General features: G+C 36.2%; 1 protein-coding gene across 1 annotated transcript; it reads right to left on the bottom strand.

Annotated features, from left to right (window-relative positions):
• Positions 1–28,666: 28,666 nt before the first annotated feature.
• OPRM1 (opioid receptor mu 1) lies at positions 28,667–85,865 on the bottom strand. The gene is given in 7 exon segments (XM_073894262.1): positions 28,667–28,731; positions 28,734–28,794; positions 30,579–31,099; positions 31,816–32,168; positions 85,190–85,632; positions 85,727–85,831; positions 85,833–85,865. Coding segments are annotated over 7 exon segments (1,581 nt in total).
• Positions 85,866–144,179: the final 58,314 nt, after the last annotated feature.

Raw genomic sequence — 144,179 nt, 5'->3', positions numbered from 1 at the left:
CAGAAGACATGGACAGACATTTTTCAAAGAAGACACCCAAATGGCCAACAGACACATGAAAAAGTGCTCAACATCGCTTGGCATCAAGGAAATCCAGATCAAAACCTCAATGAGAAACCACCTCACATCCATCAGAATGGCTAAAATTAACAAGTCAGGAAATGACAGATGTTGGCGGGGATGTGGAGAAAGGGGAACCCACCTACACTGTTGGTGGGAATGCAAGCTGGTGCATCCACTCTGGAAAACAGTGTGGAGGGTCCTCAAAAAGTTGAAAATAGAGCTACCCTACGACCCAGCAATTGCACTACTGGGTATTTACCCCAAAGATACAAATGTAGGGACCCAAAGGGGTACGTGCACCCCGATGTTTATAGTAGCAATGTCCACAATAGCCAAACTATGGAAAAAACCAAGATGTCCATCGAGTGATGAATGGATAAGGAAGATGTAGTATATGTATATATATGCAATCCCTATCAATATTGATATATATATCATATATATCAATATATCTATATCTATATACACAATGGAATATTATTCAGCCATCAAAAGGAATGAAATCCTGCCATTTGCAACAACATGGATGGAACTGAAGAGTATTATGCTGAGCAAAATAAGTCAATCAGAGAAAGACATGTATCATATGACCTCACTGATATGAGGAATTCTTAATCTCAGGAAACAAACTGAGGGTTGCTGGAGTGGTGGGGTTTGGGAGGGATGGGGTGGCTAGGTGATAGACATTGGGGAGCGTATGTGCTACGGTGAGCGCTGTGAATTGTGCAAGACTGTTGAATCACAGACCTTTATCTCTGAAACAAATAATACATGTTAAAAAAAAAAGAAGAAGATAATAGGAAGGGAAAAGTGAAGGCAGGGGGAGTCGGAGGGGGAGAGGAACCATGAAAGACTATGGACTCTGAGAAACAAACTGAAGGTTCTAGAGGGGAGGGGGGTGGGGGGATGGGTTAGCCTGGTGATGGGTATTAAGGAGGGCACGTATTGAATGGAGCACTGGGTGTTATATGTAAACAATGAATCACGGAACACTACGTCAAAAACTAATGAAGTAATGTATGGTGATTAACATAACATCATAAAATAAAAAAAAAAACAAAAAAAAGAAGTGGTACATACACACACACACACACAGGATTTATTCTTTTTAATTTTAAAAGTTTTTTTATTGTAGTGAAACCAGGGATGTGAAAAATGAATTGTCACTCTGTTATGTAGGCATCTAGGTATGCAATAATTGATCAACACCCCTAAAAGTGTGACTTGAGACAACAAAGCAAATAAAAAAATGCTATAGTTCTAAAAAAGTTTAAATACATATGGATATATTTATATTTATACACATATATTTCTGAATTCAAGCAACACAATGGAATATTATTCAGCCATAAAAAGAATGAATTCCTTCCATTTGCAATGACATGGATGGAGCTAGAGAGTTACGCTAAGTGAAATAAGTCAGAGAAAGACAAATATCATATGATTTCACTCATATGTGGAATTTAAGAAACAAACAAACAAAACCCAAGCAAAGAGAAAAAAAACAACAGAGAGGCAAACCAAGAAACACTCTTGACTATAGAGAACAAACTGATGGGTTACCAGAGGGAAGGTGGGGGGATGGGTGAAATAGGTGATGGGGATGAAGGAGTGCACTTGTCGTGATGAGCATGGGGTGTTATATGGAAGTGCTGAATCACTATACTGTACACCTGAAACCAATATTACCCTGAGTGTTAGCCAACTGGAATTTAAATAAAAACTTAAAAAAATAAAGTACTTATCAAAGTCATCTGTTAGTCAATTCTCGGGCTCCTTACCTACATTAACATTCACTTGGAGAAGATTCTTTTTAAACAGGTAAGTTATCATGTGCAAATGAGAAAAACAAGAGGAAAATCTATATATCATTATCAGATTTTCTTTATTAGACATATATATCATTGTACATTACATGCAAGAAAATCACAATATAGCCCCACATGGTTACGTATTCTGGCACAACAAGAGTAATACAGTCAAACGCTTATATTTTTATGTACAGTGATGTTCAACTGTTAAATAGGAATAAGGTAAAAATAATTTACTGATGTGCTCACTGTTTGATGTACAAGTCAACATTTTGATCTGTACTGAGACCACTGTGATCTTGCAGTTCATTCTTTTGAAAACTGAAGCTGACCATCCTCTCCTACCTGGAAATATGCATAAAGTGCAAAATGATAGCTTCATCTTTACTGCAAGTAAAAATATTAATTTTTCTACAATTAAGACATTATGAGGGGACCAATATATTAATTAAAACCAAACACACACACACACACACACACACACACACACACACAAATTAAAGAAAAACTACCAGACCATCAACACGAAAACAATGTCATATAATTTTAAACATTCCTCTTTGGTGTTATCACAATCAACCATATACAGCTGATCCTTGAACACGGCGGCAGTTGGGGGCACTGACTACCCTGACCACACAGCTTAAAATCTGCATAAACCTTTTGACTCCCCAAAAGCTTAACTAAGCCTAATGTTGACCGGAAGCCTTTCAGCCAGCATAAACAATTAACACATATTTTGTATGTTATACATATTATGTACAGTATTCTTACAATAAAGGAAGCTAGAGAAAAGGAAATGTTATTGGAAAATCATAAGGAGGAGAAAATACATTTACAGGACTATATGGTATTTATCAAAAAACCCCCACTTATAAGTGGACCTGTACAGTTCAAATCCATTTTGTTCAAGGGTCAACTGTATTTATTTGTCTCTGTTTTCCTGGAAGGGCCATATAGGTGAAATACACTACCCAGGTAAGGGCAGATATGGGGAAGTTCTTAAAAATGAACAGGAAGCATTTTGTGCCCATTGTTAAATCTATGGACTTACACTGATACTGTTTTTCTGAAGATGTAGTTATGTTTTCATTTACTTCACTAGAAAATCTGTAAAACATGAACTATTCTAGACTTTTCTTTTTATGCTACCAGTTGGCATTTGTAAAATCAGCTTTTTGGATATTTGCTGCATAGAAGCTGAATCCATATGTAGAGCAGCATATCTGTTTCTCTCCTTTCATCCCCAACACGTTCAAGGAAAAGGATCGATTCTGCTTTTCTCTCAGACCCCTGAATGGAGCCACCAGAACAAAATCAATGCGTGGAGAGTTGATTGCTTACTTCAGGTTTGACTTCACACTTTAGAAAAAGGAGGCAATAATTCTGCTGTCATTACTATTGCTAGGGAAAAAGTAGTTTGTGAATAGTGTGGGCATGAATCTGTATAAAAATATTTGTACTAAATCAACCACAGAGAATTCATTTAATAAAACATTTTAAAAATAATATGTTGATTTTTCCCATGGAAACATGGGTATCTTTTTAAACTAAGTGTTTTTAGTTGCCTGAATTTCAAATATAATTAAAATCATGCAGAACAACTACTCCTTTCTAATGGAAATTATCTTTGGGAAACAAAAATGTGTCAATGTTACAAACAATTTAATGACAAGTGACAGAGCACCTAATGCTTAGATTCACACTTAAAAAAAAAACTCATCTATTTGCTATATTTGATAGAACAGATTTTTGAATTTCTTTTTTTTAAAGCTCCACTTGCAATTTCTTTTTCATTTAATAGAACAAAATAAAAGCTACAAGATCACTTGTTTTAAGCTTCCAGAATTATTATTACGTAGATGAAAAATTCAGAAAATGTATTGCCAAGAGAAGGATGTGTTAGTGGAAACTGGCATTTCATTTTTAAATTCCCATTAAATTAATGGGAGTTTATATTTTTATATTCATATAGTAGAAATTTTTATGATGGGAGTATTAAATCATAAATTGTAGCATTGAATTTTGCTGATGCAGGATTTATGACCATTCAAACTTTTCAGTGAAATTAATGGTTTGGGTGGGGATAAACCATAATTTGAAGTTTAAATTAAGATTTAAATAGAGAATGTATAGTTTAAAGCATTTTCTAATTTTTGTTTTATTTCCAGAGTATAAATGTAAAGAAGCTTGCAAGTAATTTATTGATTCAGGATCTTCCAAATAAGGAGCTAAGTTCTTGATAAATTTTATTTCAGTAATTGCTTTCTATTTTGATTACAATTACTATATAATTTCAAAGGCTCCATTTTGCTCTGTGTGTGTCCATGATAGTTATTTTCAAAAATACTATATAATGCAAAGTACCTGATTGATATCAGAAACTTCAGCCAAACCAGACATTTCAAGAATCATAGAGTCCTCTGATCTTCAGGAGGCTGCAGAGCTATTCCTAGCCAGTTTGGAAAGTCACGTGTTTGTCAGGCCATGAACTAAATATGTTTGAGAATATGTATAGAACTTTTTTCAAGTGAATGTAGATGTTCTTATGAAATGAAATAGACATCTAAAAGTCTTATTGACATTTTAGTTTTTCCATTATGGATTTTCTCAAACAGTGGGCACTCAGACTCAAATTTTTTTTTTTTTTGTATGTGGGAATCACCAAAATCATAAAATGTTGACAAGAACTTCTTAGACTACAAAATATTACAAAATACAGTTAGAGGTCAAAATTATTCTCTTTTAATGTAACAGAGTCAAAATGACTTAGTTTATAGGTCCAATCTAATATTAATTTCCCACTATTTACAAAGATGTCTGGGCACTATGCAAAACCAGAGCCAGAGGAAAGACTTCTAGCTTTTACATTCATGCCAGAAGCAGCATGGCTGGTACCTAGCAGTTACCATTCAGTGGATTCCCCTCTCCTCTCCCTCATCTCTGCATGAAGTATAGGGTGGCTTTCTCCCCATAGTGTCTTTAATTGCTCAGTGTTCAGCTGTCTCTAAGTGAGCAACAACCAGCAAGATCACTTCAGTGGTCTTCAGGATCAATAAGAAAACAAACCAAATTGATCTCCCAATTTCCTACTGGAAGCTTCATCCTTGTTATGAGAAAATGATACTTTAAAAGAGATGCTCATATTTTTATGTCCATATCCATGCTTGTGGGCCAAGCTATGGCCTGGTGCAAGTAACGTCAATGGACTATCCCTGCTTTTAGATTTGACTGGAATTCTATTTATTGTAGTGAACATTACTTACAATAAATGGATCACCAGCCATTATTAGGAATTGTTTTATACATTTGGTTTATGCATTTATTTAAGATAAGATTTAGTTCATTCTTAGAAAAGGAAGGATTTCATAATAAAAGTGAAAAAGAAATTGTGTAATCAATATTAAATCCACCTCCCATCCCCAGTAAATGGATGAAATTTATTAAAACAGACAAAAATCATGGGGCAGTTTTTGATGGAAACACGTTTTTTTTTTATTGTTGTTATTTTTCCCCCCATCCATGTAGAAGTTATGTGATTGATTCATAGGCAACAAGGGGATCCTAAGAACTACTTGCCAGGTTCTATGATTTGCAATACTGAGTTTATAAATCTTGAAAATAACCTGATGCTATTTGGACCTAATTTATATAGATGTAATAGATTGCATGGAAGGCACCCAGCTGGGTAGGAAGCCTATTGGTTTTCTCCATTCTCTTGAGAAATAAGGGCCATGAATTTCCATAAGGCGAATGAGTTTTGAGTTAATACAGCAATGATCAGTAGCAGCTTCCCACTGAGTCAGAGTGCTGGTGAGCCTGGGGGCAGATGGGAACAAATTGTCTCACAGCCAAAGAGTAACAGGAAGGTCTTGTTATTTTTCTGTTTTTTTTTGAATGGACTCCTGCAGAGGCGAGAGCAGGCAATAGGAAGCAGGTTTACCACCTGCAGGGATGCAGGAAAAGAATCAGCTGATAGGTTTTTTGTGCTAGTCAGGTTATGAGAGGTGGAATTCTGATTGGTTCTAAAGTCAAAATGATATAGAGAAGAGGGACATTATTTTATGAAATGGGGAATGTAGGTGGCCCCAGCATGATGTCAAGCCATGAGCAAAGATATGTCTCAATTTTCCACTTTATTCTGGCAACTATGACCTCCTACACTGGTCATTACAAAGGGAAATTCACTGAGTAGAGAAAATTGAGGAACATGCATATGTATGATGACAAATATCCCAGGGTGAAGTCAAAATTCTTGAACAGCAACAAAAAATAAACCAACAACAATAATAAATCCCCAAACCGACCAACTAATCAGGCAATCAACAAACAAAAAAACCTCAAAGAGGTGGTAAATAAGGAATAGGCATTCTGAAACATCTGACTGACCATTTTATCCAAAATACTTTATAAATGGGAACTCTTCTCTTTTGAAAGTCTCTGGTAGTCAGATTCCTTAGGCAATAATGTCCACTGATTTTAGAGCATGATATCTTGACCATGGCAAGAAAAAAGTCAGATGTACTAATCTGCCCGGAAAACTGTAGAAATTAATACTACATTTCAATGTTATGCTGGATAATGGAAATTTCATGCAAATTGCATTGTCTTATTTAGAGAAAGTAAAAACCAGTGGGATCCACAGGTTAACCTCTGATTAGAGACCTTTTGAGGGCATAATAACTGCTTGTATGCTTGTAACTGGCCCTTCCCAACTCAGAATGGGAATATCTCTGGGAACCAAAACTATGTAGGCACTTGCAGACTGGTCCCTTCTGAGAGTCACCAACTGACCTGTAGGCTTTGTTGTTCTGATGTCATAGCAGTGTAGGGTGGTGACGTTAGGTTATGACCAGATGTGGAATGTGAAAAGTATCTCTGCATCCTAGAAGCCCATCTCTGAGGGAACCAGAGAAAGGAGAGCTGATGAGACATACAACTTTTGCAAATATCATGTAGTGTTGGGACATTGCTTCCCTCTTCAAAATGGGGAAAAATAATTATTGTTTTCTCAGTGGTTCATCTGCTTTGTCCTCCACTATGGATGGTAAAATCTCAGTCATCAGGTCACACAAATGTGATTTCTTTTCCCTTTTCTCTGGGAATCATTAATTAAAACAGTTTTACTGTGCTTATATTAATGAAGCTCACTCATGTTGTTCAATGTATGTGACTGTGTTCAATTTTATCCACGCTCTCAGAAACATAGTGGCCCCTCTACTCCCTCCCTTTCTCTTCTCCTCTCTTCCTCCATTTGTATCACTTATTTTTTTCATTTTCATTTGGCATTTTGTAACCCTGTGTATTCATTAAAAACTTTCTAGCTTTAGTGGGTAATGCTAACTGAATAAAACATTTATGTATTGGAAGGAAAACAACAGAAATTTCTTTTAAGAGAATTGGAAGTAAACATGATAGCCTGTTCTCAGGATTTAGGTTCTTTCAAAAAGCAAGTAGCAAAGTAAGAAGAAGGAAGTTGTAGGTCATGTTAAAGTACATCTTTTCCTGGAGGATTTTTTTTTTCTGCTAAACATGCCTATTACAGGGCATATGATAATACTAAGATGAATTTTCCTTACGGTCTCCAAAAAGACCTCTGCGTTCTTTCTCTGAAATCATAAGACAAATAAACATTTATTCTGTATAGGCTATGCAAACATTGCTAACAATGCGACACTATTGGTTGGAACTTAAGCAATAAACGTTTTTTTTTTTCAGTTGCCCTGGTTTGGATTTCATGGACATAATTGTAGGGGGAGAAGCAAACTGTCTGACTCAGGAGATAGCTCTGAATGACAACAAATCATTGAGGTGTGCAATCACTGAGATGTACAGAGGCAAATTCAGTTCCTGCAAAAATTGTATCTCCCCTCATGACATATATTTAAGATTACCATTCTTTCAAAATCAAAACTGAAGACACATCATCTGAAAAATCGAAGCATATCTATGCTTGCATTGAAACATTTGGGGCTGTTATGATTAATTTCAGGCAATTTTTATACTACATAGGATGGTTTTAAGTTCTTTCTGCAAGTATATAGAGGTTTTACTGAAACACAAAGCTATAAAACTTGCTTGCATTCAAGCGTGGTTTCTGTAGGTCCTGTTTCTGGTCTAATATATTCTAAAGAACTGTTACAACTTTGAATAGTTCACTACCTGCTCTGCAAAATGCACACTTTTTAAAAACAATCTCTTTGTATAAAGAATGGTAATGCCAACCAGCTCCTCTGAGTAGTAGTACAGTATGATGCTAAGTAATTCTGATGGTAGAATGATAAAAATGAGTAAACTCTCTTCTTGCTCCCTTACCCCTTATGGTTCCACTTGATTCTTAGTTCACTTTTTTCCCCCAAATAAATAGCAAAACGTTTGCACTATTTCAGACCTGGTAGTACAGTCTATGAATATCTTCATCTATTGTCATAGAGTTTTATTTTGTCTTCAGGCAGATGGGGCGCTCTTTTGGATGGGAATGGATCAGAGACTTAACTAAGTTTCTGGAGGTTGGGAGAGAAGGAAGGAGCTCATCCCTTGTACCACACGAAATCACAGGGCTATTTTTTCTAGGTGTGGGGTCAGGGGCATGGGGATGTTAGAGCTCTAAGCACTGGTTTCCAGGTGGGTTGGCTGTGAAATGCAAACCTAAACCCCTCTCAAAGAGCAGAGGAAGCAGTAATTTCCTCTGTAACTTTGTAAAGTTTAGGTGCAATTTCAAGTGCAGATTTTAATGGAATTCTCACTTCACAGACAGTTATAGGAAGTGCAAAGTGAGTTGAAAAAGTATATTATTAAATTTGCATTAAGTATGTGATGAGAAGAACCTCAGAAAAATTGATCTCTTTCTGAATATGTGTCTAGGGTCTAGAATCATCTTTTCATATATTTGAGTCAAGACATACTTCCAAAGATTGATATATTCAATTTTAATTTTTTTCTGAGCTTTTAAAAATTCCTTTAAAATGTATATGTAGCTATTCAGTGTTATTTGAAAAGTACCTTGTTATAGGATGCACTTTCAGTACACCCTCAATCCAGTGTTCATAATCCTAAAAGCTCAGTGTTAATGGTCCTTATGTTTGTAACTCAAATGTCTAGGACACAATATTAGGTAAATTAAATTGACCTCGACATATCTGCTGACTCCTTTAAAAAATGCCAAGGCATTACATGACAAGAGCTTAAATATTTGCCATGCACCATAGCACATTAAGCTTTTGCCGTTTGGTTTTGCTTACTTTTGAACAGCTAACAATGTACCTACCTCCTTGTGATTTTAGTTTGATCTCAGTGGTGAACAATGACTGGGTTGAAATTATTTCAAATTAAATTCAACTGCCTCCTGGTTGGATGTCACAAAGCTAGACTCTTTAACTGACTTGTCACTTTAGGCTCTAATGTCCTAATGGCAGTGGTCTTAAATATAATCTGGATGCTGTATTCTGTCACTATAATCCTGAAGCATCTCCTACCAGGGAAAATACAGTGGTTAGCCAAGGCACTGATGAAGGTTTGTGTTTGTTCCCATCCTTTCCCCTCACTGAAGTAATACGGCTCATGAGAAAAGAATTATGTTAAAAATCTAGGCAAAAATCTTGGTGCTTTTACAATGGCAGTGAGGATTCCTGAAGACACCCATTTCCTATTTGTGGATATTTCTATGAAAAGGATAGTACTTGTGGCTGTAAATGCACAGTCCTAGCTGGGGCATGTGTGGCTAGTAGTGAAGCAGAGAAACTAAGGCTAATACATCTTACCCTTAGTTTACATCTATAGTCTGCTTCGCTGGAATGCCAAACCAGAAGAAATCCTATCCGTAAGGACGGGAAGGTGAAATGAGAAGGAAGAACAAAGCAGAATGTTACATTTTCTTTATATGCAGATTTCATAAGGAACTTTAGCTCATCTGACTGAATCAGGGATGAAATTCCCCATTTCCCATGGAATAGCAAGGCAGTTCTAGCAAATTTGTGACAAGGTTTTGAATGAAAAATATTGAAAAGCATATTTATTATTTACTTTAGAATGTTTTAACTAAGAGTGGTCATTAGGCAGAAATGATTGTTGAGAAACATCCTTATGAGCGGAAAGCAGTACTATGTCATCTCTTGAGAGAACTCATGTTATTACAACCCATTAAAGGCAAAAATTTTCCTCCCCAGTGACTTACATACAGATATTTCATTCTCCTTTATTGTATTTCATTTGAATTATCCTTTTACTTGTGGAAGCTCTAATAGTGTATATATGCATATATGTATTTATACACGAATGCATTTATTTAACATTCTAAAACTTTTTAAGGCTCTGGTTTAAATTACTTTGATCAGAAAAAAATTAAAAATAATGCATATCTATTCTGGGACATAATATTTGACAAACAGATTATCAGAGGCAATGTAAGACTTTAATATTGAAGATTCAAGATAAAATATTATCTTGGCTTTTGTTTTCTTCTCATCCAATGGATACATGTGTTGGGCCCAATTAACTACAGCCAACTGGATCTGAGACAGTAAATATAGTTATTCTGATCCAAGACAGCTGTCTTCCTGAAACATTGCTTTTGGATGTCCGGTGCATATTTGTGTCTTATTATATTGAGGAACGGATACAAATTTTAATATTGAGTCTATTGGCAGCTTTTAGACTTAGAAATACTTTTATAAGGGAAGTTGGCACCCTGTTGTCTACTATGTCTTCATAGATAACTACAATGTACGTGACTCATTTAATCAAACCAGACAAAAGTTCAAAGTGGAGAGCTTTTTTGCATGGGCCAACTGACTTGATTGTCTACATAGATCAAATAAAATGGGTGATTACCAAATCTCTACTGTATTTTATACCAAGGAAAACCAGTCAAAGAGGAGGGTTGTCTTACAGAAATTGCTTAGAAGGCTGATATTTTACAAAGGAAATCTTGACATTTAGCAAAGATCAAAAAGACCAACATATTGGTAATGACATTATGTAAACACAATCTTCAGGAAAATATTTTTGGGTCATTGTTAATATTTCATGTCCAAGTAACTCCACAGGATTGAAAAGATTAACCATTTTTAATCTATGGTCATTTGAGTCTTTCTGTTTTGAGATTAAGCTTATTGGATCCATATTTTTAAAAGGGCTTAATCCGTTCTGAAAATCAACAACAAAAAATCTGTCATTTTATCACATTGATTCAAAAGGCATAGTGTGCTGAGCAGAGTTAAAAAAAAGATAAAATAATATGCAAAGGGGGCATGCAGTATGGAGAAACTATTGAGAAATGAAGAGTAAGTACATTTTAATGCTTGACTTCCTCCACAGATGAAGGGATGAGCTCATGGATCCACTATTACCTTTTATGAATACTTAGATAAAAGAAGGGAATGGACAATCTCCCATGAATACTTTCGGGAAGTACCTGCAATGTCCAAGAATTGACTTTTCTGCAGCTGACACATTGCTGTGTTTCAGATTACGTTTCATGTTAATTTCTTCTCTTGCAATTATGGAGCTAGGTAAGAGATGTTATTCTTTAAAAGAATACAAAACCAAGAAATGAAGGTGGAAATGATGTCTTAACCAGAATACAATTTTAAGGTTAATATCAAAGGTAGAAAATAGAAAAAAGCATTCCTTACAGAGGACTACATAAAGTCTTGGGCTTTCCACACAAGGTCCTTTGATCAGAGGTAGCACTTACTTTACATGTCACCATGCTGAATTTAACAATTTAACAATTCTGACTTTCCTCTACTTTTTTTTTTGATGAGGTCATAAATATGTGCTCGAGAACAAAATATTACACACAGAAGGGCCATCTTCTATGATGACCCCAATTCACATACCACAGTGTGTTTTGGTCCCATTGGGCATCTTTCTCATGATTATGTACACAAGCTGGACTCTTTAGTGTGGTATAGACCTTTCCTTCCCAGCACTCGACTTAGTGGAGATATCCTTCACATGTGCAGAGTGGAGTGGCCACAGAGAATTGAGTTTTGATGACTCAGAAGCAGGTACTTTCCTAGGAAACTAGAGCTTCCCACAGGTTCTTGCAGCAAACTGCTTCCACATAGATGGTGGCTTCTAAGCTCAGTGAGGGTCTGAATGGCATGAGACCCACTTAGGGCAATGGAGCAGTTTCTGCTTCCAGATTTTCTAGCTGAAAAAAGAAAGAGCAAAGACAGTGAGCATTTCAAATTGGGTTGCAGTGCACATTTATCGGGCATCTTCTGTGTGTCAGAACTGTCCTGAGGGCCCTCAGTATACTTTCACATGCAACCCTCAGAGTTTTTCCTAAATGTCAAGACATTAATTAATCTCTTGGGTCATTATGAATAATCTCTTGGATCATTATGAATATGCTATTGCATTTGTAGACACTAATATATAAGAATTATACACTGGTCATCAAAGAGATATAATTGATACTGGCTTCCTTGAAAAAATACATTTTTAATCCAAAACCCTTATCTCCCTCTGTTCTTGACCCTCTTTCTCCTTCTTTATCCTCAAATTACTCATGACTTGACAAAAATTTTAAAAGAAAAAGCAGTGTCTCTCTTTGCAATACCTTTCATGTTCTTCATTTCTAGATGAAGGCATTTTTATTTTTCACTCAGTTCTCAAAATTAATGGATTTTTTTTTCTGAAGCAACTGATTCGAAGTACAGGGATTTCGCCACCCCCACTTCCATTGTAAAGCTGGCATATACATTGAGCAATAACACGATGTTTGTTCACGCACATAAAAATGTGGCTTGAGGGCGCCTGGGTGGCTCAGTTGGTTGAGCGACTGCCTTCGGCTCAGGTCATGATCCTGGAGTCCCGGGATCGAGTCCCGCATCGGGCTCCCTGCTCAGCGGGGAGTCTGCTTCTCCCTCTGACCCTCTTCCCTCTCGAGCTCTCTATCTCTCATTCTCTCTCTCTCAAATAAATAAATAAAAAATCTTAAAAAAAAATGTGGCTTGATATTTTCAAATGTGGGAGAATTGTGGGAAAGAAATACGTTTTGTAATTAACAAGTAATCACTGCTGTCATTGTTACTATAGTTTTTGGTGAGACGGAAAGGAAGTGTTTATAGAGTCAGTGTAAAAGGATGAGAGGGTTTTTCCTTTAACTTTATTTTGGTAAATTTCACACTTCAGTAAAAGTACAAGAATGAGAATAGCATAAAGAACACTTGTGTACACTTTACCCAGACTCAGCTGCTATTAACATTTTATCCCATTTGTTTTATTGTTTGCTTTCTATTCCTTTTTTCTGTCTTCTTCTACACACACGCACACACACACACACACACACACAATCTCTCTGAATTTTTTGATACTCAGTTGAATTTTTGTCACTACATATTTCAATATATATTTCCTAAGAATAAGAAATAGAAAGATCAGAATCGCCATTTGGAAAGGCGGTCTACCATGGGCCCTGGGTTTCCTGCACATTCTTGCTAACTGTGTCAAACTACAAAGCTTAACTGTCTTCTGGCCTGGATCAGTTTCTGCCCGTGGTCACATAGGCAATTGGGTAGGCCAAGGTGACCACAGCATTGATCACCGTGTGAAGTGTCTGTTTGTTTATTGCTTGCCCCAAAAGGGGCTGAGACTTTAGCTCTAGGTTCCTTAACTGTGACACAATCCATTAAGTGTGCAGCCGCCATCTGGTCCCATCACGCTGCCCTGTGGGATCTGGGGGCAGAAGACGCACTGCTATGCTAAAGTTTCTGCTGATGCTGTGCTGTGAGTACTAAACTGTCTGACTTTCCTCTACTTTTGGCACCTAAAGAGTTGTGGCAAGACAACCTGCTTGCTTGCTCAGTCAAGAATCTGGTTACTTCTCGCCATCTTCTAAGAGCTCCTTCCCAAACTGGTACCACAAGCAGGATGTCAAGATCGAGAATGACTTTTTGGAAGAGAAAAGGCAAGGGCTCCTGGACTGGGTCTGAGAATATGAAGAAACTCTCTGGGACCTGGTAGCAAATGTTCTGACCAAAGTGGTACAGAAAGGTGGAGTAAGTTGTCCGCTCCTGTCCTCCCTGTTGGTGAACGTGACTGACTCAAGTCAATGGATGGGGGCTGAGTGGTGAGGGATAAAGTCTAACCGATTGCCCAAATGGTGCCATTGTTGTTGTTTGCTCTCCTGTGGACTAGGAGGCTAAGAGAGCACTCTGAGCCCTACCAGGCAGAAGAGCACAACTTCACCAGTTTTAAGTCAAGACTAGAAACAACTAGAGGGCAAATGCCTCTATAATGAATACTAAGATATAGACCCATAGTGAGAGGGAAAAGAGGGATATCCAGAAGTGCTCTGATCAACTGGCTGAGGAATTGTTAGACATGTGGCTGATGAAGGAGTTAGGGAGGTTATGCTCTTAGTGAACAAAGCACTTATGCCATCTTACAGGAGACCCCATGCTTTACGCCAGTGTGCAGATCATTTAAACTGGGACAGAATCGTGCCCCACAATGAGGTTTGCTATTGTGTATTTCTGTTACAATTATCACATTATGACCAAACCAAGGAGACTTTCTTGAGGCCAACAAAATCCTATGAAACCTTAGGAGAAAGCTACTCAAAGGCTGAGGCAGCTCCAGGCTTGTTCCTTCCTGAACAGAATGACAGCCTGATTATGATCCCACAACCAGAGAATGACTGGTTCCCTTTTAAGATTACCCCCCTCCCTGCAAGGTGTAGCATTCTACTATATTTTTTTTGGTGAGAGACCCCATGCTGGAAGTTGTGCTTGGGGCCATTAGACTCCCAGGATAAAGATAGCACTCTCTAGCCTAGGCAGTCTCTGCAATCTAAGACAAAGGCCAGGATGGGAACATCCAATGTCCTCCAAACTGTAAGGCAATGGGATAAGCCTCTTAACATGGGGGATCCCAAAGCAGAGACTGTTGGGATGATCACCAAAGAAATGCGGTCCACATATGAGGCTATGATGTGTCCCAAGGGGGTAGTTACTAATTCATATAAATAAAACTCTGTGTGCCTCTATAGAACCAAATTCCTTTGCAGAGACCAATTTCCCTCTAATGAGGAACTAGGAAGCCATGTGGCTGCCTTAGAGCAGATTTCTCCCTCAGAACCTCTACTACCTGACCCGCATTTCTGTATCATGCCTTGAAAACCTTTAAGGATAAGGGATGAGGTAAAGTATTTTCATTTCCAGCACGAATCAGAGGCTTCATACCCTTAGAAGGGCAGAATAGGGTAGGGAGAAAGGCAAGAGGGGGTGAATATAAAGATATATAATATATATATATATATATATTTTTTTTTTTTTTGGATGCCTGTGCCCAAATGACTAACATGCTACGTTCTCTTGAGAGGTGAAGACTACACATTCAGTTAGCCAGATTTGAAACAGAATCAAATGGGAAAAGGAAGTGGCTGTTTGGACCCCTGTTATGCACCATTTTTGTTGCTCCCAAGACTGAATGTGTAACTGGTATTGATAATTTACATGTTTGTTCTGTGAGGCTCATAATGTCCAAAGGAGATGTTCCTGATATGGAAGAGCCTCTTGTAGGTGGGTGATGTGGGAGATGCATGCACAACAAATCACACCTCCACTTCAGTTTCTCTTCCATCGTCTGTAAAAGAAACAATTTAGAATTCCAGGAGAAGAAAAGGAAATCATAGTTTAAATGTAACAATACTTATGAAAAACACTATCTTAATATAATAGTGCTGTGTGGCTAGTGAAAAAAGCTAAGGAGATCTGGAGGCTTATGCAGGATAATTGCCAACTGAATTCAGTTGCTGTTCCTACAACCTGGCTACTCCAGCCATTAAGACTATGACTGAAGCAATTGCCCATGATGGCACCTGGTATGCGATCCTGGACTTTGGTCATGTCTTTTTCTCAACTGCTTTAGCCTCTGGAGGATCCAGATCCTTCACCTAGATGTGCTGCAGTAGTAATACTTGAACTCTCCTGATATTTGCCCCCCAGTAGGTAGGTTGGCACACAGAACAAATCTCTCTTTGTTGGTGACATGGTCCTACTACATTGATGATATTATCTTGATCAGCCCCAATTAAGTTAGCAGATGCTAACTCATATGAAGCCCAGGAAAGCTTGTTAATTCTGATAAAATACAGGGATCAGCCACCCAAGTCAAAATTTTGGGAGTGATGTGGGCTACAACTCAAAAGTTGATCCTAAAGACAGTGAAGAGAAGAGGACTATGGCTCCCTACCATCAGAAAGGCAGTCTCACAATTGCGCCATTCATGTATTGGAGATAATATGTATCTTATCAGTGTATACATTTGTTGAGTCTGAAAGTTAATCAGAAAATCTGCTGAATTTGACTGAGGACCTAAGTAGCCTATGACCCTGGAGGTTGTTCCAACACCGGGGCACTTTTGAGCTCCATAGGAGGAGGCAGCCTCCATGAGGAGAACCCTTTCATGCCACTTTGGTACAATTACCCACTTCAGTTGGGGAAGGAACTCCTTAAATGTTGGAGGTGCTGGGAGAGGGAAATAATGAACCTTCTCTTTGTCTCCAAATTCTAGCTCTACAACCTGGCAAGACAATCACATGGTTCACGGAGACAAGAAGCATCTCTGATTGCCAACCTGACCAACTGCTGAGTAGGTCTATGCGCTGTGGGATCAGGAAAACTCATAAGGGCTTGGCTGGCCCTGAGTTACTCTATTGTGTCTGATGTTATCAAAGAAAACTCCTAAATGTGAAGCCCCTTGCCCATGTACAAATGCCCAGATAGATGTGATCTTGTTTTAGTCAGGCTCATACCAATTCATATGTTTTTCCTGACACCTGAGTGCTCTTGGGTTATGCCATGTATGTCTATCAAGGCTATAACTACTTGATAACCTTGCCAAATGGACTATACAAATTAATGTAATGGTGATCCAAATCAAATTTATGGACAAAGTCTGAACTAAAGTAACCTGTCCTGTCAGTTATATGTTTGTATGTGGAGAGAATGGGCCACAGGATATCTCTCTGCTGGACATGGTTGGGGGCTGCTGGTTAACTCTTCTTTGTCCCTTGCAATTATTGGCAATGACACCATTCCTTGGATCACATTCCCTTTGTCAGGCCGCCAGATAAAGAGGGCTGTCTGATGCTGTCTGACTTGAGGGATATGTGGATTCCTGTTTTCAGGTAACAGTGTGAAAATTGTCCCCCACCATCAGATTCCACATTGTAGAGACAGTCAGGAACATATCCTTTACTTTAGCTACCATAGCCAATGAGATGGAATAAGCCATAGGAGATCAACAGATCAGGTTAAACTCTCTGGTTGTAAATGGATCATCGATTGGCCTTAGACTTGTTGTTGATATGATTGAATTAATTTGTTGTATTTGAATTAATATCAACAGTATGGTGGTACAGTTCATGCATACTATAAGAAAGAAAGCTAAATGGTTATCAGAAATAAGACCCATTAGTCCTCTCTGGGACTTATTCAGTTGAATATAGGTCCCAGAGAGCATGGCTGAGATTACTGATATAGATTAACCTCATCCTGGAACGGGATTCTGTGGATAATAAGTCTAATCAATTATTGATTGAAATAAATAGAACAGATTTGGTTTTAGCCCCCGTCAGTATGTCTAGTCCAAATTGCTATGGGGTGACATATGAAAATTGAGTTCGGCCAAAAATATGTTGAGCCGACAGATGAATTATTGGGAAAGATAGTCTTCCCAGCATCTCTACACATTCTTGCTGACTGAGCTGTGTTACAAGGCCTATCTTCTGACTCAGAGTTCTTCCTATGGTCACATAGTCAATTAAGAACCTTTGCTGCCTAACTGCATGAGGACCACAGCATGACCATTTTGTGATTGCTTTCTCCTAGGAGAGGATTGGTTTGTTTACTGCTTGCTATAAAAGGTGCTGCACCCCTAGCTCTGGGCTCTTCTGTTGGGTGCAATCCACTGTGTGCATAGTGACAATCTGGGCCCATTGTGTTGCACCATCGGACATGCTGATGCTCCTGCAGTTTGCAGTGCCATGAATAGTAAATTGTTTTCTGTGGTCCATTGAGTCACATTGTGTATTTTTGGTACCCATGGAGTCGTGCCAAACCTGCTTGCTTGCTGAGATACCTCTTTTGGAAACCTGTAACTCCCTTCCATTTCCTAAGTCTGGGCTTTTTTCCTGACATTACAACAGTACTGTTATACATTTCAGTAAATTTGACATTTGACATTGATACACTATTTTAACCTACCATCAGTTTTCCAATTTTGTCAACAGCTTTTTGAACTGTTATTTTTTTTTTAGGAAGTCAACTAGCAAATCCCCTTGGACTATTTTTTTAGCCTATTTTGAACAATAAAATTTTAAAAAGTTTTTAGATTCAAACTGAAGCTTATTTGAGGTACTTTTAATCTCTAGCCACACAATGATTGGAGTGTGTTTCCTACCCCTGAAGGGAATTTAAAAGATTTTTTGTTGTTGTTGTTTTTTAACCAATGTCGTCATTCTATGGAAGGAAACAGAAGTCTTGAGAGGTGAAGTGACATGCCTGAGTATTGGTTGAGGAAATGTAGTTATATTGTTATTTTTGCTTTTGCAGCCACTTTTTCCCTTTCCTGTTTGTGATGCCATCCAAAGTTGCAACTGAAGCCAGTAACAGAGTTGGGTACTTTAGAACCTGATCAGAGTTTCAGCAAGCAATAGGCTTCAAAATTTCATTATTATAGAATCATAAAAACAAAGCCACACAAAAAACTGAGAGTTGATGCCTAATAGGCACAACTCTCCATTTACTTCAATGATATAGAACTCATCCCTTTTTTTCTAAGCTCCTTTGCCTAAATAGACATATTGGAATCTACAGTATGACAAGGGGTCAAACTTCGGTAAAGGAGAATTCAAGGAGAGGTGAAATAATCTGGTAGTTCAAAGGATTCCGACTCGCTGAGCCATATGCTTCCTCCTGCTCTTAATGTGTGTTTATTTTGTTCGTCCCCAGAGTCTGATTGGGGTGATCAGTCAAACCCAGAAAGGAGCTCTAATTTGTTGGCAGTTAAAAGAGATCAGGGATGTCCTGCTTGGGAAGATCTCCTATGCAGTGACTGGCATGGGATGCCAAGCTCACACCAGCTGGTTATCGGCAACCTGGCACCAGAACCCAGGCTTCTTGGTTTCTAGTCTTGTGTTCTTTCACAAGGAAGATTGTAATTATTCAACTTTTTTGGAATGCATCTCACTGTTGAGTATAGATGATTTTTAAAAGAAACCTATTTTCCTCAAAGATGTTTTATTCAAAACAGAAGAATGTGCCAATTATGAGACTTATTCTTAGCAATGTGTACTTTAAATCAGTGAAAACACAACCCAAAGCTACATAGACATTTTCCCCCTTCAGGATTATAACCAGAAAGTGGCAAGTTTCAAAACAAAGCAAAACAAAAGTGAAAACCAAAACAAAACACAACCTGTTCTATTTCAAACTGAAACAAGTTTCAGCATCTTGCTTGTATTTAGGCCATATATTTTAAATGTGTGAGACTAAGAGATCAGTGATCAATTTTAGAATCCTGGTTAATACCTGGGATAAAATGATGTTGCCATTTATTCTAGTAAAACATTGAAGTTTGAAAATATTTGTGCTTAACTGGCACTTGTGGTCTATAGTGGGCTTTGAAACTGTTTTGTGAAAACTCCATTCTGTGAGATGTTGGGAGACATCCTTTGAAACACTGGCCTGTGTTCAGATAAGTTTGAGAACCTCAGCTTAGAAAACAAAAGGCAAATATATATATAAACTAAACGCGGCACACACACACACGCACACACACACCTACCCACCCACCCACCCATAGTAGGATTTCTCAAAGCCTTTACAATGCTGATACACAGTTTCAGTCCCCATGACCAAAATAAGATATGCAACATTTCTGAAAATTTGTCTAAAGAGCTATTTTCTCATGGACTGCATATTAACATTTTATTGTAGTAGTGTGTTGTAAGATCCTTATAGGAAGTCATTTGTTTGACTCCTTAGACATCAAATCTTAACACCCAAATTCTGGCCACATTCCCATTCATGGAGGCAAAATGCTGATGCTTAAACATTCAAAGCCTCCAGTGACAAGGAAGTCCTTGTATTTCAAGACTTAGAAAAGTTTTTCTTTGGTTGTATTACAATCCCTTTCCCTGTAGCTTCCACCTCTTGGCTTTAATTAGTGGAGTTGTACTGAGTAAGTCCAATTCCCTCTTCACATCCCTTTAAGTATACGAAGAGAACTATCCTGTCCTCTCTGGGTCTTCTATTTCTTAGGTAGGATGTGCAGTTACTTCAACCATTTGTCATATTGAAGAATTTTAACTTCTTTCACCCTCTTAGTTGCTCATCTCCGAACACATTCCAATTTGCTTATATACTGAAGAATGTGGTGTATTAAAGCTAACATGTCTTAGCCTCTAGACATTAGACTTCTGTTGATATGATTATCTATCATTGCAATAGTTGAGATGGCCTATATCATATTGTTGATCCATGAAATAAAATCTATGTTTTTTTTTTTTTTTCATATCCGCTATCACTCACATTCTGTGTGTCTATAGGTGGATTTCTGGATTAAATTTTCTCTAGTAGCTACTATAGCTGTAGTTTTTGCTTACTCTTCTAGTATGTTTGTTTTCTTATCCTATCATCTAGGTTATTCAGCATTCCTCCATTGATTGGGACTCCTAAGATGGGAATCTCTCAAAGCTTATAAACCTATCTCATTATACCATTATATCCAGATCATAATTCAACATATTATGGCATTATTAAAAACTGCAGGAGCTGGTCAAATCTCTTGCTAAAAACACTATTGATACTGTGTTTACCTGATTTCCATGTCCTCTAAGAAAACAAGATCCCTTTTACCATAACGAATTCCTAGGGAGCTTATCTTGCCTCCTACAGGTTATTGTTTCCTTTCTAAGTGTTCTTAAAATATATTTTAATATTTGTTTTGGATCCTAAAAACAATTAGTGCAAAGCTCAATATTCAGTGAGGTTTTTAGTTGCTGCAAAGTTGCCATTAAAACTGTGACTCTCTTTCTTTCCCCCAGTTTCCCATTCTTTTTTTCTTCTGAGGTTATGATTTATGTTTCATTAATTGTGTTTCATTTACAAGTTCTCTTAATGTTTCACAATATCCAGGAGACTTGACCTCAGTCTGAGTCTTCCAGTATCCTTTAACAATATCTTCACTCCTATGGCCTTTAATTCTTTCTTAATAACGTTTTAGGCTGAAAATCTTTTCTCTGAAAGAGAAGCTCGACATAAAATAAAGATTGAAGAATTGTGCTTTCCCCTTGTCTTCCATTAACAATGAGTCTTAATCTTTGCAATGTTAGCAGTGCAGAAGGAAGCTTTCTTTTGAGAAATCAGTGTGGTGTCTCTCAGGACACCTGGGGTTTAGCTCCTACTTTCAGGCACTACTTTAAAGACATCACAACTAATTTCTTCATCAATTAAATGTGGTTGTCAGGTTAGATCAATGGTTCTTAACTCATTCCTCCCCTCTTCCTGCCACTGTTCACCTCTTCCCCCTGCCCCCCGGCCCTGGACGCAGGGGACATTTGGCAATGTCTGGAGACATTTTGGCTGTCACAGCTAGGGGTGGGTGGGTACTGCTTCCATCTATTGGATAGAGGCCAGGAGTGCTACTAAACATTGCAATGCACATTCCCCTGCAACAAGAATTAGTTGGCTCAAAATGTCACCAGTGCCAAGGTTGAGAAACCTTGGCTAGGACCAATCTTATGACTGATTTCTTTTGGCACCATTATTTTATTCCTTTTAAATTTTCTTTCCAAGAGCTGTAATTCAGTTTCTTGGGGAAAAGAGAAGAAAGGAGATGAAAAGTGTAAAGCCTCACTGAGTGGCTTAGAATAGTAATGCTTGTCAGTTGTCTGGCAAAGTATGTGGACTATGATACATCACATTCAAGTCAAAACTAAGTGCTAGCTACTACAATTATCACCATTCTCACAGATGTAGCAGTTGAAACTGGAGAGTTTCAGAAACTTAGGAGCATTCAGCTGGTCAGTGGTACAATCTGGATAAATAAATGCACCACCTAAACTTTTAGGATTTCATATTATACCTGCTATTCTTATCTAATTATAAAATGTTCCCTTCCCTGTTGAAATTTTTAAATAAATTTACATATACCAGAGTAGATGTAATATATTTACCTGATTTTTCCTTTGGTCATAAAAGTTTTCCTAAACTCTACTTGAAAATCAGATACTTGAAAAGATTCTATCATCTTTTATATTCAGAAAAAAAAACACAGAATGAAAAAAGTACATATCTGGCCTACACACTCCTCATTTGTAGGATGAGGCAGTTTGGATTGGATGCTTTCTAGTATTTTTTTCCAGTTCTAATTACCTAAGAACTGTGAATATTTTGCATATGCTTGATAAATCCAATTACATTAATGGGATTTAGTTGTTGATATTTACTTATAGTGTAGTCATTTGAGAGTCTAACTGTCCCACTGAATTTCTGAAATAACCAGAAAAATGTTCAGTTGTTAATGTATATGGTAGCCATACTGCGAGCCTCCATCTATCTGCAGCATGGTAGGGTTTTGGGAGTAACGTGTATCTCTTCTATCTCCCAAGGGTGACTCAAATAAAGCATTTTTTTAAGTTGATGTTTTGAATTTGAATGAATTCATATATAATTATATTTGGGGATTTTTGAATATAAAGACAATTTATTAACATGATAGAGAAGAAGAAAGAACAGTAAGAGTGAAATATTCTTGCTAAATTGGTAAATTATAGGATGGATTAAATAAGTGATTGTATTGTCAAATATGTAATGACCACATTCCCTTCTACATTCCCTATTCACTGCATTTTCTTAAGGCTTTTTTTTTTTTAATAATTTGGCTTTTCTTGAGAAAATATTCTCATTTCTTAATGTCATTTTCCATAAGCTTTACTTTTTTGCTTTTCTATCAGATGTCTTAGAGGTAAATATCTCATCACAAAAAGAAAAAGTTATACATTTGTTATGCTTTAAGGGACTTAGGCATACCGTTTTGGGATTTTGGATCATCTTTATCTCTATCTATTTTGACCTTGATGAAGATTTGATAATGTGTGGGGAAAAAAAGGAAACAACTGGGTTGGGCTTGATAGATTTCCTAGATTTCTGGTATCCCTAGGATTCCTGGTATCTGTATGGAAAACAAAATAGTAGGAGGAATGTGGCTGATTTCAAACACAAAATGTACTCTCTTCCTCCCTCCATCCTGCCCTCCCTTCCTTTCTTCTTTCCTTATAAATGCTATGCTTTATAGACAAATGACCTGAGTTATTTTTCTCCATCTTCATTCTTGGACTGACAGAGCCATTATTTTAAATCACAGTGAAACTTTCAGCTTATATTTATTTAATAATTGATAATTATAGGGAGCTAGTTTATCAGGCTAATCATTTATTTGCATGTGTTCCTAGTAAGTTCAGTTGTTATGGAAAGAAAAAGTAATTCATTTTCTTTGATTCACAAGCCATAAAATAATAAACATTAAATTATGTTTAAACTTACCTCCCACCCAGGTATGGTTAGTAAAATAATATTTATGTGTATTCATTCCTTCAGCATACATCCCTGGTAATGCAGAAGATCAAACTCATATGATGTCTTCAGAGCTGGTATTATAATCTTTTGGATATGTATCATGAAAACCATTCATTTTGAAAAAGTTTTGAAAAAGTACTATCACAATTATTTAGCATTCAAAATAAGTCTTGTTAGTAGCCTCCTCTTATCCATTTTCTGCTCACTTCAATGCCAGGAACTCCATTATATAAGAAATTCCTTAGTGTACAGGGAGAAGGACAACAAAAGCTCTGACCCTAGGGTTCTTGATTTCCATGGAAATGATAATTAGAAAAGAAAAATTAAGACATGTTTTATTTTAGAAACTTGTAGTTCTCATAAAGTAATCCCCCAAATAATTTTGTCATTTGCAAAATTGTAGCAATTTGCAAATATTTATGGCAACCTACCAAAAGATACAGCAATCAGAATGGCATTCAAAAGTTAATGACTGGTTTGTGATAGATCATCTTCATTTAGTTTGTTTGGTATGAGGGAAAAAATGCAAAAACAAAAAAATGCTGTGTAACTGCATTTCAAATTCATAAAGGTAGAAGGAAGAATAAATGTGTTGTAGACAGTTAAAAGAGCAAAATATCCACCTTTCATATTTAGCTCCCAATATAAATATATAAAGATTGGCATGTTTCAAAACACTAAATTTACCATGATAAATGATTATGAAATAGCAATTCACCACTTAAGGTCAGCCAAATAAGTAACATCTCATTTAAAGTTAGTTTTTAAAAGATAAATATGTTGCCATATTTTATCAGTTAGTTACATCAATTGAAACAACAAGCACAGGAAAATGTTGCAGTAATTATATTAGTTAATCTAATCTTTAAAATTTAACCTCCCTGAAAGATGAGAGTATTCATTCAGGAAGAACACTAGCGAATTCACGCATCAAGTTTCACTGTATGGTTCTGACATGCAGAATAATCTTCTGATTCAACCCTCTTATGCGCGAGTTGAGAAAACTGAGCTCTTATAAGATGAAGGGCTTTGTTCTATCACATGTTGGACAGGCACAGCATGACTACTAGAACATTGACCTGACTCCCTGTCCTGGTCTCCTCTCGCAGCACCACCACCAAGCTGCCTTCTCTAGTAGGATAAACATGATTTATGAAAATACTAATTGAGCCTCTCTGACATGAGTGAAAAATTCTAACTTGTGGAAAAGCAAATGGTATCATTCAGTGAGAATCAATATGACCTTAATGATGGCAAAAAAATTTTAGTTCGAATAATTTGGACTCATATAATGAGAACCCAAGTCCTTATTATCAAATTTCTAATTCCCCAAGCTATTCATTAATCTATTTGGATGTTTATCTTTATACACAGATACACAGATAGCTATGAATACATCTAAACAAGCCTACATAAAGAACTTACGGCATTTGAATTGGTAGTATGTAAATACTAAAATTTAGTTCTAAGAGCTACCATTGAGAAGAATGACAACCAGACTGGTGGGGCAGTAGGGCACATAGTTTAAAATGAAATTCAACTGGGTTCATTCCTCAGTTCCTTTTGTAACTATGACCCTGGGCAGGTGAATTCTGTAAACATTGGTTTCCTCAACTGTAGAGACAATGATCCATACCTCATATGACTAAATAAGATATACTGGGCACAAACTGGTCAGTAAATGTTATTTCGTATAGCCTTAAAGCCAAATATTTTCTGCGAATGAACATATTTTAAATTAAATAATATTTTCTCCTCCCAGATTATGGCCAAGTTATAGAAATATGACATTCTTATTGTTATTTGTTAAAGATATTATTCGTTTTAAATCTAAATATACTCTAGTGCTACACATACATAAAGAGGCACACCAATATCATGTGTGTACACACACACTTGTAACTGGATCCATTTTCTTTTTAAACCTTAGAATTGAAAGAATAGCCGTTTTGGTTTTATTCACAAAATGTGCATTAATGTGGTCAAGCTCTGTAATTTTGTGAGCTATTCTCATTTAGGGCTTTTGTGATGGAACTGGAATGCTTTTCCTTCTCAAATTATCTCTCCACAGATGTTTTATAAAAAAAATTAAGATCTAGTTTTTGAGAGTGATGTGGTTGATTTAAAAAATTAGGCTTCTGCTTTTAGTTTAGCTGGGGATAATATAGCTTTGTAGTTAATACAATTGCAAAGCATCTCCTAATTTCTTGACATGCTACTTGGATTAAAATGTCAAGAAAATGCTTTAAAAATGGTAACCAGAGGGCTTAGGGCTGGACTTGCCATATTAATGAGAAGAAGTTGGCAGGAGGTACCATGATATTAACTTTGTCAATGTTATATCTCTATATCCTGTAAGACTCACTGATACATAGAAAGTTAAGGCTTTGTTCCCACTATAGCTACATTATTTTGCTAAACACAAGACTCATTTGGTGAAAAAATTCTTACCAATCAGCTTGACTAAAATGGTAGCCAGGTTAGACAAAACAGTGACTTTAATAGTATTTTATAAAGTTACAATTTAAATCAGTTTTCAGTTTCATGTCTTATTCAAAATGAAGATATTTGGACCCTACCTCGACCTTGACCCAGTGAACCAGAATTTCTTAGAGGAGTTTCTCAGAACTTATATGCATAATAAGGTTTGAGAACCTCTGGCTGAGACCCTGTAATAATATTTGAGCACAAATCGGCATTGTGTAGGAAAGCAGAGGAAAGTTTTGGATTAATATTAGAAGCCCAGATGTTTGTCTGGGTTCTGCCTCTTACTGGTGGTTTGATTTTTATAGTCATTGAGCCTCCCTGAGCATTTAGTTTTTCATGTTTACCCATCAGGGTTGTTGTAGGAAGCCAAGGTGATAGTGCACACAAAAACACTTTTTCATCTGTAAGCAGTGATACAAATGTAAGATAGCATTATTCTGATGGTTATGGTTAATACAAACTCTTTAAATAATAATCCAACTGGTCTAATAGAGTTGTTTCTTTTCCCATATAATGTTAACCATTAAAGGACATAGTCTAGGTATCACAACAGAAAATGCATTATGGAATACAACCAGGGTGGGAAACCAAGCAGCGAAGGCAGGTGGGCGTGGCCAGCATCTCAGGTCTGAGCTGATCTGAATTGATCTGAGCAAATGGGGGTAGTGCTCTGAAGCAAGGTGGGGTCCAGTAACAACTGTTGGGTGGTACACCTACAGAGAGATTAAATTGCACGGAAAGCAGATGGAAAACTTATGTCTAAGTCTACCCAATAAAAATCTAGAAGCCATAAAGACAACGAGCTGAACATAAATCAGGCATGGAGTCCTACAGCTGGAGCAGGAGGCTGAGCCCTGGAATGCACAAAAGGACATGAAGACATCTTTTATTTTATTTTATTTTTTTATACTTAGGGCAAGACCTCTTTAGGGCACCAAATCCAGTTCTTGGCCGGCTCATCAATAGCACTTGTTAAAAATAAAATTAGAAGACAAGCACAAATGTAACAATTTTTTTTTTTTTTGGAAAGTAGAACTTTTGATCAGAGGACCAGAGAAAAGGAAACAAAGAACCCCTCCCATGAATATTTTCCAGTTACTGAAGGGTGAGCCTGGAATAACATCAGAGCGTTATGCAAGCATTGAGGTTGTCCATCAGTTGCATAAGAAAAGGGTCATTCTTACCACCCTCCATATCTCCTGAAATATCATAAGCCCTCTGATCATTCATTCATTCAACAGATATTTTTGGAGTACTTTTTTAATGTGTCAGACACTGTTTTAGTTAGCTGCTGGAGAAAGAAGAAGGAGCAAGGCAGATATGGTTCATGCCCCCAGGAAGCTATGCCTGTTCAGTGCAACATGCGCCTACTGTAGCTGGTTGGCCAAAGAGGCCACAGTGATTTCCCTCCTTATACCCACACCCCTTTGCAATGCAACTGCAGCTCCTACCATCAGGAGGTAAGGTCTGTTTTGCCACCCCTTGAACCTAGGGCCTGGGACCACCATGAGGACAGCAGGGCTAACGTGCTGAAGGATGAGGATCCATGCGGAGCTTGCCACTCTTGCAGGGCTCATCCCAGCTCAGTTAGCTGACAGCAGTTCTGCCAGTGGCAGCTGCCCCTCGGGTGAGCCTGGCTAAGGCCGGAAGAACATTCTAGCCCAGCCCAGCTCAAACTACCGATCTACGGAAGTGCAAAATATGTGAATGGTTGCGTTAAGCCACCATGTTTTGGAATGATTTGTTATGTAGCAAAAGCTGACCGAGTAGCCCTTAACTATGTAATTATGAGGCAAAGTTTATTTGGGGCACAGACTTTTCTCATACGGCTTATCAAATTACCTTGATAACTGCCAACTCTTCATTTTGCGCTGTAGGGACATGGTCTCAGTGTACAGTTGTCAGAATACAGACACCCTGGGAAGGTTTGATATTGGATCTCTGATCTGCAGAATATGAAGTGGACTAATGCACTTGAAACATGACATATAATCTATTTCTTGGAGAAAATACAAATATATAGGTGGGACATAAACATCTACAACAGTACCAACTCCAAACAAACAGTCAAAAAGTTCATGCAAATCCAATTAGCTTTGCTTCGCAATATAATGGCTCATGGTGTCAAAACAAAAACATGAATGAACAAACAAAAAACCCAAAAACCTGTCTGTCAGATTCTGAATTTGTCTGACTAGCCAACTATGTCCTATAGACACAGCCATAAAGTGTCTGATTTTTCCTTCAAATAATTTCATGATTTTGATATCTTATTGAAACTCTCACCAAAGGCTTATGTATCGTTCCAGATGTCTGTGTGTAACCGCCTAACGATGACACATCAGTGGAGATGAGTGGAGCGATCTTTGATTTATCTTAATTTTCAAATAAGTCAGAGTGTCTTTTCCTCTTTTCCTGTCAGCCGCTCTTCTCTGTCCAGCCCTCCCAGCTGGGCATTTTGGGAAAGCAGCCAATTCCACGGCTAATGTGTTTCTGCTGTTATCTGATCCCGATGCTGCTTCAGAGAGACAGCAATGAAGATAAGCCCTAAGTGGATGTATTTTTAAAGCAAACCTTTTAGTTACTTAGAACAGAGCTTCCTCAATTAGCTTCCTTTCTCTTCTCTCTGGCTGTGCAGGAACCACACTAATGTGAAAATGCTGGATCTGGATGGGAGTCAAGAGCCGGGTCGGGGCAACTGAAGGACAATCATACTGAACTCAGGAGAAAGGCTCCACCAGAGAGGCTGGGAGCTGTGTTTCCAGGAGAGCAGGTGAGGAAAGGACACTGAGAGAATCAGACGTGACAAGAGGCCCTGGCAGTGGTCCAGGGTAAGGCTACCCACAGCCACATCCCAGCGTGCCTGCAAGAGAGGGAAGGTGGGGCAGGCCCCAACTGAGCAAGAATCAATATATAGAGTGTTCCATCCCTGTGCTCCAAAGGAAGTGCTTTGTTCCAAGGCAAAATGTGTTAACCTTGGTTTAGGATTGAGAGTTTTAAATTGCATTCTGCAATATATTATCCTCCGGTCAAAGAAAATCTATCTGAATCCCTACCCTCTTTAAGTTACTCACAAGCTTTTGATAGCTGCCGAGAGGGAGAGCTGCTGAGAGGGAGAGCTGCTTAGTAGAAGAAGCAGGTTTAGAGGGGTCTCGATGTGGAAAAAATAGAGAGAAAAGAAGCCGTGTGGAAAAACATTTCTTCTGTCTTTACTCAGTCTGAAAAGGAATTAGAAGTGACACAAAGTAAAGTAGTAATTTCCCTTTGGTTGGCAGTGGGTTGGCCATCATCAGCTTATACTGCCTAGAGGGCCCAAATTCCAGTGTTCCTTTTAGCATGATTTAATATCAGAGGTGTGAGGATTAGCACCCCCTATGGCAGACCATGTGGGCCTCCTTAAGCTGGGCCTGTTGTCAGTAGGAAAGGGTAAACCTGGGTGGGGCTGGGCTGGGCTGGGGGCCGGTAGTGGGCGTGGGGGAGACAGAGTGGAGCCTGGGGAAAAAAAAATGGAGAGGAGGCAGCCGCTCTGTACTGTAAGGCTCTTCGTCTGCCTCCTCAATTAGACTTCTAGTCGTTTTTATGGAGGCATCTGTTCTCTGAGTCCTGGCCTCTGACCAGGTTCTGACTCAAGGATTTACTTCACTGGAAGTTCGAATTTGAGTTCTGTGTTATAAATTTGCGGAGGCTTTTTTGGATTTTTGGATGCTGACGCTATTATTTGAAAGTTTACTTATTTAATTAATATTAAGAGTTAAGTGATATGTTTGATTTACCTTCTATCAGATTCCAAATTTTGCACATCATTGGTTTATCAAGATCATATTAACTTAGAGACAAATTTTTCTCTTTTCTGATTCTCCTGTGATTATAATACTGTGTATAAATCTTGCCTCTCCCATGCAGGCTGCCCTCTGTACTCTGCACATAGGAATATAGCTTCCAAAAAATAGTCACTCCTCACCCTATTAACTTTAACTGGTATAATGACTGTTAAAAAGTAAGTTAGTTCTAATAATTAAGTAATATGTTTGATGTTTCCTTTAGAGTTCAGGTATAAAGATTGACAAACCAATGGCTGAACAAGTTAGGACTGGCTATTTTTTTTTTTTTTTTTTTTTGGTCTTTTCTCCTTTGCTGTGACCCTGACTTGCTGGAAACATCTGGCACCCATCACCACAGTGAGTGAAGTGATGACCTTTTCCGTTTAACCACAGAACCAGAACAGGACTGACTTGCAATGATACGCATGAAACATAAACGTTGGGGAAAATGAGAAGAATTGTAGAATAGCATCACTTTCACAATGTGCTAACATCATTAATTTTGCATAGAAGCAACAGCTGTGAAGATACTGATTTTTGGCAGCTTTATGAATTTCTAGGGGGTGTATCTCTAAATAAATACATACAGATACATAGGGCTGTTTATATAATGTGAAGCACCTCACCTCTCTGTCACAATGACCATAATTTGCTATTCTCCTCCCTCAGTCCTCACAGGGGGAGAACCTTCATCCCTTCGTTACTGATTCACTTCTAATGGATTAAAACTTGGATTGGTACAAACTCTATAATTTTTATGTCATCCCCAGTAGGTGTACCCAATTCTAGAAGCTGCATACCTGATGGTTAGTCCTATCCACTGTATTGGCCGTGGAGGGGTGGTCTCTAGTGTTCTGACGGACTCGAGTGGAGTTTTGTTGCTCAATGGTGGAGGAAGTTGGGATACAGAACTCTCTGAAGCATCGTTTGAAGTTTTCATCCAGAAATGCGTAAAGGACAGGATTTAGGCAGCTGTTTGTGTAACCTAGAGCAATGCAGAAGTGCCAGGAAACGGTCTGGAATGTAGTTTCCGGGATTGTAATCAAGGCTTTAATGATGACATAAATGTGAATGGGAGTCCAGCAAACAATGAACACAGCCACAACCACCAGCACCATTCTGGTGATTCTTCGCAGATTCCTGTCCTTTTCTTTGGAGCCAGAGAGCATACGGACACTCTTGAGGCGTAAGATCATCAGTCCATAACACACTGTAATGATGAGGACAGGCATGATGAAGGCAAAGATGAAAACACAAATTTTCAGCAGGTTTTCCCAGTACCAGGTTGGGTGAGAGAATGTGAGGGTACAATCTATGGAACCTGGAAAACAATAATTATAAGGAAGAATTAGCAGCAGCATCTAATTATAGCTTTGACCAGAGCTAACTTAAATCCATTAAGGGAAGCCAATAAGGGAAGATTTAAAGAAATTGAGGGAGAAGCTCAGCTCTCTGTTGATTTTCAGGGAGAGTTATTTTTAGATTTTTTTCCTAAATATCTCATTTTTTGTCCATTTTCATCACATGAAGCTTTCATTCAGTCAACAATTGTGGAACCTTTTACTGTAAGCTAGATCCTCTATGGGTCTATGCTGACATAAAAAATACAATCACTGTCCAAAATCTATAGGAGTTTCCAGCTAATGGATATTTTCATTCCATTTTTGATGGGTGGTTCATCGTTCTGATATGAGGACTAGAAAAATAAATTTGTCATGTTAGCAGCCACTTGAAATTTTAAAACAACTTAATGTTTTTTTGGGTTTAAGTCTAATCATTCTTGCAAGAGCTATATTTTTAGTTTGCCCTCATTTTGATGAAGTCAATGCAGAGAAATCAGGAAACAATAGATTACATTCTCTTTAAAATGTTTAGGTGTGCTTAAAATTTAGGGGAGAATTCCTATTACAAAAGATTCAAAGACATTCTGTTAGGAAAAAATCACCGGTATTACAATTTGACTAAGAAGTTGGACCACTCATGACTTCACCAGCATGTCAGTCTATAAACCCTTCATCCCTCAGGTCTGCAACTTACCATGCCTGTACTTTGTTGTTGCCATGAACATTACAGGCAAACCAATGGCTGAAGAGAGGATCCAGTTGCAGACATTGACAATTTTGGCATTGCGGGGAGTACGGAAATCCAGGGCTTTGACGGGATGGCAGACTGCGATGTAACGGTCGACACTCATGGTACAGAGGGTAAAGATGCTGGTGAACATATTATAGTAATCTATGGAGATCACGATCTTGCAGAGGATGGTTCCAAACGGCCATGTACCCATTAGGTAATTGACACTCTGGAAGGGCAGGGTACTGGTTGCTAAGGCGTCTGCTAGAGCAAGGTTGAAAATGTAGATGTTGGTGGCAGTCTTCATTTTGGTGTATCTAGGAGGTGAAAGAGGAGTGGTGGCAAAGTCAGAAAAAGACCAGTGTGAAATGTAGGCAAGCTTCTGATAATAAAATATATTGCAAGGGTTAGTGGAAAGCACTTGAGATTAGATATGGAAGAACTTTTTTTTGATACTAGATTGGCTATTCATGACCATGTGTCTATGAACTAAATACAGTTTCTCTACCTATCAGTTTTATAATCTGTAAGATGGCCTTAATATCAGCTGCCATACTGATTTATTAAGTTTCTTTAAGGTGCCAGGCACCGTGATAGATGTAATAGACACAGGGAGTGCTCAGTCATATATCCAAGTCTACTGATATTCATAAAATGAATATAAAATGAGTGATAATTCACTTTAACTCTACATATGTAAAAGAAAAATTTCAGATATATATAGTTAAAATTATGGAAAAGTGTAATCATGCAAGAATGTGTATGTATATATATACCAATGTAATAGTGCAAGTGTGTTTATATGTATGTATAAATACATATCCATGTATACACAGACACACACACACACACAGACTATAATGGTGGCACAAGAAGAAATGAAGGAGTAAGATAAGGGAAGAAGGAAGGTATCTTGGAATTGTAAATGTGCAAGTTTAATCTTACACTGGTAAGTGTAGGTTATTCTAGATAGAACACCTAAATAAAGGCATAGAGTTGAAATAGCATGATGTGTGTGTTTTGGCACTGCCAAAAGGTAAAATCCCACCAGAAAATGGCAATAAATCTGATCGGGTAGGAATACAGAGGCCAGTTCATGGAGGGATTTGTATGCCACGGTAAGAAGCTTGAGCTTTATCCAATCCATGATGAGGAAGCTAATGCTGTTTGTTTTGTTTTTATTTTTTAATAGCTTTATTGAGGCATAATTGACATACAATAAATGGCATGTAATTAAAGTGTACAATTTGATAAGTCTTGACATATGTACACACTTGCGAAACAATTATCTTAATCAAGATCAGGAATTGGCAAACTGCAGCCTGCAGACTAGGTTGGGCTGCTGCCTGTTTGGTTGGAACACACTCACATTCATTTAATTACTTCTTATCTATAGCTGTTTTGATGATGCAGTGGCAGAGCTGAGTAGTTGTGACAGAGACCATATGGCCGGCAATGGCTAAAATATTTACTATCTTGCCCTTTACAGCAAAAAATGACAATTCTTGATCAAGATAATGAACATCTCCATCACCCTCAGAAATTTCCCTGTGTAGCTCCTAAATCTTTCCATCTTCCCTTCCCTGACTTGACTCCCCACCCATAGGCAATCACTGATCTTGATCTGCTTTCTCTCATGATAGGTTAGTTTTCATTTCTAAAATTTTATGTAAATAGAATCATTCAGTATGTACTCTTTTTTTGGTCTCGCTTCTTTTGCTCTGCATAATATTTTGAGATTCATCCACATCTTGTTGCATGTATCAATAATGCATTCTTTTTTATTACTAAGTATGTATATGATTATTATTATTACTGAGTATAGATATGATTGTGTGGTTATGCCAGACTTGTTTATCCATTCATCTATTAATGGGAATTGAGTTGCATCTCCTTTTTGTATACTGAAGGTTATCTGTTATGAACATTAATTAAGTCTTTGCGCAGAAATATGTTTTTCTTTCCCCTGTCTGAATATCTAGGAGTGTTATATGTTTTCAAAGCCATAGAAATTAGAACTTAGAAGAGATGAGCAGCTAAAATGACAACACTAATAAATTAATATATGATGGTAGAGGAGTACCTTGCTAATGTGTTGTCCAATTGTCAGATGTATCTGACATTGCACATCTGTTCACCTTAATGTTAGGAACAGTACTCAATTTCACTTGGGAAACAACGCCTTTTCCATGTTTAGTCTGTAGGCTTTGTAATGGGCTCTATTACTAGTTCAATGCCTCAAGATGTAAAGTGACTGGGGCCATGGTGAATGTTCAGAGCTGGTCTCATGTTTCAACCAGAGCCAATAAAATTTTGGGGAGACTTGTGAAGAAAGAGTATACCATTTTTAGATAATTAAACCTGAGAGAATGTAAGGTTGTTGGAAGAGCCTGTCTGAAAGTGGATCCCATACAGAGGATGTGGATTTGAGAGAGCAAAAGAGGAATATCTACCTGAAGCCTTGGACTTTTTTGTTTATGTGGTACAATCATTCTCTTTAAACTTTAGCCTGTGTATATTTTTCAGTCCCATGAAATTAAGAAACTAACTCATTTAGCCCAAGATAGGTGTTGGTTGGAGGAAATAATATTAAGGACTCATTTTTTTAGGGCCTTAATTCAGTGTTCAGGAAAGTTTGTTTGGTTTCAATAAGCACTAAGAAACTGAAGTTATATGAACCCTCTCAGAGTCAACAGGCTCAAATTATTTATTTGAGCTCTAAAATTCTGATACCCCAACTTGTCTGTCAAAGTTGCAGAAGTTGCGTTAATGCCCGAAAGTCAGATCTGGGGACTTTTTTTTTTTTAAGATTTTATTTATTAGAGAGAGAAAGTGTGACACAGAGCATGAGCAGAGGGGGAGAGACAGAGGGAGAGGGCGAAGCAGACTCCTCGCTGAGCAGGGAGCCTGATGTGGGGCTTGATCCCAGGACTCTGGGATCATGACGTGAACCAAAGGCAGATGCTAAACTGACTGAGCCACTCAGGCACCCCAGTTGTGGGGCCTTTTGAATTGCTTTAGAAATTTTATTCCTTTAAAAGATTTGAAAAGGAAAAGGTAGAGAAAGCCATTTAACTTGAGGAGGTAAACCAATCTGATGTTAGTGAGGACTCTAAATGTGGCAAACATAAAAAGGTAATTCAGACAAGATCCGCCCAAGTCCAACAACAAACAAATAAAAACAAAATTAAAACTATGACTTTAGGGATTTTAGAATAACTGACCTGGATGCCCAAGAAGTTAAACAATTTTGATATTTATAAAAATAAATTTCTCCCACAAAGAAGGAAAAAAAAACCTTATTAGTTACACCACGGATAATAGACCTGCATGATACAAAAGCGTGCTTGAGTGCCTTGGTCACTTTCCTGCCCAGCCGACCTTACATTTCACATCTTATCTTTAAGAGTGTATTATGTTAAATACTCAGGTTCTTTACTGTCAGTTTCATGACTCAGAATACCTCTAACCTTCTCTTCAGGCTCATCTTAGCACTAGGTATTTACTGATGTATGTTTATTTCAGTCAAAAAAATTTTTCTCCCCTGGAATGAGATGTTTGTGAAACAAAATTAGGTTAGGGTCCTACATCACAGGAGGAAAAGTGAGTATCTACAAAAGCTGTTTCAATTGACATTTTACAGGAACAAAGTTGTTTGAATTTTCTCAATTTATCCAAAGAGCCTTTCTCTAAAGATAGCCAGGGTTCTTACCCCAATTACTCACACTTTGAGTCACAGCAACATATAAAAGAGGGCTTAGCAATTTCCTAAATACGTGTAAGAGAATTATACAAGACCAAAGATTTGAGAATTCCAGTTGCCTCCAACATGTCTCTAAAGGCTTCAAATCTAATGGGACAGTCTGATCAGAAAAGGGGTCATGCAGTCCAGCAAACATGAGCGTTTCATTCTATTCTGTTCTGATGCAGTGGTATTGACGTTGCCTCAGAAAAGTTACATGAAAGTCGGAGTTACATTATAAGTTATAGGAATATACAAACCAGTGTTAGCAAACACGACAGTGAGCTAAAGGAAGGACCATCTTTGTGCTCAGTTTACCTGAATGGACCTGAGTAGAGCCCCTGGATATTAACACATAAGCCTGTTGCCATCCTTTGTACCTATTCCTTCTTATTGTGCCATGAATGAGTCTGGTGACAAAATGGACAAAATGACATGGGAGGGATACAGGGCATGTCCTTGGAGTGTTTCTCCTGGACTCACATGGCCTTTCTCACCTTGGCGGGTTTACCGTGCCCACTGAATTGGGGCTTTTCCTCAAGGCAGAGGCTGAAGCTATTTTTTTTCTTTCTAATATGTATTTTTAAAAACCTGTTCCAGGTGATTGAGTAGCTTATTTTCTATACAAATTCCATTACCATGCAATTATTATTTTTGAAAAATTATAGTCTCTGGACCTTCAGTGTTTGACCTGTTTTATGGAGCTTCCAGATGCTGTGTTGGGGGAGGCATTATGAATCCCATTTCATTGGCAGCTCAAATAATCTCCCAGGTTTCATAAACACTTTTTATCTGTAAATGCCCTTCTTTTCTTTGTGGTTATAAAAGAATTCCTATTTACTTTCAGACCCATTCTTGGTGTCATTTTTGCAATTATTACTACTTGCCAAAACATCATTGATTTTGACCAACATATGTTAAATGAAGCCACACTGAATAAATTACTTGTGTATACCCAATGGGCTTTACAAATCTTTTGTTATTGTTTTGTTTTGAGTTAATTTTTGAACTGTGATGGCCTTGTCTCTGGCCAGAAAAAAATGACCAAGGAAACTTGAAAGGAGGAAGAACATATTCTAGAATCCAGCTTGTCAGTTTTGTACCATGTCAAGCCCTTCACATTGCTCCGCTACCTTCTCTAGAAATTCATAACAGAGCCAATTAGGATGTGCTGAAGACTTTCACCTCTTTTTGGTCTAATTTTCTGCTCTTTCATGTTTTTACCAAATGGAATTTTTCTCTCTTTTTTCCTGTTTGTTAATCCCAGTGAAGTAGAAAGTTATCTAATCCAGTAAGGATTCAATGAGTCCTTTCCAGCACTGTGCTTGGAAAGATACTTTTCTTCCATCTGCCCTGACTTTTTTATCTATCCATCCTCACATAAAGAAATTCACAACTTTAATAGAGAAAATAAATTATTAATTAGATGAGCAAAGTGGTCACATGACTACCTACTTAAATTTCTCATTTATTGTCCATTTCATTCTGATATTTCAGGCAAGCATGTGTATGTATTTGTGTGTGTGTGTGTGTGTGTGTGTGTGTGTGTGTGAAAGAGAGAGAGAGAGAGAGAGACTGAGATCTAAATTAAGAACCAAAGCCAAAGCCAGTGGTGATACTCTCATTAACATAGAAAGAAACCATATACTAATTTGTTATTTTCTGTTATGTTCTCCACTAACTTAGGGAAACAAGGAACAGGGGATTTCTCATTTTGCTATAGAAGGTTTTAAAATATTTCACTTATATTTATTTCAAAGTCATTTGGTCAATGACCAAATTTCTAATAAGCTTATACTAAAAAAAGGAGAAAGTAGTAACCTTAGACCTCTGAGTCCTGTGGACAAGAAAGTGACTATTGCCGAAGAAGAAGAAGATAGCAGGAGGGAAAGAAAGAAGGGGGGGTAATCGGAGGGGGAGATGAACCATGAGAGACGATGGACTCTGAAAAACAAACTGAGGGTTCTAGAGGGGAGGGAGGTGGGGGGATGGGTTAGCCCGGTGATGGGTATTAAAGAGGGCACGTTCTACATGCAGCACTGGGTGTTATATGCAAATAATGAATCATGGATCACTACATCAAAAACTAATGATGTAATGTATGGTGATTAACATAACATAATAAAAAGAAAAAAGAAAGTGAAATTGCCTGCTAGTTTGGCTCAGAAAAGAAGACAGAGAGAGGCTTATAGAAAATTAAACAAAGAAGCATCTCCTTCCAGAGGTTAATTGGCTCTTCCTGTCTCTCTGTCACCAGAATGTGATGACCATCAGGGACTTTTTGGTGGAGCGTTACTCTCTCTTTTATCCACACCTGCTTCATTTTTTGTTCTCTCTTTTTATTCTTACTTTCATTCTCGTCCATCTCCCATTAATGACAATTCATGAGAAAAATATCTTTCACACAGAGCAAGGGAAAAATCTGCTTTCTTGAAGTAGATTGAACGGATGAAACTTAAATAGAAAATGTGAAATATATAAGTGATTGTATTTTGCATTTTGCATTCCAAGCCACAGGCTTGGAAAAATCAGAGTAAAATCTGTGTTTCCTCTTAATAATTGTATAGAATCCCAATGACACTAAAATCAAATACATTTCTATTGTATCAACTTTACTGCTAATTTCATCATTTCATTCTCTGTTGCCTATTTTTTGCCTACTTTCATCTATATTTCTCTTATTTTATTGTATGCATTTTTGTAAGGTTCTTCAAGTTCTCCTTTTGGAAATGGAACTGAGGTGGAGGAAGGAGGGAGAACATGGCCACCTGACAATGCACCACTCCTCTGGTCAGAGGAAAAAGTGAGAGACTTCTATTATGGCCAAGAGACTTTGCCTAACCTTTTTTTTTTTTTTTTTGGATTATGCTTTTTAGAAGTGCTTATTTCCTGCTTTATTTCATTTCTGGAAATTTTACTTCAAGACATGAATAGCATTTATTTCATCAGAAGTTTATATAAAAATATGTTTTGCCAACTTGATGCCAAATTCTGTGATAAATAATATTTATGTGTCATAGAAAAATATTACTATGCCAAATCCTCTGATGTATTTAACCATTATAACTGGTTGAAATATTCTTGTCTATAGCTTTAGATTTTTGTTTGCAGGAAAATCTCATCTCCTTAGATGAATTGACTACCAAGACAGCATGAGAATATTTATCTCAGATATCTCTTATCTTCATAGATGAGAAGGTTTTGCTTTTATTTTAAAGAACGTGTTTTTAGAACTTAGAAATATCTTAGATTTCAAATTTGGAAGTTTTAGGAGAAAAAAATGTCTTCTATTTTAGAATCTGTAAGTTTTGTACATAAAAAATAATCAAGTCTACATTACCACTAACTTCAAATAATGCTATATCCCTAGGTACTTGTTTAATAATGAAGGAACAACAACAAAAAAAGAACACAACTTCAAAATATGATAAAACCGTTCTACCAACATCAATATTAGAAAATTGCTTTCTGAAGAAGCTCAAGCATATGCTATAGATTATAAATTTTTAGAAGGCATAGTCTGCCTGTAAAATTATTATCTATTTAGTTCATACAACAAATATAAGGCTTCATTTATACTTTGGTGATGATGCGCATATAATCACTCACTATACATAAAATATGAAAGCACAAATGGAAAAGTTAAAAGAAATAAAAATAGAGAAAATTTATCCATTCAGTACAGAACTCAGCACAAGATGGGCACCAATAAATGCTTGTTGAATGGAATTAAATATAGAAAGAAGGATTTGGGTTATTTTATTGTAATAAGATAAGCCAAACTTTTTTTTTTTTTAGGAGAACCAGCAGTTTTTAAAGCAAAAGCAAAGAGGGAATATTCCCTTTTCCCTGTCAGTTCATTGTCAAATTAAAAAGAACTTTGGTCAAAAAGGCCATGTAATGATAAGTAGGTACTGAAATGGGCTTTCCAAACCACACTGTCTGATCACCTTGTTTTATGGTAAAAGGGCCCGAAGCATGGAGAGATGTACAAATGTTTGAGATTTTTCCCCCCATCTCTTTAGGCTTTACCTAAAATTACAACATGCCTTCTGTACTGTAATGTGGGCCATGTACATTTCCGGGAGTGCGTAGTTGATAACATTGCAAAATAGTTTGCCTCGGCAATATTCAGCCCACTATCTAGCTAAAACATGGTAGGTATGCAAAGCTTTTTAATCTTCTTCTCAAAAATGGCCATGCTGGGAACGTCTTGGAAATCTTGAGACATTTTCTCACTATATTGAATATTGTAACAGAATCATAGTTTTTAAAGAAGAGCTGAGTTCATATCTTTTGCTTTACTTCTTCACAATCCTTTATCAGTTCTATGTAGTTGATCCACAACCTCTCTTTCAAGTTCTATGACTACCTTTCCAACTCTCGTTTGAACATCTGCATGAGCTATTGGTTTCTCAAATGCAATATTTCCCCAAATGTAGTTATTCTTTCTTACTCCTTAATCACCACTTCCACCACCATCACACAATCAGCAACCACAAAATAATCAGTAACATCATTTAAAAAGATGTAACATATGGTGAATTGAGATAACTATGAAGAAGGATCAACAGGATTTAATTACTTTTAAGAAATAAGGAATAGAGGAGGAAGGGTATAATATGAATCCTAAATTCTAGTATGGAAGAATGGAGAGGATGGTAATACTATTATCTAACAGGGAAGAAGACAGGGAAAGCAGATTCCGTACTGATAGTTTGATTTTGAGATTATTATGTTGTGGGACAAAGGATAAATGATTATGTTCGAATTTCAGCTGGAGCAATTCATTTGTAAGTCATCAGCCTCTGGATGGTAATTCTAACCATGTGAGAGGATGAGATCACCTTGTGGTAAGATGCAAAATGTGAACGATGTTAAGGCAGAGAAGGACAATGTTTCAGAAAAGGACAGAGAAGGAAGGAGGTAAAAGGAAAAGGAGAGAGGCAGAGATAGGATATGAATGTGTTACACAGGATGCATCAGAGCGTGAGTGGGAAGGAAATGAGGTTTGAAATGTCAGAGCCAGAATGTGGGCACAAGTCTTTTAATCACCAGACATACTTTTTTTGTAAGTGGGCTTTTATAAATATCCAATCAAAATAGTTCTTTCCTATCATGACTATATTTCATTATATAGTATAAAATGCAATTATTCAAGGGTAATAAAGCTCCTCATGATAATTGTTTGAAATAGAATTTATCAGAATTCTTGATTTTGAAAGCATGAATTTGTAGCAGTCCTACAGCCATTAGCATGTCTATATGTGAAATCGCATATTTCATGCATCCTAACATATTGGATCACATCTTACTTATTTGATAAACACTTTTCTGATAAATCTCATAGCTCATATAAGAAATTTGATAGATATTTCCCTAAATTTGCCCATTTATAATTTTGTACAATTCCACTATTAATCTGTAAAGGAAAGAAATTTTTCTAAAGAATCAATAAAAATAAATTTTGATCACCTACGTTAGAGGAAAATTAAATTAGTTTTCTTCTTTTCCATAGAAAATGATAATGCAAAGTTGTATCAAATGATGAGGCATTCAAAAACTATACAGCCTAAAATTTAGGAAAATAGTACCCAAGTATGGTGGGGAGTTAACTAATAAAAGTATTATTATTATGGATTTTGTGATGTTTGTGATATTTATCAGCTTTTAAAAATTAGTATTTTTAAGGCTTTCTCAACCTAATTATTTGCTTTAATTTCTAATTAATTTCAAATCAATTAATTTAAATTTACTTCCTAAATTATTTTTTAATTTAATTAAAAAAATCAATTTCTAAAAGTTCTAAAGCATATGAGCTTTGAGCTCTACTTACTCCACCATCACTATCCAATGGTACTATGGGATGTTCTGTGAGGCATCTCGTTCCAGAATTCCAGCCAGGTATGAGGTCAAATCTCTTACTGTTTTGGTTTCACAGATTTGTGATTTATATCCCCATAAAGAGTTGGCCCCTAGAGTAAGGTAGTGAGGTGGGTAAGTGATAAGGACAGGGCCCCAAATAAAGAGTTGACCTCTCTGTTCTCTTTATCCTATCCTTCAAATGGACGTGAGACAGCCCAGAAAGTTCTCTCTCCTCTCTGTTTTGCAGGAAAATCACGATTTTTGCTAGCTTTTCTGTCCTAAACTCTATTCTCCCAGTACTTTAGGCTGAGCTTTCCATAATCAAGCCCAAACTTTTAGAATTCATTCAAAATGTTTTCCTTTTGTGTCTACCTAGTCTTGCATTTTAAAGCTAAGGCTTTCAAACCCTACAGTCAAGAACTTAATTTTTACCATCCTCCCTGGGTTCTTTCATAGGCTCCTCTTCTTTGGGAAAATAAAGCTCAACCCCATAGTTTGGTCTTAAATATGAAAGAGCTGCAGGATTAACAAGGAATTATTGCAAGGGAATACATGCATTAGATAGTACTCTAGTTTATTGTTTTGTCAAATGCTTATTAGGTATCTGGTGTAGAAATGAAATAGTAGTTGGAGTATGGAGTCTAGAAGAGAAGACACACTGAAGTGTGGATTTGGGGGAGGTTAACGTTTGTGTAAGATATAAGCCTGGGGCCGTGGAAGACTACTTGAGAAGAACATCTCTATTAGAAGGAGGAAAGGGCTCAGGTTAAAGCCCTGATAAAAATGGAGAAGTAAGAAATAGCCAAGATTTAAAGAAAAACCCAGAGCTGGGGTTAAAGAAACCTAGAAAGGAAAGAGAGTCATGAAGTCTGTAGTGGTCAATTTCACTAAATGCTGCAGAGATTAAGTAAAATGAGGACAGAGATACATTTGCTGGCTTTTGCAAAATACACATTATTAATGGTCTTGACAAGTGCCGTGCGGTGATGGGGCTGGAAGATATGTAGATAAGAGTTAAAAAGCAAGGTGGAAGGAGGATGTAGGATGCTTTTGCAATATTGTGTTATGCAGAACAGAGGGAGTGCGAGTTCAAGAAAGGATTTTTTGGGCGCCTGGGTGGCTTAGTCGGTTAAGCGACTGCCTTCGGCTCAGGTCATGGTCCTGGAGTTCCGGGATCGAGTCCCGCATCGGGCTCCCTGCTCGGCGGGGGGTCTGCTTCGCCCTCTGACCCTCTTCCCTTTCGTGCTCTCTGTCTCTCATTCTCTCTCTCTCGAATAAATAAATAAAATCTTAAAAAAATGAAAGGATTTTTAAAAAACTTGATCTGATAGACCAGAGAAACGTGTGTGTGCTATGAAATCACGTAGCAATGAAAATCTAATGAATCGGGGGAAACAGAGGATACTCATGGGAGGAATGTCCTTGAGAAACTGAAAGGAGATAGGATTCACAGCACATGTGAATATCGGGTCCCTTCTTGATTATTACTAGCAGCAAGACTAAAAATAGGGAGACAGATACAGAAAAGGTCTGCAGACTCATTGAAGGCTTTTTTTGCATCCTTCTAGTTTTCCAGTGAAATCCTTCTCTTGACCTCATTTTCCATTTTGTGGTTTCCATTTCTGTTTTTTGTTTCCCCAAGCTTCTAGAAAAAAAAAATCCACACTCACTGTCTTCAGTTCTGCTGTGTAGGCACACAAAAAATATTTGTTAAATGAATGAATGAAGGAAAAGTCTGGGGCATCAATGAACAAAGGTGATGGAGCAAGAGAGGTAGGAGATCTGGCAGAGAGGAGAGCAGGAAAGTAAGTCCATCAAAGAAACATTTGCTTGGCAGTGGTGGGTGCTCACTTGAGATTTGTAGTTTGAAAAACAAGTGGTTAAAATGAGGGATGGGAATACTCAGTTTTGAGGGACTACCAGATTCAGGGTCTGAATTAGGAGATATTAGCCTGAAAGGAGTAGGGATCCTTAAAAGGGAGATTTTGGAGTTGTTGATGAATAGTGTTAGGATGTGACCATGGAAGATGGGACTAAAATCAAGCTAGAATGAATATCACCAGTGGCCCAATTCAAACACCACCCTTCATGATGCCTCTTGCCCTTCCCGTGGTGTGATCTAAAGTCTTCCCATAATGACTACTGTTGTGATGCTGCTTCTACTACTACTATGTACTCTTCTTGTCCTCACTCTTTCTCTGGTTTTTCTGCTTCCTTCTCTTCCTCTTCCTCCCCCTTTCTTCTTTCTCCTGCTTCTCCTCCTCCTGTTAATCTGGTTTGCATGCAGTTGTACGTTTGTGCTATCTTCTGTAGCATGTCATTCTTTCAAAATAGGTATTGTGTCAAACTGGTCTTTGTTTCTCTTCAGTCTAAATTCATTCCAATCCCTTCATGGTAACACAAGTTATACACAAGTTCCAGATAATACTAAAGACCCTTTGAAGTCCCGGCTCCAATATCAAATGGTTGTCTCTTTCCCAAGCACATATACACACACTCTTAGGGCTTTGGTCTATTACACAGCTTTTACAATAATTATATGCATAAACAGGTACCCTTAGAAAATGTGCAATGTTGCATTATTTTCGTAACTCAAGAAGTACCATGCCGTCTGCAGCATTTTTGAGTTTCTTTAGCTTTTCAGTCAGCAATATGATTTTGAAGGCTCTCCATTTTAATACCTGAGACATAACTCATTCTTTTTAACTGCTCTCTAGTAGTATTTTATATGAATATGCCTCATTTTACATATCCTTTTAGCTGATTGGTATTTGTGTTGTTGACTTCTTCAATATTAACAAGACTGCATGGATTTCGTGCCTGCCCCTTATGCTCGTGTGCAAGTCTTTCTCTGGGCCAGCACTGCTGGGTCATGGACAATGCATGTTTTCTGTTTAGAGAGGGTCTCCCTAATCATGTGGCAAAGGGGCTGTACTCCCACCTGTAACATGAGACAGTTTCTGGTTCCTACACTCTTCCCATATTTGGTGTTAAAAAACTTCAAAATATGTATCAGTTTAATAAGTGATATATACTATATCATTCTCATTTTGTTATCACTTTACTGATCACTCTAGAGGTTGAAAATAATTTCATATATTTCTTGGTGCATTGTATTGCCTCTTCCATTAATATGTTTTCATTTTTTGCCCATTTTTGTTGGGTTATCTTTTACTTATTGATTTGTAAAAGGTTAAAAGTATATGTGGCAGTTTTTTTTTGTTTTGTTCTGTTTTTGTTTGTTTTTATCTTTTTCTTTTTCTTTTCTTTTTTTTCTATCTTTTTTCTTTCTTTCCCTTTCTTTTCCCCTGGTTTCAGGCCTTTTCTGATTTGTTTAGAGTATATTTGCTGGGAACGTTGTTACCCTGTTAGCATTTTGTTCTCTCATTCATCTATTCTGGACAAAATGACAAGATGAAAAAAATCACCTCAGCAAAAAGAACAAGAGGTGGTACCGTCTGCCAGGGACCTACTCAATACGGACATTAGTACGATGTCAGACCTAGAGTTCAGAATCATGACTTTAAAGATACTAGCTGGGCTTGAAAAACGCGTGGAAGTTATTAGAGAAACCCTTCCTGGAGAAATAAAAGAACTAAAATCTAACGAAGTCGAAATCAAAAAGGCTATAAATGAAGTGCAATAAAAAATGGGGGCACTAACTGCTAGGATAAATGAGGCAGAAGAGAGAATCAGCGATATAGAAGACCAAATGATGGAAAATAAAGAAGCTGAGAAAAAGAGAGATAAACAACTACTGGATCACGAGGGCAGAATTCGAGAGATAAGGGATATGATAAGACAAAACAACATTAGAATAATTGGGATCCCAGAAGAAGAAGAAAGAGAGAGAGGTGCAGAAGGTATATTGGAGCAAATTATAGCAGAGAACTTCCCTAATGTGGGGAAGGAAACAGGCATCAAAATCCAGGAGGCACAGAGAACCCCTCTCAAAATCAATAAAAATAGGTCAACACCCCGACATCTAATAGTAAAACTTACGAGTCTCAGAGACAAAGAGAAAGTCTTGAAAGCAGCTCGGGACAAGAGATCTGTAACCTACAATGGTAGAAACATTAGATTGGCACAGACCTATCCACAGAGGCCTGGCAGGCCAGAAAGGACTGGCATGATATCTTCAGAGCACTAAACGAGAAGAATATGGAGCCAAGAACACTATATCCAGGTAGGCTGTCATTTAAAAAATTGAAGGAGAGACAAAAAGCTTCCAGGACAAACAAAAACTAAAGGAATTTGCCAACATGAAACCAGCCCTACAAGAAATATGGAAAGGGGTCCGCTAAGCAAAGAGAGCCTAAAAGCAGCATAGACCAGACACTATACAGTAACAGTCACCTTACAGGCAATACAATGGCACTAAATTCATATCTTTCAATAGTTACCCTGAATGTAAGTGGGCTAAATGCCCCAATCAAAAGACACAGGCTATCAGATTGGATTAAAAAACAAGACCCATCAATATACTGTCTGCAAGAGACTCATTTTAGACCCAAAGACACCCCCAGATTGAAAGTGAGGGGGTGGAAAACCATTTACCATGCAAATGGACACCAAAAGAAACCTGAGATGGCAATCCTTGTATCAGACAAATTAGATTTTAAAACAAAGACTGTAATAAGAGATGAGGAAGGACACTATATCTTACTTAAAGGGTCTATCCACCAAGAAGATCTAACAATTGTAAATATCTATGCCCCTAACATGGGAGCAGCCAATTATATAAGGCAATTAATAACAAAAGCAAAGAAACACATTGACAACAATACAATAATAGTGGGGGACTTTAACACCCCCCTGACTGAAATGGACAGATCATCTAAGCAAAAGATCAACAAGGACATAAAGACTTTAAACGACACACTGGACCAAATGGACTTCACAGACATATTCAGAACATTCCATCCCAAAGCAAGAGAATACACATTTTTCTCTAGTGCCCGTGGAACATTTGCCAGAATAGATCACATCCTAGGTCGCAAATCAGGTCTCAACCGGTACAAGAAGATTGGGATTATTCCCTGCATATTTTCAGACCACAGTGCTTTGAAACTAGAACTCAATCACAAGAGGAAAGTCGGAAAGAACTCAAATACATGGAGGCTAAAGAGCATCCTACTGAAGAATGAATGGGTCAACCAGGAAATTAAAGAAGAATTAAAAAAAATTCATGGAAACCAATAAAAATGAAAACACAACTGTTCAAAATCTTTGGGATACAGCAAAGGCAGTCGTGAGAGGAAAGTATATAGCAATACAAGCCTTTCTCAAGAAACAAGAAAGGTCTCAAATACACAACCTAACCCTACACCTAAAGGAGCTAGAGAAAAAACAGCAAATAAAGCCTAAACCCAGCAGGAAAAGAGAAATAATAAAGATCAGAGCAGAAATCAATGAAACAGAAACCAAAAGAATAGTAGAACAGATCAACGAAACTAGGAGCTGGTTCTTTGAAAGGATTAACAAGATTGATAAACCCCTGGCCAGACTTATCAAAAAGAAAAGACAAATGATCCAAATCAACAAAATCATGAATGAAAGAGGAGAGATCACAACCAACACCAAAGAAATACAAACAATTATAAGAACATATTATGAGCAACTCTATGCCAGCAAATTAGATAACCTGGAAGAAAAGGATGCATTCCTAGAGGTGTATCAACTACCAAAATTGAACCAGGAAGAAATAGAAAACCTGAACAGACCTATAATCACTAAGGAAATTGAAGCAGTCATCAAAAGTCTCCCAAAAAACAAAAGCCCAGGGCCAAATGGCTTCCCAGGGGAATTCTACCAAACATTTAAGGAAGAAGTAATACCTATTCTCCTGAAACTGTTCCAAAAAGTAGAAATGGAAGGAAAACTGCCAAACTCATTTTATGAGGCCACCATTACCTTGATCCCAAAACCAGACAAAGACCCCAACAAAAAGGAGAATTACAGACCAATATCCTTGATGAACATGGATGCAAAAATTCTCACCAAAATACTAGCCATTAGGATCCAACAGTACATTAAAAGGATTATTCAGCATGACCAAGTGGGATTTATCCCTGGGCTGCAAGGTTGGTTCAACATCCGCAAATCAGTCAACGTGATACAATACATTAACAAAAGAAAGAACAAGAATCATATGATCCTCTCAATAGATGCAGAAAAAGCATTTGACAAAGTACAGCATCCTTTCTTGATCAAAACTCTTCAGAGTATAGGGATAGAGGGTACATCCTTCAATATCATAAAAGCCATCTATGAAAAAACTACAGCGAATATCATTCTCAATGGGGAAAAGCTGAGAGCTTTTCCCCTAAGGTCAGGAATGCGGCAGGGATGTCCACTCTCACCACTGCTATTCAACATAGTATTAGAAGTCCTAGCCACAGCAATCAGACAACAAAAAGAAATCAAAGGCATCCAAATTGGCAAAGAGGAAGTCAAACTCTCACTCTTTGCAGATGATATGATACTTCATGTGGAAAACCCAAAAGACTCCACTCCAAAACTGCTAGAACTCATACAGGAATTCAGTAAAGTGGCAGGATATAAAATCAGTGCACAGAAATCAGTGGCATTCCTATACACCAACAACAAGACAGAAGAGAGACAAATTAAGGAGTCGATTCCATTTACAATTGCACCCAAAACCATAAGATACCTAGGAATAAATCTAACCAAAGAGGCAAAGGATCTGTACTCAGAAAACTATAAAATACTCATGAAAGAAATTGAGGAAGACACCAAGAAATGGAAAAACGTTCCATGCTCATGGACTGGAAGAACAAACATTGTGAAGATGTCAATGCTACCTAGAGCAACCTACACATTCAATGCAATCCCCATCCAAATACCATCCACTTTTTTCAAAGAAATGGAACAAATAATCCTAAAGTTTGTATGGAACCAGAAGAGACCCCAAATAGTCAGAGGAATGTTGGAAAAGAAAAGCAATGCTGGTGGCATCACAATTCCGGACTTCCAGCTCTATTACAAAGCTGTCATCATCAAGACAGTATGGTACTGGCACAAAAACAGACACATAGATCAATGGAACAGAATCGAGAGCCCAGAAATGGACCCTCAACTCTATGGTCAACTCATCTTTGACAAAGCAGGAAAGAATGTCCAATGGCAAAAAGACAGTCTCTTCCACAAATGGTGTTGGGAAAATTGGACAGCCACATTCAGAAGAATGAAACTGGACCATTTCCTTACACCACACACAAAAATGGACTCCAAATGGTTGAAAGACCTAAACGTGAGACAGGAGTCCATCAAAATCCTAAAGGAGAACACAGGCAGCAACCTCTTCAACCTCAGCCCCAGCAACTTCTTCCTAGAAACATCGCCGAAGGCAAGGGAAGCAAGGGCAAAAATGAACTATTGGGATTTCATCAAGATGAAAAGCTTTTGCACAGCAAAAGAAACAGTCAACAAAACCAAAAGACAACTGACAGAATGGGAGAAAATATTTGCAAATGATATATCAGATAAAGGGCTAGTATCCAAAATCTATAAAGAACTTCTCAAACTCAACACTCAAAGGACAAATAATCCAATCAACAAATGGGCAGAAGAGATGAACAGACATTTTTCCAAAGAAGACATCCAAATGGCCAACAGACACATGAAAAAGTGCTGAACATCGCTTGGCATCAGGGAAATCCAAATCAAAACCTCAATGAGATACCACCTCACACCAGTCAGAATGGCTAAAATTAACAAGTCAGGAAACGACAGATGTTGGCGGGGATGTGGAGAGAGGGGAACCCTCCTACACTGTTGGTGGGAATGCAGGCTGGTGCAGCCACTCTGGAAAACAGTATGGAGGTTTCTCAAATAGTTGAAAATAGAGCTACCACATGATCCAGCAATTGCACTACTGGGTATTTACCCCAAAGATACGATTGTAGGGATCCAAAGGGGTATGTGCACCCCAATGTTTATAGCAGCAATGTCCACAATATCCAAACTGTGGAAAGAGCCAAGATGTCCATCGACAGAGGAATGGATAAAGAAGAAGTGGTATATATACACAATGGAGTAATATGCAGCCATCAAAAGGAATGAGATCTTGCCATTTGGAACGACGTGGATGGAACTGGAGGGTGTCATGCTGAGTAAAATAAGTCAATCAGAGAAAGACATTTATCATATGAACTCACTGATATGAGGAATTCTTAACCTCATGAAACAAACTGAGGGTTGCTGGAGTGGTGAGGGGTGGGAGGGATGGGGTGGCTGGGTGATAGACATTGGGGAGGGTATGTGCTATGGCGAGTGCTGTGAATTGTGCAAGACTGTTGAATCACAGATCTGTACCTCTGAGACAAATAATGCAGTATATGTTAAGAAAAAAAAAAAGAAGAAGATAGCAGGAGGGGAAGAATGAAGGGGGGGAAATTGGAGGGGGAGACGAACTATGAGAGACGATGGACTCTGAAAAACAAACTGAGGGTTCTAGAGGGGAGGGGGGTGGGGGGATGGGTTAGCCTGGTGATGGGTATTAAAGAGGCCATGTTCTGCATGGAGCACTGTGTGTTATGCACAAACAATGAATCATGGAACACTACATCCAAAACTAATGCTATATGGTGATTAACATAATAAAAAAATTAAAAAAAATACACAACCTTTTTTCAAAGAAATCCATGCACATAATTTCACCCTGTAATGAAAGATACCTGTTTCTTTTATTCTGTCTCATTCATATTGCTCATGTGATCAATTTTAGTACCTGAAATGGGTTAATTTAGCATTTACTTCAACATCTGTAAGTAACATGCTTCTAGTGATGTAGAGGATGTACCTCTAAAATAGCTAGTTTGGTTTGTCATCCAAAGCAGTTTTTGCTCACCTTGAAAATACTACTCCATCCATCTTTTTCATTACTCCAACGGTGTTGATGAGGACTGATTTTATTCCCTTACATCACATTATTTTCTCCTCTCTTTCTTTGCAATTTCACCTCTATCTTTTATGTTCTTGAACCTCATTAAAATGTGAAAATTTATTTTCAAAGATTTACTGTGCTTGGCATTCAGAGAACCCTTCCGGTTTAAAGTCTCTTCACCTCCTTTAGTCATGAGAAATTTGGGGCTACGACTTCTTCAAATATTGCCTCTCTCTGTTCTCTGCTTCTAATAGAGTCATCTGAGCTATTCTGCCTTCCCTTCTGGTACCTTATTTCCTTTTTCACCCTCTACTCCTACCCCACTTATTATATTCTTCCAGCTCACTGATACACTCTTCTCCCTTCATTCTGTTTTTCAGGCCACCTATAGACTCTTGAATGCTAAAAATTGTGGCTGTTATTCTCAGGATTTCAAATTTGTTTCTATATTTCACAGACACTTAAATGTCAGCTATTGCTCTGAGTGCTTTACAAACATTAAATAAATAGGTAGGTATTATGATTATCTCCATTATACAGATGCAAAAACTAAGACAAACAGTGGCTAAATAAATTGCCTTAGGGGCTCCTGACTAGCAATTGCTGGGGCCAGGATTGAGTCCATGTTGTTTGGGACCTTAACTGCCATCCTTTTTTATTAATAACCATTTCTTATTTCCTAATTGTTTCTTCTTGTTTCATGGGCACAATACTCTTTTTCCTCCCCTGAAGATATTAAATATAACATCTTAAAGTCTTTGTGTGATTGCTTTTCAGTTGTTTCCTTAAGTGTAAATTCTTTTGCTTATTGTATTCTCCCCCAGATGCCATCTCTTTTATGATGTAGTTACTCATTAACAATATGATGACTACTGATTTTGAGATGATCCTTGAAATTAATATTCCTTGGTAGACTGTTCACATCTCTGCTGTGCAGCCTGACCAGGAGCAGAGGTTAAAATCTGCTCCTGAGCCTCATCCACCATAGTTTTTCATAAGAACTGACAGTGGGATGGGCTTGAGTAGACATAGTCCATTGGTGGCTCCCTTCTAATTTTTAGAGCATTGCTGGTCTCGCAGGTATAGCTTAGTATCTCTGCTCCAAGCACTGCATCAATTTTAAAATGGACATTGTTGCTTCTGTCTCGTCTGTAGAATGGAAAGCACACAAAGGTCAACTAACATGGCTGCCAGCACTGTGGAAATCTACTCTGTTATGAAATTCCCTCTGGGGTGTCCTCCACAACCAGAGGCTTGGATTGTCTGTTCTCTGTTGCAGATATTTTTTTCAGGGTTTTAGTTTATCTGATGTGAAAGAATCTTTTTTCTTCTGAATTTATATTTCATGAGTAGAGTCATCAATGACACTAGCATTCAATCTTTATCTGTTGCATCATTCACTCCTTTCAAAAGGAGGAAGAGTGACATATTTAGTTTATATGTTTAGGGTAAAGAATTGGATATGTATAGCTCTATCCGTTCTATCTTTTTTTGAGATTTAGACGCTCAAAGGAAACATGTTATATCCAACTACTTCACATTCTATATTTTAAAGGAGCTGATTTCCATATGGGGAGGTCACTAGTGGTCGAGGACTATGAGTAGGTGGGTGAGTGTATTTCATTCTGGATTTATAATTAAGAAATCATTAATACTGCACATCTAAGGCATACCTACCAGCAAAGTACCTATCCTAATAAAGCTGATATTTTTTCTCCATTCACTGATTCTTTCGTCTTATCTCTGCTGGTTCAAACATTGGCAAGGAGAGTAGGCGTGGCTTTAATAGGCTCCTTTAAATATCCACATTGCCTACCAAGAATTTCTCTATAATTTTCATAAATTTACATGTGCCTATCCATTGACTTATTGCTCTAATTTATGCTATTTAAAAAATAATTTATGAAAAGAAATAATTTATGGGGTGCTTGGTTGGCTCAGTCGGAAGAGCATGTGACTCTTGATCTCCAGGTCATGAGTTCGAGACCCATGTTGGGGGTAGAAATTACTTAAATAAATAAAACTTAAAAACAGTATTTTCTAAAAGTTGTTTTAGAATTTGGAGGCTGTGAGTGGAGTGCTGTGCTTATTTTCAATCAATCTGAAAATGAAACATTTTATGGTATTTACTCTCAACAAGTACTTGAGTATTCAATAAAGGCAAATCTTGTACTATTAATGAATTTGAGAATAAATTTCAGCCTTTTGCATACTTGCACAATAAATCTTAGTGCTGTGCAACATATGTGGTGATTATATTAGAATTAGCTGTTTTGTCTTTTGGTCTATAAGCTTCTGGAGTACAGGGACCGCGCTCAATCTCTACTCTAACTGTCTGCATGATGAAACATGATGAATTCTCCTGAGTCAAATGCCTGCATCCATATATATCTCTTTACATATGACATTCCTGTTCATCTCATGTTCTTAAGGAATTCTCTCTACCCTAATAGAAATAAATCATACCTTCTCATCCTATGTCATTTTATTACTCCCACATTGATCTCCATTTTTATCCCTCCCCTATTGCCAGAGGAGAGCAGGGGATGGTATGTAATGGTAGTGAGGTTGAGGAATATGAGGGAAAAAGCCCCTGCCAGCTTTCACAGAGCTAGCCTAGTTGCTAACAGCCAGGCTATGGTATTTTTCGGTGGAACATAATTCTATAGAATATTAACATCATAGGGGAATTCTTCATGGCCGTGATGCCACAACACGAAAACAAGTTGACTCTGTAACTGTCTCTATTGAATAGAGATAAAACCCAAATCACCCATAGCCATAAAAGTGCCAAACATCTCCCCTCTCCTGGTTAACATTAAGTGACTGCTGCTTCTTATTCAATGATGACTCCCGCCCTACTTTGTTTATTCTGTGTCCTAGATAAAAAAAAAATCACTGATGCTCATACATCAGATTACTCTTGTTTTGAGCAGCACCCTGTCCAGATAGACCTCTGCTTCCTTGAATCCTATCTTAAATCACTAAACGGAACTAAAATTCCTGTGGTGTACTGTCTCTTTCACTGCAGCAAGCTTAATAAGCCTAGTTTTGTTTGGCTCCAGGTGTATTCTTGGTGGCTTTCAGCTGGTTAGCATTGATAGTAGGGTGTACTTGGCACAGGACATTGTACCAGCACCAGCGGACCAACAGCAGTCAACAATTGGAGGGAGCATTAGGAATTTTCTAGTGATGTCCACAGATGGGTACAGGCCACTTAGAGGGCATTGTAGCTACAACAGCTTCCTGCACCACTGGAATCCTGGCAAATGTATTCACTCAATGTCTGTATGTAGCAGGCAGAATCCTTTCCTCATGGTCCTGGGTGGGCGGGGGGTGGGCAGTGGTGGTGGTGGTGGTTCATATTGGTTACCATCTCATCTTTTTTCAGGGCTGCTCTCCTCTTTCTGAGCCCACGACCATGCACTGTACCATTAGCTGGATCCTCCCCATGGCCTAGATAACTCTCTTCACCTATTATGCTTTGCATTCCTTCAAGTACTAGTTGAATGTGGTTTTTAGGTCTAGGAGTCATGGAAGCAAAAAATCTGCTTGCTCAATTATAGTCATATGTTTTGTATTTATAGTGTTTCTTTTCAATATCTTCTAGAGGTATTTCAGATTTTATTTATTTATTTTTAAAGATTTTATTTATTTATTTGAGAGAGAGAGAGCAAGAGAGAGAGAGAGAGCACAAGTGGAGTGAGGGGCAGAGGGAGAAGCAGACTCCCTGCTGAGCAGGGAGCCTGATGTGGGGCTTGATCTTGAGACTCCAGAATCATGACCTGAGCCAAAAGCAGACCCTTAACTGACTGAGCCACCCAGGTGCTCTGAGATATTTCACATTTTAAAATGACTATCTGATATTTCCTTAATTAAAATCTTAAGTGTTAGGAGATTAAGCAACAAAAATCTTACCTTTTAGAGTAGGAACATTCCTGGCCATTCTCGAGTCATACAAACTGTTTACTTACTCTGAAGAGCAAGGCCAGTCCCATTAAAATGTTATGAAACCACAGAACAGTGAATAACTAAAACTACCTTGATTTTGTTAAATTTCCCCCAATTTAGCATTTTCATCAAGTTGGGAGTAAAAAGTCCCACACAGTCTAGAAGGAAAAACACTCAGTTTAGAATTAAGATACATAGGTCTGAGTGCTGTGTCTTGTGATCTTGGCCAAGTGGTTGAATTTCACAACTGTGAATTTTCATAACTGTAAAGAGATGATTATATTACCTCTAAAAATTACCATCAGAACAAATTAAATGATGATGGTAATAGATGTTATATTTAATTGTTATAACCACAGCCAACATTTATTGAATGCTTTTTGCCAGGCACTGCTACACAGTAGTCCCCCTTATCTGCAGGGACTGCATTCCCAGGGATGCCTGAAATTGTGGATAGTACCAAACCCTGTGTATACTATGTTCTTTCTTATACATCCATACCTATGATAAAGCTGTTTCTAAATTAGGTCAATAAGAGATTAACCACAATAACTAATAATAAAATAGAGAAATTATATCAATATTCTATAATAAAAGTTATGTGAATGTGGTCTCTATTTCCACCAAAATGTCTTATTGTACGGTGCTTAACCTTCTTGTGATGTGAGATGATAAAATGCCCACGTGATGAGATGATGTGGGGTGAATGATGATAGACATTGTGGCACAGCATTTGTCTATTGACCTTCAGGTGCTATTTTTAGAAGAAGCATCATTTTCCTTGAGGGGACTGGTAACTGAAAGTCTGGAAAGTGAAACCACAAATAAGGGGGCACAGCTATAAAGCAGTTTACTTGGATTTTCTTGCTCAGTCTTCCTAACAGACTTATGGATTGCATATTATCACTTCTTTTTGTAGATGAATAAACTGAGGTTCATGGAGGTTAAATAGATTGCTCAGGAATAACAGTGGCACAGGCAGAATTTAAATCCGTATCTGTTATAGTTTACACTCTTCACTATTACATGGCACTGCTACAACACACACCATGCAATTTAAGCTGTCAGTATAATAAATACTAACTTTTAAAAAGTGCGGTAAGGTTTACAAACACTTCTACACACATTGTGTAAACTAATGTTCACAAAAATCTTATTGGTAGCTGAAGCAACTATGGTTATTGTCCCCATTTTAAAGAGAACAGAGGTTTGGAGCAGTGTCCAGAACAAACACGTGTAGCATTATACATTTGAAATACCTGGGCATTTTATTGCTATGCAAGCAAAATACCTGTATGATTTAGATGTTTTGCATTGTGTGTGTGTGTGTGTGTGTGTGTGTGTGTGTGTGTCCTGTGGAAATAAAAATTACTAGTGTTTAACAACAGCACAGCATGTTGGAGAGAATCATATCAAGATACTGTGTAGGAAGTTGAAATAGGAATGTTCTCATTGCTCCTGAGTTTTGCAACAGAGAGATTTAATTAAGATACATGAAGACTCAATTTCAAATTCCATTTGTCAAAACTGTTGAGCATTCCCTGTCTACCTCTTCTAATGTGTCATAGAAGCTGCTGTTATCTAAATATTTTGGCATTCAATTAATTCCTGCAAAAATAGCTGTCCAAAATCTTTCAGGACAAACTGAAGGAGAAATAAAGGTAATACATTTAGTTTCTCTAGATCTTCACTTATGTAAAGTAGTCTATTTATGATGACTGTTTTCCACCCAAGAATGATAAATTCTTTATAACTTAATGATCATGCTGACCTGGGATTTTTCTAGGAAACAGAAGTCGGTTTTTTGATTTTTTTTTTTTCTAAGTATTTTCAGGCAGAGAGATTTTTTTGGAAGGTATTTCCCTTCCCCTGTGGAGAATTCAATAGCACTTGTTAGAAAAAAAAGATTCATAAATAAACCAGTAACTTGGCAAAGCAAATAAGTCCCATTAGTTTTTAAAATTTGAACATTTAGTCTTGTGGTGTGATAAGAGTTATTAAATCAACGTGGAGTTGTCTTCCAACTTGGAATGGACTCATTTGACACTATCAACATTTTTAGTCACAATTAATGTATGTAACTGTGCTTTTAATAGGAAAACTTCAAACATGATCTCAACTTATACTTTGGTGAAAAAGCTGTCTGATAAATATTTTATTGCTTTTCAAGATCATCTATTACTTTAAAAAAACATTTCTCCCCTTTTATTTTCATATTACTAATTGTGTTTTTCATTATAAGATTGCATACCATTGTAAAAAATATGAAGAATATAAAAAGTGAAATACAAAACATCATTAGCCTAACATGTAGAGACAAACTCTTGTAACATTTTATTATATTTAATAGTCTAATTTTGTGATCAAAGATATACACATCACATTTCTTTAACTTAATATAAAAAATTATATGGGACTTTATGTTATGAAATAGAACATCTGAAGAATTATAGACGTGTCTTTAATTTTCATATAAAACATTTACATTTTCTTTTTTTACAAAAATAATATTATTTATTTATTTATTTATTTTTGTATATGTATTTTTTATCTCAAGCTTTTTAAATTCCAGTTTGTTAACATATAGTATAATATTAGTTTCAGAAGTAGAATTTTGTGATTCATCACTTACATAGAACACCCAGTGCTCATCACAACTGACGTCTTTACTTCCCATCACCCATTTAACCCATCCTCCATCCACCTCCCCTCCAGCAGCCCTCGGTTTGTTTTCTAGTGTTAAGAGTCTATTTTATGGTTTGCCTCTCTTTTTTTGCCCCCTTCCTCTATGCTCATCAGTTTCATTTCTTAAATTCCACATATGAGTGAAATCATATGGTATTTGTCTTTCTCTGACTGACTTATTTTGCTTAGCATAGTACACTTTAGTTCCATCCATGTCATTGCAAATGGCAAGATTTCGTTCTTTTTGATGGCCAAATGATGCTCCATTGTGTGTATGAATAAATGAATGAATGAATAAATAAATAAATAAATCCCATATCTTCTTTATCCATTCATGAGTCGATGGACATTTGGGCTCTTTCCATAATTGGTTATTGTTGATAATGCTGCTATAAACACTGGGGTGCATGTGTCTCTTCAAATCAGTGTTCTTGTATCCTTTGGGTAAATACTTAGTAGCACAATGTCTGGGTTGTAGGGTAGTTCTATTTTAACTTTTTGAGGACCCTCCATACTGTTTTCTACAGTGGCTGCACCAGTTTGCATTCCCACCAACAGTGTAAGAGGGTTCCCCTTTCTCTGCATCCTAGCCAACATCTCTTGTTTTCTGTGTTGTTCATTTTAGCCATTCTGACAGGTGTGAGGTAATATCTCGTTGTAGTTTTGATTTGTATGTCCCTGATGATGAGTGATGTTGAGCATCTTTTCATGTGTCTGTTAGCCATCTCTATGCCTTCTTTGGAAAAATGTTTATTCATGTCTTCTGCCCATTTCTTAACTGGATTATTTGTTTTTTGGGTGTTGAGTTTGATCAGTTCTTTATGGATTTTGTATAGTAACAGTATCAGATATATCATTTGAAATCATTTGAAAATATCTTCTCCCATTCTGAAGGTTGCCTTTTAGCTTTTGTTGATTGTTTCCTTCACTGTTCAGAAGCTTTTTATCTTGATGAAGTCCCAATAGTTTATTTTTGCTTTTGTTTTCCTTGCCTCCAGAGACATATCTAGTAAGAAGTCGCTACAGCCAATGTCGAAGAGGTTACTGCCTGTGTTCTTCTCTAGGATTTTTATGGTTTCCTGTCTCACATTTGGGTCTTTCATCCATTTTGAATTTATTGTTGTGTATGGTATAAGAAAGTGGACCCATTTCATTCTTTTGTATGTTGTTTTCCAGTTTTCTCAACACCATTTGTTGAAGAAACTGTCTTTTTTCCATTAAATATTCTTTCCTACTTTGTCAAAGAGTAGTTGACCGTATAGTTGTGGGTCCATTTCTATTCTGTTCCATTGATCTGTGTGTCTGCTTCTGTGCCCGTACCATACAGTTTTGATCACTACAGCTTTGTAATATAACTTGAAGTCTGGAATTGTGATGCCTCCAGCTTTGCTTTTTTTTTTTTTCTTTCAAGATTTCTTTGGCTATTTGGGGTCTTTTGTGGTTCCGTACAAATTTTACAATTGTTTTAGCTTTGTGAAAAATGCTATTGGTGTTTTGATAAGGGTTGCATTAAATGTGCAGATTGCTTTGTGTAGTATAGACATTTTAACAATATTTGTTCTTCCAATCCATGAGCATGGAATGTCTTTCCATTTCTTTGTGTCCTCTTCAACTTCTTTCATAAGTGTTCTATAGTTTTCAGAGTTCAGATCTTTTACCTCTTTGGTTGGGTTTATTACTAGGTATCTTATGGTTTTTGGTGCAATTTTAAATGGGACTGATTTCTTGATTTCTCTTTCTGCTGCTTCATTATTGCTGTATAGAAATGCCACAGATTTCTGTATGTTGTTTTTGTAACCTGCAACTTTACTGAATTCATGTATCAGTTCTAGCAATTTTTTGGTGGCGTTCTCTGAGTTTTCTATGTAGAGTATCAATAATCTGTGAATAGTTAAAGTTTGACTTCTTCCTTGTTGACTTGGATGCCTTTTATTTCTTTGTGTTGTCTGATTGTTGAGGCTAGGACTTCCACTACTGTTAAATAACAATGGTGAGAGCGGGCATCCCTTTTTCTTGACCATAGAGGAAAAGCTCTCAGTTTTTCCCCATTGAAGATGATATTAGCTGTAGGTCTTTCATATATGGCTTTTATGATGTTGAGGTATGTTCCCTCTATCCCTACTTTGTTGAGGGTTTTTATCGAAAATGGATGCTGCACTTTGTCGAATGCTTTTTCTGCAGCTATTGAGAGGACCGTATGGTTCTTATTATATTTTCATAATTACTTTTTTCACCATAAAATCCTCTAAGTGTCAATATTAAGTCAAACATACATTTATTTAACACCTTTTCATTTTCATTTTCACCAAGTTTTGTGGTAGGCAGTGGATACCAATGGAGACATGACCCTGCTGCCTTGGAGGGACCTATAGTCTGCTGAGTGATGAGAGTTGAGTGATTTCAAAATAGCATGTTAGATATTATGGAAAGGTGGGGGTGATGTAGCAATGTTGAGAGGAGAACCTGACCCTCATTTAGTGTCAGGAAAGTTGCAATTATTTAAAATTTGTTTCATTACCTGGGGAGTATCCATGAAAATATCAAATTTGCTTCTCGGAGTCTTGTGTCTCTGATGGTGGTAGGAAGGGATTAGTAGGGAGTTAGCCCCAAATAAGCCAATCTATTATCTGTTTTCTAGAACTAAAAGTAAATCTTGTTTTTCCAATTAGTCTATCATGTATCTGTTTTCCAGAAATACTACTAAATACATTTAAATTGGTAAATTTTACTACTTACTTTACTGATAGTAATTATCAAAATTTTATAGCCAGTTTATTTTCTGCTGTGTGAACTAAGACTTCTTTTTCTTGATCTAAGCTTTGTATTTTTAAATGTCTGTGAGATGGTTAGTCCATCGTGTGGATACATCAGTAAGATAAATCTGGATTTCTTAGTCATACATTGTCTCATAACTTATTTCTTTCCACTTCCTGGGGAAGAATCCCACTCCTATTTTCCCTTGTTATTACTGATATTGTCACCTCATCTTTCTTCTCCTGGGAAGGAGTAGTCCATTCGCTTTCCAGGGGGAAAAAAAATCTCACCACTAAGAATTCTCCTAATGTTTGTCAGTTTTTGGTCTATCATGTTTATTCAAGAGGCAGAATTCCATTTACTCATAATCTCTTGGGATACTTCATGTTACCCCATCTGTTTTCCAGGCATGGGATGTGGAATGAACTAGAGTAGAGTGTATGGAAAGAATTTGGCATAGGAGTTGAATAGGCTAGGTTTCCGTACTTTTCATAAGTGGCCCCATAAGCCATTTGAGAAGAAAAAAAAAAGTGTCACAGGTAAGAGCCACAAGTGAGAAAGGAAGATTTCTATTTATTCTATTTAGACTCTATAGAGAAACACCAACATGACTTGCTGCTTTCATCTGGAGTAATTCCAGCTAACTTGCCTCCAGTCTGTCCATCTGGTGTTTTGCTCACCAGGAAAATAAGGGCATGGAATTGGATGCTTTTCTTTGAATATTTAATTAGGTGAATCTTGGGCAAAGTCCCGAATAAAGGCCTATCTTTCCTTGCAGAAATTCTTCTCGGATTCCTTTAGAATTAATTCTTCCAGATTCAATTTTTCTCATTCACTATTGTGTCCTTACAGCCCTTATCCCATTTGGGTTCTTTGGGACAGTGAGTAGGAAGAAGGAAGAACAGACTGTATGGACTTAGTTTCTCTACTTGAATGTGAAAAATAACCCTGGAAAATATCTTTGCTTCTAAATTAAACAACAGAATTTTAGAATAGAATTTTACTTTTAGGAATTCTAAGTTTATTTCAACCATTAGCTCTCAGAGGAGTGATGATACAAAAATTATTATTTTCACAATCCAAAAAGGGGACATTTAAATTCAGAGGGTTGAAATTAATTTGGCATAATATAACAGTGTAATCAACTCAATGTACTGAAACATTTCAACAACTCTATGTCCTATGACCATTTCTTACTCTTTTGGCTTGAGGATAAGAGAGTGAAAAAAATATACAGTCAAATCCTCAAGGAGCTTACATTTTCCAAATTGGGAATTTCCTTTTTTCCAAAAATGTAGGATGGGATCACTGATGTAAATAGAAATATATAAAAATGACATGGTGTTTGGGTAGATAACAGATTCAAAAGCCAAGCTTGATCTATAACTGTCAGCACAGAGTCTGGCATACAAACTGTCCCCTGATCAGTGTGTTGATATGAATTATTAGCATCTATTTGTCAGAGCATAAAATCATGCTATTAGGGATCTGTCCAAATTAGACAGCAGCTTTGGATCACAACTGAGTTTTTGTAATTGAAAGTTTCACAAATAATGGATTCTATTAATCAGAACTAATCAATTAGAGAACTAGATCCAGTTAGTCCAAAGGCATACGTCCACTTCAAAGTGTCACAGTCCAATATTAAGAAGAAACTCCAGATTTAGACCATGTAAGGACACAAGTTTTCTCTTAGCCTCATTTCCATTTCAATGGGGGCACAGCCTATCAACAAAGGGAAAATCATGAACAGGTTGTCAATTAGGGAAGTATGATGTAGAAGATAAAAGTCTAATCAGCCATCCTGATGAAGCCTAGATAACTGGCTTGAAAATCTTGCCTTGATGGAATTAAACATAAAAGTTTTGAAAGTTAAATTTCAGGGTCACATGTATCTTGATTCAAATCTTAGTTCTCTCATTTATTAGCTGGACAAACTTGGGCTTCTTACTTACATTTTCCGAGTTCTTTTTTTCTCTTCTGTAAAACTTGGAATGTAGTTGGTACCTTCTTTAGATGGTTAATGTAATGATGAAAATTTTTGAAAATGGTGCATTTAAGGATTGTTCATATGGAGTCTAAAGGGTAGTAACTTTCAACAAATGTTAGCTACAAGGATGGGTATACTTCTTGTGGGTTTCAAATTTAGTGAGGCTGATATTATTCTCTGACAAGACACTGGTAAACGTTCGTAAAAGTGTTACTTTTGTTTTGCCTTTACGAACATTGTTTGTAGCGTGTTTTTCATGTGTGCTAAAGTTGAATCTGACCTATGATTATTATAAAGAAACACAGCTATATTCTTTGGCCAATTATCTCTCTCTAGAATGCTTTACTTCATTGAGTTCATGACATCATCTATGTTAGCTAGAATGCTAACTGGTATATTATGTTTTATGTATCAGCTTAACTTCAAACAACTGTGTGAACAAAACATCTCAGTTACACCAAAGCATGTACTAGAATTAAACTTTTTTGTAGAGCAGAAGCCATATAACTTTATATAAAATATATTTTAAAAGACAATTAAAACAAGTGTGTGTAGATGACATGTTAATTCATTTGTTCATGTATTATTATTTTGAGTTTCTAAATTGTTGAGAAAATAATACTCTTGTGGAAATGATCATTGGTGTGGTTCATGTGCTTTAATATATGCATTGTGGCACTGATTCATGTACTAATGTCTTTTGTAGAAATGTGGTATTTATTTTTATGCAGGAAACATCTTTGTTCAGAGAAGTAATTCTTTTCAAAGGATGGCACCAATTTTTCCTTTGAAACTTATATCTTAAATTCCATAAAAAGGATAGTAATTTTAGAAAACAGAAGTTTCATATCTGACTTCCAGGTTGAGCTTTCTGTTGCCTGTGTTCATGTTATAAGGTATTCAGAAGACTGACCACGGTTACAGTACAGTGGCACTAAAGAATCTCCTAAAGCAATGATTCTTGAGATTTTTCTTCCTCCATGTCCTATTCATTCAGGACTCTACTATTCCACTGCAATATCCCTATTATTTGTAAAATGTTTACAACACCTGCTTTGAGAAATACTTGTAAATTAGGGTTGATAAGATTCTCTTTCATTGTTTTCTTAAATTAACCAGAGCCCTGTCCACTCATTTTTCTCTATCTTGTCTCTGAGACATAAATCTTTAAAAAAATTTGGAAAAGAGAATGAACACTTAAGTCAGGAGTTACCCCACTGTGGGCTTGGTGATAGAGAAAGAAGAACTATACTAATTGATTGTTAAAAAGCTTGGGAATAGTGTTTGCCTGATAGTGTGGTTGAAAAACATAGGTTAGTTGTTACAATCCTATTGTTGGCATTTATCAGCTGGTGAAATGGTTTGATTTTCTTCTCCACTACACTGTACTTTTGGGGACAGGGAAGACTATATCAATTTTCTTACTGGTATATCTGGAGTCCCTGGGAGAGTGCTTTGTACATGGTTAGTGTCCAACAAGCATAGCAAATAAATCCATGAGCTTCAGTTTCATCCTCTTTAGTATTGGTCTAATTAATAATTTCTTTCCCTGTCTATGGTCATAAAAATTTTATGAAATTCAAATTAGTCAATGTAATGAAAAAATTAAGGTCCTTTAAAATTGTAAGGTATAATTTTTATTATTTAGATACATTTTGTTTATTTTACAAAGAAGTTAAATAAGCTTTCTTTTGTTTTCAGAAGGACTTTTGTTTCAGAAGGACTTTTGTTTTCAGAAGGACTTTTGTTTCAGAAAGACTTTGGGATCTCAATTTACACTGTCTAGTTTTAACAGGAACTCTTATTTTGGTGGCCTTGGACCACCAGCATCATCAGAAGCACACTTAATTTCATTCAACTCATGTGGTTGCCTTTTCATAGGCCATGGGAGCTGGGTAAGTATGAAATTATAATGTCTATAATAATTTCCCTTGTTCTTGGCAAGCACAATCAGGTTCTGATGTTCAGGTTATACTGCTGGCAGCATTTTTCAATTAACATTTAATGCTCCCCCACAAAATGCTCAATCTTTCATTGGCACCGAACCCACTGTTTTAGTGGAAAAATGCTCAGAGAGAAAGAAGGCCTTCCCTTTCATTGATCTTGTTTCCCACAACTTTTATACCTGAAATAGTCTTAATTCTCAGGGACACTAAGCCCCATGGATATTATTTTTCTACGCTGTGGTTGCTTATTTATACAATTCATTACTCTTAGGACATTTACATACATTGCTTTGCAAGTTCTAAAAAATCCATTATGAAGGTGTTAGGAATAGATAGACACACAGACTCACTGTATCATCATTAATGCATCCATCATGAAGAGCTCCACCTCTTTGACCAGTTTTACTGTGATTAGTGAGTCACACTCATAAAAGAAGCTAGGACTCTCTTCCCAGAGATGGAATTCTAAACACCCAAATTTCCAAAGCTAGTGTTTGAGAATACCTTTATTATAAGTTATTTCTTCTAATTCAAATAAACAACACTGCTGGCTAAAAAGGAGTTTCATCACATGCAATCAGCATTTAAACTTAAATTCTGCTTTAGATGCTTTGACTGTAATACCAATTTATGTGAAACATTTAAGTAACAAAATAGCTCTTTTCTCCCCCAAATAATTGGCTTGCATATTTTTACCCACTGAATTTATTCAGTGGACAGTATAAAAAGACTTATTTGTAAGGAACCAAGTAAATTGCACTTCTCTGTCTTTAGAATTCTCTTAGCATCATCATGGTAGTCAGCAAGATGATCTTGGAATGATCCAGTGGTGAGAAGGAGTTGACTGGAATGAAGAGAGGAATGACAACAGTGACACCCATGCAATGCCTTGCTTTGCCTCTGCAGAAATTGTGATTCCAAAAAGATAAACTGTATTTCAAAATATTATAGTGGGTAATATATTTGACCTATGAGAAAGCAAAGCACTGGGTGAGTGTTCAGATCCCACATGCTCATGGTGTGAACCTAGTGGGAAGGAAGATGAATTCCCAGTAGGAGGGGAGCAAATAATAAAACTCTCTATTTTTACATAGCACTTTTAGTGTTCACCACACACTTCCATATATCTTGTCTAATTTAGACCTAAAATCCATGTGAGATTGAATATGGTTATTATTTTTTAGTAAAGGTTAACAAATGAGATTTAGAGAGGTTGAGTGACTGTTAACTAGCAAGGGGCAGAGATTCAAACACAGTTCTTCTCATTTCAGGTTCAGCACTCTGTCCACTCCACAATGCCTATTCTGAAAAGAGCCAATTGGTCAATTTTAGGTAAATTTTGGAAACACCCTGAGCTTTAGCTTTTCTGAGAAGTAATTTAATTTACTACTTACTCTATAAACAGCTTCTTAAAGTTCAGAGAAGTAAGACATATGTATAAACCTCTTAAACCTCCTTGACAAATAAGATTCCGTTTTCTCATCCATAAAATGAATAGGTTGGGCCAGATCTGTGCCTCTTAATCTTGGCTGAACATTAAAAGGCCTTCCTGCCTATTTCCAAAAACTCCCCCTAAAGATTTTGATTTAATTAAGCTTAACCTTAGCTGGAGGTGGGCTTCCATTTTTTTAAGGCTTCCCAGGTGATTCTGATGTGCAAACCAAGATTGAGCACCACTGGAATGGAAGATCTGGGAGGTCTTCTATGTGTCTAAGCATACTGCAAGGATTTATTCAATAGTTCTGATGTTCCAAGAGTTAATTGGAAGGAAACTCAATTTTTATTATTTATTTTAACCTGTATGGGTTCCTTGATAGAATATAGATCTAATTCTCACGTAAGTGATTCTGGGAACTATAGAATTTTTTAGCTGGACTGTATATCACCCAGTTAAATCTCTCCTCAACTTTGTTCCCTTGCAAACTCGTACCCAGGGGCTATCTGGTTAATCCAAAGAATTCCTGTACACGTCAGAAAATTTTCTCTGAGCACAACTCTTCAAAGCAGCAGTCATTTGGAGACAGATTGGGACTGAATTAAAGATGAGGAGCCAGGCAGAAAAGAGATTTCAGTGAATTTGTAGAAAATCAATGAGAAAAACCATGGATAAGAAACCACGGGATTACAAACACCATAGAATGCTTTGGCCTAACTGATGTTCCTTTTTATCCAGCTAGCCAGTCTGAATATGAAAACACAAGGGATAACATTTTTCAAAGCAAACTTTGAGAACTGCAGAAAACAATTTTTTTTTTTTAAAATGAGCAAGTTACATAAATTAGAAAGAAAAAAGAAATCCAAGTAATGAGCTTTTGTGCTTGGAAGGGCATAATGAGAGGTTGAGTGAAATGAAGCTGCCAGTCACCATCTGGGTGCCTGGAGGTGGGTGCAAAGTGGCTGGTATGCAGGTAGAGGTGTCTTTGAGGGCAGATTTTGTATTTGTTAAGAAGTTAATATGAATTTGCAGATGACAGTTTCAGTTTTTCCTGAAAGCTTCAAATAGTTGTAGATGAAAATACTGTGAGAAAGCCTAGAAAATTGTACTGATTTAAGATAACCATAAAGCATATCCAATTGAGGGAAAATTTTCAGCAATGCCCTTTTCTAAGCACTCATTCCCTAATCACTGGCTAAGGGTGGTAATGAATATTGCCAATTGTCTGGGGGGAGAAAGGCTCAAGATAGTGATATAAGAGGATCTTGAGCTCACCTCCTCCCACAAACACAACAAACCCACAGCTATATATGGAGCAATTCCTTTTGAAAAGGACCTGTAAGCTAGCCAAACAGTGCCTCCATAACAAAAGATAAGAAGGCCACATCAAGGTGGGTAAGAGAAGCAGAGACATGGTCTTGCAAGAAACCCCACACCACGTGTGGTGACCCATAGTCAGGAGGGATTTCTCTTTTTTCTTTTTTCTTTTTTTTTTTTTTAAAGATTTTATTTATTTTGACTGAATGAGAGAGTGTGAGCACAGAAGCAGGGGGAGTGGCAGGCAGAGGGAGAGGGAGAAGCTGGCTCCCTGCTGAGCAGGAAACTCAATGTGGGGCTCGATCCCAGGACCCTGGGATCATGACCTGAGCTGAAGGCAGACACACTTAAGTGACTGAGCCACTCAGGTGCCCTAAGTAGGGATTTCATAGTACAGAGCTTTTCCCTCAGGAGTGAGGGGTTTTTGTCCCATATCAGGCCCCTCTACCCTTGGGAACTGCACCAGACTGATTAGCCCCTAAGAGTTTGGCCTTAAAAATAAACAGGGTTTATGGAGAACCATAGGGTAAAGGGTAGAAAATGCACACTAAAAGGGCTCAGCACAGACTCGCTCACATGAGGACCCAGTACAAAAGCAATTTGAAAACCTCATCTGTTAACTTTAAAGCAACTTTCAAATAGGCAAGAACCTGCTGAGATTTCTCTGGGGATGAGTGCTGGCAGGTGCCATTTTTGCATTCACCTTCTGCCTTATTTGTGCTGGGGCTGGTGGGTACCATTTATCACACCCACCTTCTGGCCTGTTAACTCCAGTGGGAGTGCCCCATCCCCTCACACTACAGCCATAGTTGTTGGGTGCCTTGCCCTCATGCACCACAGTCAAGTACCTCACATTGCACCTCGGCCATGGGCTGCCCTGCCCCAGTCCCCATGTGTCACAACAACAGCCTGCCTCACCATAGATGATGGGTATTGCACAGCCCACATAGTGCATGCCCCTTGAGTGCCTGGCTCTGTAGCCAGTGAGGATTGTGCTTCTGTGCCTCATGGGTCTAAAATAATCAGAGAGACAGTCCTTAGCAGGTAACCATCTCTAGAGTAATGCATAAACAGCAGACGGACACATATCCTTGGTATTCATAAGAAAAATGTCTATTTATTTATTTATTTTTGTCCTGAGGAGTAGGCTTCAGATTTGCCACACATCTGGATACTACAGAGGTGTTCCCCGGGAGTGTGGGCAGGGAGATACCATATTAGAGTGCTCCCTTGGCCTTGCCACAGCTCACGGATGCATCCCAGAAAGGAGCTTATCCACATGACTAAAGCCACATTTTTTTTTTTTTTTTGCAAATGTTGCTGAGGGGACAGCTCCAGATCTCCTGGTCTAGAAATCAACAGATTTATGATCACAGACTCAAAAAAATGTATATATACCTATATCTCTATCTCTATCTGTATCATTCTCTCTCTCTCTGATTATATATATATATATAGAATATATATAATTCTATAATATATATATATATTCTACATATATAATTTCTATATATATAATCTATCTATCTATCTATCCTCTATCTATATCTTAAAAGCTGCTGTCTGATGACCTGGCTTGCAATTAGCCTAAAACTAGTCACTATCTGAGATCCATCTTTTTGGAACACTGACAGATCTTGGTACACTGTCACAATTGGGACCCATCAAAAACAAATCAGGCTACTTAGATAATCAAAGAGGTCTGAGAAACAAACAAAAACCTAGGGCAAGTTTGAATGATAAGGTTCATCTTCTATACAAGGCCACTCTTTCAAGACTGGAAGGCAGCATTTATTCGTCTAATAAATAGAAACAGAGAATTAAGCAAAATGAGGACACAGAAGAATATGTTCCAAATGAAACAATAAGACAAAAACCTCAGAAAAATACTTTAATGAAATAAAGCTAGGTTATCTACCTGATAAAAAGTTCAAAGTAATGGTCATAAAAATGTTCACTGAACTCAGGAGAAGAATGGATGAACAAATGAGAACTTCCACAAAGAGAAAACATAACAAGGTACCAAACAAAAGTCATAGAACTGAAGAATACAATCGCTGAACTGAAAAATAAACTGGAGCAGTGAAACAGAAGACTAGATGAAAAAGAAGAATGGATCAGAAATCTGGAAGATGAGATAGTGGAAATCATCCAATTAGAGGAACAAAAGAAAACCAAATTAGGGGCAGCTGGGTGGCTCAGTCATTAAGTGTCTGCCTTCAGCTTGGATCGTGATCCCAGGGTCCTGGGATTGAGCCCTGTGTGGGGCTCCCTGCTCAGCGGGAAGCCTGCTTCTCCATCTCCTACTCTCCCTGCTTGTGTTCCCTCTCTTGCTGTCTCTCTCTCTCTCTCTCTCTGTGTCAAATAAATAAATAAATAAATAAATACATAAATAAATAAAATCTTTTAAAAAAAAGGAAAACAGAATTAAACAAAGTGAATATAGTTTAAAGGACCCATGGGACAATATCAAGAGAAATAATATCTGCAAACAGAGGTCCCAGATTGAGAAGAGAGAGAAAGAGGTAGAAAATATTTTTAAAGAAATAATGGCTGAAAAGTTCCCTGGTGAAGGAAATAGACATCGAGATCCAGGAAGCAAAAGAGTTCCAAATAGGATGAACCTAAAGAAATCACACTAAGACACATTATAATTAGAAAGTCAAATGTTAAAAATTAAGGGGTATAACAGCATCAAGAGAAAAACAACTTGTTACATACAAGGGAACCCCCATAAGACTATCAGTTAAGTTTTCAGTAGAAACCTTGCAGGCCAGGAGAGAGTGGCATGATAAATTTAAAGTGCTGACCAGAAAAAGCTTCCAAACAAGAATATTCTACCCAGCAAGGTTATCATTCAGAACTGAAGGAAAGATAAAGAGTTTTCCAGACAAACAAAAACTAAAGGACTTTATCAACACTAAACTGACTTTATAAGAAATGTCAAAGATATTTCTTTAAGCTGAAAAGAAAATGCACTAATTAGTAACAAGAAAACATATGAAAGTAAAAATCTCACTGGTAAATGCAAATATATAGTAAAGTAGTAGATTATCCACTTACAAAGCTAACATGAAGGTTAATAGAAAAAAAAGTAGTAAAATTAACTATTACTATAATAATTAGTTAAGAGATACACAAAATAAAAGATGAAAAATATGGTATCAAAAACAGAACACATTGTGGGTTGGGGAGAGTAAAATATAAAATTTTTAGACTATGCTCAGACTTAAGATGCTATTAACCTGAAATAAACTGTTAAATACATAGGATGGAATATGTGAACTACAAAGCAAAAATCTATAGTAGATACACAAAAAAAGTGATAAAGAAATATAAACATAACATTAGAGAAACTCACCAAATCACAAAGGAAGCAAACAAGTGAAGAAGAAACAGAGAGGAGTTACAAAACAACCAGAAAACAATCAATTAAATGGCAAAAGCACATGCTTATCAATAATTATTTTAGAAGTAAGTAGAGTAAATTTTCCAATCAAAAGACATAGAGTGGCTGAATGGATAAGGAAAACAAGACTCATCTTTATGTTGCCTATAAAAGACTCCAGATCAAAGGACACACTGAGACTGAAAGTGAAGGGATGGAAAAAGATGACCCATGCAAATGGGAGCAAAAAGAAAGTTGGTGTAGCTATACTTAAACCAGGCAAAATAGACTTTTAAGAAAGACTGTAGTAAAAGACAAAGAAGGGCATTACATAATGATAAAGAAGTCAATCCAACAAGAGGAGACAACAGTTGTAAATATTTATGCACTCAACATAGGAGCACCTAAATATATAAAGCAAATATTAACAGACAAAAGGGAGAACATGGCAGCAATACAATAATACTAAGTGACCTTACTCCACTTACATCAATGCATAGATCATTCAGACAGAAATCAGTAAGAAAACATTAGCTTTAAAAGACACATTAGACTAGATGGACTTAATAAATACATACAGAACATTCCATTCAAAAGCAGCAGAATTCTAGTGCAGATGAAACATTCCTGAAGATAGATCATATGTTAAGCAATAAAACAAGTCTCAATACATTTAAAATGATTGAAATCATTATCAAGTATCTTTTCTGACCACAATGGTATGAAACTAGAAATCATTTACAAGAAGAAAACTGGAAAAATAAAATATATGGATATTAAATAACATGCTACTGAACAACCAATGGGCCAGCAAAGAAATCAAAGGAGAAAAAATACCTGGAGACAAATGAAAATAGAAATACAACAGTCCAAAATCTATGGGATGAAGCAAAAGCAATTTTGAAAAGGAAGTTTATAGTGGTATGATCCTATCTCAAGAAACAAGAAAAACTCAAATAAACAATTTAACCTTACACCTAAAGGAACTAGAAAGAAAAAGAATAAACAAAGCCCAAAAGTAGTGGAAGGAAGGAAAGGGCAGAGATAACATGGAAATAAATGAAATTGAGACTAAAAAGACAATAGTAAAGGTCAATGAAGGTAAGAGCTGGTTCTTTGAAAAAATAGACAAAATTTACAAACATTTAGCTGGATTCACTAAGAAAAGATAAACAGTAGTTAGATAAATGGATAGAATTAGAAAAGAAAAAGAGAAGTTACAACTCCTACCACAGAAACACAGAAGATCATAAAAGATGACTCTGAACAATTTTAGCCAAAAAATTGGACAAACTAGAAGGAATTTTTAAATTCCTATAAACATACAACCTACCAAAACTGACTAATTATGAAATAGAAAATTTGAGCAGAATGATTACGAGGAAGGATATCAAATCATTAATCAAAACCTCCCAACAAACAAAAGTCCAGGACCAAAAGTCTTCACTGGTGAATTTTACCAAACATTCAAAGAATATTTAATAGCTATCCTTCTTTTCTAAAAAAACTGAAGAGAATGCTTCCAAACTTATTTTATGAGGCCAGCATTACCCTGATACCAAAACCAGACAAAGAAATCATAGAAAAAGAAAATTACAGGCCAATATTCCTGATGAACATATGTAAAAACCCTCAACAAAATATTAGCAAACCAAATTCAACAACATTTTAAAAGGATTATGTACAATGATCAAGTGGGATTTATTTTTGGAATGCAGAAATGGTTCAACATCTGCAAATAATCAATGTGATACATACATCACATTAATAAAATGAAGGATAAAAATCATGTGATCACTTCAATAGATGCAGAAAAAACATTTGACAAAATTCAACACCGATTTATGATAAAAACCCTCAACAAAGTGGATATAGAGGGAATGTGCCTCAATATATATAATAAAGGTCAGATATGAGAAGCCCAAAGCTAATGTAATACACAACAGTGAAAAAATGAAAGGTTTCTTCTAAGATAAAGATTAAGAAAAGGGTGCCCATTCTTGTCATTTTATTCAACATAGTATTAGAAGTCCTAGCCACAGCAACTAGGCAACAAAAAAGAAAAAAAAAAAACAAATTGGAAAGGAAGAAGTAAAACTGTCACTCTTTGCAGATGACATGATACTATATATATATATGTATATATATATAAAATCCTAAAAGTTTTACCAAAAAAACTGTTAGAATTAATAAATGAATTCAATAAAGCTGCATGATACAAAATCAATATACAGAAATCTGCTGCACTTTTATACATTAATAACAAACTACCAGAAAGAGAAATTAAGAAAACAATTATATAAGATTGCATCAAAACAATAAAATAGGAATAAATTTTACTAAGGAGATAAAAGATCTCTCTACTCTAAGACTATGGACTCTGAGAAACAAACTGACGGTTCTAGAGGGGAGAGGGCTGGGGATGGGTTAGCCTGGTGATGGGTATTAAAGAGGGCACGTATTGAATGGAGCACTGGGTGTTATATGCAAACAATGAATCATGGAACACTACATCAAAAACTAATGATAGAATGTATGATGATTAACATAACATAATAAAATAAAGAAATTATAAAGATAAGGACAAAAAAAGATCTCTCTACTCTGAAAACTATAAGATATTGATGAAAGAAATCAAAGAGGACACAAATAAATGGAAAGGTATCCCATGTTCATGTATTGGAAGAATTAATATTGTTAAAATGTCAATACTACCAAAGCCATCTATAATTCAATGCAATCCCTATCAAGATCCCAGTGGCATTTTTACAGAAATAGAAAAAACACTTCTAAAATTTGTATGAAACCACAAAAGACCATGAATAGCCAAAGAAATCTTGAGAAAGAAGAATAAAATAGGAGATACCACATTTCCTGATTTCAAGCTATATTATAAAGCTGTCATCTTCAAAAACAGTATGGGACTGGCATAAAAGCAGACAAATAGACCAATTTAACAGAATCAAGAGCCCAGAAACAAACCCAAGTGTATATGGTCAACTAACATTTGACAGAGGAGCCAGGAATACTCAAAGAAGAAAAGACAGTGTCTTCAATTAAGTGTTGCTGGAAAATTGGATATTCACATGTAAAAGAATGAAACTGGACCCATATCTTACACCACTCACAAAAATTAACTCAAAATAGACTCAAGACTTGTACGTAAGACCTGAAACCATGAAACTCCTAGAAGACAACTTAGGAACAAGTTTCCTTGACATAGGTCTTGGTAATGATCTTTTGGATATGACACAAAAAGCACAGGCAACAAAATAAAAAATAAACAAATGGGACTACATCAAAATAAAAAACTTCTGCACAAAAAAATTAAACCATAAACAAAGTGAAAAGATGACCTATGGAATGGGAAAAAGTATTTGCAAGCCATATATCTGATAAAAGGTTAATAGCCAAGTATATAGAGAACTCATATAACTCAATAACAAGAAAACAAATAACCTGATTAAAATATGGGCAAAGGACCCGAATAGACATTTATCCAAAGAAGATATACAAAAGGGCCAACAGGTACATGGGAAAATATTCAACATTATTAGTCATTAGGGAAATGCAAATTAAAAGCACAATGAAATACCACTTCATACCTGTTAGAATGACCATTATCAAAAAATAAAGAAATAACAAATGCTGGCATGGTTACGGAGAAAATGGGACCATTGTGCATCACGTATGTTTTAAAATTTGTGTGCCAACCTAGTACCTAGTGACAGACTGATGATTGATTCATATGGGAATCCATTTTGTTTTCAAGCTATTCCCTTTAATTATGATCAATGATAAAAAAACATAAAACTTGTCTTCATGTCATGAAATTGTCATTATATTTAATACGGAACATACTGATTTTTTTCTTCAGCTGCGTTTTTAAAATATTTCATTGGAAAACATTTGCATATGCACTCAATCCTCATTATTAATGGATTTTGTATTTACAAACAACCTTACATGCTAAAATTTATTTTAACCTAAAAATATTTACTTATGGGCTTTTGTGGTCATTTGCAGATATGTATAGAGTGATGAAAAATTTGAATTGCTCTGATGCCCAAGTTCTCAGCCGAGATCAAAGCAACACTCTGCCTTCCCATTTCAGCTCTCAGTGACACATTTCTTTATTATTTTTTAAAATTTAAATTGAATTAATTAACATATAGTATATTATTAGTTTCAGAGGTAGAGTTTAGTGATTCATCAGTTGCATATAACACCCAGTGCTCATTACATCATGTGTCCTCCTTAATGCCCATCACCCAGTTACCCCATCCCACTCCCACCTCCCCTCCAGAAACCCTCAGTTTGTTTCCTATAATTAAGAGTCTCATGGTTTGTCTCCCTCTCTGATTTTCTTATTTTATTTTTCCCTCCCTTCCCTATGATCCTGTTTTGTTTCTTAAATTCCACATATGAGTGAAATCATGTGATAATTGTCTTTCTCTGATTGACTTATTTCACTTAACATAATACCCTCCAGTTCCATCCATGTCATTGCAAATGGTAAGATTTCATCTTTTTTGATGGCTGAGTAATATTCCATTGTATATATACCACACCTTCTTTATCCATTCATCTGTTGATGGACATTTGGGCTCTTTCCATAGTTTGGCTATTGTGGACATTGCTGCTATAAACATTGGGGTGGAGGTGCCCCTTCAGATCATTATGTTTTTATCCTTTGGGTAAATACCTAGTAGTGCAATTGCTGAGTTGTAGGGTAGCTCTATCTTCAAATTTTTGAGGAACCTCCATATCATTTTCCAGAGTGGCTCTACCAGCATGCATTCCCACTAGCAGTGTGACATGTCTTCAAAGGCAAGGGAAACAAAGACAAAAATGAACTATTTGGACTTCAGTAAGTTAAAAAGCTTTTGCACAGAAAAGGAAACAGTTCACAAAACCAAAAGACAACCTACTGAATGGGAGAAGATATTTGCGAATGTCTTATCAGATAAAGGGCTAGTATCCACAATCTATAAAGAACTTATCAAACTCAACACCCAAAGAACAAATAATCCAGTCAAGAAATGGGCAGAAGACATAAACAGACATTTCTCCAAAAAAGACATACAAATGGCCAACAGACACATGAAAAAATGCTCAACATCACTAGGCATCGGGGAAATCCAAATCGAAACCACAAACCTCACACCAGTCAGAATTAACAAGTCAGGAAATGACAGATGTTGGCGAGGATATGGAGAAAGAGGAACCCTCTTCTTTAGTGACACATTTATAGCATTTTTTAAATTTTAAATTTTAACTAATTTTAACTAATTAATTTTATTTTTTAAAATTTTATTTTGTTATGTGGTGTTAATCACCATACATTACATCATTAGTTTTGATGTAGTGTTCCATGATTCATTGTTTGCGTATAACATCCAGTGCTTCATTCGATACATGCCCTCTTTAATACGCATCACCAGGCTAACCCATCCCCCTCCCCCCTAGAACCCTCAGTTTGTTTCTCAGAGTCCATAGTCTCTCATGGTTCGTCTCCCCCTCTGATTTCCCCCTTCATTTTTCCCTTCCTACTATCTTCTTCTTCTTCTTCTTTTTTTAAACATATAATGTATTATTTGTTTCAGAGGTACAGGTCTGCGATTCATCAGTCTTACACAACACCCAGCACTCACTCACCACAGCACATACCCTCAATGACGTGGATGGAACTAGAGGGTATTATGCTAAGTGAAATAAGTCAATCATTTATAGCATTTTTGTGTTTTTTGTTGGTGATCTCAGTGTTTAAAGTGGACCTCAAACAGAGTGCTGAAGTGCTGTCAGGGGTTTCTAAGTACAAGATGGTAGTGATGTGTCTAATGGAGAATGTAGGTATCTTAGATGAGCTTCATGAAGGCATTAGTTATAATACTGTTGATCATACATTCAATGTTAATGAATCAACAATATACAGTAAATAGATGCCTTTAAACAGAACCACAAATAACAGAAAGTTATGTTTTGATTAGTTGATGCAAATGAAACTGGAGGCTCATAGGAACCTAACCCTGCAACTCCCCTAGAAGCAAAGCTTCCATCTTCTCTAATTTACTAATCACAATGACTTCATAGAACATAACCACCATGAATAATGAGAATTGACTGTATTAACTTTTTATTCTTTTTACTCTTTAAAATTTTACTTTCTGTATTTCAATCAGAAGAGTTCAATCTGTTTCCTATTTAAAATTTTTGGACTTACACATCTAACATCTATCTGTTTATCTATCTATCTATGTATGTATGTGAATTTATTTATTTATTTACTTGTGTGCGTGTGTGTGTGTGAATTTATGATTTGTTGATATTAATCCACTGGTACAGATGAGTTTTCATGACTCAAGTTATAAAAGCTAAATGCCCATGAACAAAGCAGTGAATTGAGAGAATTGTCTGAATGAGAATTTACATCTGAATAATTTGAGGTGAATTTGAAATGCTGAAAACTTTGAATTGCAAAATATTTCAAAGACCCATGGTTCTGTTGTTCAACCGTGAGATGTTTTAATTTCTTAGCTACTACAGACAGATAGTTGTACATCAATTCTTCAAGGATTATGAAGTGACATTTTGTAAAAGCATGAGAAAATGCCCAGATTTTTCACAATCAGATCCTTTATCATGGGTTAAGCTGCAGGGAACTTGGTTGTAGAAGTACTGTGGGGGAGGCTGCAAAGAGGGGCTTTAAGTTGAGACTTGAAGAATAAGAAGGATCTTATTAGAAAAAGTAGACAATAAGGGGAGAATAGAAAAAGTAAAGAAAAAACTACAGAAGAAATTAATATGTAGTGTATTTGGAGACAGTGAATGTGTCAGGTTGGTTTAATTTATTTATTTTTTATTTTTTAAAAGATTTATTTATTTATTTATTTGAGAGAGAGAGAGAGAGAGAGAGAGAGAGCATACCAGTGGGAGGGGCAGAGGGAGAGGGAGACAGAATCTCAAGCGGACTTCATGCTTAATCTGGAGTCTGATGTGGGGCTGGATCTCATGACCCTGAGATCATGACCTGATCCCAAACCAAGAGTTGGACATTTATCCCTCTGGGCCACCTAGGTGCCCTTGGTTTAACTTATTGGTCATTAATTTAAATTATAAAGAATAATTTTTAGTATGAATGATTACCATTTGAATCACTTTAGGACATCTACTTATATGTAACTAACAGGATAACACATGATTGAGTTAAAAAAAATACAACTGTACTTGACAATATTCTTGCCTGGGCAGAAACTTATATTCAGAACAGAATAATATCTCTCACTGAAACCCATCCAGGATTCCATCATGTGTGAGAGCCCTATTCACCCTACTTGATAATGCAACATCTAGAATATAATTAATTTCTGAAAGTGAATATTAAAGCAATCTTTACATGAATTAAAAAGAGAATGAGAAAGAGGGAGTGGGAAGGGAGAGAGAGGGAGTTAGAGGGGGAGACAGAGAAAGACAGAGGAGAGGAGAGGAGTGGAGAGGAGAGAGGTGTCAGGGTTTAAGCTGAATCTGAGAGGTCTGAGTTCAGGCAAAATCCTATGTGTGATCTTTAAGGCCCAACCATAGGAAATTACAAAGGCTTATCTGGCAGGCTTCATGTTGTGAGAAGCTGCCCTCCTCACAACAGACTAGTACATAATCTGGAGGGAGTTGTGATCAAGGACTCATGGCCCTCCTTCACCTCAACAACCATGCTCTTAGATATATATGCATTGCTAGTCCAACAGCTTCCATTTGAAGCCTCCTTGTTGAGGAGCCCTTGACAAGGCTATTTCGAGGTGTCTCTGCTGAGACCTCCATATCAGGAGTTCTTGAAGAAACTCCTCTCCTCTCTGACTCCATACTTTCCCATTCCTATCCTTCACCTCTCCCTCCCCCTAGCCCTCAGGTCCATAAAACATGTTTGTTTGGGGCTCCCTGCACAGCAACATGATGACTTTCTTTTCCCCTCTGCCACATCTATACTCATACATGTAACCTGGTGCTCTTCTGTGGGGAAAAATGGAACACTGGGGAGCTGACACCATTTTCCTTTTTCATGTCTTGCCTACACACTCACAGTAAGTGAATAAAGCTTGACTATTGCTTTTGGTTTGGTTCAATGTATTAATTGACCACCACAAAACTTGGCATTTTGTCTCTCTGACAGAACCCATTTGAGCTTGTTTAGAATCCAAGGGGGTGAGATGGAATTGAAACCGAAGTTATTTAAATTGGCAGATCATTACTTTTTTCTCTGGATAGTATAGATACAAAAATTATGGAGAAACAAATCCTTGAAGTTGCTGTAGGAATTCTTAGTACTAGAAGGGACTCCAAGAGTTTTAGTTTAATTCTCACTTTTTACAAATGAGGAGAATGAGGCACAGAACAATTTGAAGATGAGCCACAATTGACACTTGGGGTTCTGAGCTAAAGCAAAACTTTTTTTTCCATGTAACCTTTCCATTCTAAATGTCTATCTTTGTTCAAGGACCCTCAGCCTGAAGAATTTGTTGGGAAAGGAATAAAGTGGCCTGAAGCAAGAACAGATGGCTAAGGGAAAGGAAGTGCTAGAACAAATTCATTATATGATGTTTCTTGTACATGACATTTCTTGTAGCTGTTGTTTCAGCTCACTTTGAGGATCCCGAAATTTTCTTGAGCTTAGTTATTATAAGAACTCTTATAGTTATTATACAACTTGGAATCAGTGGAGAAGGGGGTGGTAGTTTTTGTCTAGATAATTTGTTAGAAGGCACAGGAGGCTTTATTTCTTTTACATATCAGAGAGCCTACTGCCACCATCACCTTGAACTCAAGAAGTAACTGAACACTACACATGACTGTTGTCTACACCATGTCGACAAAGCAAAAATGTACTAAAAAAGACTTTCCTGAATCTTGAGGTAGGAAAACAAATAAAAGGAAAAGCTTCGCTCATGAACTCTCTTCATTGTTCTAATTTGGGTTACTTATTCAAATTTTTCTTAAGAACTTTTAATTATTAAGAAAAACCTATACTCTGTGAATATGTAAAGCTCTGTTTATTAGTCAGATTTTACTGTGCCAACACGTTGTAGCCAATTATAAAATAACAAGAATTGGTGTGAAGGTGAATCATTTTGGAAAGCAATTGTAGGGAATAGAAGTGGGAACAGAGGTGGGGGAGTAGAAAGGAAGAAGGAAAAGAAGGAAAGAATGAAAAGAATGAAGGAAAGAAAGAAGGAAAAGAATGTTCTTGAAATGCACACAAAGTGGACCACAACTTCTAATGTGCCTTGTGGTCTGCTCCTTAGAACCGTGTACCTAAGTGTAGAAGGAAGCTTAGGGGACCATTTGTGCACAGTCTCTCATTTCCCCAGTCAACAGTTGTTTCATGGGGTTGAATTCTTTCTGATTTGTTAGTACCAGGATGGTTTCTGTGGAGGGTGGTGGAATCAGAGAACTTCCAGGGCCATAGGCAAGGGATGTAGATATAGATAGGGTGGAGAGTTAGCAAATTATATCCGGGCAAAACTGACTGTCATACCAATCACTGAAGTAAAAGATGAGCTGCAGGATGAGAGGTGGGGTACAACAAAGGTCTGAAACAATATGAAAACCATTGTTTTACAATATTGCCTGAGGGAACTCTAGAAATTCCATGAAAGTGCCTTGGGGATAGCAATGGAGGGTAGGATGGGGATGGCAGTTGAGCCGTACTCTCTGGCCCCAGCATGTGATTAATCCTGAATAGCTCATTTGATCTCTTTCATATATTGGCTTAAGAGTTCTTGAAGTAAGTGTCTATGTCTATAAACAAATTTGGAGACTACTGTCATAAATCGTTATTTTAGTTCATATACATTAAATTTTATGAAGGTTAATTTCGTAAAGATACGAAATTCTCATATTTTAAAATTTCACACAACATTTAGTCTTGGTATTTATCATTAATATATTTTAAAATGTCACATTGTTTTACATTATTTATGGAAACCAGTTTATCTGTTCCTGCTGACCAAAATAATTTTATTTCAATTAATACCTAAAGTAGAATACTAGAAGAAGTAACATTTTCAAATTTTATGTACAAAAAGTTCTCTAAGATATTCAAAATCATGAAGTAAGTATTGTTAGCATTTATCACTTGAATGCCATTTTGAAGTAGTCAGAAACCAATTATATTTATTTCCTTCTTAGAAGTAGAGAAATTATACCTAGGTTTTATTTATGAACAGATTTACTTACTGTAGTAGTTGCCAGAAAATTTTCCCGAAATCTTTACAATAATTTTTAACACAGATTTAGAGATAAGTTAAAAGTATTAAGGAGGGCTAGTTCTTTGACATCTTGTTTCTATCATTGATCTGCTGGAACTAGAACAACTCTGGGAAAATAGTGAAATTATGTCTAAATTAACATTAATGTAAAATATAAATGTTTAATATGTGAAATTCAAAGAACATGTTTAAAAGATTATATTTTGTTTGTGGAAACACACATCAGAAATAAAAGTTTAAAAAATATGCATGAATAATAACCACCAAATTTATAATAGTAATAGTCTCTGGGGAGACAGTATAATAGGAGATGAGAGGAAACTTCTTATATATATATATTTTATATATGTGATATAATTTATAAATTACACATTATTTTGTATATATATAATTATGTATTATATAACATATAATTATATATAATTATGCATTATATATTATATAATGATATAAATAATGGATATTATGTATAATATATAATTTATATTACTAGAAGTATATATAATTGTAATTATATATAATTTTTATATTTATTTTTTATTTTTTTTAAAGATTTTATTTATTTATGACAGAGAGAGACACAGCGAGAGAGGGAACACAAGCAGGGGGAGTGGGAGAGGGAGAAGCAGGCTTCCCACGTAGCAGGGAGCCCGATACAGGGCTTGATCCCAGGACGCTGGGATTATGACCTGAGTGGAAGGCAGATGCTTAAAGGCTGAGCCACCCAGGTGCTGTATAATTATATATAATTTTTAAAGGTGAAGAATCTATTACTCTCTATACATTCCTTTATGTTGGAAATATTTCATAAAATATAAGATAGCTCATTCTTTCAAGAAAGAAAGGAGAGAAGGAAAAGAAACTCAGTGATAACACTACGCGAATGACAGACACAGCTTACAATTAAGGAAATGAAAAGCAACTTTTATTTTCTGGGGCACACTGAAGAAGACTGTTCTGACAGAATTAGCACCTGTATGGGACATAGCAGTTAAAGTTGAAATTGTAATAGATGATACTAGAAGCTCTCCATTGTGAAGTGAAAGGAATACAATTAAATTCTTAGGTTTTCATGTAAACCATTATGTCAAAGACAGATTTTATTTAGCAGGGTTTTTTTCCCTTTAAATCCGTCTCTAACAAGGATATTTTATAGTTTAAAAAAAAGAAAGTGAGCTTTATTTGTATATGAGCTTTCTAAATAAACAACTTTCTTTTTTATTTTATAAAAATCACTAGTGATCATATTCAGGGACATATGCATTGAAATTAATTCATATGTATATATGTATTTGTAAATAGATGTGTATATATATATATATATACACAATATATATAACCTTAGATAAAATATTGTTATTCCTTATTTTCCCAGCAACTTATATATGAAGTAAAAGAGCTTGTAGTTCTGTTCCAATCAGACATGACTGATCACTTTGTAGCTTAAACCTAAATCAAATATTTAGTATATAGAACAAGTGTTTTAAAATGAGAAATACTTTTTAGTGAAAGAAAAAGACAATAAAATCTTGCATATATTTAAATGCTCTGCTCTGATAACTAGTCACATTGAGAATTCATCTAGTCAAAGTAAGAAATAATCTGAAAAATGAAGGCAGTATCATTTGGCACTCTTCATTGGTAATTTATTGGAAGGATGGTTTTCACAGCTCATAAAGATCTAACGGTTTCCAACCCTCTACTTTTTTAAATGGTGTGTGCAAAGGCCATATTCATGACTACATGGACAAATCTTTGTAACAAAATCTCACAAAATAAATATATGTGGGGCAATATCAGTTTTTATATTTATGGTTAATTCTATACTTGGGTCAAGTGTTCTCAGGAAGTGAAACATTCCTGGTGGCTATAACTTTGTGTACTATTTTGGTTAATTTAAAAGAAAAAAACACATTCTTTTTCTTGTAAAGTTTTGATTTTTAAGTAATCTCCACATTTAACATGGGGCTTGAACTCACAACCCCAAGATTAAGAGTTGTGTGCTCTGTGGACTAAGCCAGTCAAGTGCCCCTAGAAAACATTCTTGACAATAGTAAAGTATCATCCCATTTTAAATAATTGCTACATTTTATAATATTTTATCTCCATATTCTTTAGAATCTGTGGTAATTTTTATAATATTATTATCTTGCAAATATTATTTTCTTTAAAACTGAAAAAGTTTTCATGTGGCAAATAGTTATAACATTTTTATCATTTAACATCTGGATTTTAAATCTTTGGATCATATGATGGTGTCTCTTTTCCTCCCTTACGTTCCTTAGAAGAGCACTGTGTAAGAATCCTTCTTAAGTTATACTATTTAATAATGTTGTTGATGAAGGTACAATGATGATGGAGTTAAGACACAGAGCAGAAAAGTATTAATCATGGCATCTGTATTACCACTTACTTTTGTTGTTGGTTTGGTTGCTATAGTCATCTGAGACTCATAATTCATTTGATGTATTAAAACGTTCTAATAAATATCACCTTAATCTGGATAGAAGACTAACTTGACCATTAACTGCACTTGACCATTCAAAAGTATTTGTTGAATTTTAAATAATAGCAGGAAGTGAGCATTTCACCTCAATAATTTAATAGATGTAGCATTATAGTCATCTTTTTAACAGAGGCAATAATATCTCTGAACTATCATTTTGTAGTGAAAACACCACAGCCTGGAGACAGTCCACTTAAATATTCTAAGCTAAATAAACATATTTTCTTCAATCCCCAAATGCTTTCTTCATTACTTCATTGGTCACTAAACTGTCCATTTTTCTGTTTTGCAGTCATATTCTCAGAGGGTTACCTGACTATGGAATTAAACACCCAACCTGTCATAAATGGATGTTTGGGGTAACCTTTCAAATCATACTGCATTTTGTTTGAACTTTCAGTACAAAGAAATAAAGCATAATATCATGTTCTCACGAAGATGCAATGTCACTATCCTTCTCCAAGTCATCAAGAGGTCAGAAGTAATGACTTTAAAACAAACTCAATCAACCAGCAATCTCTTAAACACTGAAATAAGACCAATCTTATTTCACAGCCAGTTGCTGCTTTATTGGCTCCCTCTTTATAGAAAAGTATAAGCTAGAGGGGAGAAAAATAAGGAAGGACAATACCAAGAGAAGCAATAAAAGGGAATAAAGGATTATGTTTCAGACAGCAGGATTTCTAGACACTTTGGTAATTTCTCTTCATCCTTTATTCTCCAGGATTCCAGACATAAATTTGGGGTACTTTATTATTTCCACATTATTACAGCTAATTGAATCTACTCTGTCAATATTTTAGTTGAATTAAATCATGATTTGCCACTCTAATAAGAAAATTATATTGGCTAAGATAGATATTATATTGAACTAATATAATATATTGAACTAATAATAGTGTTATTGAACTAAAGAACTATTTCTCCTTGAAGAAATCATTGATATTTTCTGTGCCTCAGTTTACTCATCTGGCGTAGGTAAGCTCTAGTTTCCCTTCTAGCCCTATCAGCTTATGATTCTATGAATTTTCTTAGGACGAATGAGAAACATATTTTCTCTTCATAAGGCAGAACTTTAAGTATGATTTTTATTATAACTGTGAGACTCAGTTTTTATCTTTGATATGAGTCTTTGTATTAGATTATACACGGTAAATGTTTTCAAAAATAAATTCTTCCATTGATTTCCTTCCTGCACTTTCCCTTCTGTTGTTAGCCTTCTTCTCAATAGATGGTGCTCTTTTCTCAGAGACACTACTTATCTTATTCTTCATCAAAAGATTAGAGAAATTAGTTTTACCCTTTAACAATCATTAGTTAAGGAAATCAGACATACAAGAAATAATCAATTACAAGCAACTCACAAACCTTGATCATGAAAACATAATAAGAAAGATGATTGTTAAATGATTAAGGAACTCCATTAAAGCCTGCGGTACTTGCTGAATAGATGAAGTAAATATTGTAACTAAGTATGAAGATGCCATGTTCACTACGTACATAAGCCCTGAGTAGGAAGAAAATGCCAAATTAGAAACCATTTTAAAGTGTTAAAATATTTATCTACTTTAGCAAAAATGAATATATAGTATCCCATTATTAGCATGTTGGACTTGAATATGCATACCAACACTAACATAGTTAATATTGAAAGCTTGCACACTCTTTGCCAAATAAATCTGGAACATCTAGGTAAACAGAAAATGGGCCACAAACTCTTTTGAAATAATTTCACTGATAAAGACAGTTTTTCCTCCCAGAACAACCACTGGAACTTCCTATATAATGGTTTATACTCCAGAATTATGCTGCTTTTGGTCACTTCTAATTGGCTTCCACTTTCAGAGGATTTGGAAAACAGTCATGCCCTGCATTTCTCCTGAACCACATCATCTATTCCCAATTCAGTTTGTGACTCTCCTAGCAGATCTGGCAGCTGCCAACTGCAAAATGGTCTAGGCAACACAACTGTCACATTTGTTACTACAAAGCAACACTATTAACTGTAGAGAGACCCCAGAAAAACTTTCTCATTGAGTGTGGCCTCAGGATGGAAGGAACGGTGGAGTAAGGACAAGTGTGACAAGCAAACGGGGGGGGGCATGGTACAGTAAAGTACGCGGAAACCAGCAGGGGTAGGAAAGTTGCCAAGGTTCATGTCTGAAAAGAACTGAGAAGGGGATTGACCTCCTCATCAGGAAATCTAACTAGAATTCCTCTTCCTTATTCGCAAATTACTGTTTCCACAGTTCCTGTGGAAGGGACTGTGGGATTCTCTGCCCAGGAGCCCTCTTGGCTCAGTGTAAGTGAACTCTAAGAGCATTTTTTTTTCCTCCCAGAGCTTTACATCTTCTACCAAGGCAACTTCTCTGTTTCTGAAATTTTTCATTCCTTTTTTAACAGCGGAGGGAAAAAGAGAAAAGTGGATTTTTGCACTCACAATAACCACTCTATCACCATCGCCCCCTTATTCTCCCTTGTTTACCTCCCTTCTCTCATCCTCCCGCCAAACACTTCCTGGGGGGTCAGTTGTCCCTTTATGCCCTTATTAGCTGCTGAAGTCTCTGGTGGGAGCCCTGGCGCCTTCCTTACCTGACAATCACATACATGACCAGGAAGTTTCCGAAGAGACCCACCACGCACACGATGGAGTAGAGGGCCATGATGGTGATGGCTGTGATCATGGAAGGACTGCCGGTCGGAGGGCACGAGCTGTCGCTCCCGCCCAGCTCGGTGCCGTTCGGACCGCATGGGTCGGACAGGTTGCCATCTAGGTGGGAGAAGTTGACCCAGGAACCGGGGCTAGGTGCTGGGGAGCAACTTGAAGAGTGCGTATAGGGATCAGTGCAATTGCTGGCGTTGGTGGGGACGGTGCTGCTGTCCATGGTGCTGACGGCTGGCTGGGACCTCGCTATGAGGTAAACCCGAGCACCCAGACTTTTTCAGGTTCCACGCGTCTCAGCCGCTTCCTCTCGCCGCTGCCACAGTTCCTGCTATTTCTTACAGAGACTAACCCTGGTGCAGCCAGAGAGGAGCTTTAGGTAGAAGGGGAGAGCTGGGCATCTGACATTATCCACTGCTTGTAGCCCCCTTCCGCCTTAGTAGTAGAGACACATCTTCAACCCACACCGCTGTGGGAAGGGGAGGGAGGGCTGTGCGGGATCCGGAGGCTGGAGGGGAGGGAGGAGAGAGAAGGGGTGGATTTTGCGCAAAGCGATGCAACGAGTTGGTCTGTCTCCCCATTCGGCACTCATCCGTGCAAACACATCTAAGGAGGGGCAGAATGGGGAAGGGAGTTGAAGGGAAGGGGCGGGGGAGACAGAGTTAGTTCTCCGCAGCAGTAAAGCATAAGAAAGGGGGCTGACATCAATCTATTTTCCCAGCGCCGTTTTCTCTGTATAATATGAAAGGAAAGACATTGGCCTGGTGCAACCCGGACAATCTTACACCCCAACGTTCTTCCAGCCCTCCAGTCTGCTGAAATCATTCAGGACAGGGTACACAAACTCCTTTTCTTTAGTCGGCCTTGCCTGCACGTCCACACAAAAGTAACCGTGTTTTTTTACACCGCTAAATGAGAATTTTCCACCCTTTAAACCTGTCTGAAACAAAAGTGGTCCTTTCTCTGAAAAAGAAGTAAGAAACAAACTTTTGTGTAGGAAACCTATTCATTTCACTCCATATTCCCCTAATTTCTCTTAAAGTAGAAGTTCTAGTTACATCTGATTTCTATCTTGGAAGCACAAGAACTGGTTTACAGAAATCAGGGGGTTGTGGCATCCAGGACAGCCAGCTAAGGATAATGGTGATCCTCCACATCTAAATCTCAAAGATCCGTTTAGAATTATTTATTATCCCTTTTATTGCCTGACTTCCTACATGAACATGTGCTTCTCAGTAGAAGGTGGTCAAAATCAAACATTTGCATTATTTCAGTCTGTTTTCTAGTGTAGAGACAGGAGGAATTTCACAAACATCTGGAACTGGAGTGGCCCACACAAGGTTGAGAAATATTGATACATTTTAAAATTTAATACCTAACTTCCAAGACCCCAAATATTTCTATTTTAGAAATAAATTTGTAAATCAACCAGGGATAAGATATTTCTGTTGTTGTTGTTTATTTGTTTTTTTGGTAAATTAACACTAATTCTGAAGTAAATCTTATAATTGTAAGTGTATTTATGTATGTATATAACCTTTAACAATATGCATTGGTATTAGATATCCCCAGTTGGTTGTAGAAAGCAATACTCTTGGGGAACAGGGAGAGGAGTAGGTCAGGGAGCTTGGAAAGAACATTTAATTCCAATATGATTTTTACCATTTTCTTGAAAACAGATTACTCATAGGTAAACTCCATTAATCATAGGTTACTTTGCCAATTTTTAGTATTATTTTTATCCTTTTACACTAAAGGGTATAATTTTAGCAATAAAAGATCACAGAGATCTCCTAAGGACTAGTAAAAATACCTTGCCATGTATTCTCATATGAACTAGTATATCAATTCACACATACTGAGCTGAAATCTGTCTGGCATTATTTAGTCTCTTGAGGACACATAGAACCAGTTTAAGCTTACTTCGTGTGAAAGACAAATAAACACAATATAATAAGCCCTGGTCTTGGGCTCAAATCATTTTGTGAATTTTGGATTTATAACTTTTTAGCTGTGTGAGTTTGAATATGTTACTTTATCTCACTGAGTGACGGTTTTCTTATCAGTAAAAAATGTTAATAATACCTAATAATTCTGTTAGCAGGATTAAATGAGGTATACAATAGTAGTTATTTAATAAATGATAGCTTATTATTCTTCCATTTCATATATTTGAAAATAAGTAGTCTCTTCTACAAGTTAAATATTAGCTTCTTTTGGCTGTTTCTTATAAAATGTAGTTTTGGTATTTTTCAGTAGTTTTCCCTTTTTTTCTATTCACATTATAGTTTTATGTTTGTTCTTGTTCTTTTCTTTTCTTTCTTTCTTTCTTTTTGTATGTCTGTTCTTAAGGTACAGCTCCAAAGCTAAAAACAATACCCTAAGTTGGCATGACCAATAAAAATTGAGCAAGATTATAACTCTTCTTTCTACTGACACAGGTATTGGAAGGTCCCATTAACATTTTTTTTTTGAAGTCACATTGCTTTCTTGACACTCCTGAGGTTTAGTATTGGCAACATTCTCTAAACATGATCCAAACGAGTTCAATAGATATTTATTAAAGATCTACTTTGGGTCAGGTGCTGGAGTTTTAAAATAGATACAATTGTTTTTGAACACAGGAGCTGACTTCTCATACCTTGTAAGTTATGTTTTTCTTCTCCTATAAATTTATAGTTGTCTAGAGAGATGAGTACAACAAGTAGATTTTTAATTTTTAAATTGTATCTCGTTAGATCTAGTTCATGATTCATATCTAACAAAATCTTTTGGAATTGTGATTCTGTCATCTTTTGTATGCCTGCTTCCTACTTTATATATTTTATTTACCCTTCCAGCTTTATATACTGTACAAAATGATTCCTGAGGGCAGGCCTGCTCACTACATAGTATTTAATACATAGTGGACTCTCCTTCTCTATGTATTAAATATATAGTATATGTACATATATAATATGTTAATTTAATTGAGATATAATTAGCATATGTTTCATAAATGTTACCAACTGAATGTTTGTGTCCCTCCAAAATTCATATGTTAAAATCCTAACACCCAGTGTGGTGGTATTAGGAGATAGGGTCTTTGAGAAGCAATTAGGTTATGAGGATGGAGGCTTCAAGAATGGGACTGTTACCTTTCTAAAAGAAACTCCAGAAAATTCTCTAGCTCTCTTTTCATCATTTGAGGGTACAATGAGAAAAGAGCAGTTTGGCAGTCGTCACCATGGAAGAAGACCCTTATCAGAACCTGACCATGCTGGCACTCTGATCTTGGAATTCCAGCTTTCAGAACTGAGAAATGTTTCTCTTGTTTATAAACAACTCAGTTTATGTTATTTTTGTTATAGCAGCCCAAACTAAGACAATAATATCATCTAAAATAATCTGGGTGATTTTTAAATGGTACAGCTTGAAAAAAACTCTTTTATGAATATAATAATAACATTTGTCCTTTTAAATTCAGTATATTCTGTTAACTAGCCAGGACTTAAATGAACAGACATATGGACTCGCCATGGGACTTTTCTCTTAGAATTACTGTCACAGAGTACAAATTCCCATTGTCCTTCTCTAGAAACATCATTTTTTTTACTCTATTTTATAAATATACAATTATTCTATCGAGTAGGTATTTGAACTCTGGGCTTCAACTACATATTTTTAACTGAAATTTGATGTTTTCCTTTTCTATTATTTTTTCTCAAGTTTCATTAAGGAAATTATTATTTCTATTTTGAATGCAGGATTTTCTGGACATCAATGCAAGTCTTTCCTTAAATTATATTAACATCTATATCTCAGTATCTCCTATCTATTCAAAACAAACTTTAAGAAAATGCAGGACAAACTCAATTTCTTTTTCAAATATTGTAGGACAGTCTTGAGAAACCCAGGGAAAAGTTGTTATACAAATAAAAAATTGATACCACACTTAATATATAGTATTAAAGGACCTCAATTTCCAGTTTCTGTTATATCTTAGTTGCCCTGTGGGGTGTTCTCTCTTTTCTCTTAATTGCATATTTCCTCCCAGAGTGGTCTTAAGTCTGGTGTGAAATCTCAGGTCTCTTGTAAAAAGAGGTGAAATGTAAATACATAAGTCAATTTATTACATGCTTAATTATTTTATATAACATAGATTCTAAGCATATAACCTTTAATTTCCTTAAGCTTTAGTGTGTTATCAATGACATGGTAGTTTGAGGTGTACAACATAGTGATTCAACGACTCTGTATGCTGTGCTCACAGGTGTAGCTACCACCTGTCACCACATAATGCTATTATAATACCATTGACTATAAACCTTATGCTGTACCTTTCATCCCCATGACATGATTCATTTACTTTATAACTGGAAGCCTGTACCTCCTTCTCCTCTACACCCATTTTCCCTGTCCCCCTACCTCCCTCTGGCAACCAGCAGTTTGTTCTCTGTCTCTGAATCTGTTTCTGTTTTCTTTTGTTTGTTCATTTGTTTTGTTTCTCAGATTCCACATATAAGTGAAATCATGCAGTATTTTCCTTTCTCCAACTTATTTCACGTAGCATAAAACTCTCTAAGTCCACCCATGTTGTCACTAATGACAAGGTTTCATTCTTTTTTATGGCTGAATAATGTTCCTTTGTATGTAAAAGTATTTATCCTTCACCTTTTGGATTTTTATATCTTGTTGTATGTGGCTTGAAGATTAGCAAGATGAATTACAGGAAATATTACAGTATATTTAATAGCAAAAAACTGACCTCAAAGGGCCTGATTCCTTTAAGGACCTGAAGATGGTATCTATGAGTCCAACTCAGTTAACTCTCTTGAGTAATTCATAAACGCAGCTAGTTTAAGTGATTCATAGGCCTAAATATCTTTCTTAAAATATGGATCCTCATTTCTATTTGAGTCTTTCTCTTCAATTTCCAGTTATAGAGGACTGCCATTACTCTATTACAGTCATTTATCACTTTATATTTAGACAAAAAGTTGTCAGATTTTTTGGTCTCAAGACTACATATTTAAAAATTATTGATGATTCATAGAAACTTTGGTTTATGTAGGTTATTATTTATCACAATTTATAACATCAAAAATGAAAACAAAAAATTTAAAAGCATTTACCAATTCATTTAAAATAACAACAGTAAACTTATTATAGGTAAACATTTTTTTTAGGGAAAAAAACACTATATTTTCCAAAGTAAGAAAATATTTAGTGAGAAGAGTGGCATTGTTTTACGTTATGGGTTTTTTTTTTTTTAATGTCTGTTTGAGAAGAAGATATTTGGATTCTCATATCTGCTTCTTCATTCAGTCAGTTGCAATATGTTGTTTGGTTGAAAGATATGAAGAAAATATAGCCTTACACAAATACGTGGTTAGAAAGGGGAAGAGTATTTCGGTGGCCTTTGCAGATAATTGTGATATTTTTCTTTGATACTAACCCAAACTTAACAAGTGTTAGTTACTTAAAGGTTAGTTGCATTGTGGAAATTGAAGTAGTGATTTTTTTCATGAGTTCTGTTACATTAAAATCCATTGGTTTATCTTCCATTTTGAATGAATCTGCTACTCATGCATGATTTTGTAAATCATGCATTGATCATTTGGAAAATGTTGGTTACTGGATTATGTCAATTTTCCAAATGCTGAAACAGTCCACTATATAATATAAATAAAAATCACATTTGTTAATGTCACCACTGGTATTATAGGAAATTTCCTCAGATACTGGGATGTTATCAAGCCACAATGGAAGACAAATTTTTCTAATTTCCAATTTTTCTTGAAAGACTGGATTTTATCTTTGGTAAGAAATATCTTCAGTTTTCCTTGAAATGACAGGTTCATTTCCTTCATTTTTAGGAAAATGTTTGCCAAACATACAATTCTGAATACACGTAGTTTATCTTTCAGTCATATTTTAAGTATAATAGTAGTCCATGGAATAGTTCAGTTCACCCCCACATCACAGAAATGCTTTTCCTGGAGACAACCATCCTACTCTGGTATGCAGCAGAGGTGCTTTATGTGTACTTTCCATTTTATCATTCAAAATATCAAAAAGACATATACTCAGGGGTCAAGATTTATTTTTTATTTTTATTTTTAAAAGAGTCTATTTATTTATTTGAGAGAGAGTGAGCAGGGAGCCTGAAGTGGGGCTCCATCCCAGGACCCTGGGATCATGACCTGAGCCAAAGGTAGATGCTTAACCAACTGAGCCACCCAGGCGCCCTAAAGGGTCAAGATTTAATAAAATTAACTATTTTTACGGATCCTTCAATGATGTTTTAAAAACGGAAAATCTTTTCTTCTCTTCTGTGAAAGTGTGTTGTGAAAAATACAGTGACAAGGTCCTAGGAGTTTCAACCTATCATTTCTTTTGTACTATTAAATGCAAACTTCAACACTGTGAAAAAGCTGTGTAACTTTCTTTTTTTTTTAATTATAAAAACAGTTTGACCTCATGGATCCCTTGAAAGAGTCTTAGAGACCCCAGGAATCCCTAGACCTCTCCTTCAGAACCACTGGTTTAGACTTTTTTTATGTTTTATTTATTTATTTATTTATTTTATTATGTTATGTTAATCACCATACATTACATCATTCGTTTTTGAGGTAGCGTTCCATGATTCATTGTTTGTGTATAACACCCAGTGCTCCATTCAGTACGTGCCCTCTTTAATACCCATCACCAGGTTAACCCATCGCCCCCACCCCGCTCCTCTCTAGAACACTCAGTTTGTTTCTCAGAATCCATAGTCTCTCATGGTTCGTCTCCCCCACTGATTTCCCCCCATTCATTTCTCCCTTTCTACTATCTTCTTTCTTTTTCTTAAACATATAATGTATTATTTGTTTCAGAGGTACAGGTCTGTGATTCAACAGTCTTACACAATTCACAGCGCTCACCATAGCACATACCCTCCCCAATGTCTATCACCCAGCCACCCCATCCCTCCCACCCCCCACCGCTCCAGTAACCCTCAGTTTGTTTCCTGAGATTAAGAATTCCTCATTTCAGTGAGATCATATGATACATGTCTTTCACTGATTGAATTATTTTGCTCAACATAATAACCTCCAGTTCCATCCACATCATTGCAAATGCCAAGATTTCATTCCTTCTGATGGCTGCATAATATTCCATTGTATATATATACCACTTCTTCTTTATCCATTCATCTGTCGATGGACATCTAGGCTCTTTCCATAGTTTGGTTATTGTGGACATTGGCTGCTATAAACATTGGGGTGCACATACCCCTTTGGATCCCTACATTGGTATCTTTGGGGTAAATACCCAGTAGTGCAATTGCTGGGTCATAGGGCAGCTCTATTTTCAACTTTTTGAGGAACCTCCATACTGTTTTCCAGAGTGGCTGCACCAGCCTGCATTCCCACCAACAGTGTAGGAAAGTTCCCCTTTCTCCGCATCCTCGCCAACATCTGTCGTTTCCTGACTCGTTAATTTTAGCTATTCTGACTGGTGTGAGGTGGTATCTCATTGAGGTTTTGATTTGGATTTCCCTGATGCCGAGCGATGTTGAGCACTTTTTCATGTGTCTGTTGGCCATTTGGACGTCTTCTTTGGAAAAATGGCTGTTCATGTCTTTAGCCCATTTCTTGATTGGATCATTTGTTCTTTGGGTGTTGAGTTTGATAAGTTCTTTATAGATTTTGGATACTAGCCCTTTATCTGATATGTCATTTGCAAATATCTTCTCCCATTCTGTCGGTTGTCTTTTGGTTTTGTGGACTGTTTCTTTTGCCGTGCAAAAGCTTTTTATCTTGATGAAGTCCCAATAGTTCATTTTTGCCCTGGCTTCCCTTGCCTTTGGCGATGTTTCTAGGAAGAAGTTGCTGCGGCTGAGGTCGAAGAGGTTGCTGCCTGTGTTCTCCTTTAGGATTTTGATGGACTCCTGTCTCACGTTAAGGTCTTTCAACCATTTGGAGTCTATTTTTGTGTGTGGTGTAAGGAAATGGTCCAGTTTCATTCTTCTGCATGTGGCTGTCCAATTTTCCCAACACCATTTGTGGAAGAGACTGTCTTTTTGCCATTGGACATTCTTTCCTGCTTTGTCAAAGATGAGTTGACCATAGAGTTGAGGGTCCACTTCTGGGCTTTCTATTCTATTCCATTGATCTATGTGTCTGTTTTTGTGTCAGTACCATACTGTCTTGTTAATGACAGCTTTGTAATAGAGCTTGAAGTCTGGAATTGTGATGCCACCAGCATTGCTTTTCTCTTTCAACATTCCTTTGGCTATTTGGGGTCTCTTCTGGTTCCATACAAATTTTAGGATTATTTGTTCCATTTCTTGGAAAAAAGTGGATGATATTTTGATAAGGATTGCATTAAATGTATAGATTGCTCTAGGTGGCATTGACATCTTCACAATATTTGTTCTTCCAATCCATGAGCATGGGACATTTTTCCCTTGTCTTCCTCAATTTCTTTCATGAGTATTTTATAGTTTTCTGAGTACAGATCCTTTGTCTCATTGACGGCTTTTATGATATTGAGGTATGTACCCTCTATTCCTATATTCTGAAGAATTTTGATCAAGAAAGGATGTTGTACTTTGTCAAATGCTTTTTCTGCATCTACTGAGAGGATCATATGGTTCTTGTTCTTTCTTTGATTAATGTATTGTATCACATTGATTGATTTGCGGATGTTGAACCAACCTTGCAGCCCAGGGATAAATCCCACTTGGTCATGCTGAATAATCCTTTTAATGTACTGTTGGAGTCTATTGGCTAGTATTTTGGTGAGAATTTTTGCATCCATGTTCATCAAGGATATTGGTCTGTAATTCTCCTTTTTGTTGGGGTCTTTGTCTGGTTTGGGTTCAAGGTAATGGTGGCCTCATAAAACAAGTTTGGCAGTTTTCCTTCCATTTCTATTTTTTGGAACAGTTTCAGGAGAATAGGTATTAATTCTTCCTTAAATGTTGGGTAGAATTCCCCTGGGAAGCCATCTGGCCCTGGGCTTTTGTTTGTTGGGAGATTTTTGATGACTGCTTCAATTTCTTTAGTGGTTATAGGTCTGTTCAGGTTTTCTATTTCTTCCTGGTTCAGTTTTGGTAGTTGATACATCTCTAGGAATGCATCCATTTCTTCCAGATTATCTAATTTGCTGGCATATAGTGGCTCATAATATATTCTTATAATTGTTTGTATTTCTTTGGTGTTGGTTGTGATCTCTCCTCTTTCATTCATGATTTTGTTGATTTGGGTCCTTTCTCTTTTCTTGTTGGTAAGTCTGGCCAGGGATTTGTTAATCTTATTAATTCTTTCAAAGAACCAGCTCCTAGTTTCGTTGATCTGTTCTACTATTCTTTTGGTTTCTATTTCATTGATTTCTGCTCTGATCCTTATTATTTCTCTTCTCCTGCTGGGTTTAGGCTTTATTTGCTGTTCTTTCTTCAGCTCCTTTAGGTGTAGGGTTAGGTTGTGTATTTGAGACCTTTCTTGTGTCTTGAGAAAGGCTTGTATTGCTATATACTTTCCTCTTAGGACTGCCTTTGCTGCATCCCAAAGATTTTGAACAGTTGTGTTTTCATTTTCATTGGTTTCCATGAATTTTTTTAATTCTTCTTTAATTTCCTGGTCAACCAATTCATTTTTTAGTAGGATGCTCTTTAGCCTCCATGTATTTGAGTTCTTTCTAACTTTCCTCTTGTGATGGAGTTCTAGTTTCAAAGCATTGTGGTCTGGAAATATGCAGGGAATGATCCTAATCTTTTGGTACTGGTTAAAACCTGATTTGTGACCTAGGATGTGATCTATTCTGGAGAATGTTCCATGGGCACTAGAGAAGAATGTGTATTCTGTTGCTTTGGGATGGAATGTTCTGAATATATCTGTGAAGTCCATTTGGTCCAGTGTGTCATTTAAAGTCTTTATTTCCTTGTTGATCTTTTGCTTAGATGATCTGTCCATTTCAGTGAGGGGGTGTTAAAGTCCCCTGCTATTATTGTATTGTTGTCAATGTGTTTCTTTGCTTTTGTTATTAATTGCCTTATATAATTGGCTGCTCCCATGTTAGGGGCATAGATATTTACAATTGTTAGATCTTCTTGGTGGGTAGAGCCTTTAAGTATGATATAGTGTCCTTCCTCATCTCTTTTTATAGTCTTTGGTTTAAAATCTAATTTGTCTGATATAAGGATTGCCACCCCAGCTTTCTTTTGGTGTCCATTAGCATGGTAAATGGTTTTCCACCCCCTCACTTTCAATCTGGAGGTGTCTTTGGGTCTAAAATGAGTCTCTTGCAGACAGCATATGGACGGGTCTTGTTTTTTATCCAATCTGATAGCCTGTGTCTTTTGATTGGGGCATTTAGCCCATTTACATTCAGGGTAAGTATTGAAAGATATGAATTTAGTGCCATTGTATTGCCTGTAAGATTACTGTTACTGTATATTATCTGTTTTCCTTTCCTGTCTATGTTACTTTTAGGCTCTCTCTTTGCTTAGCGGACCCCTTTCAATATTTCTTGTAGGGCTGGTTTCGTGTTTGCAAATTCCTTTAGTTTTTGTTTGTCCTGGAAGCTTTTTAACTCTCCTTCTATCTTCAGTGACAGCCTAGCTGGATATAGTATTCTTGGCTGCATATTTTTGTCATTTAGTGCTCTGAATATATCATGCCAGTCCTTTCTGGCCTGCCAGTCCCTGTGGATAGGTCTGTTGCCAATCTAATGTTTCTACCATTGTAGGTTACAGATCTCTTGTCTCAAGCTGCTTTTAGGATTTTCTCTTTGTCTCTGAGATTCGTAAGTTTTACTATTAGATGTCTGGGTGTTGACCTATTTTTATTGGTTTCTGAGGGGGGTTCCCTGTGCCTCCTGGATTTTGATGCCTGTTTCCTTCCTCACATTAGGGAAGTTCTCTGGTATAATTTGCTCCAATACCTTCTGCCCCTCTGTCTCTTTCTTCTTCTTCTGGGATCCCAATTATTCTAATTTTGTTTCACATTATGGTATCACTTATCTCTTGGATTCTGCCCTCATGATCTAGTATTTGTTTATCTCTCTTTTTCTCAGCTTCTTTATTTTCCATCATTTGGTCTTCTATATCACTAATTCTTTCTTTTGCCTCATTTATCCTAGCAGTTAGAGCCTCCATTTTTTATTGCACCTCATTAATAGCCTTTTGGATTTCGACTTGGTTAGATTTTAGTTCTTTTATTTCTCCAGAAAGGGTTTCTCTACTATCTTCCATGCTTTTTTCAAGCCCAGCTAGTATCTTTAAAATCGTCATTCTGAACTCCAGTTCCAACATCTTACTAATGTCGGTACTGATTAGGTCACTGGCAGTCGGTACTGCCTCTTGTTCTGTTTTTGAGGTGATTTTTTCCATCTTGTCATTTTGTCCAGGGGAGAATAGATGAATGAGAGAACAAAATGCTAACAGGGTAACAATGACGCCAGAAAACTATACACTAACCAAATCAGAAGAGACCTGAAACTGGGGGAAAAGAAAGGGAAAGAAATACAAAAGAAAAAAAAAGAATATGATCAAATATGATCAGGCTGGTGCATAGATCAGTCCACACACTAGATTTAGGCGTATTTTGTTCTGTTAGAAGAAAGTGTCTCCCAAAATTTTAAAGACAGAGAAACTAATATATATATAAAAATAAGGGTAAATACAATAAAGCATTGTAATATGACTGTAAAGATGAAAATTATAAAAGAATTGATAAAATAGGAAGTTGTTTGAAAAAAGAACAAAGAGGAATGAAAAAAAGGTGGGGGAGAAGAATGTGATCAGTCAGGGAACAAAGCCATACACTAGAGATTTAGGGTATATTTTGGTCTGTTAGAAGAAACTATATCTCAAAATTTTAAAGAGAGAACAACTTACATATATACCAAAAATAAGGTTAACTACTATGAAGGGGAAGAATATGACTCTAAAAATGAAAAATAAAAGATTTTTAAAAAAGGAATTGATAAGATATTGGTTGAAAAAGGGAAAAAGGAAAATTCAAAATAAAAAAAGAAAATTAAAAAAATTAACTTTGAAAGACTGAAGAATTAGGGGGAAAAAAACCATGAATTCTTTGTGCTGTATTTCCCTAGCGCTGGAGTTCTGCCGTTCTCATTGATCAGTAAACTTGGTCTTGGCTTGCTGGCTGTTCTTGCTGATCTTCTGGGGGAGGGGCCTGTTGCCGTGGTTCCCAAATGTCTTTGCCAGAGGCGGAATTGCCCCGCCCTTGCCCGGTCTGGGCTAAGCAATCTGTGGGGTTTGCTCTCAGGAGCTTTTGTTCCCTGCAAGCTTTCCGTACATCTTTGGAGGATGAGGGTGAAAATAGCAGCCTCCCAATCTCTGCCTGGAGGAGTCGAGAACTTGGGTCCCCACTCTTCAGTGCGCCCCCAGAGTAAAGCAGTCAATCACTCCCGACTCCCCGGTCTCCGGCTGCACTCCGTGCTCACCCGGCCTGTGATCGAGCCTTTCTATCTCGGCACATGACCCCGTGTGGAGTCTCCAAACCCAGCAGATCCCTGCAGTGTGCTCCCTCGCCACTCCTCCCGGGGGAGGAAGGGGAGTTTCCCTGGATCTGCCAATTGTTGGGTCCCTACTGGAGGAGCAATGGCCTGACTGTGCCGCCGATCACAGTTTATGACAACCCTGAGCTGAGAGCCCACTCCTCGGCTCTGTCTCTGCAGCCGGCTTCCTCGCTCCGATAACTGGGAGCTCTGCTGTGCTCAGTCACCCCCGGTCTTTCTGTGACCCCGAGGGTCCTGAGACCACACTGTCCCAGAGAGGGTTCCATCCCCCACTTAGCCACTGGAGCGACGTCCCTCAGCAGAGCCAACTTCTAAAAGTTCCAATTTTGTGCTCTGCTGCTCTATCACTTGCCAGTAGCAGCCGACAGAGGCTCCCTTCTGCCCCCGGGGTCTATCTTCCCGAATATTACCTTGGATTCACTTCTCCACACGTCCTACCTTCCAGAAAGTGGTCGCTTTTCTGTTTAGAGAGTTGCTGCTATTCTTTTCTTTGATCTCCTGTTGAGTTCGTAGGTGTTCAGAATGGTTTGCTCCCTATCCAGCTGAATTCCTGGGACCAGACGAAATCCAGGTCTCCTACTCCTCTGCCATCTTGCTCCTCCAGCCTGGTTTAGACTTTTATAAATATTTCCTGTTTTCTGCTTTTGTTTCCTATCAATCTACAGGACATATATGTCAGTGCCATATAAATCTTCCTAAAATCATTCCCTGAGCAAATCATTTTTTTGTACCATAGCCTTTAATGATTCACCTAAACCAACTTCATTAATCTGTATTCTTATCTACACACTACTCTTATGTTTCCTTTTTCTTAATTCATTTCCCCATTTTTCTCCTCCTTGAACTTCCATGTTCCACAGATCACATAGAAAGTGATGGTGGCAGCTTTTTCCTAGCGTGTTAAATCTGCATTCAAATCATTACACAAGTGCCTTTGTACAAAAGACTCTTTTACTTTTGTGTTAATAAAATCAGCCCATTCCATTCTCATTAAAATGGGACTTTATTCATGTTTTTATCTCTAACCCAAGCCCTGCCCTTAATCTTTCCTCTCTTTTCTCACAGCCTCATTTACTCCTCCACACTTAAAGATCTGGTCTTCGTTTAACTTTAAGGCTAACCTACTGGCATTTTCAGTCTTATAGGATTTTTCTTCCTGATACTTTTTAGTGTCTCTCCTCAACTCTATTTCTCGATTATCCTATCACTCTGATCATACCTTTTCATTTATTTATTTTATTTTATTTTATTTTATTTTATTTTAATTTTATTAATTCAATTAGCCAATACATAGTACAACCCTAGTTTCAGACGCAGTGTTCACAATTCACCAGTTGTGTGCAGCACCCAATGCTCATCATATCACCTCCTTTTTATTTATTTTAATTGTTCCTTCTTCCTTCACTTGCTCCTTAAATGTTGATGTTTTTCAGTATTTCCTCTACTAACCTTCTCAACATGCTTTTCCAAAGTAATATCAAATCACTCTTGATTTTAACCCCTATGCTGATGGACCCAATCAATTTACATCTCCAGCTCTTATTTAAGGTTTCAGATTCTAATATTTGGTAGACATTTCCACTTGAACAACTCATGGGTACAGGAAATGCCATATGCCTAAAGTATTTTCACAATCTAATCCAAACTTACTTCTCTTAATCATGTCACCATCCCCTGAGTCTCCCAGCTGAGGAACCTGGCAGCCATCCTAGCATTTCTAGACGGGCAGAATGTAGTGGTTAGGAGTGTGAACTTTGGTGTCCCATTCATTGGTAAAATCCCATTTTAACCACAAATAAGCCATGCAACTGTGGACAGTGTACTTAAACTGCTAATAGCCAGTGTTTTCATCTATAAAATTGAGTTCCCAAAATGGCTTTAATGGGTATTACTTGAGTTGTTGTTAATAAAATCACTTACAAGAGTCTTTGGCACATGTAAAGATGATGTAAATATTTGTTAAATAAACTCATAGATTGCTCCCACTCACTTTTTATCCCCTTATTCAGTTACCGTGATTGCTGATTCTACCTGTTGAATTTCCTCTCATTCTTGCATTCAGTCTTCTAATTCAGTCTTTTATTACTCCCGTAGAGTTAAATAGTAAATTCTTAAATGTTCTCTTTTTGTCTCTATGCATTCACCTTATGCAGTGTTGTGAAAAGAAGATGTTAAAAATGGAAATCTGAGTGTGCTGCTACTGATCTTGTTTGTTGGCATCCCATTACTGACAGGAGAAAGTTGAATTTCCTGTTGTATATGGTCCCTCAGGATAAACCCTTTTAGCTTCATCTCTGGGGTACTCACTGTACTTTGCTCCCTGTGAATACTGAACAACTTACAGCTCCTTGTACTTGCCATACGCTTTCTTGCCTCTGTATTTTCATCGTTTTCTTCTCTGGACCACAGGAGGTGTTTAATAAGTATTTGTTGACCGACTGTAAGGCACTGTTTTGGCCCCATTTGACCATGTAGACTGGCACAGTGATGGAATACAGCAAATCTTCAGTAAACATCTTGTAACAACTGATTGGCAGGAAAGTGGTTAAGACCCAATGGTTAGATAAATTCTAGACATACGGAGCAGAGTATTTCAGAACTTAATGCATTTGTGCCCAACAACTGATTGGTCGTTTTCCTCTTAAGGACCTTTAGTAAAACAACAATGTAAAATCGACTAAATGCCAATATTTTTATATTAACATTAAGGGACTGTGTTTTTGAAATAGGATTTAAAGAGACATAAATTGTCACAGAGCTTTAATGGGATTAAACTATCATAGATTTTTCTTTAATTTCTTTTTTTCTTATTGTTTTTAATATAAAGTTAAGACAAACTTCTATGATAACTCACCATTAGGTAACACTTGGATTCTTTGTGGCTGTAATTTCTGACCATTACCTTAGATTACATGTTCTAGCCTTCATCTGTGTCCATTTGCAGGTACAGAGAGATATGTTAATATAATCCCCCCCCTTTTTTTTTGTCTTTTCTGCGATCCCTTTTCTACAGGAACAATGAAAGCAATACATACATTTTTAAAGTTGTTTTTAACTCTGGATTCTTCTGATCTTCATATAATTTTCCTCCCTTTCTGTGAATAGATTGCACAGAATTTGAGGTAGGACAGTGTCTATCACCCAAACCTCTTGTCTAATCTCCCTATACTTCCCAAGTCCTGTGAGGAAAATATCCTAGAATTTTCTTTACTAAAAACAAATTTGTGAGGGGAAAGCTGAGTACATATCTTTGATTAACACTATTTTCCTTTTATTTTTAGCTTATAATTTCACCACATTTCTCTTGAAAGAGTCCAGGTAGACAGTAAGATTTTTGATTCAGGCAAACTAACACTTCCAAGCTCATACTTGATAGCACACACCTATTAAAATTTTTAATTCTTAAAGGAACCAGACATAATCCTATTTTGAATTTTTATCATTTTCATGAGCATAAGTGAAAATTTCTAAAATCCTAGTGTCTCCAAAGTACCTATATCAATTTATTTCCTTAAACAAGTTTAAAGAACCTCAAGAGCAAAAACCAAGATTTACACTCCCTTGTATATATGTTAATATACCTTCTTAAGTGTAAATGCATACCTGGATAGCATGAGGAAACTCTGAGAAGGGTATAATACGTCAGGTATACTCTGAATGTTTAAGGGAATATTTCTGAATATAAATATAAATGGGAATTTGTCTCTTCAAACTTTCCCTGATAGGAGCCTTAAGAATGATCAATGATAGTCCATCTCATTTGGATAGAAAATCTTACCTGGAACTGTGCTTCTTTATAATTATTAATGTATCCTTTAAAATAGCTGCGAATGTTATAATCTTTTTTCTTTGAGGTTAAGATTGATTTTCTAACATAATAAAAAATTCATTTAAAGCCAAGTTTATGTTTTCTGCTCCTATCATTTTATTTTTGGTTTAAAATAAGAGAAGATAGTCAGCCTTAGAGTATGGAGATGGATTTTTAAAACATTTGGTTTATACATTTTTTGAAGGCAATTTCAAGATTAGTTCTTGAAACAGGAAGCTTTTCTAGAAATATAATCTTATAAAATGACCATATAAAAAGTAGTTTCATTTATGTTCTAAAATGCTTAGTTTTTTAAAAAAATATTTAATTTGCTGTCATGTTGCATGTATACTACCCTAGAAAGTGTCAGTCTTATGTATACTAAATATTTTAAGGAAAGATCAAAGCATAAAAGGGGAACTTTTTAATGTATGAATTTATATTTGAGCTCAGTGAAGGCTCAGGAAGGGATATAGAAACCTGTACAAAGAGGAGGGAAATCTATAAGCCGGACCAAATGAGATGGTCATATTGTTAGAAAAGTGGCAACGCTACATCAAAAACTAATGATGTAATGTATGGTGATTAACATAACATAATAAAAGAAAAGAAAAGAAAAGTGGTAATAGAATGAAAAAATTTTGTGGGGGAGAAATTCTGTGTTCAGAAAGAGGAAAGAGATATTAACAAGGTGGGAGTAGAGTGCCTGGGAAAACAGCTTAATGATGAATGCCAGGAGGGGGGAATCTTACACCCAAATAGAAAATGGTCTCTTCCAAGGATGTGCGAAACACAAAAAGAAAGATTATCATAGGTCTAAGCATAGTAGTATTTTCAGGACTTGAGTACTCATTCCTGGGCTTGAGGTGTGGGTAAGAGAATGAGAAATCTAATGTTTTCTCCTGGGGCAATAAGTGACCTTAGTCTACTTTTATTATTTCCCAGAACTATAATAAGTTTTGGACTCCCATATTTTTGATGAGCACAAATAGAAGAGACAAGAAAGGGAATTGCTGGGGGAAAATGGAAAATGAGAAAGAACTTTGAACCCAGGGATGTGTTCTTTATGAAATCTCATCCAAGTTTACATGTGGGTGTTAGCAGCCGAATGTTAAACCAAAGTCAGAAAACACTATTAAATCTTTGTGTGGTTTCCTTGGGCAGGGCCACGAACAACTAAATCGTTCCACATAGTTCAGTGCTTTTCACATGGTGCGTGATCATAAATATGTACTGTTTCAGTGATTGATTGAGCAGTTGACTTATTTGACTAAATGGTTTGAATGGGTAGATGGCAAAGGACACAGCATAGCAATTCCATTTAAATTGTCTGATTTGATTCTCAAAACAACCTGGAAGTGGTAGCTTTATATATTATATATTAGGGATATTAACACTTCAGTTAGATTTTTTCCCAGTTTTTTGTTGTCTTTGTTATTTGCTTAGAGTGTCTTTTGCCATACAAAAATGTATCTTTTTATTTTATGTATTCAAATTTATCCATGTTTCCCTGTATTCTGGAATTTGAGCAATAGGTAGGCAAAGTTTCCCAGATTATAGATGAATTAATCATGCTGACTTCTAGAACTATGATGTTTTATTTTTATGTCTACTTTTCGGTATTTTTGGAGTTTATTGTCATTTATGATGTAAGGAATGGATTTAATTTTTATCTTTTTTTTATATGACTGTCCGGTTATCATAATTCCATTTACTAAACAGTTCGTGTTTTACCTCAGACTTGAGATGCCACCTCTTTATTGTATTCTATATTTTATGTGTGTATATGTAACTGAGTTTATTCTGAATGTTTATTCCATTCCATTAGTCTGTCTTTTTAATGCAACAGTTTCCACACTGTTATGCAGCTTTACAGTGTATTTTAATTACTGATAAGACTAGCTACTTCCCCACTTCTGTTTCAATATTTTTGCTTGTTTGTTTTTTCAAATGAAATTTATAGTTAACTTGTCCAGTCTGGAAAAGAAAAAAAAGCCTGATGATTTTCAAGTGGTATTGTATTAAATTTCTAAATTACCTTAGGGAAAACTGACCTGTTTATAATGTTGATTCTTCTTAAGTACATGGTCTATTTTTTCATTTGTTTACTTTTACTTTTGTGTCATGTAAGAGTGTTTTAAAGACTTCATCATAGAGGTGCTGATATTTCTTGTTAAAATTTGGCTTAGGTATCCTATATTATCGTTATTATTTTTAGCTGCTGCAGGTGTGTTTTTTTCCATTATATCTTCTATTTGGTTACATATATAGATGTATATATATGATATTGCTTTTTGTATGTTAACTTTTTATACCTGCTACTTTATTATTTATGGTAAATTTTTTATTTTAGGGGATTTCAATTCATTTTTGCATGGGGTTGCATATTTTAAATAATAACCATTGGGAAATTACTTCAGTTTAAAATTCAAAGCCCCAGAAAACTTTTCAGAAATACATATACTACATAAAGTAAAAACTATGTGTGCTCAATGAGCCCCTAGGTAATAAATCCAAGGCCATAGTTGGGCATGAAGTCTATAGTTGGGCTATATTCCAAATTTAGCATAAGCAAGTTGTAAATCACCTTACTTTGAATAGCCATTAGATGTCCTTTAAGGTATTATATACAGTAGTCCCCCCCTTATTCACAGTTTCTCTTATTACTGTGGTTTCAATCACCTGTGGTCAACTAGGGTCTGGAAGCAGGTGATTCTCCTTCTGAGATATTGTCAGAAGGTCAGTAGTAACCTAATGCTACCTCCCAACACCTATGTCATCCCCTTCACTTCATCTCATCATGTGGGCATATCATCCTCTCCTATCATCACAAGAAGAAGAAGAAGGGTGAGTACAGTATAGTACGATATTTTGAGAGAGAGAGAGATCACATTCACATAACTTTATTGCAGTATATTAATATAATTGTTCTATTTTATTATTAGCTGTTGTTAATCTTGTACTGTGCCTAATTTATAAAATACAAACTTTACCACAGGTTTGTATGTATAGGAAAAATATAGTATATATAAGATTCAGTACTATCTGTGGTTTCAGGCATCCACTGGGGATCTTAGAACATTACCCTTGTGGATAATGGGGGACTATTGTATATAATTTGTATATATTATTCCATATGTAGAATTTACCCATTCCACTTATTGTCTGTAGGTACATATTTCTCTATGGCTCTCAATTTTTCAGTTTTCATGGCAATTTTTAACTTGCCCAGCATTTTGCCATTTGTAGTTCCCTTAAATATAAAGTTTGTTTCATCTCATCTCATAATCTTCAAATGGCTTTTCCTCTTACTTAGAAAAAAATAAACATACTTTCAAGGGCTTACAAGGCCTTATAAGATCTGTGCTTCAATTCACGTCCTTCCACCACCTGTGTAACCTCATCTTTTACTTCTGTCCCCTCATTTCCTCCATATTGCCTCATGGTCTTTGCACTTATTTCTCCTGCATATCCCAGTGGCTCACCCTTTTGCCTCTTTAAGGTATCTGATCAGTTGGATCAAGTAGATTAACAACCCCTTTCCTGATTACTCTTTTCAAGTAGCCTATACACTGTGGTTGATGTATTGACCCCATTTTTTACCCCTCCCTGTGTCTATACCCTTTACTATTAACTCTCCAGTGGGTGGGGTGATATACACTGTTCTTTGAGTCTAGGTTCAGCAATATGACTTTCTGTGGCCAGCAGAATGAATTAGAAGTGACAGAGTGCCAGTTTCACTAAGTCTTAGGAAGCCTTGGCTGTTTCCATATGTTCTCCCTCACCTCTTATAGGGCCCTGAGAACATGCTCAGATTAGCCTGCTGGAGGTTGAGAAACATGAATTAGAGCTGAGTTGCCCCAATCACCTTGGTCAAGATTGACCTTCACCATCCTAGAGTCCGCCAATTCCAGCTGAGATCAACATAGTTGACACATGTGCAATAGACACTTACTGCTGAATGTCACAACTTTTTAGTAATCGTTAACTAGTAGACACATCATTGCCACTTTATTTTACTTCATAGCACTGACCTTTATTTAGCACTTACCACTTAACCAACCAATTACAGTGGACCCTTAAACAATGACAAGGTTAGAGGTGCTGACACCCACACAGTTGAAATTCCACATATGGCTTTGATTCCACCAAAACTTAATTGCCAACAGCCTACTGTTTGGTTGGAAGCCTTCCTGATAACATAAACAGTTTATTAACACATATTTTGTATGCTGTATGTATTATACATTGTTAAAATAAAGTATTATATTCTTACAATAAAGTAAACTAGAGAAAAGAAAAGGTTATTAAGAAAATCTCAAGGAAGAGAAAATACATTTACAATTTTATTACAGTTTTAATTTACTGTATTTATTGAAAAAATCTGTGTATAAGTGGATTCATGTAGTTCAAACCCGTTTTTTCAAGGTTCAACTGATTATATGTTATTTTTGTGTTTATTGTTTTCTACCATTCAATATTACTTCCATGAAGATAAGGATTTTTTCTGGCATGAGTAGATTCTCCATAAACATTTGTTAGATGAGTAAGTTCACAAATTATTTCCATAAGTTTTGCTAACATGCATTGATTATTTCAGGCACTTGAATGCATTGTTAATAGAGTTTCCTAAACTGATTATTTTCTCACATACACTTATACTAGTGATTTAAATTAAATGCATATAGCTGCCTTTAGCTCTTAGAATTTTGTACATTATTCTTTGTTTTTTTAAATTTATTTATTTTTTATTGTTATGTTAATCACCATACATTACATCATTAGCTCTTGATGTAGTGTTCCATGATTCATTGTTTGCATATAACACCCAGTGCTCCATTCAATACGTGCCCTCTTTAATACCCATCACCAGGCTAACCCACCCCTCTACTCCTCTCCCTTCTAGAACCCTCAGTTTGTTTCTCAGAGTCCATAGTCTCTCATGGTTCATCTCCCCCTCTGATTACATTATTCTTTGAAAATGTCCTGTCTGCAACTGGTTGGTCCTTTACACATAACCATTTTCTTTGTTCTTGAATTCTCTGGATTATTGGCTGACTTAAAAAGGCAGGAAATCAAAATGTTTGGGGCTCAAGTTTAACACCCGCTTGAAATTCTCCTCCCCTGTTTCGCAAGCCTAACTGATTAAGGATACTGAGCAATAAATATTACTAAGCAAATTCTCTCATATTTCATTTATTTTTGGAAAATATTTCATTGAGACTTTTAAATATTTTTAAAAGATTTTATTTATTTATTTGACAGAGAGAGAGAGGGAGAGCATAAGCAGGGGGGAGTGGCAGGCAGAGAGGGAGAAGGAGAAGCAGACCCTCTACTGAGCAAGGAGACCCTGGGATCATGACCTGAGCCAAAGGCAGACACTTAACTGACTGAGCCACTCAGGTGCCCTCAGCCTTTTAAATTTTTGAACATTGCTGAGAATGAATAAGTTTAAAGTTAGAAAAAATGTTTTTAATTGATTGAAATGTAATTGAAAACATAGACCAATCTTGACCCAAATTCTGATTTTAATGTGAGACTCTAAGCTAGGCTCTCAGGTGTTAGAATGTGACATTACTTGTCACTTTAACCCTTTGGAGGTATGAGACTCAAGAACGGCCCTGGAAATCAGCTGTCATCATAAATGCCACTGTTCTGCCAGTAGTGGGAATTCCACAAATTTGTATTTTCATCTTAAGTTTACCCAGCTCCTCTTAGAGGAAGAAAAGAGATGTAGCCATTGAAAATCTAGACCAAAGCCTGATGATCTACCTACTGCTCCGCTCTGAGTAGTAAAATTCAGTAATACATGTTATGGAACGTTCCCATCATGATAGCAATTAGAAGATAAATGTTTATTTCTGTTGAGTTTTACTTGTGATTATTTCAGAAATTTGTGAAATATTCAAAACCATCTTTATGAAAATTTTATCTTGTTATATTTTTATTATTTAGCTTATATTGTCATTTGCTGAAGCAATGATTATAAATACTCAGTTGCATTGGTATTATTGAATTGATCCCATCACACTAAGTGCTAAAGATGTAATTATTTCTCTCCTTCATCTGAGTCCTTAAGACAGAGACTTCATGGCACAAGGAAAAGAATTCAAGGTGATATTTAAGTTTTTACATTTGGAAATGGAAATGCAATAAATTATTTTGTGGATAAAGTATTGCTTAAGTTACTTGGAAAGTCGTCTCATCTTGACTCTCGAAGTATCACTCTTTTTGGTTCTGAATGGACTTTTTTTCTCATATTTGAATTTAAATCCCACTTCTCTTCAAACATTGCTGTAACATAATTTTTTTAAAGATTTTATTTATTTAGTTATTTGACAGAGAGAGACACAGCGAGAGAGGGAACACAAGCAGGGGGAGTGGGAGAGGGAGAAGCAGGCTTCCCGCAGGGCAGGGAGCCCGATGTGGGGCTCGATCCCAGGACCCTGGGATCATGACCTGAGCCGAAGGCAGATGCTTAACGACTGAGCCCCCAGGCGCCCCTGCTGTAACATAATTTTAATAGCACCATCTGTATTAGGAATCCATCTGTGAAAGAAATAAATGGGACCTATTTTGTTCTCCATTCCAACAGCTGCCAAAGATTTAAAGAAAAATGTCTTAAATGTTCTAAAATAGTCTACACATGATTGAAATGGAAAATTTATTGTGGTCCGAATATTTTTTACTTTTTCTTGTAGCAGCCAGATAATTGAGACATAGGTATTATTTCAATTCAAATTGCTTGCCCTTAAATCCTTTTTGTGTGTGACCATGTGTGAATGTGCAAAGATATGCACACAGATAAGCATACGGTCATGAGGTAGTTTATATTTACATTGAAAAACAACACTTTTGTGAAACTTTTCATCTGTTGAAGTTCTCGTCTCTTCTCTTCTGCTTCTAGCTGATTTTTTAAAATATTTAATTACATGGTTAAGAGCCCTAGATTTCCCTCTGTTTTCCAAGCTTCTAGATGTATAATAAAACTAGGAAGCAACCACAGGAACTCTAAAATGACTTGTATAAAACCATACTTTGGCATAAATACTACTTATTCCATAGCCATTCTGGAAAAACACAGATATGCACACATACATGCCTTTTCATTTAACTCTCAAAATTGTTAATTACTCTTTTTGTGTTTATTGTCCCTCATTTGTCTGCTCTTCCATCACAGGCACAAGGCAGAAAGCATAATATTCAAAAGATGAGTCTTAAGTAGCCCTTACTCTGCTTTTCCAGCAAATTCAGTAGAAAAGGTTCTACAACAAAACAAATCAGCCCTATCTCCCTTGTACCATGTTATTTCGGTAATGTGCCTTGTACTGCGGCTTTTCTGCCACAATATGAGAGGATATCAGAGTTCTATGCTCTAGGTTTCCGGGAAAGATTTTGATGGGATGAAAGAGCTGGTCCTTCTCATAGAATAACATTTATTGCATCTAACAAACACAAGAACAAGGGGCTGCAATTATATAAAAGATAGGAGTCCTTTTCTATTATCTTAGAGCAACTCAGTTCTGCCACATCTACTTGACTGAATTCTCCTGTTCATAAAAGAAAGAGGCAATTAATGCAGGCAAAATCATTACTGCACCCTGAATGGAGAAGCACTTCCGACACAGCTGCTCCATCTTGTTTGCTTTCACTTTTCCCATTGAGTTTTTAGAATGCAGCCTTAGTAGAAGCTTACGGTATTGTGGCAGATCACACTTCCCTAAGCTCTGTGGAGGACTCTCCAAATGATCCTGGAAGCCCTCCCAGTTTTGGTGCAGATAGATTTAGTTGCTGTACTTCTCAGACAAACAAACTTATTAGGGTGCTAGGGTCGGGAAAGCTTGAACAACAAGCAAATACACAAGCAATGATGAGACAAAGACAATATTATCTGTAGTTTGAAATTAAAATTCTAGTTGTCTGTGTTCTGATATAAGATTAAAAGTGGTTTAGGGTGATTTGATTGGGAAGCCTCTTTGCTCCCTGGAGTCACTAGGATCCCCATTAAAAGGGTAACTCTACCAAAGACAGAACTGCCTCTATACTAATTCTTATCATTTATTAAAATCCATGGTCCAAGTCCTATTTAATTCATTTAAGTCTCATAACAATCCTATGAAGTAAATACTGTCTCCCTTTTAGAAATGAGAAAACCGAGATGGAGTAGAAGAAACAAACTGCCCAAGTTCCCAGAGTTAATATGGGGTTGAGTTAGGTGTCAAACGGAGGCAGCCAGGTTCCCAGCCTACGGTCCTATTTTCCTCTACTGCTGATCACCAGGCTACATCTTTGGAAGCATTGGCTCTGGAGTTGGACAAGCTGGATTTACACCCTGGCTCTGTTAGTTATCAGCTGTGTGTCCTTGGGTAAGATATTTAACTTCCATAAACCTTAGTTTCCTTATCTGTAAAATTAAAATAATAAGGTCAACCTCATTGTGTTCAGTAAGAACAAATAGAATATGCTTGGAGTCCTTACTTGGGTGGAAACTCTTAAGTTAAAAAATAGTCCCTTCACTTAAACTTTGTGTGTTTTCATAGTAAATAATAAGACTAGTTTCTTGACTCTTCCCTTGCAACTAGATGTTCTCATTCCTTCACCTAGGCTTATTTATCTACTTATCTTCCCTCCATATCTCACCGGGAGAAGAACTAAAGAATTCTCTCTTTTTTTAAAGATTTTATTTATTTATTCATGAGAGACAGAGGAGGAGAGAGAGAGAGAGAGAAGCAGAGGGAGAAGCAGGCTCCCAAGGAGCAGGGAGCCCGATGTGGGACTCGATCCCAGGACCCTGGGATCATGACCTGAGCCGAAGGCAGACGCTTAACCATCTGAGCCACCCAGGCGCCCGAACTAAAGAATTCTCTTATTTGCTGAAAATATCCTGTGAGTTTGGCTCCTTTTGCAGTAAAATTACAGGAAAATCACACCTGGAAGTTAAATCTGAGGTCAAACCCTCTATCTTTGTTCTGGTTGTGCTTGGTGCTTTTTTTTTTTTTAATGGTAAATGCTTAGTTTTGCATAGTCAGAGAAAGAGAACTTTCATAGTAACATGTCACATGACTTACTGCAATTTTACAAGAATTTGCATCAGAAACCATTTCTTTTTGTTAAATAGAAAAATGATTATTTTTGATCAGACAGTTGTTTTGTAAAATTGTTGATACTAATGTTGATACTAATGAGTTTTCGCAATAGGTTAGTTTGCACAAATACTGACAGACAGAATGGATTTCCACATATCTTACAGGACTGTGAATGACTATGTAGCTTTTCTTCCTTGATGATGCTAGGTAACTTTGATTTCTTTCCCTAATTTATTTATATATGCTTCAAATTGGTACCATGGCAAATATTCAAGGTCTATTTTAGTGAGGAAAGTGAGGAAACATATATATGTATATATATACAAATCTCTTGTTTCCCTCTATTTATCACTGCCCTTCACTGACTTTCAAAATCATTTTTCCAAGTTATTAGTCACACATGCAGTCTCTAATTCTTCACTTCCTACCTCTTTTTAACCTGTTAAATCTGGCTCTCGCTTTTAATGCTTCACCAAAACTGTTCTTCACAAGAGTGCTATTGAGTTTTTTGACCTAAGCCGAAGGCAGATGCTTAACGACTGAGCCACCCAGCCGCCCCTGCTATTGAGTTTTAGAACTACCAATGCGAATGCTAATCTCTTCTGAAAATATCCTCACAGACACACCCAGAAATAATGTTTAACCAGATATCTGGTCATTCTGCGATCCAGTCAAGTTGACATATAATATTAACAATCACACTTAAGGTCAGTCCTAGGTTCCCCTAATTACGTTCTTTCCTTAGGTGAGTTTATCCAGTTCCATGCCTTTTAAATATAATCTAAATTTTAACAACTACCAAAATAATATTTCCATTTCAAATTCCTCCCATAAATGATTTATTCAGCTGGTTACTTAACATCTTTATTTTGATGACTCCTGAGCACTCCAAAGTTCATGTGCCCCAAGTTGAATTGCTTTCACCTCCAAACCTTTTCCTCATTTAGTCTTTTACCATCTCAGTGAAGGACATTGTTGTTAACTTAGTTGCTCAAACCAGAAACTTGTCCCCCACCTCTGTGCCCATCCATACACAAACTCTCTGTTCAAATATATAGTCGCTCACTCACTGCATCTCCACTACCTCAATGTATTTCACTATCATTCTTATCTGGACTCCTGCATTAGTCTCCTACTTGCGATTTTCTTTTCAGTCTTACTTTCTCCTGATCTATTGTACATATGGAAGTTCGAGTGGTCTTTCAGAAACAAGGATGATTCTGCTGTCCCCATGCTTTAAATTCTTCAATGACTATTGCATGTAGGACCCTGTATAGTATGGCTTCTGTTTCTCTTTCAACCTCATTTGGTTCCACTCTCTCCTTTGCAATACTTCAACCACCACAGTGGCTTTATTTCATATCTTTGAAAACATTAAGTTCTTCTTTCCTTTCTTAATATTTCAGCACAAGCATATCTCTACACCCACTCTCTTTTGTGCTGTTCCTGTGATTGATTGTTTTCATTTGGTAGGTCATTTTATAACTTACTCTCTTAGGACTTTTCTATATCATAAAAATTGATCATTTTTTAACTTCTGCCGCATAGTCCCTTGTTAATTTCCTTCACCTCACCTAATTCAACTTTTGTTTAAATACTTATTTGTTTACTTGTGTTATCCATTTCTTCACTAGATTATATACTTTGCTAGTAAAAATACTGTTTTTTGTTTCAGATATTACAACCTTAGTATCTCACACAGTGTTTTGATGTAGCAGCCATTCAATAAACATTTAGGGAGAAATGAAGGTGGGGGGGAAATCGGTGGGGGAGATGAACCATGAGAGACTATGGACTCTGAGAAACAAACTGAGGGTTCTAGAGGGGAGGAGGGTGGGGGGATGGGTTAGCCTGGTGATGGGTATTAAAGAGGGCACGTACTGAATGGAGCACTGGGTGTTATATGCAAACAATGAATCATGGAACACTACATCAAAAGCTAATGATGTAATGTATGGTGATTAACATAACTTAATAAAAAACATTTTCTAAATAAACACATAAGTTAAATAGAGCGGAAAATTTCTTTGAGAAATGGGTGTGTGTCAGCATTCCTTAGAGCAGAGCAAAATAAAGAACAATTACGGTTGTAGAGTTTGGGACATGGTTTATGAGTTCCCTGGGTTTACATTTATTAAAACTTTTACGAACTTCAACCCAACTACAATATAAAGTCCATAAAAGCAGCAGTAAAAGGGAAACACAACTGAGCACTATTCATAGTCTTCCCAGATTATTCCCAGAGTGATTCTCTGCATTGTTCTCAATGCAACAAAACAAAAACAAAACAAAAAACAAACAAAACAAAACAAAACAAAAAAACAGTGTCCACACTGAATGACAGCTAGCCAGTCACTGAATTTGGTGAAATGTTCTTCCTTGGAAGTAGCTGATGGGAAAATTAATAGATCATAGCGGTTGAGAAAATAAAAGTTGAGGCAGAATCAGATGTCTTTAATGGAAAAAATCTTTCTTCTTCCCTTTATTTTGTATGAAATGAAAAATATTAAGGTAATTTCAGTTCTTACCATTCTTAGTAATCATCCATTTTCTTTTACCAATAATTATATCCTTGGGAAGAATGAGGGCATACTATATTAAACTTGGTGTCTACTTTTATTTGGGATCAGTACTTTGTAAATTTAAATCTTCAATTCTGGGACTTCTCTTTCCAGTGGAAATGCAATGAAAGGAACTAGACTTAACCTCTTAAATAAGTAAAAATATATGAAATATCTATGAAAGTGGTCTTTAAGGTATTGGACATCAGACAACAAAAGGCAGTGATGCTTGGGAAATAGGAAACAAACAAGGTGTAACTTGAACACTGTCCCAAATTCTTGCTTGAAGAAAGTTTTACGGTTGTAATACAGGGAGATAAAAACCCAGATAGAACCTGCTGGTCTCCTTCAACTGAGAAGAGAGGGCTTGAGTCCATGGAGGCCAACATGGTTTGAGTTGACAGGGGAGAGTACTAGAGAAGAAACAGCTGCATTTAGAGAGACCTGTAGGGTTCTTTCTCAAGTCTTCTTATTATAGGTGTATACTGATAAGTACATGTATGTGAGGGAACTGAGACCAAAGGAAGAACCACCTAAAAGGATTAGAGAAAACAGTACTTGAACTAGGCCTGAGAATAGTTCCACCAGCCAGAATAAAAAACCTCTTGGGCGCGTGGGTGGCTTAGTTGGTTAAGCGACTGCCTTCGGCTCAGGTCATGATCCTGGAGTCCCGGGATCGAGTCCCGCATCGGGCTCCCTGTGCAGCGGGGAGTCTGCTTCTCCCTCTGACCCTCTCCCCTCTCATGCTCTCTCTCTATCTCATTCTCTCTCTCAAATAAATAAATAAAATCTTTAAAAAAAAAAACCTCTTAATTGATGGGATATCAAAAAAAGTCCTCAAAAGAGTTTTATTGCAGTAGTGGGAAAAATTCATCATAGACTAAATACTGCTTTGGTCTTGCCTAGCAAAGTTTCAAAGCAAGACCTGAAAGGATCATACCAAAAAAACTTATCTCTGTCCCAGAATAAAGGCAAAGAATATTTATAGAAATACAATAGCATCTGACATACAAGGTAAAAGTCATAATATTGGCAAATAATAGAAATTATTACCAGGTGTGCCAAAGAAGCAGGAAAATATAATCCTTAATGAGCAGTAAAACTGAAAATTAACTGAAACAACCAAATGATGCACATGACAGGATTAGTAGATAAGGATGTTAAAACAGGTTTTGTAATCATAATCCACCTCTTCAAGAAGCTGGGGAAAAATGTATGTATCCCCTTATTAAACTTCTCAAGATGAAAAAGATAATGTCTAAGATGATAAGTACACTTGATGAGTTTAACAGTAAGTTAGACATTGCAGAGGAAAGAAATCAGTGGACTGGCAGATATAGCAATAAAGAATATTCATATGGAAATAGAGGTAAAGAATGAACAAAAATGAAGATAATATCAGAGAGCTGTAGAAAAACTTCGAGCAATGGAATCTCCAAATAAGGAGAATAAGGAAAAGTATAAAGAAATATTAAAAAAATGGTAAATAAATTCAAAAGAAAATGATGGGAAAATATACCATGATAACAGTAATCAAAAGAAATCTGGGGTTGCTACATTAGTATCAGAAAAAGCAGATTTCAGAATAAATATTACCAGCAATAAAAGGAGCCATTTCATGATGATAAAGGGGTCAATTCATGAAGAAGTCTTAATAGTCCTAATTATTTATGCATTTAATAGTAGAGCCTCAAGCCCAAACTGACAAACATGAAGGAACTGCAAAGAAAAACAGACAAGCCCACAATTATAGTTAGTTTATCATCTACTCTTTTTTTAAAAAAAGATTTTATTCATTTATTTGAAAGAGAGAGTGCAATAGCATGCATGAGCAGGGGGAGGGGCAGAGGGAGAAGCAGGCTCACCCTGGAGCAGGGAGCCAGATGTGGGCTCCAACCCAGTGCATTGGGATCATGACCTGAGCTGAAGGCAGATGCTTAACTGAGTGAGCCACCCAGGCATCCTGTCATCGTCTACTCTTAATATTAACAGAACAAGTGGACAGAAAACCAGTAAGGATATAGAGAACTTGAATAATACTTGCAACCAATTTGAACTAACTGACATTTATAGAACATCCCCCCCCAAAAGGGGGGAATGCATCATCTTTTAAATACACATGGAACATTTAACAAGGTAGACCATGTTCTAGAACATAAAATGAGTCTCAATAAATTTTCAAAGATTCAAGTCATAGAACATATGTTCTCTGAGCATGGTAGAATTAAATTAGAAAGCAATAATAAAGAGAAATATTTTTGGATCCTTAGAGATCTTCTAAGTAACCCATAGGACAAAGAACTCAAAGGGAAATTAAAAAGTATTTTGAAGTGAATAAAAATGAAAACAGAACTTGTTAGAATTTGTGTGATGCAGATACAGCAATACTTAAGGGAAATTGATAGTGTTAATGTCTCTTACGAGGAAAAAATAGGGTCTCTAATCAATGACCTCAGCTTGTACTTCAAAATATTAGAAAAAGAAGAATAAATTAATCCCAAAGCAAGCCAAAGAAAGGAAATAATACAGGTCAGAAAAGAGATCAATGAAACAGAAAACAGAAAAAACAATAGAGAGAATTAGTAAAAACAAAGGCTGATTTTTGAGAAGATAACTAAAATTGTGTTAAGATCATTTCCTGTCTTGACCCATGTACCTTTGTGGGTTTTTTGACTAGTAAATTAGAGGACCTTCTGAATATTCTACCCAATGCCTCATAAAATAGGATGTTTTTCCATTTGGCTGGTAGTAATGGGCCCTCTAATCCTTGTGGGTGGGTCTTCCTCAGCCTTGCCTACCTTCTTCACATACATGCACTATTCAGTGCTATGTTGAATACTCAAGAGAGATCTTCTGCAGATGTCAGGGTCTTTTTTCTGTGCAGCCCTTTTCTTTCCAGGATCCTGCTTGATGACATCTAGCTGTTCGGATTATTATCTCTATCTCACAACTCACATTCTCTGCCCGTGTTCCCCCTTCCTGTGGCAGTGGACTGAGACCTCTTCCAGGACAGTAAGTTGGACCAATTGTGGGGTTTACATCATTTATGTTTCTCAGGGATCACTGTCCTTTGTTGCCATCGTCCAATGTCTTGAAGGTTCTTGCTTTATATATCTCATCCTGTTTTTGATCGTTTCAATGGGAGTGTTAGTTAAGTCTCTATGACTCCTCTTGGCCAGTAGGAGAACTTTACTTTTTTTTTTTTTTTAATAGTGGTGATGGGTATTAAAAAGGGCATATACTAAATGGAGCACTGGGTGTTATATGCAAACAATGAATCATGGAACACTACATCAAAAACTAATGATGTAATGTATGGTGATTAACATAACAATAAAAAATAAATACATTTGGGTTTAAAAATGTTCTGTTTTCTGTTTTCTTTTTATGTTTCTTTTCTGTGCCTCAATATGTTTGGCCTTTTTCTTTTCTCTCTCTCTCTCTACTTTTTTTTTTTGTTTGTTTGTCATTTGAGTTTTTAACTGTGTCATTCCATTATCTCCTAAATTGAATTGAAATTTATACATTCTACATTTTTTTTGATGGCTGCATTAACAGTGGCAGTTAATAAGTGTTTGATTGTTACACAATACTCACAGGACCTAGAATTATAATGGTTACAAGCCTACAGTTTTCTTCAGGAAAACGAAACAATATAGCTACTTGGGATTAATTTAATAACTTCCAGACAGCAATTTGATATTCAGTATTGGTTTGTAATCATAAGATACTAAAATAAACATTGAAATCACTCAGTGTAGCACTAAGAATTATTTAGAATACAAAGCTATTATTGGTCTTGTAAAATTTCACATTTTATGTTCCTGTTGTTTAAGTATTGCATGCCACCTTGATTTGACCAAGAAATCATTTAAGGCCACTGATGACACATACAATAAGTTAAGATTGCCACTGCTTTTTAGTCAAAGACTATCAGAAATATAACTGTAGTTGAGCAACTTGGGTTTATTGCTTGTTTCAGCAAGGGTAAATCTGTGCCACCAAGAACTGTGAGTCATTTCGGTAAGAGAGTTTTAGAAACAACTTTGTAAAATAAGATTTGGGCTTGGTTTATCAATTTTGAAGAGGATTGAGGAAGTAGACTTTGTTCTGGATTGGATGCTGTCAGAGAGTGGAGGTAATTCTGTCTTCGTACCTCTTATCAACAGGGAGAGAAGAGTAGACTAAGGTTAAAATTGTAGTCATTCCTATCAGCCAGGATACGGGGATGTGCAGACATTTTTGTGATTTGGACAATGTTAATATTTTTGTCTGTATTCAGACATGATTATGGTCTTGTCTTTGTTTTGATCCATAGAATCACAGATTGGACTTCTCTGATATTGATATTCTCCTAAATTATGTTCCATAGGAGAACACCATGGCCTAGCTATGAGTGCCAGACTGCCTTGTGGTTGTCAAGAACTGCTTTTCTCCTTCCCAAGATATATTGAAATGAAACTAGCTAAAAGAAATCAATAAAAGAGACATTAATAATAGGAAAGCATATTAAAACTAAAAGGATGCCCGATATGCAAAATATGCATCATTGTATTAGTCAGGGTTCTCCAGAGAAGCAGAACAAAATAGTTTATTTATAAAATGTGTGTGTGTGTGTGTGTGTGTGTGTGTGTGTCTAGTCCTTTCCAGCACAATGTATCTGGGTTGGCCTTTGACTTATGTTAACCAATAAAATGTTACCGAAGTGATGCTATACTAATTCCAGGTCTAGGTTTTAAGAGGGTTTTCCCTCATTTTGGGAGCCTTTGGCTACCATGTAAGAAGCCTGGTTACAGTGCTGGAGAGATCACATGGAGAGGACAAGCCCCGAGACTACAACGGGGAGAGAGAGAGAGAGAGAGCGAGAGACCGACCCAGGTTTTTCAGTATCCTAACCACTACGCAACTACTACTGTGTTAATGACATCAACTAAGATCCACCAAATAATTGCTCAGCTGAGCCTAGTCAACAAATAGAATCATGAAAAACAATAACCCTATTGTTATTTTCAAGCCACTATGCTTTGAGAAAGTTTGTTACACAATAGATAATCAGAATGTGAATGTGGAAAGGCAAAAAAAAAAAAAAAAAAAAAAAAAAAAGAAGCAGCCAGAATAGTTAGAGGGTTAATCAGTTGTCCAGGTGAGAGACATGTGGCTTTGAACTAACATTTCAGGAGATAAGAAGAGATTGAAGTCAGAGATAACAGGATTTGTTGATGGGCTGCTCGTGGGTGTGAGATAAAGAGAAGAATCAAGATATTTTATGTTTACTGACTGGAGCAACTGGGGTGGAAAAAATTTAGAGAAAACTCTATTTAAGAAGGGCAAATAGAAGTTTAGCTTTTAGATATCACTATTAGTATAACTACTAGACATAAGTAGAACTGTCATGTAAGTAGTTGGATAGATACCAGGAGCGTGTTTAAAAGAACAGATGTTTGATTTTGGTGGACTTGATGAAACAGGATGAGGAAGTTATCTGTTGAGCACTTCTGATTTTCCTGCTAGAATGATGTTTTAGGGAGAAGTTGGTGTTTTGGGGAGAAATAAAATATTGTGAAATAGTCATCTATGTAGAGTAAATGCTGTAGATATCTGGAAGCATATTGGAAGTGCTGAGTTTCTGTTTCTCCACAGAAGAGTGATCTGATCCTGACCCTCTGCCCGGTTGTTATATATTCTGCTGTTTTGTCCAAACGTTATTGTTGAAATTGTTCTGAATTAAGCTTGCCATATACAGCTTATGCATGTAGGCTGAGCAAATCACCACAAATTCCATATCTGTTGGGGACAGATTCAGAATAGGTGTGTTATCGGTCAGGACACCTTATTGGACTCTGTACAGGCAGACTGCTGACGTGCCTTTGCTTGTCATTGTGAAAGTTTTAGCAACACCGCATGGCAGAGTTATTTCAAAGGATGTAATTCCATTCTGGAGGTAGAAAATGTATTTGCTCTGCATCTACTGAGCTTTTGAAGCCATTCAGCTGAACTCAGGGTGGTTCCTTGCTTTTTGGCAAACTATGAATTACTGTCAGTGTGATATCATTCTGTCTTGCTGCTCCAGCGTTCTCTGCTAACATTTTCGTCATCCATCAACAAAGGTGTTCTTTTTTTTTCTGGTATATACTTATTTATACTTTCTACATAATATTTATCAACAAAGAAACACAGAACTACAGGAATATCTTAAACTCCTGAATTCCATAGATTAGTGGTGTCCAGAAAAGCCTGGAGATTATATATGTGTATATATATATAATATATAAATATATATATATAGAGAGAGAGAGAAGGAGGGAGGGATGCAGGGACTGGTGAAATATATATATATTTTATATATGTTTATATATATATATCTCATTGATTTTTAGAAAATAATCATTCAATTATTCAAGTGGTAAGTAAAAAAAAAATGGTATCAGAGCCTGTCTAAATTTTAAAAAGAGACCAATCACTGCATTTTTTTTAAAAAAAAGAATTATCCAACATTGTAGAGGGAACAAGGAGGCGGTAGTAGTGATGGAACCCATGGAAAAGTAAGAGGGAAATGAGATTTGTCTTCCTCAGCACCAAAAAAGAAAAATCATGGCAATCTATTTTTAAGTCATAACTGAGGTAAAACCAGACCTGTATGAAAACAAAGTCTTACTGACCAGAGAGTAAATATTGATATGTCATGAAACACATACGAATACAGAGAATACATTTATAAAAGATAACTTTTTGGTGCTAGTTCAGAAATGCTCTAAGTGTTCTGATGTTAAATAAAACCCTTCAGCCAATTTCAGAACGTCATTTTCTGCATTGCAGTATATTTGTAATTTTAGACCAAATGTAGGACTTTTCACTTGGGGATAAAAACATCTGGCTTTGAGTCACTGAATTATCTAATGGAGTAAGCAGTGGAAGCATTCAGAAGTGATAATAGGCAGATGATTTAAACATGCTCTTTAGCTTCCTTAGCTCCCCTAGGGGATAAATGTTTCATTCTGTGGAATGAGAATTAGCTTTTGAAGTAAGAGTGATATCACCCAGAATTTTCCCAGCTCTATGTTTCTAGAGAAACTACCTAGTCCAGGTAATTGAACTTTTGGAAATGAGACTGGTGAGCGTTCACAGGCTGAGGTTAAATTCAGACCAAAGCATGGCAAGAAGTTCTTTGGGCATATAATAAATTGGGGTAGCAAGGCATGGCCATACCCCAATTCTTGTAACGACTCCAGGGTGAGATAGCTGAGGGTGTGTACACTTCCCATGCACTAGAGGGAAAAGCCTAGGGGGTGCCCGAGGATGCCTGTCTTTGCAAAGATGGACTAGAATAGGATATTCTGGGCTCTCAACATAAATACTGGGAATCAGAATGATAACTGTTAGAATTATAACTATTGCTGAATTAAGAAATGTTAAAGACCCCTAGTTTGCAGTTCCTTATCTATGAAAAGAAGCCACATGATATTGACTTGCATTTAATTGTCATAGACTGTTTCGACTTTTCCCTAACTGATATATAGAATTGATGTGCTTTTGGGTATTCTTCTGATCTATTGATGTTGGACATGGATGAGGAACTCAGGCATGATGTGACAGTAATAAGAAAGCTTTCATTGGCAGGGAGAGGTATTCCAGGGTGCTTAGAGTTCAGAGACATAGGACAAAGCCTCTCGAAACAAACAACTGCTAGTTTAGATCCAAGATGATGTTTGTAGCAAGGGAAAATATTTTTTCTTTCTTGTATGTGTCTTTTTTTCAGAAGACATGGGAGTGTGGTTCTAATTCTATTCTGTCTGCCACAGGAAATAAATAGAAACCTAAGAGATTTGGACAACTAAAATGATTTAATTTAAAGAAAACCATAAGGGCCACAACTACTAAATGGTGGCAATTGTAATAACCCTTGCTTAAGGTGCTCAGAGAAGCAGTATGCAGAGGAGAGACACATTAAAATAATTCTAATTCTAAGGGCCATGGGAAATCTTTAATAGAGAAAGAACAACAATAATAATAACAACTAACCTGCTTCTGGGGGAAAAAAAATACCATTTAGGTGGTTAAATAAATTCAGTTCTCAAAATATTCCTCTCTTTCCCATAAAAGCTAAGTGAGGAACAAAGTAGTTGAAAAGAAGGCAAAAATAAGGCAGCGATAGGCCTGTAGGCAACTGCTCTTGGGCTCTCATGCAGGCAGATCTGCAGAGTTTTTGACCCTTTGCCTGGAGTTCTGGCAAATCTTTGGAAAGTAGAAGACTGAGCAGCACTTACCATCAGGGAGCTTAGTTTCCCCATCACCCAGGGAGTCAGAAGGAGCTGAGGGAGGAATCAGTCAGTTCTGTCCTTGAGGCCAGGAGAGTTCAAGATTCTGAGGAGAAGGGAGGTTCTTCCAGGTACACTGGCAGGAAGCACACCGAGTTCTATAGTACAGCCACTTTGTTTTTCACCATCTGTGATACCTGGGGAAAGAATAATTCATCTCATCTGAGGGGATCCAATAGCTGTAAAAAATGATTATCAGTGAAGACAAATAGGACATTTGATATAATAGAATTGATTTTATAGGCAGATGAAAAATTTTGGGGACTCCCCCGAACGAGCTTTTAAGGAGATATAAATGTATTACATAGAAGAATGTTTTTGGAGTAAGAAACTACCCACACTAACCCAAATAAATCCACTTAATAGAGGAGTTGAAGGAACATATTGTCACTGTTGAAACCTGAATTAAAAGCCTTTGAAGTTAAAGGACATAAATTATCTCAAAATTCAGAGTAAAGACAAGGAGATAACAATTATGGGGAAAAGATGAAAGATTTGGTTGATAGGTCCAGGAACCTAACACGTGAATAATTTAAAAAGGAAAGAAAAGAACAGATAAAGGATATGTACTGCTTAAAAAGAGAAAAAAAAGATCTCTGAGCTAAGCATAGAGTTGAATCTATAGATTGAAAGGACTCATCAAATTCCTGGTAGAAATGATGAAAAAATGAAAGTGTCTAAACATATTCTGATAACACTTATTGACTCTAAAGATACAAAAATCTTACAAAAGTCAATAGGGAGAGAAAAAGTTATAGTCTGGCAATTGACTATTCATTTGCAACACTCGATGCTCTGAGTCAGCTGTAAACCATCTCCTGACCACTGACAGAAAAAACTGTGACTCCAGAAATTATTGAACTGTCACAACAGGAGAATTCTGATAGGCTCTCCTGGAGTAAGTAGCCCTGAAACAGAAAAGACAACATAGCTATAGATGAAATGTTTAAGGAAATGAACTGTGGCATGAAAACAAACAATCAAACAAACAAAACACTAGAAAAAAACTGACTGATCTGAAAGAGAAGCAAATAAAACTTTTAGAAATAGAAAGTGTTGATGTAACTCAAAGGATACAGATTAAACATAGCACAGAATGAATGCACTGGAAGGTATTGCTTGAAGTAATTAAGTAGAATGCACCCCAGAGAGAAAAAGAGATGAAAAACTATGAGGAAGTTTAGGATATAGGGAGGAAAGAATGAGAAGGTTTAACCTATTTTAAGTGGACTTCCAGGAAAAGGGGACAGAAAAAAGCAGAGCAAAGAAACTACTTGAAGAGATAATGTCTGAGAATTTTATAAAATAAAGTAACAAATCCATAGATTTTTAAGAAAGTGAAACATCCCCCAATCTGAATAAACACTAAGAAATTTATGCTTACATAATTTGTGGTGAAACTGCAGAAAACAAAAGGTAAAAAGAAAAAATTTTAAAAACCATTGGTGAAGAAACAAGTCACACAGAAGTTAAAAATGAGTAAGCTAAGCAGCCAACCTAAGAAGTTAGAAAAAGAACAGAACAACTTTCCACTATAAGATGAATAAAGTCTGAGGATTGAATGTATAACATAGTGAGAATAGTTGATAATATTGTATTGTATAATTAAAATTTGCTCAGAGTAGAACTTAAATGTGTATATATATTATATATATATATAATTTTCATATCTATATATCAGAGCAAAATTTGTAAAAGGTGGAAGAAGGATATAAAAATGTTATGGTAGAAAATAAAATAGAAACCAAAGAAGACATAAGGAGTCTCAATCTGAAGTTAGTTCTTTGGAAAAAAAAAATTAGAAAATATTTGTAAAATTTTAGCAAGAAAAATATTGGGCAAATAAAATAAGATTAGGTGGGTAAAATGGGGAGAAATATAATTTACTATAATTTATTAAAATAAATAAAAATCCTGAATACATGAAATTAACTCACATAGTTAAAAATTTTTTTCCCTAAGGGTAACACTTAAGCTAGATAGATTTACAGGCTGATTCTAATAAATTCTTAAGGAATACAGTATTGCAACCTTATACAAATGACTCTAAAAGAAGAGAAAAAGAGAAAACTCCTAATTCATACATTGAATTCAATAGAAACTTGATGTCCACATCAGACAAAATTTTAAGCCTATCTTACTCAATAAAGATGCAAAATTCCTAAGCAAAATGTTAGTGAATAAAATCTATAACAGAGGGGTGCCTGGGTGGCTCAGTCAGTTAAGCATCTGCCTTTGGCTCAGGTCATGATCACAGGGTCCTGGGATCGAGCCCCACATCGGGCTCCCTGTTCCACGGGAAGCCTGCTTCTCCCTCTCCTGCTGCTCCGCCTGCTTGTTCTCTCTTTAAAAAAATCTTTAAAAAAATTTATAAAAATTTAAATATTAAAAAGAACATATCATGACAAGCTGAATTTATCCCAAGAAGGCATAAGTGTCCAGAAATATCTTCTACCATATTAACATATTAAAAGGAAAAAGACATGTGACCATATTAATACACGTATGAAAAACCTTTGATGAAATTCAACATCCACTCATAATAAAAATTCTTATCAAAATAGAAAGTAAGGCTTCCTTTATCTGACAAAAGATATCTGACATAAACCAAAAGCAAACATTTTGAATGGTAAAGTATTTTAAAAAATTGTTTTAAGAATAATACAAGAATAATAGAAGATTACTATTACTACTGTAAGACAAGAAAATAAAATAAAAATATGAAGATTAAAAAGGAATAAACAAAAATGTAATTATTCACAGATGCTCTATTATTATGTATAAAACTCAAAAGTTACACTTTCAAATTGTTAGAAGAAATAAGAAATTTCATTAACATAGCTGAATATAATGTCAATGTATAAAAATTCATTGCATTTCTACATACCAGAAATTAAGTTGGTAAAATAAAATGCCACTTGAAACTAATATATAAATCACTTAGATTTAAGTCTAGCAAAGGATATGTGAATCCTGTATGGAAAAATAAATGTAACCGTTTCTGTAACATTGTCAAGAAAATAAATGGAGAAATGTATTGTGGCTTAGGTTAAAACAATATTGATTTTTCCCAAGTTGATCTATCAGTTGAATACAATTTACATCAAAATTTCAATTCAATGGGTATTATGCTAAGTGGGATAAGTCAATCAGAGAAAGACAATTATCATATGATCTCACTGATACGTGGAATTTGAGAAACAAAGTAGAGGATCATAGGGGAAGGGAGGGAAAAATGAAACAAGACGAAACCAGAGAGGGAGACAAACCATAAGGGACTCTTAATCTCAGGAAACAAAGTGAGTGTTACTGGAATGGTTGGGGGTGGGAGGGATGGGGTGGTTGGGTGATAGACATTGGGGAGGGTATGTGCTATGGTGAGTGCTGTGAATTGTGTAAGACTGAATCACAGACCTGTACCCCTGAAACAAATAATACATTTTATGTTAATAAAAAAATTTTAATGGGGCTAAAATTTCAATAGAATATGTGAATGAAATTTGACAAGCTATTTCTAAAGATAGTTGGAGGAAATTGCCCTACTGACCACAAAACCTTTATAATTTTAGTTAGGTATATGTGGCATTGGATTTAATGAGAGATAAGCTGACAAATCATATGAACACAATAGGTATGAAAAGTAGTATTGTAGAAGTGGAGTAAATTGAATAGACAGTGTTGTGAAAATAGACTGGAAATAAGGAAAACTGAAATTAGATCTCAGATCCTATACAAAAACGGATTTCAGTAGATTAAGGCATTAAATGTAAAAAGCAAAATGAAAACTTTAGAAAAAATGTAAGCTGAACCTGTATGAACTTTGAGTAGTAAAAATAAAAAAATATTTATAAAGTGATAATAATAAGTAAATCATTGACAAATTTCCCTAAATTAAATTTAAGAACTTTGTTCGTGAAAAGACATCACTAGAAAAAGCAAAAGTAAGTTACAGAGTGGGAGATGACATTTGAACACTTGTTGATCAAAATTCAGTAAAAATTAATTTATTCACAAGAGACCTGGAGAATAAGGCAATATTTATTAAAAGAAAATTGAAAGAGCAGAAAAATAAAATCAGCAGATAAAAACTTCAGATAAAAAAACAGATAAAAATATTTACACCGAAATTGCAAAATATCTGAAAAAGAAAAATAATGAAAAGACTATATATCTGAATCTTTGACATATAAATGGAATAAAATAACTATAACTAAGTAATCAAGAAAAATGAAAGAGAAAGATTAAACACTTAACATAAGAACTTAGAAAAAATGAAATTAACCTAAGGAAACCAAAGGAAGAAGCAAATAAAAATGAAAGCAGGATATAATAAATAAGAAAACAAAAATCATTAGAAATAATGAATAAATCTTGTGCTGGTTCTTTGGGGAAAAAAACCAAGACCACAAACCGGTTAGCAAAACCAATCAAGGAAAAGAGAGGAATACATCAATAGAATAAAAAAATGATGATGAGGAAATAATAAAAGATAAAAAAAAATTAAGGATGTAAAAGAAGTGGTTCTATCCATACTATGCATTTTAATTTGATGAAATACATTTTCTACAAGCATGTAAATTGCCCAAATTGCCCCTAGAAGTGTTGAAATAATAGAACAAAATGCTGTTTATTTTCTGCCACACACTGTTCTAAGAGTTTTACATACCTAGTTATTTTAATCTTTACAACAACCTTATGAGGTAGGCACTATCAGAACTTTTGTCATTCCTATTCTGCAATAAAGCCATGGAGGCACAGAAAGACAAGAGATGTGCCTAAGGTCACACAGCTTGTAAGGGATAGAAATCAAGATTCTAAACTATGGGCTTTGGCACCAGAGTCCACGCTTTCGGCCAATTTACTTCATTGCCTTTAAGAAAACATAAGCCAAATGCCACAGAAGAAAATGGGGATTTCTTGTCACAGTGTTACTTCCTGAAGAAAAGCCCCAAGCTACAGAGAGGCAATTCTACCTTGCTTGGAATGAGATCTCATCAACATTATTTGACCAGTCCCAGAGGAGAGAAACAGAAACAATTTCCAATTTATGCTATGTGGCAAACATAGCTTTCATATTAATGCCCCCAATACAGTGCATTAAAGTAGATTAGGATGCCAAGATCACATATGGTAAGGATACAAACATTCTAAGCAAACAGAAATCTAAGCAAACAGAATGGAGCAACACATTAACAGCATAATAAATGGCATTTTATTCTAGTTATATAACGAAGTTTCAGCACTGGGGAATCTGGTAATATAATTCACCAACTAATACATTAAAATGAAGCAATTTTACATACACAGAAATGCTAAAAATAAAGTTGACAAAGATTATTATATGTGATTAGAAAATGTTCTTAAATAATGTTCTGGAGCAGAATATTCATCTACACTGATGGTCTATAGGCAATAACTTTAGTATTGTGGTACTCCAGGCCATGTTCTCCTCTAAACAATTGATGAAAAAGTCAGAGAAATGAAGTTAAATGTTGAGAAAAAAGAGAACAAGCACAAATATAATTCTGCTACACACTCATGAGAATGCCTATAATTAAGCAGACCAACAATACAAAATCGTGGCAAAGATGTGGTGCAATTAGAACTGTAGAGCAATTTGGAGTGTAAATGGACAATCACTTGGTAAACTAAATTTGCAATAACTATTCCTAATAAATATACACACAACCCTGGACCCAGACATTTTGTATATACTTACATGTGTGTTATATAAATTCATTCAAGAGAGATGAGTACATATACCCAAAGACATATGTATAAAATGTGTTTGTGAAATTCTTTGTACAAAATGTAACAGCTTATTCATAACAGTCCCAAACTGGAAACAACCCAAATGCCTACCAATAGGAGAATGGAAAGATATGATATGCTATATTTATTCAATGAAGAACCACACAGCTACAAACTAGAACCATTGCTACCTGCAACCACAGGCATAAATCTCAGTCATAATATTGAGTGAAGAAAACTAGACAACAAGAGTACATAACCTATGATTCCATTTATATGAAGTTGAAGAACAAACAAAACTAATAATGTCTGGTTGTAGAGAGGTTGCTGTCTGGGTGTGGGAGATAGGGGTGAAGAGTGGGTTTTGGCTGGGAAAAGACACAAGGGAAGCACCTGGGATGCTAGAAATTTTTATATCTTGATTTAAGTGGCATTTACAAGGGTTTATACATATATAGATGTTCATAAATATTTGTCAAGCTGCACACTCAAAATTTGGGCCCTTTATAGATCCTTGACTGCAACAAAACATTGAAAAATAAAATAAAAAATAAAACATAGAGGCAAAATTTGTGGGTTTTGAATACAACAGAAGGAAAGATTTCTGTTATACAAATAGCATGGATGAAATTAACAGACAGGTCACAGGTTTGGAGATGATTCTGATACAACATATGACTAAAAAGCTTCTTAATATTTATAAGAAATCTTAAATATATAATAAATTCTTTCAGTTTAGACAGAATAAGATAGGAAAATCTCTAGTTAGCCAAGAAAAGATGTAATAGGTCAATTACATTCACAGAAAGAAACATGAACACCTAAAAGGTAAAGATTATTCAATCTCAATAGTGAGGAAAATTATCAAATTAAAAAGCAATAATGACATGCAAATCTTTTGCCATCAAAATTAAGGTCGGATATCAGTGTGGAAAACTAAATCTCTTCCTGCTTCCGAAATATAAATAGGTTTAACTATTCTGCAGAGCAATCTGTAGTGGATTTGTGTATGTACCTATGTCACCCCTCATTAACTCTGTTTCTTGAGATGTACTTCTGAGAAAAAACACTGTACATATCAATGAAGCAATTGTCCAGCATTGCTAGTAAAATCAGAGTGACCATCACTAGGGACTGGGAAGGTGAGACGTGGTACCACAAAGGATGGAATACTTTGCCACAGTGGAAAAAAAAAAACAAAACAACAAACCAAAAACTTCTCTATGTACAGGAAGCAAGATGGAGGAATCAGAAGTATTTTCAATGAAAATTTTGAAGTAACACAAAGAAGTGAATAACCCCAAACCATTCTATAAATTGTGTTAACATAATTTATGGTGACATGATGGGTTGGGGGAAGGTGAGATGATATTAGGGGTGATATACAAAGGGATAAAACGAAGGAAAATTAAAGCACTTGGAAATACATTTAAAAAGAAAAATACAAGAAACAAGCATGAGGGCATGCCATAAACTGACTGATGCCTCCAATTCCATGCACCTGAAGTCCAAAAGAATAAAATAACCTCCCAGAAAACACAACAAGATAACCTAAACTATTTTCTATTTCCTTTACATTGCAATTCATGCAGCTAAATCATATCAAAAATGAACAAATTGGACAAGGCAAGAATATCATTTGTAATATACTTTGTTGCTAGAACTTGTTGAAGTTCAATCTATGCTTAGCTTATGTAATATTCTCTTAGTTTTGTTTTTTTTACTTATTTTAGAGAGAGAGAGAGAATGAATGGGGGGAGGAGGGGCAGAGGGAGAGGAGAGAGAATATCAAGCAGACTCGCTGCTGAGCATGGGAGCCCGACTTGAGGCTTGATATCAAGACCATGAGATCATGACCTGAGCTGAAACCAAGAGTCGGATGCTCAATGGACTGAGACACCCAGGCACCCCAGTTTTGGGGTTTTCAATTAAAATTAAAATGTCATTAAATCTGTTGCAGTTTGAAAGATAATGCCATGTGAATTTTCTGATTTCTAAAGATCCTGGTGTCAGAAAAGTTAACCAGATTTATTTTTACTAATTTAAATCTTTTAGCTTTAATCTTAAATCTTTAAGTCAGTTTAGCTATGATAATGTAATTATATTCTTTTTTTGGCAGTTATATTCTTTATAGAAATCTACACTAATAGTCCTATTAGCTAGTCAAATTTTGTATAAGACAATAAACTGAGAGTATGCTTGAATAATAATCTTCAGATTGGTGTTACTTTAAGTAATTGTGATTTCCTCAGTGTACAACTTTTTGTATTGTTACAAGAGAATAGGGAAATTGTGTAGCTAAATAACGTACCTACTTAAGCTCTAATTTAGTGTATGATCAATTCTGGCAATTCTACTTGTTTCACCTGAAAAAGCCCACAATCTTATTGATATTATTAATATCATATTAAAACACTGAAAAATTTCAAAATACTGTACAAATTTCAACTATGATCATCACAGTTTTCATCCTGCATTCTAACATGTTAAACTTGCAGGTAAACTAGTTCTAAGCTCATTTTGTTAAGTAAGGAAAAGCCAGAGTCATGATGAATTGCAAAAGGCCATTATCTTAGTGCAAATCTGCAGGTGTTTCTGATCTGTAGATCAACAGGTCACACACTGGAGATGGCTAATATCAACACAACATGTCCATTCTTTGCAATTGTGCCATTTTTGTTTTGCCTTGAGAAAATCAATGTCCATCTCTAATGCTTGGAGTGGCAACTATGGAGCAAATTCCCTGGTTTCAAATCCTAACTCCCCACTTAGCAGTCTGCGTCACTGTGCATAAGACATTTGATCTTTCTGTGCCCCAGTTTTCTCTTGTGTTAAATTGAGCGAATGTCATTATGACCTCCTGTTTGGGTCTAGTTAATTAGTGCCCAGAATATTGTGAAAAGAGGCAGAGAGTCCAGCAATAGGGAGCTTAGCCAAACACATCTCCCTGCTAGGTGCCTCTGCCTCAGCAAGGAGCTCCCCCAGAGCTCCTCGGAACAGGACTGTGATACACCCAAGTTTTCTGCAGGTGATGGGCACTAAGGACTTCATTGCCACACACTGGTCAGTGTCAACTAATTTGACAACTTCTTTAACTGTCAGCTGCAGAGTATGCTGCTACCCATCAGGAACAAGGGGTTTGTATGCTGTGAGGAGGGGTGGTGTCTCTAGCACCCAAGGGTTCATGCATGCAGTCCTAGGTTGATGTATGGAGGTAGGCAGGGGCTCTTGGTGGGTGCACTTGCCCCAATCTCTGAATTTCTGTTTTTACATATTATCAGATACTTTTATCCTTTTGTGGTTGATATATCCCTTTTATGATGTTTATGCTAGCTAAGAATATTGTTCTAACCATGCGTGGACATTCTACAAATTAAACCTACGTCAGTAATTTGAAATAGTTGAGTTGACAATGTTGAATTGGGTTTCAAAATTCATCCCCATTTCCATAATCAATTTCAAAATTAGTTTGACAGTGAAAGAAAAAGAAGAGTTGTTGGAATCTTCACATATAATTTCCACTATGGTAATTTTATTTTTTCTGCAAACTTATTGTGAATAAAGTTTTATTGATAATCACATAAAAACCTTGACTATATCATGTAAAAGCCTTGACCAGGAGCTTCATCTTACCATCTCAAGTACAAGATCTGATATTAAAAAGACATGTTTACAGAAACAGTTCAATTTTCTCAGTTACAGTTTTGAAAAGCCGTAATTTGAATGTGTTATAGAAATTGATCATGTGATACATGACTGAACACATTGATTGTCTATTTATTAACTAATACAAAAAAGTAACAATTTTTTTCACCAAAAACTATATAGATGTCACCAGAATGACCAAATCTCCGGTATTCACCCCATTTGACCACAGAAATATTATTTTTCTTGTGTGTCGTGGTGTGAATAATTTGGGGGAGTACTTAACTAAAGTATGGTATAAACTCAAACTGGAATGAAAAGAGAAATTAAACTTATATTATTGAGATAAGGGAAAATGTCCAGGCATGGTAGACATTGCAGGTAAACTAGTTCTAAGCTCATTTTGTTAAGCAGGGAAAAGCCAGAGTCATGATGAATTGCAATATTCCTGGGTATCTGGTAGAATGCACTTCCCATCTTTCTCAAGGTTAGGTATGAACAATTGACTAGAACTACATGTTGTCATGTGAACAAAAACGACATGTATCACTTCTGATGTGAACTTTTTTCTTTCTTTTTTCCTGCCATGGCCACTAGCAACATTTGAAATGGTAGAACTATGTGAGTAAAGTAGCAGTCCCCAAATCCAATGACCTGAAGCAAATCTTAACATTTATGTGTGAGCCCACTGATCACTGAAGGTTATTCCTTATCCCTTAGCATAAGCCTAGCTTACCCTGCCAAACTCACTAAAATATTAAATAAAAAAAATAGATTGAAAAATGAATGGGGCTTATTTCCAAACCATATTAAGAATTATTCAAAGAACATAAAAAGAGATAGATGACCTAGTAAAATTATAGGCAAACATCTTGGACAGAAAAGAGGATACACAGTGTTCAATAAATATAGAAAAAGGTGATTACAGAAATGTAAATTAAAACATAATGACACATATATCAGAATGGCTAAATTCAACACACTGACAGTACCAAGTGTCGATAAGGATACGAAGCAATGGAAATACTGACAGAAATGTGAATGGGAATAACCACTTTGGAAAACTGAGGCATTATCTACTAAATTTGAGTGTACTTTGTCCCAACGACTCAGCTATTTCACTGCTCTGATTTCTACAACCAGAAATCCACGTAAAAGAGCCAAAATCTGAACACGAAAGTAGGATAGTTAAATGGTGGTAATCATTCATCCATAAAGGAAAATAAATGGCAGCAAGACATAATTACACAGATAAATATCATAAACATAATATTGATTAAAAGAAGACATATCTAGAAGAAGAGGTACTGTATTTTTCCTTTGCATAAATTTCAAAAGCTTGCAAAAGTAGCCATTATGTTAAAAGTCAGGATCATGTTATATGTGGGGAGAAGATAGGGGTAGTGACTGTGAGGTAATTCGGGGGGTTTGGGGTATGATATTACATCTTCTCTGGAGTGGTGCTTGCCAGGGTGTTCACCTTGTGATGATTCACTGAGATGAATATTTGTTCTGTATATGTTTCCTGCATGTTTGTAATACTTAAATAAAAAGAGTTAAACGGACTATTATTAAGGCAAAATCTCTGATAAATATGTGTGTAGGCAAACAAAATAACCTGAGAGTATATATTTCAAAAATTTCATTTATAATTTTCTTAAACTATTATGTCTCTTTTCACTTTTTTCAGAAGCATTAAATTTAATATACTATGTTTATAATACTGTTTTAAAAATCTCTACATTTCTGTTTTATTTAATGACTGGTTAACGATTTTTTAAAAACCGTTTTACTGTATCATCAGTAATTTTATTTCACCTTTCTTTAAAAAAATAGTAAATTTGGCTGGGAAACTAAGCCACTGTTTTTGTTAGTTTCTATTAGAAAGTACATTCTGAACTATTAAGAGTAAACAAACTTTTAAAATGTGAAATCTCTTTGATAACTTGAAGCCTTCGCTTTTTTTTTGAAAAATTTACTTTTTTTTAAAGATTTTATTTATTTATTTGAGAGAGAGAGAATGAGAGATAGAGAGTACGAGAGGGAAGAGGGTCAGAGGGAGAAGCAGACTCCCCGCTGAGCAGGGAGCCCGGTATGGGACTCGATCCCGGGACTCCAGGATCATGACCTGAGCCGAAGGCAGACGCTTAATGACTGAGCCACCCAGGCGCCCCTGAAAAATTTACTTAAAAAAATTTTTTTATTGTTATGTTAATCACCGTACATTACATCATTTGTTTTTGATGTAGTGTTCCATGATTCATTGTTTGTGCATAACACCCAGTGCTCCATGCAGAACGTGCCCTCTTTAATACCCATCACCAGGCTAACCCATCCCCCCACCCCCTCCCCTCTAGAACCCTCAGTTTGTTTTTCAGAGTCCATCATCTCTCATGGTTCATCTCCCCCTCCGATTTCCCCCCCTTCATTCTTCCCCTCCTGCTATCTTCTTCTTCTTCTTTTTTTTTTTCTTTTAAGAACATGTTTATGTGAATATCTCCCACAGTTTGTGCCACAGGAAGGCAGTTTGGTTAAATGCATACAAGTGCACATAAATGCATATTTTATTGTTATTTTTTAAATTAATCTCTCTGCCCCACGTGGAGCTTGAACTCATGACACTGAAATCAGGAGTTGCACACTCTACCTACTGAGCCAACCGGCACCCCCATATATGCATATTTTACATTTTGTTTCTCTTTCTACATTACTTAGTGTGTACATGGTGATTTTTTATTGTCTTAGGGCAAATTTTGTCATAGAAGGTTATAACTAAAGTAGTAGTTTCTAAAATGTGTTTTGTGAGGATTAATCCTGAGAGGTTTTACACACACACACACACACACACACACACACACCTTGTTTTCAAATATATCTTGAAGTAAGGTACACTCTAGCTCCCTTAGGAAGTTAACAAGGCATATAAAAATACTTCGGACTTTAAGTAGTCTTGCAAAAAACAAGCATTCTTCGTCAACATTAACACATTCTTCCTTAAATTTATTTGAAATTCTCCAACATTCCCACTCTATGAAATCCTGGTTTACCTCTAAGTCATAACTGACTGCCCCACATTCTTAATGCATGTTGCACTGTTTTGTTCTCTGACTGAGAGACATCTGTGTGATTCCTTGGCATAAATTTGAATAAAATGGAAATCATTTTTGCCTTTTACCTTTCCTTCACTCAAATACCTTTGTTTTCTTCAGTTTTACTCTTACTGGTAAAATTAGGATGTGGTCTGAGGCAAACAATTGAATATGTTGTTTTATCTCATTTGCTTCTACAGCCCAGTGATCACACCACCTCTCTTGCCCTGTACCACTCTCTCCTTGCAGGCAGCCCTCACCCTATAGCCACACAGTCTTCCTCAGGGGTGATCTATTCTCTAAAAGGGGGCTTCCCTCCTCTCTTCTAACCCATTACAACTTCCATTTTCTGGGTGTAGTTGCTTGGAGAAAGTCATTTTCACAATTCCACACAGTGAGAGAGAGCATAGCCTAATGCATTTCTCTCTTTTAGGATTGGAGCTTTTTTTTTTCCTGGCAAACAATGAGACTAAGTATAGAATTAGAGCTGATAAAGTAATCAAGTGCATTTCATCCAGAAAGAACATGGGGAGATATCATGTAGAAGGGATAACCTACAATCTTGTGTAAGTTCTGTACCAGCTCCCCTGGGTCCCAGAGGTGTTGGCTTGGGCAACCGGGCCGAATTCCAGTAGATAGATTTCCGCTTCCACTTATACTCCCTACAAGGGTTTGGAAACTATGATCTAGAGCTCATCTGGGGGCAGCCCATGAGTTAAGGATGATCTTTACATTTTTAAATAGTAGAAAAAAATATCAAAAGAAGAATATTTTGTGGTGCGTAAAAATATGAAATTTAGCTTTTGGTGTCCACCAATAAGGTGGACTAGAACATGGCCACTGTCATTTGTTTACTTGGAGCCTCTGGTTGCTTTCAGACCACAGAGTTGAGTGGTTATGACAGACTCCATATGGCTTGCCAAGCATAAGGTGTTTACAATCTGGTTCTTCACATGCAAGATTTGCCTAACCTAACCTGGAAGACAGAAAAACACCCACACAGAACTGCAGCAGCAAGTTACCACTTCCTGATCTCGAATAACACTATTTGTCTCTATGTTGACACTAATAGGGAACAGTTTTTTCTTAATTTGCTTTTTGAGGTCTTTAAGACTTTATATTTTAAATTGCAGAAGTAATACTTTGTTTAGACAAAAAAAACCCCAAAGAATTAAGAGATTCTTTCAGAAAAAATTAAAATATTTTTACCAAACCTGTAAAATCTCTCTACCAGAAATAAGCACTATTAACAGTTGGTCTGTATATCCCACAAGTTGCTGTATGATTAATCAAACAGAAACAAACATGTATAGAATATGGGTATTGGATTGTGTGTGCATTTAAGATCTATCCACTATATGTAAATCTGCAGCTTAAAGGGCAGCCCCTGATAGATTTTACACAACTCATTGTTTTTAGTAGTTCCTTGTAGCTTCTAGTTGGATAGACCATAATTTATGCAGCCATTCACTTGTGGACACACGTGCATTTGACTTGCAGTATTTAACCCATCCGTGGTAGACAAAGTTTCATACAAATCCTTACATAACGGAGACTGATTTCTATGACAGAATCCAATGTTGGATTGCTGTACCAAAAGATTTATGTAATTAAAAAATCCAATTTTCTTATTACTAATACAAAAAAGATAAACACTCTTCTAAGAATGTTAAAAGAAGTTTAAATGTTTTTATGACATCTTGATTTTTAGGAAAGACTCAGTCTCAGTGAGAGACTATGGACTGTGAGAAACAAACTGAGGATTCTAGAGGGGAGGGGAATGGGGGAATGGATTAGCTTGGTGATGGGTAATAAAGAGGGCACGTACTGAATGGAGCACTGGGTGTTATACACAAACAATGAATCATGGAACACTACATCAAAAACTAATGATGTAATGTATGGTGATCAACATAACAACAACAAAAAAAGAAAGACTCAGTATTGTAGATATGTCAAATCTCCTTATCTTTATTAATTTATAAATGCAGTGTCCCTCTTTGATTTATGTAACATTATCTGCTGTGAATTCAACATTATTATTGCTATTATTATTATTTAATGTTTGAAACTTTTTATTTCAGAGAACAAACCCATTTTTATTTCTTATATATATATCTACTTATTACCTAACTACCAAAAATTCAACCTTATTACTCTTGTTAAAATTTCATATTCTTTTTGTTATTACTTGCTTGACTTAACCTTTTACGCTTTTACCTGTAATCTGAGACACTTGGTTTTAATTGTGTCATTTGTAAAAAATGCATAGCTTGTTTTAGTTTATGCAATCAGGTATGGATCTTTGCTTCAATAGGTGAGTTTAGCCTCCATTTCAAATTCCTGATAAAACTGGGATAATTAGTATTAAGTTTTAAATTTCACCTTATTTTCTGTTTAGAATGTTTCCTATACTATTTTTTTCTTTTCTTTTTTTTTTTGTTAGTTGGATTTCCTTTTTTTTTCTATTTTGTTTTCTGTGTGGCAGGCAGAGTGAATGTGTGAGTTGGTATGTGACTATGTTTCTAAGGTTCATTGTCTGTTTTTACTCTTCTATTGGATATCTTTGTATCTGTAACACCTAACCTGATCTTTTTGTATAACCACTGTAGGTGCATCTTTATTAATGTCCTATTTTGAAAGATGAGAAAATCAACACAATTGTACTTCTGCCCTCTTCCTTTAACAGATTTTATTTCTTCTGTTTTAATAAGTTTATCTCATTGGCTTACACCATTCATCCTTGATTTATCTGTTACAGGAAGTGACTGTTGAATTTCCTTTAAGAAATATGAGGAAATTACATACATTTGTCAATTTATTTTCTGTTACTATCTCACAGTTTTTTTTTTAATTTTTTTATTGTTCTATCTCACAGTTTTTACTTATTAAAGTGTTATTTTAGTTTCTCCCAATTTATAGCTTTTATCTTCTGTGATCATATATCCCGTGGTTGCTTAGATTTATTCCTTATTATTAGAATACAGTCAATAATCATAAGACATCAGACTTGACTATGATATGTCCTCCTATCCCTGGTTACCTGCATTCTATTGTTGAGTTCTGTTTTTAAGAATGACTCAAGTTACTCAAGAATGACTCCCTAGATTTCTTTCATTTTTTTGGATTGTATGTCATCCTAGTAGAGGACCCTTAGTCATACTTTCCCTCTGTACTTTGTTACTCTAGCTTAGTAGTTCTGAACTAGAGGACAATTTTGACCACACAGCCTTCACCACAGGGATTGTCTTAGTCCATTCAGGCTGCTATAACAAAATACCTTAAATTGGGTAGCTTCACGGCTACAGTTCTCAACCCCAGTTCTGGAGGCTGGGGAGTATAAGATCAAGACACTGACAAATTTGGTGTCTGAGGAGGACCTGTTTTCTGGTTCATAGAGGGCACTTTTTTACTGTATCTTCACATATGGAAGGGGGCAAGGGAATATTTTTGGGTTTCTTTTATGAAGGCATTAATCCCTATCATGAGGGCTCCAACCTCATGACCTGATCACCTCCTAATACTGTCACATTGGAGGTTAGGATTTAAACACATGAATTTTGGAAGGACACATATATTCAGACCATGGCAAAGACATAAGGCATCTGGAGTCATTTTTGGGTAGAGGTCAGTATACTATGGAATCTTGTAGGTAGAGGCACGGAGCGGCTCTTCCATAATAAATACCTGACCCAGAATATCAGCAGTGCTGAGGTTGAGCAATCTTTGCCTCGTTTCCAGGACTGAGTGCACCTGGGCAGAAATATAAAGCCAGCCTGATTCTTATAATCTCACTGTAACAGTCACTCGATATTTTTGCACAGATACCCAAAGAATTCATTTTCTCAGCCTTGAGATTTCAGTATTAAATGACCTGCATCAAATTTTATCCAACGTTGTTTTTTTTTTTTCCCTCTAAATTAGCCCTACTTTTAAGGAGAGGACTTTTTGAAGTCTCATAGAAAAGCCAGGTGTTCAGTGGTTTCTCTTCACTTTGGATGATCAGGGCTACAGCCTCTGCCAGCACTATGTGATCTCCCGAATCTCATTCGGCTAACAACCCCCAGGATCTGTTCTTTGCCTGCCTTGCAGTCTTGCCTTTGGTATGAACAGCTTAGTCTGTGGCCAAAATTGCAAATATGGGTATTTCTTAGTCAGCTCTTCTGAGGAGTTCCTACTCTAATTCCAGCTACCCCAGCCTCCTTGGAACCTGATTTCTGTTTCTTCCCCTCTGTGAGGCTGATCCTCCCTCTTTGGACTCTACTTGCCTGGGCCACAGCTTGACAATTGCCATCAGGTGGGCAGCGAAGATGAATGTTGAGATCATTTCTGTGTTTCCTTTCTTTCAAGCATCACAGGTCTTTAGTGCCTGCTGTTCAATGCCTGAAAATGGGTGACTTATGTATTTTGTTTTTATTTTTTTATTTTTATTTTTTTAAAGATTTTATTTATTTATTTGAGAGAGAGAATGAGAGATAGAGAGCACGAGAGGCAAGAGGGTCAGAGGGAGAAGCAGACTCCCTGCTGAGCAGGGAGCCCAATGTGGGACTTGATCCCGGGACTCCAGGATCATGACCAGAGCCGAAGACAGTCGGTTAACCAACTGAGCCACCCAGGCGCCCTGTATTTTGTTTTTAGAGGGTATTGGGTAAATCACTCCATCATGGCTGGAACTGGAAGTAGGTTTTACATTTGAAACTTTGTCCTCCACTTAATTTCATATTTTTGAATTTGTCTCTATGTTTATAGATTGATTGTAAGCTCCAATCACAGGAGAAATAAGTAAATCTCAAAAAGTACAAGATATGGAGAATTTAAAAATGATTTATAGAACTGATCTTAAAGATATAGAGAGAATCTGCATCCAAGAAAGATAATATACATTCATTTTTACCACACACAGAACATTCCCAAGAAAATCAATCAAGTACTAGGTCTCAAAGAAAGCCTTAGTATATTATAGAGCACTCATAGCATACACAATGTTTTCTGTTACAATGCAATAAATTTAGGAATCAATAGCATTAGTTTAGCTTAAGAAATCCCAACTGTCTGAAACCTAATAAATTACTTCTGAATAACCTCTGTTTCCTTCTGTGAGTGTTGCTTTATATATGACATTGCAGCCTCCTTGGTTACTATTTAAATGTTGCCTTTTTAATTAAATTTACCCTTTACATTGGTAAAACAACATCTTTTTCATTAGATAATATATATCATCTTCAGGTCTATGAAAGAAATTTTAATAATATTCACTTGCTTTGACCAGTTTCCAAACATTACATTAACAGTGAGATATAAAGAGCAATTTTCTCAGTTAAAATTGGGAGGAAAAGCTAGCCCAGGGAATGTTTGTGATAGGAGACAAACGTGAATGCATATTTTTACAAAGTATTTTTTACAAAAATAAGTAAGAATAAAAGGCATCTATCACTTTAAAAATATTAGAATGGATTATTCCAATGATTATTAAGTTACTGAAATTGCTGATCATTTTAATGAATTTTTATGTGCTGTGGGAACTGGGTAATTATTGGAATTGTTCTTGCTATATCATGACTGCCTTCAGGATATGTTGAGCTTGATCTTCACTATGGTGGAGATTTGGCAATTTCTTTTCTCTGTAGTTTTTCTGAATGCATCACTGGGGTACCTCGTGATGTCCGTCAACACAGAGATATTTACATTTGTTTGTTTGTGGATATCTATCCATATCTATATCCATATCTATATATCTTAATTGTCAAGTCTCTTTAATTCCTGAGTGTCATTAATGAGACTCTCAATAATAGCATCAGATATAAAGGGGATATGTTGATATTCAAACCCATTTGCATCCTGGATTTCAGAATGAATGGGGGAATTTTGAATAGTAAAACATTTATCAAGCATTTGGTCCAAAATTATTTAGCTCCAAAGTTTGGACAGCAAGATTTCCAGTTGACAGGGATAATGATATGTAATTGTTTTACACAATGCTGAGCAACATCAGAGGTTTCAGTACAGTTATGACAAAAGTTGACACACAGAGAATTAAATTTCAAGGAAATGTCAGTGATTTATTTTATTAACCACTTTCTGTTGTAGGAAAACTCATACCGTATCAGGATTTATAGTGAAATTAAGTTGACAAAGCATTTAAGGAAAGCCAAGTCTCATGGGTAAAAGAGGCAGAGTTCCCAAGAATACATGAAATTCTAATTCACTGTTTCTTTCAGTGTTACCCACTTCAGAATGAATAAAAATCTCTGACTGCAGAAACATCTCTACCAACTTTAAATTATTGCTCTTACCCATTTTATGGATTAAATTAGAGCCTTAAAATAGCTTGCTGTATCTATCTGTATCTATCTATCTATCTATCTATCTATCTATCTATCTATCTATCTATCTATCTATCTATCATCTATCCATTCATCCATCAGTGATGGACAGTTTGGAGTGCAGTCCTAGTCGAAGCTAAGGACATCACAAACTCCCTGCTATTCATTGTTCAGTTGTGAATTATTTTTAAGGCCCACTCCAGTTCTTCTGAAGAACTCCTAATATGACAATTCCTAAAGACTGACAAACACATATTTTTATGTGAATCTGTGACATAAGCTTCTTTTGACCCATTTGCCAACTTTTATTTGAGGAGGAGTAAGTATCACTTGCTTAGGAAAAAAGCAATCCATAAGCCTTTTATATCAGCAAAACTTCAGATATGACAGTTGTGAAATTATCTGGTATAAATATAAATCATCTCTATATTTAGGGTAATATTTATACAGTAAAACTTCTTAGAAGGTAAATAAAATTGGGGAATTATAGAGCTCTGAATGACATAATTATAAAAAGAAGCTTAAGTTTATCTAGTTACTTATATAGAGTATCAGAATTTGTACCTAATTTATTTCTGCTAGTTAATGACCTCTTAGAAATAAAGTTAATAGATTTATAGGAAACAAACTGAGGGTTGCTGGAGGGAAGCTGGGTGGGGGATGGGGTAACTGGGTGACAGGCATTAAGGAGGGCACGTGATGTGATGAGCACTGAGTGTTATACTTAACTGATGAATTATTGAACTCTACATCTGAAACTAATGATGTATTATATGTTGGATAATTGAATTTAAATTAAAAAAAGAAAAATAAAGTTAAAATTTCAAAAAATTAAAAAACTGGAATGAATATAGAAAAAATAGAATTTATTTTTTATATCTACATGGATCTTGCTAATACAGGTTTAAGTTCTTTCAAACAGTTTACCTTCTTAAGTTGGTTTGCAGTCTTTCCCTCCACTCATAATCTAGTTTACTCTATATTTAGTTTGTCATTCACTGTTTTCATAACATAATGCAAAATGCACAGTAATAGATTCTAAAATACTAGAGTTAAAATTAAGAATGCTTTAGGCTTTACTGTGTATATAAAGTGACCTTGAACAAATGTAGAATATATCATGAATAGATGGTACTGCTATATTTTCTAGTTTATCTGAGGGAAGCAATATTAAATTATTATTAACATTATAATATAATATCATATTGATCTGAATGTCTTTTAGAACTGACCCAGTAATGTGTTCAGAAAAAATTCCATGTAACAAAATATGGCATATAACCATGGCTGCTGGATAAATTATAGGATGACAAATATAATAATATTTATATATCAGATATAATAATATAATGTAATTAATATAATAGAATAATAACAATAGAATCCAGTTAGGCCAATATGCAGAGCCAGCTAACAAAGCTGTTTTAAACTGTATTATTTCTTTAGACACATTAGGAGAATGTTTGAGTGCTTTAAAAATGCAATTTAAGGACTTAATGCAGGCAATTTTTGCTTGCATACATCTCATAATTTTAAAAGTAATATTTAAATTTTGCAAACTTGAACTTACTATTGTGATTCCAAGTTGACCTTTTAGGGTGTAAGCACATAAAAGGATAAAATCAAAATACTCCTTCATAAGACTATTTTTCCTCCACATAGGATGAAACCAACTCTCATAAAAGTTATATATCTTGAGCAACGTCATACAGCAGGTTAACAAAGTTGATGGGACTCAGACTCAGGTTACCTGTTCCCAATCTTTGTGCCTTTTCCATAATAGAATGATATATATAAAAGACAGAAGATTTTGTAATTTCAGGGATAAGTCTGTGCTCAAGAGTTTATTAAAAATTATTTGATGGAGGGCATGTGTTGTGATGAGCACTGGGTATTATATGCAACTAATGAATCTTTGAACACTACATCAAAAGCTTATGATATACTATATGCTGGTGTAACTGAACATAATAAAAAAATATTTTGATGTTTCAGGTCTATGCAATCACTCCATACCTCTACCCATCTGAAAACTCCAACTAGAAGTTGCATTAAGGAATTAACTTCAGCCAAGTTGAGGCCAATGAATTGTTCTAGTGTTTTCTTGAGAGATGAGCGGAAACTAATATTTATTAGGAGTCCAGAGTTCAGGAAGAATGGGATTGCTATGTCATTTACCAGGAGCTAGCAGGAGACTACTTAGAAATTAAATTTCATTCCAACTTTCATCTTTATTTGCCTACTTATTTGACGAACATCAAATCCATTTTCATTTTTCCCTGATTTTCAATGCACAGCTTTGATAGGCTTGTTAGTCCTCATGATTAAATGATCATATTTTGGTGTCCTGTCTTGTCATTTATTTCATTCTCTATATGGCATCTCTAATTCTTTTGTCTATTTCTGGCAGCCTGACTCTTCATGTTTGAGGCTTTCAGTCACTAAAAATTATTGGATGATTTTCCATTTGCTGCCACATTGCAGCATAGAGACTGCAGAGAAAATTGTATAGTATTTCTAATTAGTAGCTCTTTTGAGGGGGCAAGAGAACTTGAAGAAGGAAGATCCCTAATCTGGCAAGATCTAATATAGGGGACAGCTGAGACAGGGTCTTCTTAGAAGCTCACTTAGCAAATTATGCTGTGAGTACTTTACATTGGAATTTTACCTTTGCAAGGAAAGTTGCGTTAAGACTACCTATTTAAATGATTCATATTATGCTCCTATTCCTGCAGTGTACACCCATGTGGTCCCTTCGTCAGGGATGTGGGCACCTTCAGTGCTCATGGCATGAGCCAAAGGCAGATGCTTAACCGACTGAGCCACCCAGGAGCCCCAGAAATTTCTTCCTTCCTTCTCTCCTCCCCACTTTCTTCCCACCTACCCCCTTCCCTTCCCTTCCCTCCCCTCCTTCCTTCTTTCCTTCCTTCCTTCCTTGCTCTCTTGCTCTCTCTTTCTCTTTCTTTTTGCCAGATTTATCTTCTAGTAATTTTCTACTTTTAGGCTTTCTAAAACTTATAAACTTTCTCTCTTATTTTTTCATCTTTATTAAAATAATTTTATAGAACTTGAAAATTTTTTATGTGTTTCTTATAAAAAAGTAGAAAATAAGCAAAATAAAGAAAAAAAATCATCTGTAATACCACCACCAGAGATAACTATTGTTATCATTTTGATGTATTTTTAAAAGTGGATTGTGATATAATCATCTTTTATTCACTTAACATATTTTGTAAGTACATTTATAAGTTGCTAAACTTACTTCTATATTATATTAAAGATGAATTACATCCATTATGTAGATATTTCATCATTATTTTCATCAAATATTTATTGTACGTTTTTGAATAAAATACTTACGATTTCATTATAGCAATTTTCAAGAAATAACGAGGAACATTTTAAGACTTTGTGAAACTAATTCTAAATCATCTATAATACTAACTCTGTGTCTTTCTTTTTGATTATATATTTAATGTTTATCTTACAATAAAAATGTGGTAAAACATATTTATTATAGTCATTATTATTTCATATATGTAGTATAGTAATAAATACTATTGCAAAAACACTAAACAAAACTCCTTGAAGGTAGAAACCATATATGACTCATCTCTGGGACCTAAGGGCTTAGTGAAAGCCTGGGGTGTGATGGGTCTACATTTTTGTTTAATGAATGATTGAACATGAATGAAACCTTACATTTGGGAAAATAATACGAATTTAGGATTCCTAACTCATTGTTTTCTCTTTCTATATTTGATATAAAAACTAGTACAGAATAAAATTATCAGGAACATTTATCAAATTATCTGAAATAGTTTCA

The sequence above is a fragment of the Callorhinus ursinus genome, unplaced genomic scaffold (genome assembly GCF_003265705.2).
Source record: "Callorhinus ursinus isolate GAN/ISIS: 27379988/994484 unplaced genomic scaffold, GSC_fseal_2.0 scaffold6, whole genome shotgun sequence".
NCBI lineage: Eukaryota > Metazoa > Chordata > Mammalia > Carnivora > Otariidae > Callorhinus > Callorhinus ursinus.
The sequence above is the reverse complement of the archived record's forward strand: the minus strand, read 5'-3'. Positions and strand labels throughout refer to the sequence as shown.